Source organism: Chenopodium quinoa, unplaced genomic scaffold (assembly GCF_001683475.1).
Source record: "Chenopodium quinoa cultivar QQ74 unplaced genomic scaffold, ASM168347v1, whole genome shotgun sequence".
NCBI lineage: Eukaryota > Viridiplantae > Streptophyta > Magnoliopsida > Caryophyllales > Amaranthaceae > Chenopodium > Chenopodium quinoa.
The window spans coordinates 2,267,830-2,393,715 of NW_018744092.1; the positions used below are offsets into that span (position 1 = coordinate 2,267,830).

Below are 125,886 nucleotides of genomic sequence, written 5' to 3' on the forward strand. Positions count from 1 at the left end.
CTTAAGTTCCTCTGTTCTAGACCTCACTTCAACTCCCAGAGTTTACTTATCCTGCAAACATCAAAGCACTAGAAAAATCTTATTAGATAGAAGTTTGCTCAATCATCAATCATCATCATCAAAACCTCATAAGGGTCAACATTCAGGTATATGAATATTAGGAAAAAAAAAGTCCCTCGAGACTCTTTGGAAAATGAAGTCTTAACCCTAATAGTGTAAGGGTTAGGTAGATGTGGGGAGAAATATTATCAATATAATATTTATCAATTTTTGGTAGAAATTGGACACAATGGTTGAGTACTCTAGAGAAGAATATTCTGTATTTGCCAACCATTATTTTTAAAAAGTAGGAAGTAAAAACTAAATGTATTTATATATTTTTTTTGTAAATGTATTTATATTTTTTTTGTTTTACTTGTTATATGAGAAATATATTAGAAGAGATAAATTAACAAATTAAACAAAATATATAACTATTTTTAAGAGTAAAGAATTTGTCGGGACCGTGGGATTACTTAGGCCTTGTTTAGTTCAACTTATTTTTACTTATTTCAGAAAAAATAAGTTCATATCAGATCATATGAGCAAATATAAGTTCAGATCAGATTATCGTTTTATGTGCGATTTTTTTTATATATATATATATATCTCTACATATCTTTAATTTCGTGATGAAATCAATTATGAAAATTACATATTAATAAAGAACACATTATTACGAATCTAACAAGACCCTACTTAATATATTTTTTCCTTATAGATTATCGTACATATAAGGTTAAAGTTTGGTTAAATCAGACAATTAAATCAGATCAGATCAAATCAAACCAAACTAGATCAGATCAGATCTAACAAGCAAAAATAAGGTGAACTAAACAAGCCCTTAGATTTAACTTATTATTGATAAACTTATTTGTATTTCTACGTCTCATAATATAATAGTGCTTATTTCATATGACGTTGTCTTTAAGACGCACCTTTGACCATTAATATCATCAATTAATTGCATATTTAAAAAATTAAAAAAATGATATTATAAAATTATACATTGAGAAATATTCAACGATATTTTACATGACATTGTAATGAGATATTTTAGGAAAATTTTTAAAGTTTGACCATGAAAATAATAATAAGCACTAAATTATAGTACGGAGGGAGTATTTTCTTATCATTTTTTCAATAGTGTGCCTTACAAGTAATTTTTTTTTTAATAAAAGGAATTACATAAAGCATGTTATTTAATCTGACATTTATGGTGCACTCTAGAGGTTTGGGGTTTAAATCTTGAAAAGTGATGGTGAGTATTAGAGTTAGGGGTTTCCTTACCCTTCTAAACTTTAAAGTGTCTGACCAACAAATATTGGACCAAAAAAATAGTTAGAGTTGATGTCTGGTTAGAAACCATATCTTTACTATTAAAAAAAGCCAACATTTATGACATAACATGTTTATCCATCACATTTACTGTGTAATACCCCATATTTTTATACGTATATTAATTTAAAGTATTATTTTATGGCGTATTTAAATAATTTAAAATGAATTATTTATGGTATTTTAATATTTAAAAAGGTGTATTTTAATCAAAAACCCATTTATTATTTATTTATTTGGTTTGGAAACATATTATTTTATATTTGTAAAATTTGGGGCATGTGTTAAATTATAAAGGAGTTTTAAAGTCAAAATACCAATTTGAGTGGGAGTATGAATCATTAAGGGTAAATTAGGAAATTTATGTAAGAAGAGGGTTTAGAGAAGAGTATAAATACTCACCCTAAAGCAAAAATCAGATTTTGCCCAAGGTGATAATTCCACAGAGGTAAACTCTCTCTCTCTTTCTCCTATTAATTTTCCTCCTTAATTCCCCTTCCCCTTTTAACACCACACGCACCACCACACACCACCACGGTGGCCGGCTGCCACAGGGTGGTGGCAGCAGCCTCCCTCCTTTGTGCGTGTGCGGTTTCCGAAAAAAAAAAAACTCATCTTGTTTTAAATTAATTTAACTTTGATTAATTAATTTTTTTGGGTGTGTGTGATAATTTTATGATGTTTTTAATGATGTTTAATATATATAATTTTCAGATTTGGTTTTTATATGGAAAAAGCCCCAAATTGATAAACCCTAGGTTTCTAAATTGATGTTTATTGAAGGAAATTAATTGTGGTTGATTAATGCTATTAAAATTGGTGTTTTTAAATTAAATTACAGCAAGTGTAAGGGTTTTTATATTGCTGGAACTTTTATATAGAGGCTAGAATAAGGTTTTCTTGAAAGAAATTTAATTACCCATGAATTGGGCATGAAAGTAAGTGGTTTTAATTAATTTTTAGCATGTTTTAGAAGGTTTAAAAGTGTTTTAAAGAGTGTATATATTGCTGGAAATTTATTATGAATAGGTATTAAGGTCTCATGGTATTTGTGGATGGTAGGAGACTTCCAAGTGAGTGATTTCGTGAAGTCGTGGCGATTTTGAGATTGTATTTGAGGTACGTACGCGTGCTCGATATTTATTAAGCGTGTAGAAGCATGCTAGAATTTATATATTTTAGTTGATTTTAATTAGTATCATACTAGGAATTTGTTGGAATTGGTGAATTGAATTGGATTGATTGAATTGGAATGGTTTTGGTGAAATATTTGTGAAGCATGATCGGTTGAAATAATTTATTTATTGGAACTGGTGATATTGGAATATTGTTATTGACCATACTTTTATTATTGGCATGTTTAAAGGCTTATTTAATTAAACTAAGTGTTTAATTTGATTTGGAATATAAAAAGGGAATTTTATTATGGTTCATAAATTTTTTATCGATGCTATAAGTATGGGAATTAAGCTAGTAAGTATCGTAGTACATAGGAATAAAATGAAATGCGGTGCCTAAGTGCACTTAAGGTGTTCTAAACATCGAGGGATAGGATTTGCAGTGCTTTATGCGCTTAAGGTGTTTCATCACCGAGGTAGTTTAAAAACGATTCAACATTAAATCAAATGTGCTCACTAAATATTCAAGAATTGAATTGGAATTTTTGAATATTTAAATAACTTATGCTGACTGATTGTGTTGTGGATTGAGAGTCATCACCAAGTCTAAAATATGTAAAGAACGTAAAGTGAAAGAGATTACGCACCAAAACTCTTGGAACGTATACACCTAGAGTATGAATATATGGGGAGAGTTATGTGACTTTATATTTGATCATAACTTCTACTGGGAGTACATGACGCCGTATTTTACTTTTATTATTATGCGCAGGACGTCTGTCACTCACAAGTGACATTTATGCCTACCCGGTTAACTCCCGGAGTAGTTTACCTCAATTTATTTGGGGCAGGGATTTGGTGGGAAACCCGTTCGATGCGTAATCAAATAAATAAGCAAATTAATCATCTACTGTTTGAATTGTATGTTGTGTGCTTGTAAACAGGTGCAGTAAGTAAGTAGTGTGATGCTAGGATGTAAGCATGTTAGTGTGATTCGTTTACGCTTATGTACTCAGCATTGCTGATTGTGTCTCCTCAAATACCAAACCCAGTGATGAGTTCCTTTCACGTTTTCATTGACGAAGTCACGCAAAGTTTCCTTAAGCCTAGACCATCTTTCTAACCTTACCCAAAATGACTTTAAATACAAAAACATTACTTTGGTCCATTTTCTCAGTCAATAATTGTTTGGATGGATGAGGCTCGTAAAAAGAGTTTTCCAACGATATATTATAAGCCCAAATTCGACTTAAAACGAGTGAGATATGGCCAAAATACTAAACCGAGCCTAGGCCCACCTTTAGTACGACACAATGATTATATGGAGTTGTTGAAGCTTAAGAGTTTTGATGATAATGAATAAAAGCAAACTTTAACTAATGTGATTTCTCTAAGTGTTTAACTAGAACATGTGAAGTTGACTTGGGAATTGGAAGAGTAACCTGACTATGAAGACTCAAGGAGGTCCTAAGGAAAGTTAAAGAAAGTAGAAGAAGAGTTCCACAATGGAACTAACAGAGTTCCCTAACGGGAACACTAAGAAAGGTTCCTTAACATGAGCTTGACAACAAGCTAAGAAGACTGGCTTGGCCTGCGAAGTTCCAGCAAGGAGCTGGAGAATAAAGGACAACAGGAACTTAGTCCTGATGTGCGTGAAGCCCAACTATCCTTAACTTTCAGCGTTGATGAGATAATCCACTTTAGAATATAAGTCTTTTTGTTAAGTTTATTTGTCTAAGGATTATTGTAAATATGTTAGGAAATTTTATGCATGAAATTTATTAGAAGCGTGACAAAGCTTGGCAAGCTTTAAAAATGGAAAGTTTATAAAAGATAAGTTTTAATTTTATGAAAAGATTTTTGAAAGATTTTATTTTATAAAATCTGGTTTTACAAAATATCATTCTTTTCATAAATTATATCTTTGATAAGTTTCTAAAAAGATTTTCTTCCAAAAAGATTTACATAAACGTGTAATTATGAAAACGGCAGTTTTTATAATTTCTATCTTTTGAAAATCCTAGTTTACATACGAGTATAACTTGTATATAAGGGAGAATTCATAATTAGCACAACATGTGAATTTATGCGTGAAGAATCTGAAGAGAGCTCAAAGTGTAAGTTTGCCAAGTCTAAACTTTGTCATATTAGTTTCGGATTTCATGTGTAGCTTTCTAGTCACATATTAGAGTCAAGAGTTTGTATTGTTTTGGTATTGGGTGAAGTGTTAAGTGTATTGCATACAGATTGTAGGCTTCAAGATTAAAGCAGAGTGTGAGAGCATTCAGAAGTGCCGAGTGAATCTAAGTCAGGGACTTAAGTTGGATATAATAGTGTTCTACTGTGTAGCAAGTTCAAACTGGAACTTGTGAGTAAAGGTCTGATTATAATAGGTTGTAACTAGGAGAGTTTGCCCTATTATAATGGATTGGTTTGGTGTGAAATCCCTTGAAGGGTCAAAGTTTTACTTCCAGTTGGGCCCTAGAAGGTTTCCTCATAAAATCTTGTGTGCGTTGCAAGTTCCTTTTATATGTTGTTTTATTTCCGCAAAAGTAGTCACTAGGAACTCACATACAATTCACCCCCCTCTCTTGTAGTGTTCGTCTCAACTAACAGGAGTCCAAATATTTTATTTAGGCCCTGTATGATCATATTCCTAACCCAAGTCGACTAGAATCTTCTAGAAGGTTCCAATTTATCCTTCTCGATAAGATAAAGATCAAGAGTTTGAGATTATATAGAACTCTTATGATAATCCTTAATTTTTTAGAAGACGTTAGGATATATTTTGCAGAGAAAACCTATCAGAAACCAAACTTCGTATGAACTTTGATATTTTCTGAACCATCACACACCGATATCGCACAACGACAGGTTCATCACTCCGCGATAACCCTGTCGCGACGCGACAGAAAGTTTTATCACATTCAGAAATTCTGATCTTTTTCCGATCGTTCAACTCTTTTTTTTCCCTATAAATAGAGGTCGTTTTCCCCGATTTCGAAGAACACACATAATCAACAACCAATATCAATTATCATCATAATTACATAACCTCAAATTCCTAAATTCCCATGTTCTTAGCCTAAACACATCCAAGATACATCGATCCCAATCATACACAATATTTCCTTTGCGTGATTCGAATACTCCAAACCATACTCGGCATTGTCTTCGACCTCGAAGTGAAAGGTTGATATTTCTGAGGGTTTGGACCCAAATCTATATTTCTATTCCTAATTAATTATTTACTTTATTGATTTTACATTCTTGAAGTTTACTAACGTGTGTATTATTTTGTAGCAAGAAAATCGAAGCATCGAAGTAAGTAATTTAATTACTTTCTTAAATAAAAATCATGTTTAGGATAATTTATTGATTTTGTTATTAGTAACATGCTAGGATTGTTATTGATCTGTTTAGTATCATGCCTAGGATCTTACTGCTAACAACGTTTTTGTGATGATGATAATTATATGTTGCTTGATTATCAATGATTTGTTGCTTGATTATGCCCCTTTTGCAGGTTTAAAGGGAATTTGTAATTGAAATCACGCTTAATAAAATAATTAATAATTGGATTTAGGTTTAACATGACTTTAACTCAAGTGATCACAAATATTAGATTTAATTGTGCATTAATAATCAACCAATATAGATTAAACAGGTTTAGGATTACTTTGATGTATGTATGTTGATCGAAAAACACGCATGAATATCAATAAGAATCAAGTAGAGACCTATTTAGGGCGGGTTTGACCTCTTTAAGGTTAAGTTCGTACCATCATCCCCGAACATCCAGTCATGGTTCCTGACCACTATGGAGTTAGCAATCTCTGTGATTGTGAATGAGGTGTAACCTTCACAATCGTGAACGACTTACAAGTTCTTAAAACTTGTTGGCGACTCTCTTTCTCTAGCTTCTTTTCCTGGGAGCGCCGATATGCCTAAAAATATGACCCACAATAGGGCGAGATGAAAAATTCCCTATAGTGTGTTTGCATGTTTGTCTGGCCTTGAATTTATCTTGGCCCTACGATGACCCATTTCTAATGGCGAGTAGTGAGGACAAAATAAAAGGAAGCTTTTCAGGCGATGAAGCATATTCATGATGGGTATGAGTGAAGAGCAAATCTTGTTTAGTTTTAATAAGAATATGATATGTTTTATTTGCTTTAATTATTATACATTTGCTTGTGAGACTAACGCAATGTTTTAAATATTGGTTTTGAGTTTTGAAAGGGCCTACAATGATTCCAAGTTATGGGTTGACTTCGTTTGACTTTGGTTTGAATTTTACTTTCGTTTGGTTTGACTTTTAAAGTTGGTTTGCTTTCAATGGTTTTGAAATGAGTCTTCCGCTGTGTGTCTTTGCTAATTGCCTTAGCCGTTATCACGGTGGCGGTAATGTCTTACAATTTCCTATTTCGTATTTTAAAAAGGGCAAAATAGGTATTTTAAAGGGCGGAAATTTCTAGGGTGTTATATACTGCTAGGTAAATTTAAGGGCATGTGTTAGTGTAATTAGTTTTTAACCCATGTTACCACATGTTGTCTAGTTCCTTCGTTTTTTTTTTTTTTACTTGTAAGTTGTAACCTTTTAATTTATGCACTATTCATCTACTCCACTTTAACTAACTTTCACGGAGTATGATTTATAGCTAAGGAGAAATATAATCATGTAGGAATATAGGAACTTGCATTGTTACGTTAGATTCGCCTCAGTTTAATTTATACTTTTGTAATATCAAATCTTTATTATGTTTACATGCATCCCGGTAATTGAATATATTAGTGATTGAAATAATGCGTCATATGGACACACGTAAAATGAGAAGTGTTGTGTAAGTAATTTTTTATAAAAAATAATACTTCCTTTTTTTTTTTTTTTATTTGAGGACATAGGAAATGGAGGGAAGGTTAGTCCCTCCATCTCCCCCCCCCCCAAGTGGTTGGGGGTTCGATCCTCATCCCCCCATTCTTGTGATAGGGTGGGGGATCCCCCGTACCTTACCGTATAAAAAAAAAAAAATCTGCCTCAAATGAAGCGATCTCTTCTCTAAGAGATCGGTTAGGAGGAGACCGTCCCTCAGAAGGTTTCTTTGGCTTATTGGAAGGGTCTCTTTGGCCATTTATGTAATAGTGACGATTCACAATGCATGTAAAAATAGTACAAAGTTTAAAACTCCAAGACAATGACTGACATCTCCCCACGTGTCACCATAACTTGGCAAACGGCAAGTCGGCAAGTGACCTGGTAGTGCTAGCTTTGTAATTTCCTCTTTTATTTGTTCATCCTCGTTTCTTGGTAGGAAGAACAAAAGAAAACAGAGGGAGATTCACCTTAGGAAATAAGACGATTCTTTCTGAATTATAAGATGTATAAGAAGGGAGTATTTATCCTCCTTTTGGATATTGGTTAAAATTTGCATAAACAAGCAATAGTTTACAACATACAAATGAACAAGCTGAATCACTAAGGTGGGGGCCTTTAACCTAACATAATGCCGCAAATCATGATGGTAGTATGCTCTTCTTGTGTTAGGAAAGTGAATAAAAAATAGTAGTAAGTTTGTTGATTAAAGGTGAATGTTGAAAAAAAAAATTTGAGGTTAATTTGATTAAAAGAGAATAAAATATTTAATATTTTTTTTTTTTTTGTTGAAATAATAACAAAAATACTTCGTTTAATATTTGTTTAGGAACAAGACTTTTTTTATTAAATGGAAAGGTAGTGGTAGTCACCTGAAAACTTTTGAACAAAATCAATTCATTATTAAAAAGCTATCCGGCATGTACAAATGAAATCTAAATTAACAAATACATAAATTAGAAATTAAATATACATATTTCCTTCATCAAAGCTATGACTATTGAAAAGATCTTGCACTATGGTACATCCCTGACACATATCGCTGAAAAATGCAGTCTTTTCGGAGAGATGGTCTTACTATTTGTTGTAGCCGTAAGGATGATTCGCTTGAACGCATTTGAGAATTCGACAATCGTTGCGCTTCCGAACAAATGTTTACCAACGAACTGATAATAGGGTAAAGGATGATTACTTAAAATGTTTTTATTTTTTTTATTACGGAGTATTAATTATAAATAATTGATGTATATATTTCTAGACATTTAAAGCACTCCTGCATACAACTCTAGTACGGAGTATAAATGTATAATCATACTGGATAATACAACAAGTCAACACCTTTCAATAAAGGCCAAAGCTAATGACTTCTCCCTAATACGAAGTGTATTTTTTTTGGGTTAAATACTCTGTAATATTTTGATGATTTATGAAATTATGAGGTATGGTGACATGCTCAAGATATATTCATCATATATAATGGAAAAATCTTTAGTGGGAGAAAATGAACTTAATAAAAGTTAGAAAAAAGTGAATTGAGTTATTAAAAACAACTTCGGGTTCATAGGGACCACAGATTTAAAAAAAAAAAAAAAAAAAAAAAAAAAAAAAAAAAAGAAAAGAAAAGTGAAGCTTTCATTCTAAGCAAAGAATAATTCTCAATTTGTTATATATATTGATAATTACTATTTGCATAATTGTTTATATAGAAGTGATTAAAATAATATAAAATAAATAAAATAATGATAAAAGAAATACTAGTAGTAGAATGTTGAAATCATGACAGTATATGTAATTATGTACAAAGTCACTTTAAACTTATAATCAAACTGTAAATTTTTTTCCTAAATATTTTGCTTAATTAAATTACTGGTTGGAAGAATGATTACTAGTAATTTCTGTAATACAATGTATACGTTATAACAATGATTTATCAAGATTTAGTTCAACAGTGATTTTCGCTCAACTTAGGAAAAATGTGTTAGAGAATTTTTGCTTTTATAGCTTCGGTTCTTTATCGATCTCTAAAATTTAGTAGAACATAAATAAACTAAGGTCAAATTTTCGAAATCAAATTGAATTTTTATGGTAAATTAAGCATGAAAACTTTAAACTTCACAAAACTCGTGACGGTTGAGTTGGATCGAGTTCAATTAAAAGTGTAACGAGCTTAGCTAGAAGCTTTGTCTCGGTTCACTCTTTTATATATCACCCCTAGCTAGCCTCACCTATGGCATGCATTATACACAAAGGTGAACGTTAAGCAAATAAATAGGAAATTTTGTGTTTCAGCCCGTCTTGTCTGTGGTTGGCTACACTGTGTTACCACTTATAAAAGAATAAAGTAACCCCTATAATATTGACCAAGTAACCCATGTAATATTAACCGAGTAACTCTTGTAACACTGACCGAGTAACCCTATAATACTGACGAAATAACCCCTTTAACACTGACCAAGTAACCCCTATTACACTAACGAAGTAAACCCTATAATGACTGGTCACACCGTGTGGCCAGCCACATATAAGAATTTGTGTTTGAGTTTTGCTACCACCAAAACACCCTATTTTGTCTTTTGCTACCTATCTAAAATTTTATTTTATTTTGCTACCTCCTAAAGTCACAAAATATAGGTTTTGCTACCACTTAACAGAATCCGTTAGGGTTTCGTTAAGTGGGGCCCATTATCTCATGATATAATTTATTAAAAAACAAAAAGAAAAAACTTTTACAAAAATAAAATAAGTCCTAGCCACTGCCACCCCTCCCCCCTCCGCGTGCCAGCTACCGGTACCCAAACGATCCCCCGACGCCGGCGACCCCACCCCCTCCCTTTCCCTCACCCAAAATCGGCACCCCTAACCCTAAACCCAACCCTTAAAACCACCCTAAACGGGTTTTAGGGTTTTGTTTTTACCCGTTTAGGGTGGTGCTCACGCGAACCACCTGTTTGCATCCACCTGGGTCTCGATTTGTGACTGGGATCGTGTGTTAAGCCAAATTGCAGTGTATGGTGATTGAAGGGGCGGCTGCCATGGTGGTGAACAAGGGTTGATTTTATTGCGGGTTAGAAAGCAAGGGAGCTACTACGCGGCTATTTGGAGTTTATTGGCAGCGGAGTGATGGTGGCATAAACGGCATGGGTGGTGGTTATGTGTGTTCGTGGTGGAGAGAGAAGCGCTTTGGTGGCAGCAGCGATGGAGATGGCTGATGAAAATTGTGGTAATTGAGGGATGAAGTTAGAAGAGAGAGGAGTTACGGTTAGAGGAGGTGGGCAGCACGTGGGTAGGGGAAAGGGAATGGGTGGAGTCGCCGGCGCCGAGGAATCGTTTGGGGGTTGACAATGAGGGTGGCTGAGGAAGGAGGGGTGGCTAGAAGGTGGTAGTGAGGGTGGCTAGACGGTGGGGGCCCCACTAACAAAAATAGTAACCAATTCTGTTTAGTGGTAGCAAAATCTTAGCAAAAGTCAAATTTTCCAAATAAATATAAAAATTAATCTCTTTTGTAGAGTGAACCATTCGCAAACCTCTCAACGGCACCAACTAACTAGATGTTATTTTAAAGACTTAGCACATGAATTGGTAAAAGATAGGACCAAATAACTAACCAAATTTCTAATTCCTAAAAAATACTGAAGTTGCTTGTTTGGTTAACATATAAATTATGCAGGAAAGTTATCGAACAAGCCAAAATGTATGCATGTATTTAACTAGCTATCTAACCATAATAACCATATATCATTCAAATTGCAAAAATAACACAAAGCTAACATCAAGAGCACATTTTATATCCACACTCATTAGAGGATGGTAGGTAATATGGTGCTCCATTCCAAACACAAGCTGCTCGGGAGTTGGGACGTCTATCAATGGATCTCCAAGCTTGATCTCCTAGAGAGAAGTCATTGAGTGCTCTAGTCAGGACTTCCTCCTCCAAAGATTCATCACCCAAGGTATTTTTAGATTTTGAGCTTATAATCCTACCTCGTAATTTTTATGAATTAATGCAAACAAGTAAATGACATCCAATCACTTAGGCTTTAGAGTTCCCTACAAGTATGCCTTTGGTGGCTACCAACCTTCTGAATAAACCACTAAGTAGACAAAACTTATACTGGCTTGAAATCCAATCAAAGTCACATGACCTGAGATTGACCCAAATCTTTATCGAGTCAATCATTAAATATTTAAATTAATGTGTTTAATATTGATTAATTTATCATTGCATCCGATTAACAATAAACCAAAAATAAGGCTTGTTTGACATCGTTTTTTGATTTTTGAAAACAAAAAACCAAAAATTATCAAAACAAGAAAAAGGTATTCCCACTTTTCTGTTGTCAGTTTTCAAAATAATCATGTTTTTAATAAGTTCGACCAATTTTTTATTGACATAGTATATCATATGATTTTGAAGGAAAAAAAAACGAAAAAAATAGAAAATCACAACGATACCAAACGGACTCTAAAACCCGATATGATCCTTTAATTATAGAGTACTCCCTCCTTTTTTTTTAAGTGCCCCATAGTAACACTTCACGCATGCCGATGCAAAACTTTAACAAATAATATCTTTAATTATCATCAACTATAAATTATAACAATTGAATATTAATAATCTACTCATTGAGACGATTTCAACAAGTACCAAGACTATATTTTTTTTTAGGTGTATAATCCACAAACATTGTTCTAAGTATGTTTAATGAATAGTGTCAAATTCCCCCATGAAACACTTAAAAAAAACAGAGGGGGTACCATTTATTCGAATAAGATTTGACCCGAATCGAGTTAACCCAAATCCGACCCGAACAATCATATTGCTACCCATATCGTCCCCCATCCTGACCCACCGGGTCTCCGGGTTTGTGTCAAAAGTTTTTGTCTCGTGGTTTCGTGGAGTTCATCAAAATGCCAAAATTGTTGAGCAGGTGCAGAAAGCTGAAAATCAAAACACAAATGGATCCTCGTCTTTGGCACAAAGTTGCTGCTATCTCTGGTAATCTCTCTTCTCCCTTCTCTTCTCTATTTTGGAGCTTTAGTTAAGCAACATCAGCTCATCATTGATTTACCCAATTTCTGCAAAATTCAGGGGCAGTAGCTGTTGGATTAGGTGCTTATGGTGCTCATGGATTCAAACCCAAAGAACCCGCTTATAAACAGGTCAATTTCTACTTAATTTTCTTGATTTGATTCTTCCCATTTCATAATTTGTAGTATTCTTTCTGAAATTTTGAAACTTTTGATAGGTTTGGCAAACAGCTTCTTTGTACCATTTAATGCATACTGCAGCTTTGTTAGCTGCTCCCATTACCAAACATCCTAACATTGTATGTGCTTTTTCTTGTACAATTTTATTCAATTTATGTTTTTTATTTGTTCAATTTTGTTGCTGTGTTGCGCAATTTTGTTCTGAAATTTCCCATTTTGTTTTGGGTCTGTTGTTGATTTCAGTTTGGAGGTCTTATGAGTGCTGGAATTGTCTTTTTTTCGGGGACGTAAGTTTTCACCTCTTCTGCTTTTAATGTGTATATAATGAGCTTTGTAATTATTTTTGTGGATGAAGTTTAGGTGTATTGGTTATTGGATTTTTGTGTTGTTGTGAATGTCCAACAGATGAATATTGGGTATTGATTGTGATTTATTGAGTTAGTTATGTGGTTGTCTTAGGGTTTGCCCAAATGTAATTAACTAATCATCCATTATGGATGTGTATCCAAGCTTGATCGGGCTGCCAATTAAGAATTTTGATTGTTTTGGCCTAAGCTTAAGGTCTTTAGTATCTTAATCTGCAGCTGATCATCAGGTGTTCAATACAGCTGATTGAGATGAAAGCAAGAGCCCTTGCTGTCAATTCTGTTTGATAAGAAAGCGTGAGTATGAATGAGCAAGAAAGTATTCATAGTGCCATAGGACTCGTAATGGAATGTGGATCATATTGCTACACTACTTATTAGGCCTGTTATTGTGGTTCACGTGTTGCTTGAAGTGATTAGAAAGTTGAGAGCTTTCAATTCTTATGATCCTTTGTACTTGGTTTTTGGAAGGATTGGTTACATCATGTGTCTAGTGAGTTGATAAAAGATTGTGATTTATGATGGTTTGATAAGTGACAATTGTGCTCGACTTTAGATTTGATACAGGTAGGGGGTTTGTTGGTTGTATGTCCCTGTAATTGAAGATCATGGTGCTGTCCTCAAACATTGCTTTTAATATCTATTGGGTCAAGATTATTTTGGTAACTGTAGCCTGAAGAGGAAGTTACTCGGTTAGCTAGAAGAAAGAATGGTATCTAGAGTAGTTTCTCTTTAGATCTTGGGAATGAATCATGCCACTCAAAAGCTGGCAGGTTTTGGAAGAGTGGGGAGGGGGGGGGGGTGGGGGAGGTGATGATGGAGATGTATATAGACTTTACAGGATTCTGGAGTGACTACTTTCACCTTAGATGGGAAAGTGATAACAAAAAAATCTGTCCTTTTCTACCTGATATATATATATATATATATATATATATATATATATATATATATATATATATATATATATATATATATATATATATATGGGGAGGTTCCGCTGAAAACAAAGCTTATGGTGAAAACTAAAAACAATCAATCTTAGCCGTTGAATGTTCATTAAATAATCCTATGGTGTAAAACAACCCATAGAATAAGGTAACTATACAGACTTTAATAAAAGGACATAGAGGTCACTATATATAGAAATAAGATAATTATATCAATTTGACAACATTTACGTAAAGGTCATTCTGTATAAAATTAAGGTAATTATATCAATTTGACAACATTTACACAAAGGTCACTATATACAAAAATAAGGTAATTATATCAATTTGACAACAATTACATAGAGGTCACAAATATATAAACTTCGGTTAATTATATCAATTTGACACCATTTACCCAGAGGTCACTATATACCAAAATAAGGTAACTATATCAAGTTGCAATAATTTTGACGACATTTACACAAAGGTCACTACATATAGAAACAAGATTACAATATCAATTTTGATGAAGGAGGTCACTATATATAAAAATAAGGTAACTATATCAATTTTGACAACGTTTACACAAAGGTCACTAAATATAAAAATAAGATAACTACTCGTATATTTATGGTGTCTATATGCATATTGAGGTCACTATATATAAAAACAAGGTATCTATATCCTTAATAACTATATACAAATAGAGGTCACTATATACTAGTATAAAAACAAAGATATCACCACATGCCAAAAAAGAGTTACTATATGTATGCCTATCACTCAAGTAGCTCCACCTTCAGCCACACAACTAGCTACCGTCGGACCACCCTGTATCCAGCAGCTCGCCACTGCACCAAATCTCGTCCGCTGCACCGCTCACCAAACACCAATCCGAGCAAATGCAACTCCCGAACCACACCACGAGCAGCCGCCTAAACCATCAATTGTAGCAATAAATAGCAAAAGAATATCAAAATTCTAATTGCAAAACCAAGAAATCAAATCCGATGCATAAATAGCAAAATTATAAATCATATTAAACAAAATAATCAAAAGAATATCAACATAGTTTATCCAAAAACAATATATATAGGTATAAATTAGAAAATCATATTATCGACCCAAACAAATCATACCAAGAAATTAAGTTCAATTAAACAAAATATCGTTCAAATCTACTCAGTATGAATATGTACTGTACTGAAGTCGAAACTGAAAAATACAAATCAAATCGATAATTTCCCAAAAAAAAAAAAAAAAAAAAAAACGAGCAAATTAATAAATCAAACAAAAATCAGAAACGAAAAACTCTGCAACTATCCAGGTTCTAGAATCAAAGATGCAAAATTGAGCTAAAATCACACGTCAAACCTAATTTACTCAAATCAAGAAAAAACACAAATGTAGATCAAAGAATTTCATACGAAGAAATTAAGTCGAATTTTAACGTAATTACACTCATATGAAACGCGAATAAGCAGGGAAAAAAGCTCAAATAAAGTGTTTTTCTACATATAACTCATAATTGAATTCGTAACAAAAAAATCGAGCAAAAATTGTACAAAATACCTAATCTACTAAAATGAAGCAAAATCTCACAAATGCAGCTGAGAAATACTCCTATGAAACAAAAATTCAAAAATAAACCCAAAAAATCAAATCGAAAAATCAAACATGACATCTCCCTCCACATTTTTGAGTCATGTTCATATATGGTCAATGTCTTGCCGTAGGATGTATATGAGTGGGTTTGTGAGAGTAAGTCTTGTTCATTATATGACATTAAGCTCTTGGCTAGAATAAGTCTAAAATTAGATTTAGGCACATTCAACTTCCTTTGACCTGCAAGAAGTTTCTGAATCTTACTGTAGTACTCCCCCGTTTAATTTGAGTGACACACTTAACACTTTTTTGCGCTATTCACTGATTCACAAATTAGTTTTAACTCAATTTTTTTTTTATTTATATATAGAAAATTAATGTTACGTATAATATGTTGGATTAGTCACAATGTAAATTTTCATACTATCAATTTTTAATGTTTTTTTAACTAAAAGACGTTGAAGAAATTAATGGTCAAACACATGTCTTGACATTGTGAAAAGTTCTAGTGTATCATTTAAGGGGAATAAAAAGAGGGAGTATCACTTATGTGAATTTATACCATGATTTACAAAATTAACCTAGACCTGAATCAAGGCGCACTTTTCAGTCTTGAAAAAAGCATTTCTTATCTTGATATTTTACTTTTATACTACCAAGGTTATGGTTTATATGCATCAGTCTCGTACTGGATACTACATCAGTGATAAGATGCAGAATGAAAAAGTTTAATTTTCTGGTCTTGCTTTTATGGAAACATGAAAAAGGTTATATTTTCTCTGTTTATCAGGACTTGTATAATGGCATATGATAACCCACTTTTTTGTTATTATTATTCTTTGGTTGAGGATGAGAGATGAGGAGTTTTGTCACTTGGATATCACCTGTAGTTTCTTGACATGCCTAACACATTAATTGAAGGTGAATTGATGGATTGTGTAGAATGAGTGGTCCTAAATCTGTTGTTATAGACATTGGTGTATTTTTTCCAATAGTTTGGATGCTTTCGCCTTAATATTTCATTATGTTATGATATTTGTAGGTTGATCATTAGCCTTTTGTGGCTTCACATTGAATCTTGTCAATACATTTGAGCTGTTTTACGCTCATTCTTTGTGACTTGATGAGACTGATATGGTTAGACCTTTGTTGTTATGGTAACAATTGAGTCATCTATTGACTTGTAGTTCTCTGCCACAGGAGAGAGATGCCATGTGCTAATTTTCTCAAAAGCCCACTAAGATTTTATATTTTTTATCTTTTTGTTCTAGGTCATCTGGGATTTCATATTTATAATTAAGAGACTGATTTTTTGTTAACTTAATAATGATGATGGATCAATTGATAACTGCATATGCCAATGTTCAAGTTGAAAGGTCCTGTCCTACATTGATTAGGAGGGTTTAAAAGGTGAATTTTGTAAAGTTCTGCATCTGTCACTTAAAATTAAAAGAACAAATACGAATAACTGGGTTGGAATTATCTACAAGAGGATTAATATAAATCGAACTAGACACATTGAATGTGTAAAACTGGGACAGCTTAAATTATTATAAGTCTTAGATTGGAAAATGCAACGTATATAATCCCAAGTTCTTCTTATTCAGATTTTGATGAGATTGAGCTATTTTAAGATACCCTATGAAATGAGGAAGGGAGTCACTACCAAAAAGTTCCTGGAGTTACAAAGGAAGCTTTTTTCATAAATAATCCCAGCTTTGAGTTAAATAAAAACAATTTTTTGTTTGACCTAATTGCAAGTATATTTAAAGTGCTTGAGTAAATTATGAAAGGACACCGGCCCAACTTTGACCCTTTGGAAATAAATTAGAAGTTGGGTTTAGTTTAAAAAGTAGCATACACTTAGGATTATAGCTGTAACTGTAATTTAGATGCTTATCTCTGCATTTGGTATCTTTATAGAAAAGTTAAGCATCTCTTACCTTGTACAAGGAAGTTAAGAGAAAGCTTGCGTATGATCTCATTTTATTCTAGCATTGAGTCTGCTGTATCCTAGAGAAAGTTTCTTCCATTGAGGTTACTTCGAGGAAAGTGAATGTATGCCTTACTGAGAAATGTTAATTTCAACTTTGTCCAATCATCACGGCTTGAACTTGGAACCTCTAATGCAGTAGTCACACAAGTAGGACTTATAGATGTACAGAGTATTATATATGGTAATGCATTAGGTATGCATGTTAAGCGTCAAAATCTTGAAGATAACATTATATTGCCTGGTGATGCATGGTAGAATAAAGTTCTGAATCTTTTATAATTGTCTGATCAATGGTATGAGATGGGAGGAACAACTTTGGTTGATTTTACAGCATATCTGCGTAGGATGGTTGATTATAATTTGGCATAGTGATCATGTGTTCTTCAGGTGGAATGTTATATTTAGAGTGACAACTTATTAATACTAACTCCTATGGTGCATCTAGTTGTTAATTGTCTCCTAGAAGGTGGGCGGAAGCTTGTGCAGAGTTATATTGATGTATTTGTTCCGCATATATGATTTCATGATAGTCAGCAACATGTACTTCCAATTGCTTTAGCAAATCTTTCTAAGCCAAATCAGGTGACTACACTTCAGGCAATTTTTACATGAAAATTGAAACTGGACCACTTGACTTGTGGTTTTACACTTTTTGGAGTAGCGTTTAGGTATAGGCATAGCTTGCAGAATGGTATGGTGAGCCTAAGAAATGATTTTGAAGATGTAGTTAATATTTATATGATTAAAGGGTTATTTTTTAAAGTACTTTAGAAGCTGGAGTTTGCTTCTTGTATGGCATTTGGAAAGAGTGTAGGACAGGATTGGCATGTCCTACTAAGAGGGTTTAAATTTTAAAAGGAGTTATATGCCAATGCTTCTTGTATGGCGGAAGTGATCATGCAACATGCTTATATTCACTTTATTTGTTTATTTTAATGTACTGCATCCAAAGTTATTCTTGTAGAGATGCCTTCTTGATAGTAAAGGAATTCATTCAAGGCATATGCAAAGTGCAAAAAAGCGTGTTAACATCCAAATTGAATTGATACATCAAGAGTTCAATATTTTGCAGGTGCTACAGCGTGGCATATCTAGAAGACAGAAAGTTCAATAGATTGGCACCAATTGGTGGCTTTGCGTTTATAGCTGGTTGGGCTAGCCTGCTTTTCTGAAACTTCGAGGTACAAAAGACAGTATGCACACTTATTCACTGTAAACAGAACAGAATATTACTTGGACTGGTAGTTTGGTATAATACCTCAAAAATGATTCAGACATTAGTGTGATTGGATTGTTTCACTACATATCGTTTCAGAATTTACCAGTCTATCATGTTGAGTGCAAAAGTGTGATGCATCATCCCAGTACCATCGACTACTTTTAAGTCTTGATACCATTTTCTTGTGTATACGAGTATTGCTGTCATACTGTGGATATGTAGTACTAATTTGCGATTGTTTTATTCTCGTATTTGAAGGGTCTGAAGCAAGATACACAAGAAATTATAGTCATAATACTTGTTATACTTATCGGTTTGTCTTTAAATATGTACGCCTCCGTAACCCTTTTCTGGTTATTCTAATTACGGGTAGTATACATGGCTATTATTTTTAGGTTGAGAGAGTAGCGATTTACATTGTGAACATGAACTGCGATCGAAAATTTTAGGGAGAATATGTTTATTTTTCTGTTTGCATTTGAAAATACTACTCGATTGTTCATACAATATGAATGTGAACTGCTTTGTGCTTACATAACATCAGCTTTCTTCTAGCTTCTTTTTCAAAACCTCATTTACAACTTGACATATAAAGAATGTAGGATTATAATTAAAAGTATTATAAATAAAAATTAAAACGTAATCCTCAAGAAAGATATTCGAAGTGGCAGTTGTCATGACCTGCACGGCAAAAATAACAAAGGCAAATCATTAAAAGGATAAAGTAAGATTCATACAGTTAAGAAAGTAGAAACTTGTCTTAACCCCTTTCTGTGCACAACTGGAAATTGCTAAAGAATTGGTAACATAACACCACATGCACATTCACGGAAAACTTTAAGCACCTAACATTAAACTAGTCGATATCGGAATATATTGAGTTTCTAATTTGACTAACGTGTTGTATCAACTATTGATAATAGTCTAATGAAAATAGTCTATATCGGAATTTATTAACTGATTTGACTAGGGAGTTGCATCAATTGCTTGCGGGTATTTTCCCACAAGCATGATAATTATTGTTTTACTGTTTTGTTTGCTTCACCAAAACCAGAAAAGGCCAGGTTAAGATAGCATGTATATGTCAGGATGCCCATCAATAATATATGCACATGCACATAAAAATGCTTTTAATCTTAGTCTACTAATAAATCCATGTGGATATGATGGTGATGATGCTAGGACCCTGCATGCCTCTTTTAACTTGCTTACATATTTTGTCTTTCTTTTTTGGGATTCTTTTATCTCTAGTTAGAACTTCTAAATGCGTAAGTTATATAGACTCCATAGGTTAGAAGTTGTAAATGCTGAAGTTACACAGATTCCATAGGTCTACGTATACCACTTTTTATTTTTTATTTTTATCATTACTTTTTGTGGCCACTTAATTACAATGTATTATGTATAATAATTAATTTTTGTTAAAAAAAAATTTTACTTATTTAAAAAAGATATTTGCATGCAATTAGGCTAACAAAACAAAAAATTTATAAAATTTTAATACTTTTGACAAAATGGCCATAATACTCCCATTTTGTTGGGTGTAGAATGAGCCACGAGGGTAAATGATGTGGACGAGGTTTGTTTTGTGGTCTTCAGTATCACTCCTCGAGACTTTAACCAATTAAACTAATTGATCATCCACATTCGTATGAGTATTTTTTTGCTCAATTGAAAAAATCAACGGTACATTCAAGTATAATGAGTGAAATTACTTATGTATGGAGTATTACTTTAGCAAAATCATACTTATAATCAAAATAGTTAATTTAAATTATTGAAAAACTAATGTATACATAGAAAGAAAAACTACATATGAAGTATTATTTGCTATTTCGAAAATGATAATGTTGCCATTATTCGTCTGTAGGAGATTGTGATTTTTATGATGACCGATACTAGCATTATGCTAAAATAGTAATTTTCATGTCAATTTAACAACGTAGATTACTAAATTCAGTTGTTCAATGTATGCCATAATCTGAGGGGGAAAAAAAAAACAGATAATGATGTGGATGAAAAGACATACTTGGATCTTGTTCAGTGATTAGTGCAGCACCATTGAAGTAGCAATTACCACCTTTGTTTTTATGATTTTGAAAGTAACTGTTGAACACAAAGTCAGCATGATCTTTGGTTGTGTTGGGTTGATAGCATGGTTGGTTCTCTTGGATCATGTCACACTTTACATCTTGCTGCCCACACGCCCAGTTTATCGCTGTCTGCAATTCATCATCTGGTGTCTGCACATCCGCAATGCACCACTGCTGCCCTGGATCATCCTGTCCACCGTCGTCTCCTATAACTTCACAACCAATTACAGAATGAGCTATACGACACTGATAAATTCTTTTAGAGATTCTCTCTCAAAATCATTTAAGAAAGGAAAAACTATAAAACTTGTGGATCCAAACCAATATGGGAGGTTTAGATGTTCGCGGTTTTACACCCCTTAGACTTTCTGAAATGATCGATACAAACTACATACAACGACGTGAATGAGATGATAGGGAACAAAGCGAGAAGTTTCAATACCTGAAATCCGTGGAACTACGAGGAGGAGGAGCAAAGGAAGCAAGAACTTCAAAGAAGAGGAAGACATTGTGTTAAAGAGGAGAAAATTTTGGTAGGATGAATTGCTGGAGCAACAAATAGAAGAGGAAACTCCAGTTTATATAGCAAGAAATTAATTGATAATGTATTTAATTATATTTGATGACAAAGTGTGTGTGTGAACATTGCATAGAAATACAAGTGAAGTAAGTCACCGACTTGTAAATGGGTCCTTGGATCTGATTCTAATTGACATTTTAATGTGAATACTTTTTGGCACTAATTATGGAGCAACTTGTATGGTTATTTGACTCATTACACGTCTTTTGCTAGGAAAGAGTTGTGAGTTTGCCTCCCAAATTATTCAGACTGTCTTACACGCTGTCGCTGCCAGTCTGGATTCTGTTTTCGGAGTGTAGCACCGGAGACTCGAGATTGGATTTTGAATTTTACGCGGAGTATATATCATTGTTCTTTGTGGCTTCCTGACCCCTGTACTTTGCAAATGTTGAAAATAGGATAGATAAAACCTGTCTTTATTACGACAATCAAATTTTGTGAATGAGATACTACATGTTTTGCTATCGTTCTTCTTAACTGTCTGTTCAATGAAAGACTGACTAGCAACAGACTCGAATAATTGAATTTCCTCAGAAATTCTGCTGAAAGACAAGCATCAGTAGAGAAATATTTAAGACGAGCTAGAAACATGCAGCAAACATTGCTACAAGCATTTCCATACAATGTGTAAATCACTACCAAAACCTCCTATTTAACCGCAAATTCTGATTCTAGCCATCTGCAAGACTTTCCTAACCAGAAGCAAGTTGATCAATAGTATAAATTGCACTAAATACGCGATATCTGATTATAAGTATGGACCTGATTAAGCGTGAGGGAACACTTCCTCAGGGATCAGCCGAAACATAAAGATGAAATTAGATCATTTACTAGTTCAAATTCTTGGATAATAATGTTGATGATCCTACTTTATACATTTGTATACTTGTAACTCTGAAACAGTCACAAACTTCTTACAAAGTAGAAATTGTTATATACACCCGGGTGTACGGTGCACCCTAAGAGTATTGTCTGCTCATTTCAATAATTATTATTGCTCATTTTATTATCAAATTAGCAAACAAATACCCTTGGGTGCACCGTGCACCCGGGTGTATATAAAAATCTCTCCTTACAAAGCAATATCCATGAAACAGATAATTTAAGCTGAATTTAATATTGGTTGGCCTGCTCTATGTTTAAAAAAAAAAAATCCCATTTAGAAACATTAGCTTAATGGCTTATCATTCATATAAAAAGCTTAATTTTGCAAAAAATAATTAGTCTGCTTATTGGAACACTGTATTGTGTTGGAAGATCATTTACAATGAGCTTTAGCCTGAAAGAAGGAAGTACAAGTTCTTTTAAGATGTGAGATAGATACGTAGGCTCGGCGAATGAAGAAATCAATGGCTCTAATCATTCATTATTTTATAATTCTTCCATTAATAGTCTTTAGCAATGAAAACGATGGAAATTTTGACTATGTACTGCTTCTGAAATTTGTTAAAGAGCCTTCTATTGCTGTTAATTAGTATTCACAATCTCTAATAGGACATACGGGCTAGTCGAACAGTAATTCCTTATCCGATAATCTAACCATATACATGTATTAAAAGAAAGAATGTTCGAAATGAAGAGCCTCTAATTGTATAAATTGTAGAATTGCACTTTTTTTTTTTTTTAACAATTGTACTTCGTACTACACAAACACTAACACAAGTACTGAAGTATAGGAGAGCTGATACACATACCACCATTATATGTTTCTTCAAAAAAAAAAAAAAAAACAATTATTGTATGTAGTCCCTACATAGGACTACATACAACACTACTAAAAATTTGACACATTATCAAAAGAGGGGAGAAAAATAGGAGTCAAATATAAATTGAATTTTAATAAAACTTGGACTCATTATTCTAGCCAATAAAAACCTGACAAACTAAAGTTGTATGTGAGGACCACATACAACAATTGTATGTGTAGCCTTTACCGAAATACAGTATTAAATTATGAGGAAGTTCCAGTTTTGAGACACAAAGTTCGTTTATCAAAGAGTAATATTACACAGAGAACATATTAAACCGTAATTTTAGGGACCTTTTGGCATTGTTGTGGACATGTGGTTGGTTGTTTTTTATTTTATTTTTCAACATCACATGATATATGTCATGTACTCCCACAGGCCCCAACCCCTTTTTATAGTTCTCATTTGTAATTTTGATGTTATTCATAATGTGAGAGAATCTTCTAAATTACTCTTAATAAGACATAACATAGTCATGTTGGGTCTTATTTGATTCGTCTCGTTGAATAGATTATTAATATTCAATTGTTATATTTTTTACTAATAAGAAACTAATGATATTTATGGTCAAAGTGTTGCATTACCAAACGTGTACAATCCAAATGGGAACTATAAAAAGGGGCGGAGGGAGTAATGAATAAAAAATGATACAATATACAATAATTTTGAAAACTGACAACAAAAAAGTAAAAGTAGAAATAATTTTTCTTGTTTCCTGCTTTTTTTTCATAGAAAAGTAAAAGTAGTAATATCTTTTTTTTGTATCCTAATTTTGTTTTTTATCAAAAAATGTAGGAAAAAGAAACCAAGCTAAGGAGAGAGAAAATTAAGGAAAGGGGAAACCGACTTTAGCCCTAGGAGAGAGAAAGTCAATTTTTTTTCCATTAAGAAAGTAGGAATTTAAAATGATAGGCTTTGAGATGGATTTTCAAATTTTGTTGAATTTAATTTAATTTTTTAAAGGCTAGATTTGGACCAAATGCAAATTCAAATTTTAGCATTACCCAAACCATTTATTTGGCCCAATTCATAATTTCAAATGAAATCCATGATCCAAACAAGCCATCACATTTATTGATTATTCATAACTTCACAACGATAATGATCCGAATAAGTCATGCCTACTCACATATCTCATACATTACATTTGATGTATGCCTCATATTATTTAGCCCAAATCCACAATTAGAGTAAAGTGACTCATTTGTGTTGTTAAGCCTTAATCGTCTTCTTTTCTATTCCTTTTACCTTATGTTAAAGATTCTTGGTATCTTTTTGAGCTCGAAAATACTAGAAGCTAACAGTAGTTTGTTCTATGCTCTTTCGTTCCTTTCACAAGCTTAATGAATATGGAATACAAAACAAGTTAAGGTATTTTTTGATATCTCATGAAGCACTTTTGAAGGTAAATTCACAAATTTTCAAACCAAAAGTGGCTATGTAGTGTTAGTTATACTCTTTGTAACATTGGAGCAAGTAAGATTTCTTTGAGGAGTTGAACAAACTTATTTTATAGTTTATAATACATTTTATTTATGCCAATTAAACATATGTATAAAAATAATAAAAAAATAAAGAGATGTGAACTCTTATTATGTGAGAAGTTTATGATCACATCAACCCACAATTTTCATGTATTCCTTATTTTGCATAACTTACAACTTGAATATTTAAGTAAGCGATGTCACAAAAAAGAAAAAGAATATTTAAGCAAGGTTGTTATCCTTTTAGTTTAAAACAACTTAAAACTCATTTTCTAATTCAACTATAATAAAATCAAGCAAGATATACCTCCCCTTTTTTTTTTTTTTTATTGTTATTATTATTATTAATTCATAACTTTGATATTTGCACTATTCACATACCATGTTTTTACTTGATTTTTTTACTATTATAAAATAAATTAATGTTAGTATACTTTGTATATCATTAAATTAATTATAATGTCTATCTTTATAATTAATTTTTTTGTTGCTAACATACAATTAAAGATATAATGGTCGAATGCACCAAAAAAAAAAAAAAACATTAATGGTCAAAGTTATGTCTCGACAAATGTGTCGGTCAAAATGATGCATTTACAAAAAAACATAGGGAGTAATGGATCATACAACAAGAAAGTGCCGTCAATAATAGAATTTTTTTTTTTTAAAAAAAAAAAAAATCAGTTTTTCGAATTTTAAACTGCATATCAAGGGCCATTTCAAAAAAAAAATGAAAGGGCTTGTCCATCTAACAAAACTGTAAAAATGAGATGCAAATCTTTACTACACCGAGAGTTGTCCTCGATTTGTCATATAGCAATAGAGAAATTAAAACCATTCAAATCGTTAGACATGCACATCCAAAAGAACAAGTCCGTCATCACTTGGAAACATTTCCAGTCATGAGGATACATCCTCCCCTACAACTACACACAGGAGCTTGTAAATGACCTATAGCCAAACCAAGCACAGCCTAAGATCCGCTTACAGTAGATAATGGTTTTTACTGTACGGCTTAATACACCTTAAGTCTTGAGAAACCAAAAGAAAGAGAAGAAAAAAAAGTAACTAAAACTAAGCACAGCCTAAACCCACTTATAGTACATAATGCTTTTTAGGGCCTAATACACCTTAGGAAGCCAAAGAAAAGAACAGAACTAACATAAATTAAGAAAGCCACAGCTCGAAAACTTTATCAAGCTGCTGCAGTGAGCCAGTGACAGCCTCTTCAGAATTGATGCCATTACAGTAAATCTGCATTTTACTTAACCTGTAAATTAACCAGGGAAAAAAAATCAGTGATTCAGCATCCTTGAACTTGCACAAAGCACTAAAGTAGCAAACCAAGAACAAAGTGGAATTATAGCTTCTTCCCCCCCCCCCCTCCGGTTTCCCGGGGGGGTGAGGAAGACACAGAAGGACTTCCAAGCCATCTAGCAGATCAAAGTGGTTAGTGCCAATTACTGAGGGGGATGGGGATGGGTCGATGGGAATAACAAGAGCTATAGGGCCAATTGCAAAACTCTATCATGCTCAAAAGGTTGGAAAACATGAGAATGAAAACCCGTCCAAAATTCTACATGAAATCCATATAGTGTATTTGGTAGGATCTTTCACTCTTTCAATTAAATCCTTCATATAACAGGGTCTGTGCTCCAGTGAGCTAATAGAGAAGGATCTAATTAAAAGGTTTAAAGCATTAAACCATCACAAGATTAATGACTTTATGTACTCAAAAGTGCCACAAATAATCACTTCACAGTTCACACCTCAAAAAAGAAAAGAAAAGAAGCTCTTGTTGTTACCTAGGTTTCAGAAATCAACCCCGATCATTTTCCATTTTAACCTGTATTAGACAGTCTTCCAATTAAATTACTAAATCTAACGCATAATTTCTTCCAATGGCTTAACTACTCACACAACTTACTTAAAAAACTATCATTTATGTCATCACAAGCCTCCTTACCATAGCTTCCTAAAATGAACAGAATTTGTTACCTGGGAAACAAAAATGATAATAAAGATACAAATTGTCATTATATAACATAAAACCTCCTCCTTTCAAAAATAAAAAAAATAAAAAATAAAAAAATAAAAAATCTTTTTAAGATCAGTATTACGAGGGAAGTTCTGAGTTTATCTCCTAGATTAACTTGGAAGGGCTTGTACTATGATACGATTATGGTAAGAGGACCAAAACATCAAAAACAAGTGAATTAGTTTGTACGAAGTAATAGGCAGTTGCTCTATTATAGAAAATAGTTGAGTTTTTAGAGTTGAATTAGTTGAGTTGAGTCTTAAGAGTTGAATTAGTTAAGTTTTAAAGTGGTCATGATTATTTTTTCTTGTTGTGCACAAAATGTTTTCCGTGTAAAAATTTCTCTTCTGCATTTGAGTACCTTTAGATTTTGTTATTTAAATTCCGCTAAAATTAGCCATAACTAGCAAACAACAATTCACCCCCTCTTGTAGTTTTCGTCTAAATAACAACACGTGTTATGAGACTTTTTATTTTCTTAGTCTAATCTCCCTCACCAAATAGTTACTGGCGGGTTTTGAAATTTTGATGGTCTTATAAACACACTCTTATTACTAGGTCTAATACTACTAAAATTTTTTATATATAACCAGGTGCAAGGTGCACCCAAGGTATTTTATGCTCATTTAATACTTTTTTGTCATTTTAAAATCTTAACATGAGAAAAGAAAAAAAATAAAAATAAAAAATCAAATGAGCAAAAAAACTACTCTTTGGTCCACCAACTTCTATATGCACGCGGGTGTATATAAATTGTGATCTAAAACTACTTATAGACACTATATACATGAAAATTTAAACTTTATAAACAAACCAATGAAAGAAATTTTACATAGAATAGAAGCTTAACTAGATCCGAAGATAACAGGAAATTACTGAAATTACATTTGACAGGCAATAAGTTATGGAAATCTATTAAATGACACCTCAGTGAAGATTTATTTACACAAAAATTAAATCATTTAACTAACTATGATAACTATGGATATGAAAAAAAAAAAAGAGAGAAAAAGAAAAACCTTACTAAATAGGTCTCTAATTAAATAATTGAGAATAACAAAAGGATCACTGCCTTTATCATAAGATTGGAAGATGGATACTTATACCAAATTGGATAATATGCTCGAAAAAAATCTAAAGATCTTGATTACTATATGATTCAAAGAAGCTCTTATATAGTTATATCTACTTTCAAAGCCAAAAGGAGCACGGTGAGGAACAAAGAAATTCTGCCTAATGGGAAATTAATGTTAAATTACAAACTTAATTATAAACAGCCTGCCAATAACGCTACAAAAGTGTTAATACTTTTAATGTAAAATGATAGGCTAGATATTATGCAGTATGTGAACAAAGAGTAACATATAATTATATCAAGCTTGGAAAGGAAAATATGTTTGATGCTATGAGGTGACAACCATAATAAGATAACCTGAAAATGCAACTTTGATAAAATTATTTCAGAACCTAAGAATCAACAAATTTTCAATTAGCTGCCAAAAAAACTTACAATGTTCTCCAGATTGTCACTGCTTCCCACGTACATGCCACTGCCAAAGCTTGCTGGCGACAAGGGTAGATCATCACCTTCTTGGAGTAGAGCTAAACTCTCTTGGTATGAATCCACTTGCCATCGAGTCATAAAACTATCCATATCTTTAAGAGTTTGAGGGCCAGAAGGCACATAATTCACAACTCGTACATCTTCACCAATAACTAAAAAAACACCTTTCCCAAAAACTAGCAACAATCCTTTCTTACTAAAACCAACTGTACGTCTTGGTCCACGACTTAGCAACACCATCATCTCCCATAACCCAAATGTTGTATCGATCGCAAGAGTCGCAACTCCAAAGATTAAATTGTGCAAGAGAGTCGCGAAATTGTATTAACCCAGAATTTAACCGCCTACTAGATTCAACATCATCTTCAGGGCACGCAATATTCAAGAATATCTCAGTCCTTTAATCAAATGAAACAATCTTGTGCTTAAGAATATATACTAATACCAAATTGTACACAAAACCACCCACATTGCATGGATTAGAATTGTATACCATTGGAAGGTTTTTTTTTTTTTTTTTTTGACAGGACCCTTGGAACTGAACAATCAAGGGTCTTCCACGATTTTCGACTACGGGAGAAAACAGCAGTTGCAATTTCGTCAGGAGAATAGTCATCTATCATACTCCTATATGTAATCAACATGACAACTTTGTAGTCATTTGACGAAACATCATACCCAAACCCGAAACACGAACTACTTTTAACCCTTTCAATCGATAGGTTCAATCTCAACTCAGGAAGGGTGATGCACTTTTTTAAGGCGGGATTCCAAAGTATCACAGTTTTGTAAGTTGTAGCCAAATTTCTATCCCACAAACATATCAAACCATTAACACTACCAGCAAAGGTAAAGTAATCAATTGGGAAATCTAGGGTTTGAATTTGATTGAATTCTTCATTATCAGAATGCAAACTATAAAAATCATGCTCATAATCCAAAGTATATTTTCTAAGTAGAACATTATAGTTTTGAGCAACCTGATTATGATGAAGGTGTGAAAGAATGAAATCAGAGTGGGAAATTAGAGAGCACCAAGATTTACAAACACGCCTGAATCGAAGCAGCAATTTTACTGGCAATCTGATTAGTATATTCACCAACAATTCTTCTGGTAAATGCATGTCCATTTTTTTGAATAATTTTTGCTCGGAATTTTTTAGGGTTCTTTCTTTCAAATGGTTATTATACTTGAATTGTACTTGTACTTCGTACTACACAAGTACTAACTATACACAAGTACGTTTTGTTGGGATGATCCGATGATATAATAATTTAAAGCCATTTTTTTAATTTCCTTCTCCGTTATATTGATGCATTTAATAGGGCCAACTGCAAAACTCTATCATGCTCAAAAGGTTGGAAAACATGAGAACGAAAACCCCTTCAAAGTTCTACATGAAATCCATAATGGAAATGGTAGGATCTTTCACTCTTTCAGTTAAACCCTTCACATAACAGGGTCAGTACTCCAGTGAGCTAATGGAGAAGGGTCTAATTCAAAGATTTTTAGCATTAAACCATTGCAAGATTTATGGCTTTATGTACTCAAAAGTGCCACACATAAACATTTCACCTAAAAAAAGAATAAAAAGAAAGGATAAGTTCTTATCTAGTATTCAGAAATTAACCCAGATCATTTTCCATTTCAACTTAAATAAATACAGTCTTCCAATTAAATTATTTATTCTAATGCATAGTTTCTTCCAATGGCTTAATTATTCATACATCTTACCTGAAAAACAACATATATGTCATCACTAGCGTCTTTCTCATAGCTTCCTAAAATGAACAGAATTCATTCCCTTGGAAGCAATTGAAAACAAAAGATACATATTGTCATTATATAACATACAACTTTCTAAGATCAGTACTACGAGGGAAATTCCGAGTTTATCTCCCAGATTAACCCGGAAGGTCTCGTACTATGATACAATTACGGTAAGAGGACCAAACAAATCAACAACAAATGCATTAGACATTGATATTCTCTCAGCTTCATATTGCCTTCACTTGCTTGACATTGCCGGTTGCCAGAGTTATGTGATAAGAGTAGATACTCACCCTCTAAGAGTAAAACTAAACCCTCTTCGTACAAGCTTAAATACCATGTAGATCTATAACCCTCAGGTATATATTTCACAATTTGTGCATCCTCTACAACATGAGATGGAACACACAAACCACCTTGTCCATAGCATAAGCATTAGTCTTTCCTACTAAACCCAACTATATCATGTTATACATCATAGTCTATAGAAGTATAGAGAATTGTTCTTGCAATCCTGAAGTTGCTATATTTACAAATAGTGAAAGAGAATTGCAAAATTTTGTTAACCCAATACAGCATATGGGATCAGAATTCTGAAGTTCAAGACAAGAAATCTCTGTAAATACCTCAACACTCAAATCAAATGACACAATATCAAACCCATGGATCATTGGTTAGTTCAACAGATAGACAAAACTACCCATATTGCACATATGGTCATACAAATTCAACCGAGCAGAATAGTCAAGGAAACTCCGTGACTTTTTACGGAGGGAGAAAGCAGCAACAAAATTATGAGGTATTTTAGTTAACTTGACGTAGGAAGATTGGCTGCTCGGTTCGACGAAGAAGTTCAGCGTTGGAAGACTTGATTTCAGTTGTAGTGGTCATGATTTCTACTAGTCGGGCTCCCGGAGTCTGATTACTTAATAATAATATATTTCGGAAATGGAAACGGGCCAACAAGTCCAAGTCACCGTTATGCCGTGAGCGACAGGCTTTTTAAGTCATCCGAGTTTGTTTAAGGCCCGAAAACAGCGTTTAAACATTTTCCGAATTTTAATTTTTGCTTAATTTCGTATTAGGGCTTTGTTTAGACTATTTAAACGTTTTAGCCGTCTTTAATATTCAGTTTTGATATCTTAATAATACTCTTGAGAGTTTTACTCTTTTCTGGTGGATTCCAGAGTTTTTACAAATTTATCGCATGTAAATCTGTTTGTTCGTATTAAAAATTGCACTTGCTTTTCCTCCATCCAATTGCGTCATAAATCCTGTATGACTGTATCGGCTTGTAATAAAGAATGACCCTGACAACTTTGAAGTCATTTGACAAAGCATCATAATCAAACCCAAAACTCGTATCATATATAACAAAAACAGACCTACAGCCCATTATCATTCTTATAATCCCAAACCCATAGAAAGTTTCGAACTCAAAGTCAAGAAGGGAGGGGCTTTTCTAATTGCAGGGTTCCAAAACATAAGGGCGATGGAGTCTGTTAGGTCGATTATATAAAAAAAAATTAATAAATAGAGAGAGAGAGAGAGCGAGAGCAACATGAGGGAAGTTGCTGACCTAGGCATTTCAAGTAGGGCTCCCTTAAAAGAAAGTACCTCTAGTTGAAGAAATTTTTATTTACATGATTAGTTAACTTTCAGTACTCCCTAACAGCTGAAACTATATAGGAAAAACAATTTCATAGGCAGTATTACTTCCAATGTTCAAACAAAAGATCACTTGCGACTTAAATTTGGCATTTAGTAGTTGACATATGTTGTAAGACTTCATATTTTCTTAATCTTATCTCCACCACCAAATAATTCCTGCCGGGTTTTAATTTTTGACCTCAATCCCTCAAGGTCTTAAGAAACATCTCTTATCACTGTTAAATTCTACGAGATGACACATGACACTATGAAATCTAAAAACTTGTTGCAAGATGGGAAATGAACTAGAGAAGAAAAAACTAGCAGAAAGAGTTGTACCAAAGTTGCATGTTATGCTCACTAACAAGCAAATTCAAACAATATTGAATACAATGATTTCAAAGATGCTCTTATGTCTAGTTTCACATGTATTATCTTCTTAAGATATCTGGTTAGCCAGCCAGAAAACATATTCAGCTGAAAACGGTAAGGAAGTCATATGGCAAAGAAAGTCTGCCTCTCAGAATTTTACATTTAAATTTCAATTCTAGACAGCCTGCTATTATAGCCACTAAAGTGATTCAACTATAGTTTTTCAAATGGCTTAACTTTATCTGTAGATGGCTTTTTTGCATCAGATATGTAACATAATCTGTAGCTTTGTTCAAATTATATACTTCTACAAAGTAATTTGTACATGAAGTAGAGGGCATCAAGTGTTCTTGTGATCTGAAAACTGTACTGCTCACAAGCATAGTAGGATCACAAAAATATAATTCATAAGCAATTTTATCATACACTAAATTTCATAATGATGTCTTATGTGAGCAATTAGAAACATACAAAACATTAAAAGGCCATTACTATATCAGAATTTCAGTACCATGCGCAATTGAGCAGACAATCAAAACAAAATAACCAGGAAATGCAACTTTAAGTTGATCAATCAAACACCTAAGAAATAACGAACTACTAAATACAAAGTACCTTTCAAAAGCCCTTAGAAGTCAATCAACGGTCTCCAGCCTCTTCCTGCTTCACATAACCAAATTTGGTGGTTGATTTTTACCCTCCTTGAGTAGAGCTAAACTCTCTACATAGGACTCCACATGCCAAGCAGATTCAGGGCAAGGAGGCTCATATTTCACAACTTCGACATCCTCCACAACAGGCGAAACTACAACATAACCTTCCCCAACCACTAGCATCAGCCCTTTCATACTAAAACCAACTATACGTTGCTTAGGTACACGTACAAATACATCAAGGTCTACAGAGAAGAACTTCATCCACGACTTATCCACACCACCATCTTCTTTCATAACCCAAATGTGGTACCGCTTCTTATCCCACTCATGGAGTAATGCAAGTGAGTCACGGAAAATTGTTAACTCGGGTAAGAGTCCATACCAAATCGTGCTTCATCGGGACATGCTATCCCTGCAAACACCTCTGTGCTCAAATCAAAGGACATAATCTTGAACCGTCTTTCCCCTACAGCCGCTGTCAACCGATACACAAAACCACCCACATTACATGAACGAGAGTACATTTCAAACAGACCATCATAATCAACTCTCCTCCACGTTCTTCTACCAAGAGAGAGCACAGAAACTGAATTTACAAACTCACGGTTAATCAATTCAAGGTTATCGTTATACAAAATGATCCTTACAACTTTAAAGTCATTCGACACCACATCAAACCCAAACCCGAAACACATATCATGAACAATTTCAGGATTCCAGGCAGATCTCATTTTTTTACCCAATTTCATGGGTGGTTCCAATTCAAATTTAGGAAGTGTCATATATTTTCTAATTGAAGGGTTCCACAAAATTAGAATTTTAAATTTTTCACCCCACAAACAGATCACACCATTAACACAACCTATAATTGAGAAATAATTTAACCAACACTGAAATGGGAAATCTAGGGTTTTAATTTCTGGAAACATTTGATTATCAGAATGTAAGCTATAATTTTCCATTCTACAATCTTGACAATATTTACTGAACAACACATCATAATTTCCAGATTCCTAATTATGTTGCAAATGTGAAAGCACGAATTTGAGTTTGCCAATTCGAGAATACCAAAATTTGGAAACTCACCTGAATCGAACCAGAGATTTTACAGGCAATTTGATGATGATTTGGAAAAGAATTTCAGTTGGCAAATACTCGTAGTTATCCATTTTTACGCCAATTGATGTTGAAAAATTTCTGGAATTTTTTTTAGGGTTCTTAATTTGAGTAGAAGTGAAGAAAGGGAAATGAAAAGAAAGCACAACTCCTACTTAAAAGTGTTGTTCTTGCATGGTACAACTTTGACGATGAGTCGATGACGTTCAACGCAAGTCAAACTGTTAAATTGACTATCCAGTTTCCACTGCACATACATCAAGTCATCAATGCAGATACACGTCACTAATAATTTTAAAATGAAAAATTATATACGGAGTAGATGTCGAAGTGATCATTGATTCATTTCCAACTAGCCCCAATTTCTCTCCGTGATAAATTCCTCCTAATAACTTAATCCAATTATTATTAGTTGTGGAGTCCATATTAATGAACATTTTGTTAATTTACTTACGAAAGTATAACGTGATACCAGTAAATATTTTTTGTTTATCTCTGAAAAAATAAATGAATATTTTTTGGATCGTTTCCACTCAGATAATTTTTACTTCCTTTGTTTCTTAAAGAGCATTGCTTTAAATATTGGAGTACTTCATAGGGAAGTTTGGAAGAGTGAGTCAAATTGATTAAAAAATTGGACAAGGGGAGTTTATAGGAGAAAAGGATAATATTGTACAAATGGATTTAATGGGAGAAAGAAATAATAAAATAATACTAGATCATTACCGAAAAAGATAGTCAATAAATAATTATTATGAAACGGATGTATAAGAAAATACGATAATTATTACGAAACGGAAATAATACAACCACGTGAGCAAAAAAATTAGTACGACTCTATGAGTACATCCTTTTCAAAATAGTTCACTATCCACTTTATTTTACCTTGATTAAAAAAATTAAATTAACATTCCTATTATTTGAAAATATAATTCGATTATTTACCCATTACAGAGTAACATCTTTGATTATGTATTACTCTTTCCGATCCTATTTATTCTTCTCATTTTAAAATGAATAAAAAGTGCATTTTAGTGAGTGTGAAACAATTAAGACATTATAATAGAGTTTCTAATCTTTACATTACTATGCCGACTAACGCGCATGATGCGCGCGTCATATCTAGCTATGTCTGGGAAGTTATTTCGATTTGGTCCTTTGTCACAAATTGAGTTATTGGTAACCTTCATATGTAAACAAATATTTTAAGAGGATAAATGTCAGTACACTACTCTTAATCAACTTTTAAAAAAGTAAGGAAAGAGTCTCAATTTCCAAAACAAACAGAAAAAGAAAAAGTTTTTTTTTTTTTTTTTTGAAAGGTAATTAATATGACAATTGAAAAGAAAGAGGAGTAATTAATAATTGGAATCATTCATGGAGAAACTCAATTTGTGGAAAATTGATTTAAAAATGGTGTGAAATGAAAAAAAGAAAAAAAATCTTATACACTTATCATCATATTTATCTATTTCCAATGCAACTATTACCATTTACCAAGTCCTTAAAAAGAATAAAAAAATAAAAAAAAATTCTTCCTTCATCCCCAAAACTTCGACCCTTGGACATTTTTCACGGTATTAAGAAAGTGAAAGAAGAAGTAATAAAAGTAAATTGGAAAGTGAAATTCACATGGGGTTAGTAAAAAAGCAGAAAGAGAAATTAATAAAAGTACATGGAAAAACAAAATTTACATGGGAAAGCTAATTTTGCACAAGTATTATTGCAAAATGTAGTATTTTAATGCAAATAAGACGATCATTTTGGAAATAGATTTTGACCATAAAGGTCGAAATTTTGGGACGAAAAGTTTATCATTTACCAAAATATCTACATAATTCAAAGCAACTATTATCATTTATCAAAGTATTTACCTATTCCCAAAACATACATATCCATTACCTACTCCTAAAGCATATATTTTCATTTACCAAAATATTTACCAACACTTAAAGCAAATACTCCCATTTACCTAATAAGCCCAAATTATTTTTCTAAAGAAAAAGAGGAAGATAATTAGATAAACATAGATAATTAGATATTAGTCCAAAATAATCAAAATTATGGGTTGGCAAATGTGAAAGTCTATTTTAAAACAAAGGTAGTATTTATTAATTACATATATGACTAATTGTACAGTGAAGAATATGTGATAATGCAGATTATACATGCACTGAACAAATTATTAGCATTCTGATGATATCGAAATTATGAGCTCATTCCCTGCTACCAGACCTGAGGTGGCTACAGGGCGGCTGAGTCATGGCCGATAAACTGTTTTAAATCAGATCAGATTACTCACCAAGCACTGGCACAACAAGGGAGGGTAGATTGATTTTCTTCCAACGGTATAGACTTTGTACCGTTGATGGCCTTGGTGTCAGCCATGGTGGAAATACAAATGTTTGTGATCATGTGCTTCGATGTATTAAGCATGATGTTCTTCGTCCATATTATGACACCTCTTGGTTGGCTGGAAAGCACCCACATGGCCACATATATTGAACGCCTTTGTTCTACTAGACGAGGGAGAAGAATGACCTACAATTCCGATTGTAGATAATGAGAGAGTGCCGTGCAATCAATACAAGATATGAACAATGCAGGAGATCCATCTCCAGATTTGAGATTATTTCTAGTTGTAAAACTAACTATGAACATCTGAAAGCTTCAACCCTGCAAACCAAGAGATAATATAGCATATGCCTAGTTTCCTACTTGACTTTCTTCTACTCAAATATACATCTCTTTGTTACAAGAGATAGAACCAAGGCAATACATGCGAAAAGGAGGAATAAAGCAGCATTGGTGCAATTGTGACTTATACCTTATATATCACAATATCCAGATTCCGCTCTCCCTAACCACCAGAAGAAATAAAAGAAGATGAAATATAGTACTTCAATCCAAATCCGCCAAAAGAGGACCAGACCAACAGCATACTTTAAGAGAAGCTAACGGAAGCTTGCAGTCAACTTGACAAACCAAACGAAGCTCACCTAGCCAAGCATGTAGCTGATCTATTACAGTTTAGAAAACCAGAATAAAAGAACCAAGAACCAGCTTGCGGCCAAGAAAGTCACAATTCTAATTTGTTTTAAATGGCTGTAGTAGCTCCCTGGAGAGGGAGACCGAAAATGACTGGTTGGAAGGAGTTAAGAAAGATATGAAGCATATGGATTTGCATGAGGATGAAGTATTGGATCGTAAGGGATGGAGGAGGAAGATTTTTGTGGATGACCACACAGAATAATCAAATTTGGTTCATGTAGCCAACCCCACTTATGGGATTAAGGCTTTGATTGATTGATTGATTGGCTGTAGTAGCTCCCTTTCCAGACCTGGCGCCCTTACTCTTAAATTCATATCATTTGCTTTCCTCACCTGCAAATTTATCAAAAGCTTGATTTTCAGACACTACTAAAATCACGGTATCACATGAAACATCCAATTAGAGAATCTAATCAAGCCTACCAGAATCAAATCAATTGAATATGACGAAGACGAAGTCAAGTAACAAAGTATGGTTTTCAGACACTACTTATTAAGTAATTCTTTACCATAATTTTTATAATTTTATAAGGTTAACTTCTATATTCAGATAGATTGTTCGGAAAAAATGATCTTTTCAAGTAAAGTCAGTCTCCATAGATTATATTCAGGGTAAATATTTGTAGAACTGAACAAGTAATATGCTGCTCACAAGTCACAAGTCACAACTCGCAAAGACAGCAACAAACTTATTATCCGAAAGCTTAGCTCATGATAACTTTTTAACAAAGCAAATTAACAAAGCCTAATGATGTCTGATGTGAACTACGAGTAAATTGTAACCCTAGGAAAAAACAATACTACAATTACAACCATAAAAAGACGATCATAACAGAACTACCAAAATATGCAATTTCGATAAGATCAATTAGACACTTGTGAAATAGAAAGCTAAAATATAGTAACAAAGTAACTTACAAAACCATAGCCGCTCTCTTCTTCCAAGCAGCTCAGCATAGTCAAACTTTGGTGGTGACAAGGTTAGATCATCACCCTCCAGATATAGAGCTAAGCTCTCTTTGTACGATTCTACATATCATGCCATGCTCGTTGAAGTCCAGAAGACACGTATTTCACAACTTATGTACCTTTCAAAATAGAAGAAACAAATAAATCACCATCCTCTACCAACCATTAGTCCTTTCCAACTAAACCCAACTATAAGCTGCCCCAATAAACTCTTTATATCAAGGTATATGAAGAATAGCTTCATCCATGACTTAGCCATACCATCCTCTTTCATAACCCAAATAAGGTATAGCTCCCAGTCTCTCTCATAGAATAGTGCAAGAGAGTTGCGGAAAATTGTTAATTCGGCTGTTGAGGAGCAGAGAATAGATTTTTCACCAACAGGACAAGCTAACTCCGTAAACAGCTCGATACTAAAATCAAAGGACACAATCTCGAACACATTGTCCTTAAATTTTGCCAACCAATACAAAATATTATCCACATAACACAAACGAGAGTACAGTAGTACACTGGAGATAATGGGGCAAAATAATCTAGGGTCCTCCATGACTTATTATGGATGGAGAACACATCAAGCACTGTTTTAGAAGGAAAACCAGTATGTTCATACCAAAAGATCCTCACAGTCTTATCATGCTTTGACAAAGAATAGTAACCAAAGCCAAAACACATAGTATTCAAACAATCAGAGACCATATCACTAGCCTGGCCAATCTCATTCTTTTGACAAATTGTTCAATTTAGGAAGTTAGAGGCATCTTCAAATGGCAGGGTTCCAAAACATTAGGGTGTTAAGTCTCTTATCCAACAGACGGATTAATTCATTAACAGGGCCTATAATAGTGAAATAATCAGATTGACTCTTAAATGTGAAATCAAGAGTATCAATTTCATGGAATTCTTGATTGTCAGATGTAAGCTGTAAATTTCCTTGACAAAATTAAAAAACACATTATGGTTTCCAACAACTTGATAATGATTGTGATGAAGGTGTGAAATTATGAAATCGGAATCATTAATTAGAGCGCACCAAAATTTGAAAACACACCTGAATCGAAGTAGAGATTTTACAGGCAATCTCAATAGTAATTGGTACACCAGCTCATCAAGGAAAACTTGCAATGAGCACCAAAACAGTGTAACCATATTTGCCAGTACAAGATTGGGTTCGTTACCTAGTATTATCAAGTTAGACCAAATGCACCCCTTTCCTAGTGGGGATTTAAATTCACAAGATGGGGGGTAAAGAAAAGATATACAGTAACTATGCACCCTTTTCCTAGTATTGTCAAGTTAGACCAGCACCCCTTTCCTAGTGGGGATTTTAAATTTATGAGATGGGGGGTAAAGAAAAGAGATACAGTAACTATGCACCAAACTACCAAACTAGGAAGAAATCAAGAAGAAATGTGGATAGCATCTCTTAGAAAGTCAGACTTTTTTCCTAGTGGGGATTGGAAAAAACACTAATCTAGCCCTCTACTGGGTAGAAGGTGTCAGCACCAAGACTTCCAACTGCAAAGAGATTGAGACTTGAGAGTAACAAGGGCATACAAGATCTTTTGATTAAGCTTCCATAAAAATGGCCAGCTACTTCTGCAACCCTATCAAGAATGATCCTAATACACTAACTCAACGAATATATACACTGAATAATGTCATAAAGAATCAATATGAATTGAGAAACTTGTAGCAGGATGGAAGACAAATTTAGAAACAATAAAAATTTAAAAAAAATTAAAAATATTTATTAAAAAAAAAATCAAATGGAAACAGCTAAACCAAGTATTATGACATGCTTTTGCTCATTCAAAATTTATTACAAGAATCTTGGGTTATGTGATTCAAAAATGCTCTTATATAAGCTATACCAAATTTCACTTTGTATGTATATGTAATCTAATTAATATACACATTTCTAGACATCTAGTTTCACTTTTAAGTAGAATAGTATATGGCATGAACTTTTCGAGGAGATGATCTTGGTTAGTAAGGCCTGTGAGAATCAAATCAAGTGATGAGCATGATTAGTTGGACCTGAAAGAATAAAATCAGATGGCATGTAACTCATCTTTTCCAATAGCTTGCCAATAAAGCTACTACAGTATCTTTCATTATAGTTCTTCATAGCTTTATTTTACATTCAGGCAGCTTAATTGCAAAGATATATGTAACGTTATTCCCAGTAAAATTAGTTTGAAAAATTTGTAGAAAAAGTTATATGTGTTCTATTGTTGAAGATGTTCTCCCAACCACTGGCGGAGCCAGCGTGGGACAAGGGGGGACAGTTGTCCCCCCACTTCCAAAAAAAAGATAGTATAAATACAATATTTTGTGCATAATGTAATAGACCAAAGGAGTTAGCGCAATGGTTAAAGTAAGTTGCATGAGTTTGTACTTGTAGTCTTAGGAACTGGGTTCGATTCTTCCTGTGCGCTTTTTCTTTCCTTTATTTATTTTTTTAGTTTTTGTTTTTGTTTTTTTTTTTTTTAAAAAAAAATTATTATATATATAAATCTTTATAAGATTTTGAAACCTAATTTTTTATAAGATAGTATTACTTCAATTTAATTCTTAACATTACCCCATTTACTTATTTGAATAATTGTAACTGTAGTTCCCTTTATTTATTTATTTATTTTATTTGTTTTTTAATAAATCTTTATAAGATTTTGAAACCTAAATCTTTATAAGATAATATTACTTCAATACATTTCTTAACAATTACGTATTTGAATCTTTGTAATTGTAGTTTTGCATGAGCTTTACCCCAAATTACGATTGTTATAGCCTAATAGATAATTATGACAGTACTACATTTAAATAACTATATTATTAATTGTTTGAAATCTTCAAAAATTATGAACCCCTAAACAAATAGTTTATGGAGAAAAGTGGTATACGATGTTGATTTTTTGACTAAGTACTCCGTATTTTATATTTTGAGCTGTAAAACTTTAACTATTCAAGCATATTTTTGCTCCAATATTAAACTAAGTGATGATGTTTATTTGTCCCCCTGGTTTGAAATTTCTGGCTCCGCCACTGCTCCCAACAAACATAGTTAAGCTTATTTTCAAAAAGCTCAATTCATGATTTTACTTAATATTTGGACAATGAACAAGGTACATAAGTTGGAAAGACCATTACTATAATCAGTAGTTCAGTGATATGAGATGATGTCCCAAAACAAAATGACCAGGAAATGCAACTTTAAATAATAGTAGTCATAATTTTTGTCCTGTTAGCAGTAATGTTGGTGTAACCCTAAAATGCCTATAAGCCAGGAGTAGAGGGTGTGTTCTTGCGTCTTGTTAAGCCGCTGCCCAAAAACTAAAAGAATAAAAGAAATAAAATGCAAGTTTGATAAGATTAACAAACAACAAACGTAAATATTAGCAGCCAATAACTTACAAATCAATCAATGTTATGCAAACTTCTTCACGGTTGTCACCTGCATTCCATTGCCAAGGCTTGCTGTTTAAAAGGGTCGACTATCACGCTCGTTGAATAGGACTAAACTCTCTTTGTACGACTCCACATGCCAAGCAGATTCAGGTTCAGGAGGCACATATTTCACAACTTCAACATCCTCCGTGACAGATGAAACTAACAAGCTACCTTCCCCAACCACTAGCATCAGCCCTTTCATACTAAACCCAACTATACGTTGCCCTGGTACACCTCCATCAAGGTCTACTGAGAATAGCTTCATCCAAGACTTATCCACACCATTTTCTTTCATAACCCAAATATGATATCTCTTGTAATCCCACTCATGGAGTAGTGCAAGAGAGTCACGAAAAATCGTTAACTCAGTCTTACACCGAATAACAGACTTAACACCTTCAGGACACGCTAATTCCGCAAACTTCTCAGCACTCAAATCAAAGGACACAATCTCGAACCCATAGTTATCGATTTGTGTCAACCGATACACAAAACCACCCACATTACACGAACGAGAGTACAAACACAAAGGAGCAACATATTTAACCCTCCTCCACAATTTTCTTCTAAGAGAAAAAGCAACAACTAAAGTTCTCAAAGCAATAGTATTGTCATCTAACATCATGTTATAGAAAATAATCCTTACTACTTTGTAGTCATTCGACAAAGCATCATACCCAAACCCGAAACACATATCACGAACAACAGACCGAGGAAATCCGATTCTATCACTTCTTTTATACACTGGAAGAGTGTAGTATTTTCTAATTGAAGGGTTCCATAACATCAGGGTATTGGGTGTTTCATCCCACAAACAAATTAAACCATTAACACAACCAATAATCAAGAAATAATCAGAAGAACTCTTAAAATGGAAATCAAGGGTTTCAATTTCCTGAAATTCTTCATTATCAGTATGTATGCTATAAATTTCCTCCTTTAAATCCAATAAATATTTCCTAAAAAGTACATCATAGTTCTCATCAATTTGATTATGATGAAGTTGTGAAAGAATGAAATTTGAAGAGCTAATTAGAGAACACCATGATTTACAAACACACCTGAATCGAAGAAGAGATTTTACTGGCAATCTGATGATTATTTGGTGCAACAGCTCTTCTGGTAAATTGATGATCATTTTCTGCATTTTGTAACTCAGAAATTGCAAAGTTGTCAGATGTTTTAGGATTTTCTCTTTGTTTAGTGAATCGAAGGGGATATGAAATTGGAGGAAAAAAATGAGAAAATACAGTAAATAACAATATTTTTTTTCTTTTTTCAATGGAATAGGGAGGGGGTGATTTCATAAAATAATAATAGTCATTCGGCACTTTTAATCATCCCTTAAAAGATCTAAATTCTTAATACAAGAATTAAACACCTCTAAATTATTGGCATCGCTTCTGAACTGATCCTGGATAATTTTAGATGTCTTTGCATCGTACTTGACGGAGCTCCATTGATGAATAGTCGCAAAAGTGAAAAACTTGATTGATCATCAAGATCTGCAAATTTACAAGACGGATTTTCTAAATTGCACTTCTATACCAACAGACCCACAATTCCACATATTTGCAAGACGAATCTTGCAAATTTGTATCGCTGCACACAAAAAACAATCAATACTAAACATCCCACCATTAGGGAACTGACTAAACCCTACATAGAGGGTTTGACTATAATCACCATACTGTTGGTGATCTTTATTAGCTAAAAACATTAAATTAAAGAAGAATTTGGGGCTTACCATCGATAAAAATCGATGGCAACCCCTAAGTTTTAATATAGTGGCTAGGTTTGAAGAGAGAGAACAGAGAAAAGTTTAGGGTTTTCAGTAAATAACAATATGATAAACAAAATCGAGCGATTTCCTTCAATAATGCTGAAACAAAAACAAATCACTCATTTAAAAACAAACTAGATGAAGCTCGTGCAATGTACGTTAGTTTGTATTTTTTCACATAAAATATTTTGTTTTTTTTTCACATAAAATATTTTACTAAATAAAGATATATTTATCTGATAAATTTTTGTGATTTTATTTGCTTGCTTACTACTTGAATCTATTAACTACTACTAAAACAAAATGTCGCTGACGTCATCACTGTCCACATGTCACTCACATAATAAATTTTTTCCCGCCTAAATGCAATGATGATGTCATTTTTTTTTTTTTTTGGTGGAGCTACCATATTTAACAATTTTGAAATTTGAATATTAGAAGCTTCTACATTATACCTACAACCTATCAATTTATCTTTTTAAAATGAAACAATTGTAAATAGCACACTAATAAATGGACTCCTATCTTGAAATATGTATTAGGCGACGTTGAACAAATATTATATCATATTTTGATGAAAAATCTAAAACTATAAAATTGCAAATATTTTTGTACAAGGTGCATAATTCTTATTTATATTTATATATTTTTTTTAAATGTACAAGTTATAAAAATAGATTTTATATAAACCGTGCATCGCATGGGTTCTAACCTAGTTCTTTATTATAAAATGAATTGTTAATTTTGTTTAAATTTCTAATAAAAAAGATAATATTATATTTTTATAATTAACATAATATTTCAATTCTAAAATAAATAACAATTCTTTTTTTTTATTGGCTAAAATATAACATTTTGCTATGTGGCGCTTTAAAGTCTCTTGAAAAAGCTCTCCTTTGTGTAATTTTTGTAAAAATGTTAATTCCATTAATCACCCGAATAAATCATTTAATTTTATTCATGATATTTTTTCAACAATAATAATCTTTAGTGTCGTTCTGATAATTTTTTTTTTATTATTATTATAATTCTACGTAGCGCTTTAAGAATACGAATCTGGCCTAATCCTATTGTAGTGTTTTAAAAATATTAATTCTACGTGGTGTTTTTTTTATTATAATCGTATGTAGCGCTTTAAAAAAAAAACTAACCTTACGTGGCATAATTTGATTGTAGCGTTTTAAAAACATTAATCCTACGTGGCACTCTAATAAATTTTTTAAATTTTAAAATCGTACGTGGCGCTTTAAAAACTCGAGAAAAAACTTCCCTTTATATATACATATATTAGATTCCCAAAGTACCGTCCATGCAGGATTGGTATTTGGTTTGGTTTTTATGTTAAAACCGCTAGCAACATTACGGTTTTATATTTTTTTTACGGCTATTTCACCAAATGCCATTGAGCAATTGCGAAATTCACCAAATGCCATGAGCCTCTTCCAAATTCACCAAATGCCACCGAGTGCCATTAATGACTGACGGCCGTTAGTTGACCCAACCACTTGCCACGTGTCACCTTCTGATTGGTCCGTTTTTTTTTAAAAAAATAAGGATATTTTAGATTTTAACACCTGACAAAAACCCGAAAATGTTTTTAACGCCCCCCAAAAAAAAACTTTTATTTTAACAACAGACAAAAACTATAAAAATAGTTTTTACCACCACTTAACGGTTTCCTTCCAAAAATTCCATTAAGTGGGGTCCACAGTGACACGTGTCACCATTTTACTTGTTTTCTAAAAATAAAAATAAAATAAAATAAAATAAACAAAAAAAAAATAGATTTTTTTTTAAAAAAACTCAAACAACCAGAAGGCAGCCACCAACGGTGGCCCTTCTCCCCGGCCAACTCCCGAACCACCCTCTCCTAGCCCTATGTCACCGGGTTTCGCCACCGAACCTTCCTTATCACCGGAAATCGATGTACCCTCGCTTCCCGCAGCCAAAATTCGAGAACCCCCATCGAAAATCGTGCCCTAAAAACGGCGACGAATTTCAGGGGTGGCGGTTTTGCGACTGAGCAATCTTTCTTCCCCAAAAACGCCAGCGAATTTGGCCATTAATGGCCGAAATCGACCGATTTTGGGGCTGAGTGGCCTTAACCAGCCGATTTCGGCCATCAATGGCCGAATTTGTGGCTAAATCAACGGCCAAAAATTCGTGGTTGGTGATGGCGGTTGTCGGGCTAAGGTGGTTTAGGGCTGCGGGAAAAGGGTGGGGATGGGTTTAGGTCGGCCAGTGAGGGAGGGGGAGGTGGTGCGCCGGTCATTGCGTCGCCGGCTGTGGGTCAAGCTGAAGAAGAAGGTGGCAATGGTGGGCGGCGGTGGGGCTAGGGTGGCTGGGTAGTTTTAGGTTTTTTTTTAGTTTTTATTTATTTATTTTTTAATTATTGGCCAATAATAAAGCGATACGTGGCTCATGAACCCACTTAACGAATTCCTAAACGGAATCAGTTAAATGGTGGTAACAATCATTTTTATATTTTTTGTCAGGTGTTAAAATTAAAGTTCTTTTTTGGGGGTGTTAAAAACCATTTTCGGGTTTTTGTCAGGTGTTAAAATCTCAAATATCCAAAAAATAATTAAAAAAACCAAAAATTTTCAAAAAGTAAAAAAAATAATAAAAAAACCCAAACCCTAGCCACCACCCCCTCCCTGCCGCCGAACCCCGAAACCCTACCGCCGACGACCTGCACCCTTACCGGCAGGCGCGCCGACAGCCGCCGAAGCAAGTCCTCCCCTTCTCCTACTTTTTCCCGTCGCGACCCACCCATCCTTAAACCTCAAAAACCGAAACTCCATTAAAGATTCACCCACTTCCCAAAACCCGACCGAAAACCCCAAACCCGACCAATTGGTGGTCGAAGGGGGTGCGAGGAAAGGGAGGGGAAAGAGGCTGCCGGATTTTTTTCAAAGGTTTAAGGCTTCGCGTTGGTGGTGGGTTCAGGGTGCGCTGCTGTGGGTTAGAGGTAAGAAGGTGGTTTGTAGTCGGATTGGTGCAGTGGTATCAGGGTGGTGCTGCTGATGTGGGTGGCAATGAAAGGGTGGCTGGTTCAATCGGTGGTGGGTGGGATTGATGAGGGGACTGGATGTGGTGGCTATGGATCGGAGCAGCTGTTGTGGTAGTGATGGTGGGAATTGCAAGGGTTTGGGCTAGGGTGGGTGGCGCGACGGGGGAAGAGGAGGGGAAAGGGAGGGGGGCCGGCGGCTGGCGGCATGCCTGCCGGTGCAAGTGGGGTGGTGGCTGGGGTTTGAGGTTTGGGGTTTTTTTAATTATTATTTTTTAAAATATTTTTGGTTTTTTTTAATTTTTGTTTAAGTATTTTTTTTTTTAAACGGACCAATCAGAAGGTGACACGTGGCAAATGGTGGGGTCAACTAACGGCCAGACCTCATTAATGGCACAGGGTGTCAATGTGCTATTTGTCAGTGGCATTTGGTATATTTAGAAAAGGCTTATGGCATCTGGTGAATTTCGCAATTACTCAGTAGCATTTGGTGAAATAGCCGTTTTATTTATAAAAAAAAAAAAGCTAAGAGACCCATTATTACTGAAATTAGGTCTCTTTGAACTTAGCAATATTAATGTGGGCGCTCTCTTTCCTACTTTAGGCTAAGGCATGGTTTCAGAAAAGAGATCGCTTTTTCTACTAACAGGTCTCTTTGCCTCCTTACTTTTTTTTTCTTTTTTACCCGTAAAAAAAAAAGTAAGGAGGCAAATGCCTTGTTTAGCAAATGACTGTTGGCGGTTGACTGGTTCACTTGGCTTGTTTGACTAGTTGGAATGTTTGGCTGTTTATAATGACTTTTGAAATTGGTTGTTTATAAAAGTGTTTGGTAAATTTAAGTGTTGGTTGTCGGCTGTTTATTAGATAATTTGTGGGACAACAAGCCAAAAGCCAACAAAAAAACTACTCATAACAACTTTTTCATTTTGGCTTAAAAGCCAATTTTTTCGCTGAATGAAAAGTCAATTACCTAACACTTTTTTTTGGTCGTTTGACCACATAAAAAAGCTAAAAGCCAAAAGATAACCAAAAGGCCACCAAAAAGTCATTTACCAAACATGGCCAAAGTGACTTGTTAATAGAAAAAAGAGGTCTCTTTTCTGAAACTGCTAATAACAGTGGCGATTTTAAAGCTATAACCGCTATTGCGATTAGCGGTTTTAAGCTGAACCAAATAAAAAAAATTGACACCCAACACCAATCCTACGTGGATGGTATTTGGGGAATTAGTTTCTAAATCGATGCACGAAGGGAATTTATTTTTATTTTAGCAATATTATATTGTGGGAAATTGCTCAACAAAACCTGTTTATCTAAGGGTATAATAGTCAATATTTGTATTTATTTATGGGTAACTTTGTAATTTTGGGGATAAAAGAGGTTAATGAAGTTAATGGATAATAGGGGATTTAAAGTGCTTCAATGGAGAAATCAGTAGGTGCAATAGAGCAAATCGAGCTCATGAACTACATCAATGGAGGAAGACGAAAAGTCGTACTCTTTGAGGTTAACCATACCATTCATTTCTTTTAAGGTTTATGTTTAATTCGGCGGCGAAGCCGCCGAAAATAAGGTAGTGGAGATGGTGGGTCACGAGGAGGAAGCTTCAACGATCCATTTCCATGGCGGAAAAAGCTTCAATAATGAAGTCAAAAGCTTCAAACAACGTCGGCATGGTGGGTCACGAGGAAGAAGCTTCAATAATAGTGATAAATTGGCATATTTCACTGTTCTTAATATTTACAATTGAGCCATTAGATAAACATGATATGTTTATATAATTGATAAATTGGGACAATGTAATACTATATGTGTGTATAAAATATAAATAAATAAATATATATATATATATATATATATATATAAAATATAAATATATATATATATATATACACACACACACATATATATATATATATATATATAAAGTTTATTTTTATTTATTAAATAACCTTGCTAATCTCATATTTTTTATTTTAGAGTTTGAAAAGTTTTAAAACCCTATTTTAATTTAAATAAAACTCTTATTCTTATCTTATATAAACTGTGTTTTAAACCCTAAGAATTTTGTACTTCGTATATAATTAAATTACTGATTAGTGCAGCCTTAAGTTTTGAATATTTGTACCCATTATTCTTTTAGCTACTTTTGTTTTACTTAATTCTCCTACGGCGTAGCCGAGAGTTTTCACCTATCAGATGTATTATCATATTTATTAGTTTGATAGATCGTCGCTCGCAATCAATATTTCACACTTAATTATACTTGAAGCACTAGCATGGTAATTTCATGGTTCGACCCTTAACGGCGTTTCAATTGTTTGGGTATCGATTAGAAAGGTAATCACACGGTTCTTTAGAGTCACTTGTTAACTTTATGATTAATTTTTATAGTGTTGTTGATTGTTATATTTTGATGTTTGTGATTGCAGATTTTATTATATGAGTAGCATGATGTGAAACTCGCGTATTATTATTACTTTGTGTCATTTTGTTGTGTTGATCGTTCCTGTTATTATTTATAGGGTTTTTAACATTGTTGCTGTAGGGAGTATTATTATTGAGGTTTTAGGGTTACTAATATGATTATTTTGGGTTGAGAATTAATTAAATTTGGGTATTAGAATTATTATCCTATAATAGTTGAGATATACTATGATTGAATCGAGTTCGAATGGTTATATTATTTGGGAACATGTGCCATTATTGAGATATTATTGTTTATTAATTAGTGAATACTTATTTGATCAAAGTAGGAGATCAAAAGGTTGAGAATTATTATTTTGTTCTTAGTTTGAGGCTCGGCGTTATAGATCTTAGTCCTTGGCATGTTGGTAATGAGATAATGATCCTCAATTAAGAATGAGGTACAATTTTTATTTATATTTTTCTATGGTCCCCTACAGTGGGATTTGACCCATATTGGTCATGGGTTAAGGTGTTTTCTGGTTATTGAGAGTATTCAAGTTTTTATACTTGTTGGTTAATTATTCGAATTACCCATGTCCAAGGCTAGGTATAGAACAACGAGCATGACACATTTATTAGTTAGAGGAGTTAATTGAGTAAAAGTTTGTATTAATATTCGAGGTTGAGTTTGACAAAGTTTAATTTTAGAGAACGGAGTTATTTTACCTTGAGATATATATGTGTGATGTAGTTTTGAACTACATTGTTAAAGTGAGCTAGCGAAGTTAATTATTTTATTACTCTCTTTATTCTGATATGTGATGATTACTCAACTTTTTGTTGACGTGTGTATTATTTTGTTGTAATACTTGTGTTTACGGCCATGTCTTTTTCCTATGGTGGCCATGTGACGATCTATTTTGGAATTTGTCCCTAATGGTGAGCAGACAAGATTGTTTAAGCAGGTTGATCAAGTGATCGTAGCTAAAGAAGCTCAAGTGTTTCGATTAGTTTGTTTATAACGAGTTTGTAAAGGTTTATTAATATCTCACTTAGTTTATTGAGTTATAATTATTGGGATTTTGTAAGCCTTAACACTTGACAAGTTGTTGAGTATGGCGGTAATACCTCCAATTTAGGTTTATGCTTCCGCAATTTTATTTAAAGGTTGCTTATTTTTTCCTTTATTTATTATTTATTATTAGCTAGTATATCGAGGGTGTTACAAACAGCCCCAAAAAAAAAACAGTAAATAACAATATTGACAATATTAATCATTCTTACAAGTAAATGTGTCAATTGGGTACGTGGATTAGGTTCGAATAGATCGAGTCGGGTATTCGAGTGTATATCAAAGTTGAAACATTGCTAAATTATTGCGTTTATACAAGTCGAAATCTGAATATGGTTTTTTTACTCAGGTCAAATCGAGTCAGTTTTTGACCCTTCTACTTACGAGTAAAAATGTCAATATGATGAAGTCACCAAGTCGTATATATGATACAGAGCTAGAGTCAAAGAATATTTGACACTATTTAATATTCATACACATTCTATGATTTATACTAAAGTGTTTTACAAAGTAGGTCGTATTTGGTGAATAATTGAAAATTGAAAGATTACGCGAATTGTATTTGCTGATTTTGACTAGCTAGTTGTATTAATTAATTTGACTAATTGATTTTATAAGAGTATTTGGTAAATATCTTGTTGCTTATCCAACAACCTACAAAAGTAGTTTCTTGAATCAGCTCGTCGCTAAACATCTCAATTAGCTTATCGTTATGGATATGCCAACATTATGTGTAAAGGGACCCTTATGCCTATATTCATATTTATGAGCCAGCCCTAATTAATCTTTATGATTGACGAAATTCGTCAATTTAATCTAATGGCATTAATGTGTTATTAAAGAACATTACTTGATGCCAACTCATGAGTGAAGATAACGATTGATTTAACGGCCGTTTTGTCGTTACTCCACCAACACCACCATTAAGACTCCTTTCATTGAAAGCGCTTCCTGCTTCTTCCTCCATTAAAGTTTTCCCGACCTCGACCACTGTTGAAGCTTCCTCGACACCAAAGCCAATGAAACTTCCCCGTCTCCACCCACCTTCCCCGAAATTAAACGAAAACCCTATGAATGAAGGATGAAATTAAAGGCATGGTCAACCCTAAAGGGTAGGGGTGACCATATCCTCCATTGAATTTCCCACAATTGAGCTTTATTTTCAAAAATGATGAAAGAAGTAATGTGGGGGCGAAGGGAGAAGAGATAGCAAATGACAGTGACTGTGATGTTGGTTGTGGTGGTAAAGAAGTGAGGTCGAAAATTTTAAAGTTGAATCGCCTTTGTTAAGTTAGATCGGAAGAAGTGAGGAGAAAGAAAGTTGGATGGAGAAAGTACTAGGAAAGAGGGAGGAAGAAGCTAAAACTAACGGACATCCTAGTAAATTTACGAAAATATTGCAAATAACTCATGGAAATGTCAATTTTACCCTTAAGATTAACATATTTTGTCAATCATAAAGACTAACTTGTATTTCCTCCATATTTACTCTCCCACTTTACCTCACCCTTTAAACCTTTTCTCTCTTAATTCATCCCACCACCATGCCAACCATTGTAGCAACCACGACCACCACACCAACTACAATAGCGGCGAGCTCCATTAACTCCAACAACCGAAACTAGTAAATTTATAATTTTTATTATAATAATAATAATAATAATCATAACAACAATAACAATAATAATATTTTCCACCTATATTATCGAATTTCTAAACTTCATTCCTTACAAATTTGATTCGTCTAAATAAAATAACCTAAGCCTTTCTTCTGTCCCCTCTCTCTAAAACCCTAGCCTCCATTGTTGAATTTTAGTGGGGCTTCCATCGGTTTTTACCGGTGAAAAGCCCCAATCATTGTTTTGTACTTTTGTGTGCTTTTCCCCTTGTGTTAGGTTTATTATAATTCTTCCTCTTTTAGAAGGAATATTTCTCCCTCAAAAGACTGGATTTTTCCTTTTTCTTTAGGAGGATTTTGCTCCTTCGAAGGAGGTTTTTCTTCTCTCTTTTGAGGGAGGATGTGATTTTTTTTTTCATGGATTGGTATAGAGTTGTTTCATGGGTTAAAGTTTGTGCGAGATTGAAAAAAAGGTTAATCTTTCAATTACAATCTAACAAATCAGATGAAAGTTTTCTTCACGTCTACAACAAATCGATTGACCCCCTTGCAAAAAAGGCTGTAAATCACAACGATATGAAAAATATATGATATAAAACAACGATCGTAGCTTTGCTGACAAAATGTTTTTATTTGAGCTTTTAATATCGCATCACTTGCCTAGGGAAGTTTCACAAATATTACATCACTTCCATTTAAGGACAAAAAATATTTATGTTCACACTGTAAATACCCGACATACCCTTACTTTTTGCACACTTACTTTTTATTTTATCTTTACATTACATGAACAATTTTGTATTTTTACGTTTCTCTCTCTTACTTTTTCCCACTGCCAAATTTTGACTCCAAAACCTCTATGATGCAATAAAAAAAAACGGAGGAAGTATATTGATTGTAACAAAAATTATATATATATAAAAAAATAATAATAAAAAATAAAAAAAAATTTGAGAAGTATAACCTTTGAGGATGCCCAAAATAAAGAGTGAAATGAAAAACGGCAAAAATTTGATGAAGCTCCAAAGCTTTGCTATAAATCCCACTGGTACCTTCATTTGTAAAGTTTTTCTTGAAATTTTAATTTTGATAGTACGTGAAGAAGAATAATTATAATTAACCTATATGAATTTGATGAACCGCCTTATTATTAACATTAATATTATGGTATACTTTTATTTTCTCGAATATACGTAGTATATATTTTTTTTATGATATTTGAGTGTATAATTAATTATTAACATTGAAAATTGTAATTAGTTGGGAAAATAGTGAAGATTTAGTGGGGGCAGCATGACTAGAAGGTGCCACATGTCAGTTAAATGGCAATGAATGCTGGTGCCGTGTCGTTAGATGGGTCCTTCCCAACCCCACCATATCCAGCTCAAATCTTGCTTTATGGATTAATCACCCCTCTAATGTGACTTTAATTGTCATTAACTAGAAATGTTCCGGTCAATGCCCGGGTTATTATTCTTCGTAATTTTTTGTCTAGTGAGGAAACAATTGGTGTCATGATATGAATTGTGAAGTTATGGATCGAGTTCAATTGGTAGTAAAATGTATTTTTCCTTTGGACCATTTTATAACATTTTACTTGTTTGGAGTAAGTGTAATTTCTAGTAACCCTCGGTGAGAATAAGGGTAGTAAAGAGTGAATGGAGGCAATTGCTAAGACATACACAAAATCAGAAAACACAAGAGGGCTAAGTGAGGTTTTTTAAAGGAGTATTCGATCCATTCTCGGATATTTCAGGGTAACTTCTATAAAATTATTCGTTGCCAGATTCTGACGTTGGATTGAGCTCAAAGCTCAAAGCTCAAATTTGGACAGCTTGTTCCTGGCATCAAAAGCTTCATTTTGGACGGTTGAAAGAGCACCGATTAGGTCAGAATTGTTGCTAGATAGACCTGACAGTCCTTCATTTGGGGTACTTTTCCCCTCGATTTATCAAAAAGGGAAGTATATGGTGGACTCAAACGGTCCCATGATTATTGATGGGGTTTTTCACGTATAATTCATGTGTGTTGTTTGTTATCATTTCTTCCTATTATTGTGGGGTTTGCTACTGCCTTATTGCTAGTTTTATTTGGTGATTTGGTTGTGTGAGAATTTGGATTAATTGGATTGAATTGTTGTGGATGTCATAATGACCTCTTTCTGATCTCTACAACTTGGTATCAGAGCCGGAGTTCAATTTGTCACATTATGGAGTCGAGTAGTAGTAATTTGATGGTTAAATTGACATCAACTAATTACTCAATTCGGAGACCTATGAAAAAGACCCGTTACATTGCAAAGATTTACAGAAACTGATAGAAGCGACCACAAAGACAAATAGTAGCATTGTTAAACCAACGAAACTCGAAAAAATGGATGACAAAGATTAGGTGAAGTTGAAAAGGAAGACTTTAGGGAATATTAGACAATTGATTGATATTAGCATATTCAACCATGTGTCACAAGGGTCCGACCCTTATGAGTTGTGGAAGTTGTGGAAGAAATTTGAAGGTCTTTATGAAAGAAAGACCGTTCATAATAATGCATCATTAATCAAGAAACTTGTTAATTTGAAATTAAAGGGTGTGAAGTCAGTCTCTATTATCAATAAGTTCACTACTATGGAATAGTCTCATGTACTCATAGACTATATGCAGACAAACTCATCAAATCAATTCAAGGTGTGACTTAAACATTGATTCAAATCACTTTACAGCACACTTCTGAAAAATTGTAACACTACTTTATCCTGCAATGTGACCTGATGCATCAATAAGATCAACAGTTTGACCTCATTCACTCCATGGAATTTACAAAGAAAATTCAAGATCCATCAGTAGCATCACTATGTAAAAACCTATATTCATATATTAACACACAAACACGTACGGGAAACAAAGCAAAAAAAACAAAGTTATTTATACAGGCAGGCTGAATCTACAACTCGCGATAATCCTGATAGAAGTTCTGGGTATTGAGTTCCCATCTCATGCAATATTTGTCTTCAACGGTTTCTTGCACCATCCAACGGTATTCGAGTACAGTCTAGAGAACACCGTGTGAATCCTTCTGATCTAATAGAGCGAGACTCTCTAGGTATGATCTCATATGAAAACCACGTATAGAACCCTCAACATGGGTTTTGAATTCCTCAAATTGATTGGTTTTTGCATTATACAAAACTAGTTTGCCCCCAATATTTTGCAGTATAACACAGCCATTGCTTCTAAGACTTCTGACCATTACAAATGACTCAATCACAAACTGCTTTACCCATGATTTAGGCGCACCATAATCTTTCATAATCCACAAACTAAGCTTCCCTGACCAATACCCATTTTCAAATACAGAAAGCAAGTCACACCATGAGGCGATGGTTAAATCGCTAATATTGGCATCGTGCAAGGTTTGGGGAAGCATCATGTCTTTGAATGCCTCACCTTTTACATCAACCCCACAATTAGCTTGTTATAAGCCAACCAGTGAATAACACCATTTACATAAGCTTGCCGGGTATCAAGCACAGGGGCTGAAGCAGAGCCATTAACTTCCCAACAACTTGAGCTAAGTCTAAAAATTGCAATTTTGGCGTCAACTTGGAGGGCTTCGAAATCCGGATTCTTAAGGTACACAATCCTGATAACCTTGTAATCATTCTTAGAAGAGTCAAACCCAAAACCAAAAACTGATCGACCCAAATCAGTTGATTCAACATCTAGTTTGAGTTCAGGAAGGGTCAGGAATCTCCTAATAACTGGATTCCATAAAATCAAAGTATCTGTTACTTCAACAATATCATCCGACAAGCATACTAACCCATTCACACAACCCACCATCCTAAAATAATCATGATGTTTACTAACAAAAGGAAAATCAATTGTCATAATCTCATCCAATTGCTCATTATCATGGCATAGTTTATACCTGACCTTTTTTTCTGCATGATCAAAGCTTCGCAAAAGGACAAGATGGCGTTTAGCCTTGTTGTAACAGACATGGGCCAAAATGAAATCAGGATTTGTAATTAAGGAATACCAAGACCTACAGACGCACCTGCATCTGAGCAAAGTCTTGGCTGGTAGCCTCATTAGAATTTCCTGCACCAAATCATCATATAAACCCCCTGTTACCATTGATTCTTCTATTACTGCTTTCTGCTGGTAGTTAAACTCTGAAAAAGAACAAAACTCTCCTCATCACAAATTTGACCAAGAACAGTGAATACAAAAATAATCAACACAAAGTGCCAACAAAATATCTCATAAGCAATTTGTCTTAATCTTGTAAGAAGTCTTTCTTAATGAAATTGACCAAGAAGGTATCAAATGCTATAGGAACTTAAACAACAATGATCAAGCAAATATGATCCTTCATTATGAAGTAATAGTCATCCTTTATTAGAATATTCTAATTTCTAAATAAATTTCAAATGATAAAACAAGAAAGCTCTACTACAATCCCATTAGAACCCCTCATATATTAAGTACAGAAGTTTTTAGTTTTTCTCGGTCCAACCCCATCCATGTTCGGCCTCCTCATGTCTCCACCAGACATACTAGGCTTACTAGCTCTAAGTACCGAAATTTTCTTCTCCTAGCTCCTTTTTGGCAACCAACACAAAATGTTATAGCTTCTTAAGTTCTTATACATGGTATTTTGAGGGAATAACACATTTAAATTCCTTTTTTCCAACACACGAAATATTACAGCAATACTCATATTACCCTAGTGCCTCCAAAGAGGCTTTTGAAAATGGCCCGGTCAGAAGGCCAGATCGATGTACACAACCTTATCCTTTGATGATAGAGATGTTTCTAATTGACCCTTAATATAAAAGCACGACCACTATTTAATACTCAGCAATTATTTTTTTAATAAATAGTACAACAATGAAACAATCAAAAGAACAAATTAATTATTCAATTAATCCATTACAATCCAAACCCAACAAACATCTTGCCACTTTCATGTAAATGGACAATGATCAGAACTCAAAACCAACGACAAAGATTCAGCTTGATACAAGTCACATAATCAAAATAGAAATAAAAGATTCTACAATATCAACAACCTGTATTATAATTTCATTAATTCCATAAGAAGAATGATTCTACAACCAAATCATTCTAACCTGTTCTAATAATCAGATTAACAAATAGTAATATACTTATATCATGCAATATCATCAATTCAATCAATACATTGACTTAAATCAAAACGGGCTAAGACAAAAGTAAAAATTGGGAAGAAATTATTGGGAAAAAAATATAAAAAGTATCAACTTTAGAGTTAAATTGAAATGGGTATGAACAAAATCAAGACTTGGCACTAAAATTAAGAAAAATAGAATGATCAAAGTAAGAAGAATACCTGAATTAGGAAAGGGTTTTTTTGCTTTTTGCAACAGCAAAAGGGTATTTATGCAAATGCAATGAAATTAATGGGAAATAATAGTGAATTAGCTACTTAAATTACAAGAGAGTTAAAGCAATTAGTCAACTTTAATTGTTACCTTAAAAAAAGGCAAAATGTCTGTTTGAAATTGATTTAATAAAGAAAAAGATAGAGGCGTCCACTACTTTTCTTCCAACTCAAGGAACACGTCAAGGAAATTCGGTTCTTAGTGTCTATCCCTTTTGAATTTTGATTGATGATCATTTTTTTTTTTTTTTTTTTTTTGTAATTTTGTATTGGGGTTTTTAGCTCGAATGCTCGTATAGAAGACAGATGACATCAATGCTTATTATATTTAAGATAGATGTCGCCATGTCGGTAATGTAGCGAATTGATATGATAACACAATTTGAATCAATCATGAAGTGAGTTGGTCAGTGTTCGGCCTTTTAATTCACTAATCTAAGTAGGTAAAGTGAATTTAATTGTTTAATAGATTAGTCAATTTAATGTTTATATATTTCAATTTCAACTCAAAATGAATACACTTTAGCTTAGGGATGAATAAAATAGTTACATTTGCTACATATTATATGCAACTTTTAGGTATTGTTTGACACATAATATGTAACGGAGATAGTATATAGATTTCCAAAACTCTTATACACATCTGATTTGATGATGTAATATGTTCGATCTGATATTCATTTTTCGAGTCGATTTAAGTGACAAACATCCGATTTAAATATTCAAAATTATGTGTATTTTATCAAAAAAATTTTATTACAAATGTACAAAAATTCAAGATTAAAAGATTTTAGTTTTAATATATGTAAATTAAAAAATATATAAATTGAAAAATCTATATTAATAGGGTATGATTTGGTTGTTGAAAAAAAAAAAAAACTATATTACATTTAATCGATTTGGACTACCACATAATATTGTTGACAATTTTTTTTGAAGGGAACTAATCGTCTAATACTTGTATAATAATTTAGATATTCGAAAATCAATTTCAAATTGGATACTACTATCCTATAACCAATTTTTTGTATTAGGATTTTTAGCTCGAATGCTCTTTTAGAATCTTTGTGACAAATGACATCAATGCTTATAATATTTAAGATTGATGTCGGCAATGTATTCGCTTTGATACGATAACACCATATGAATCAATATGAGTGAGTTGGTTAGTGTTTAGCATTTGATTTGCTTATTTGAGTAATATGAGCTTAATCATTTAATATATTTGCCAAATTAATGTTGATGTTAATGATGTATTTCAAAATAAAATTGACACAATGTAGCTTAGTGTAGGGAATTTTTATCTCACCCTACTGTGAGACATGTTTTTAGGCATGCCGGCGATCCTAGGAAAGAAGCTAGAGAAAAAGAGTCACCAACAAGTTTTAGGAACTTGTAAACCGTTCACGATTTTGAAGGTTACACCCCATTCACAATCATAGAAATTGGTAACTCCATAGTGGTCTGAAACCATGACTGGATGTTCGGGGATGATCGTACGAACTTAACCTTCAAAGAGGTCAAACCAGCCCTAAAATAGGCCTCTACTTGATTCTTATTGATATTCATGCGCGCTTTTCGATTAACATACATACATCAAATTAATCCTAAACTTGTTTAATATATGTTGGTTAATTATTAATGCACAATTAAATCTAATATTGGTGATCACTTGAACTAAAATTATGTTAAACCTAAATCCAATTATTAATTATCTTATTAGGCGTGATTTCAATTACAAATTCCCTTTAAACCTGCAAAAAGGGGTGGGATTAAGCAATAGCAATAAATCATTGATAATCAAGCAACAAATAATTAATTTAATAATTATCATAATCATCATCATAAAAACATCGTTAGTAATAAGATCCTAGGTTTGATACTAAACAGATTAATAACAATCCTAACATGTTACTAATAACAAAATCAATGCGTCATCCTAAACATGATTTCTATTAAAAAGTAATTAAATTACTCACTTTGATGTTTCGACTTTCTTGCTACAAAATAATACACACGTAAGCAAACTTCAAGAAAGTAAAATCAATAAAGTAAATAATTAATTAGGAATAGAAATATGGATTTAGATCCAAACCCTCAGAAATATCAACCTTTCACGTCGAGATCGAAGACAACGTCGAGTATGGTTTGGAGTATTCGAATCACGCAAAGGAAGTATAGTGAATGATTATGATGTACCTAGGATGTGTTTAGGCTAAGAACATGGGTTTTTAGGAATTTTGTATTTATTGAATTCTCTCTCGAATTCTTGTTGTGTGTTGATGATGATTTTCATGTGTTCAGATGATATTTTTTTTTTGTTCTTTGGAATCGAGGAAAACGACCTCTATTTATAAGGAAAGAGGAGAGTCGAACGATCGGAAAAAGATCAGAATGATAAACCTCCTTGTCGCGTCGCGATGGCCTCTGTCGCGACACGGCAGGGTAGTCGCGGCGCGTTGATCTGTCGCTATGCGATGATTCATAAGATAGAAAAGTTTGTAAGGAGTTTGTTTTCTGATGGTTTATCTTTGCAAAATATATACGAACGTCTTCTGAAATATTAAGGATTATCATAAGAGTTTTATTCAATCTCAAACTCTTGATCTTTATCTTTTCGGTAAGGATAGATTTGAAGCTTCTAGAAGATTCTAGCTGACTTGGGTAAAAAATATGATCATATGGGGCCTAAATAAAATATTTGGACTCCATGTAATTATTGGGTCGTATTGAAGGTGGACCTAGGCTTAGTTTGGGCTTGGTTTAGTATTTTGGCCATATATCACTCGTTTTAAATCGGATTTGGGCTTATAATATATCGTTGGAAAGCTCTTTTCAAGCCCCATCCATCCAAATAATTATTAGATTGAAAAAATGGACCAATATAATCAGGTTGGACGTTTTTATGGTTATAGGCACGAAAAGGATGCTTTCAAGGACACAAAATAAATGTTTTTGGATTTAAGGACACGAAATGAATGTTTTTGGAAAAAACATTTTGGGTAAGGTTAGATAGATGGTTTGTCTTTTGAAGAACCGAATGTTAAAAAAATTTGTTTCGCATCGGATTTGTTCTGATATTGATTTTAAATCAATTTGGGTAACAAATATTAGATCCAGATCTCTAGAATTTTGCGTATAATTAATTTACTTTTAAAAAAACAAAATTAAAGGATTACAATCTAATTTTTTTTTTATTTTTTTTTTTGTAAAAAAGGGTAATGAACTAATGATATTTGTATCCCTAATGACTACAGATTAACATTAATACATTTCTATATTTGGTATTAAATTAATAATGCATGACATAATCACATGAACGAAAAATTTCATTTATTTTACCACTTCTAGCATAACTACTTATATATTGCCTTAAGGGTTATGTATATCATTTTCCTTACCAAACCTATATTAATTAAGATGATATGATTTTTTATATTTTTTACACGGATTGGATTTAGTCCATTTTCACAAAATACTTGAAAAACAGTTAAATGACATTTATTTAGTCGGTAAATTTCAGAGTTACAACCTGAAATTTCATAGTTACATTCATACATGATAAAAATATTTGATGAAATATTGACATTGGAGACCTCATCACAAACATAAGTGAATATAAACAAAAAAAACAAAGGTAAGATAAAACAAATACTAAAATTTTAAGTACGGATCACAGTTGGGCGGTGTAGGTGCGGATGCCCCCTCCCCCTTATCCGCATTTGCCAAAAAAAATTATACTTGTGACCTATCCGCCACCCGCGATGGGTAAAATTTTAACACCCACATCCGCCTAAGCGGGAGACTTACATACACCCGATCCACCAACCGTCCGTCTTTTATCTGCTAACCTAACAATATTTGTTTGATAAATTTCCTATAAAACATGTCATTATGCTATCTCTGAAATTTTGTAAATACATAATTTAATCATATATTATACAAGTAAGTAGTCAACTGTATATAAATACACAAAAAAATTACTACATAAAAATTAGTGGTAGTAATAAGTTGGCAGGTAACTGGGTGGGTAGGCGGGTAACTAGCGGGTAGGCGGGTATGACATCAAATCCACTGCTTATTAGCTACCCACGGTGGGTATGACTTTTGTACCCATACCCACTTACTTATTTACCAAAGTTGGACCCATAATCGCTTCAACTGGGGCGGGTACGGTGTGGGACTCGCATTTTTATACCCACTTGTCATCCCTAATTTTAAGTATATAAATAATTTAATAGGTAAAATAATAGTAGAATAATTATGTAAATACCAGCGTTAAATCACGTTATGATATTTCTAGGAGCTATATATGTTAGAGCATAACTTTTGATTTCCACTTTATCATTATTATAAAAAATTGTGCTTTGATAAGTAAAAAATACATATAAACTTATTATACCGTACAATTGCACGGGTACTATACTAATTATTTTTATTGAAGTAAACTTATTTTTACTTAATATTGTTTTTTTAAAGTGTAGTGAACAGGGCCCTTAATATTGCAAATTCCAAATATGTAATATCCGATTCAAAATGATTTTAGATCAAATATCTGATTTGTGCTCAATTATAACTTTAGCCCACCTAACTTAAAGATTATAATAAATATCAATAAGAATTTGTCATTTAGCAAAAATTAGTTGGTCATACATTGAGCCGACATTGAATTAAGGATTGAGTATACATCTTCTTTCTTCTTTCCTTTTTAAATTTTTGGTTGTAGAAATACATTAACCAAAAATATATTGAAAATTGTATTATAAATTAAACATAACATGACAATAGAGTAAAGATCACTTAGAAGCGGTGGAATGCTTTAACAATCATTATACATCATTGTGTATCACTTACAATTAAATAATGTCTTGGAGTTTTTATAAAGCAATGGAAGATATATTAATACCCAGTAAATCATCAAGAAATGTATCACATGTTTTTTTGTAATAACGTAATATTGATGAGAAGTTGATCAAAAAATAGTTTAATTGTGTAACATTAATAATGGGATTTAAAATTAAGGGCCTATTCGATTGGCAAATTAAAATGTTGTTGTAGATTTGTAGGAGCGGTTATTAATTATGAAGATATTGATAATTGAAGCATGAGTGTTCGGTAAAAATTGTTGATTAAATTGTTAGCTATAGATTTGATTTTTCCTAAAAATGTAACAATATATATCAGCAATTATTTATCACAAATCATAGAAGTATTAACTTTTGGCAAAAATTACTTGCAACACTAATTACTAACCAAACCACTACATAAGATAGTTTTTGGACTTGTTTAATCCACTAAAAGCTACTTCCTTCATTTTTTTTTGTTTGTTACATTGCCCCTTCTGATCGGACGGAGAATTATTTTAACTTCTACGATCTCCAATACACATTTGACTACGAATATATACAATTATATGTGAGTTATATAATGTAAAATGTTGATATTTTGAAAATATTTTTTAAATCAAAGCTAACAAAATCCTACTTTTGCCAAAAGAAAAAGATAAAGAAAAAAAAAACCTACTTGATATAATATGATGTTTATAATAGTTAGTTTTTGTAATAGCTGACCATAAAATCAAAATATAACAAACAAAAAGAAACAAAGAGAGTTCTTAACAGTAATTTTACCTAATTTTACCTGGGTGTTCAATCCAAATAAATAAACATTGTTGATTTTTGATAAGTAACATATAGTGATGTAGTTGGTGGATTTTCCTCTTTTTGAGGTCTTTTATTCCACTTTGTTGTTTATTTTTATTTTTTGTCTACCTTTTAGAGTCCAAAGTCCAATTTCTAAGTCAAAAATTTTGAGGTCTCAATTTGAGTGTTGGGTTGGGTTTGGTGAAGTTGGATCGGATTTATTTTAAATTTAAGTTGTGTTAAATTTTAATGTCCATAAAACATATACAAGTGTAAATCTAAAGTTTTTTTTTTTCTTAAAAAAATACTTTGTATTTAGTGTAAGATAATACTTTCTACATTTCAAAGTAGATGACATGTTTCTTTTATCACGTTTTTCAATACATAAATTCAACCGTAAATATCTCTAATTATCAATTAAAAAAAATAAAGAGGAATTGAGAGGAAAATAATATGTGAGAGGATGGTGGTGGTGCCATGATTTTCATTGATTAGGTTAAAGGTAATGAGGCACCGTGGCAGCTACAGTTGCCAATGCTAGTAGAGGTGAATTTAGGATTGTTCACCGTTCCAAGACCGAATCAGATAGAAGACTGGAACAATGTACCTATATAAAAACTATATGTAATGTAGGTAATTAAAATTATAATAATATGAAGTCAATGCCAGTAGAGGTAAATTTAGGGTTGTGTTAGTATGTATATTTATAACATAGATGTCGAGCGTTTCAATTCGAGATATTGTAATTATAGATTACCAAATCATTTCATTAAGCTCGTTTGGATACAGATTTAGGAAGAAAGTGGAGGGAAAGGGGTAGGGAGGGGAGGGAAGAGAAGGGGAAGGGAGGGAGGAAGAAATTCAACTCCCTTGTTTGGAAAAAGGAGAAAAGAAAGGGGTGGGAAGGAAAACAACCGCCATCAACATCGTGCTCCTTCATTACATTCAACAACCAAATTTCAATTCACAATCAAACCAAAAACCTTAACCCTTGATTTTCTTCTTCTTCCTAATTATCTTCCTTGATCGGCACATGATTCCTACATCTCCAGTTCAATCATGACGAATTACGCAGTTCGTAAATTCTAGCAAAATTCCGGTGTGTTTGGATAAAGAAATGGGAAAGAAAAGAAGGGGAGGGAGGTGAGGATGAGGGAAGAGAAAGGAAGGGGAGGGAAGAAAGATGAGTTCCAAATCTCTCCATTGTTGGAGAGATTAATTTCTTACAATTTAATTCTTCCATTTCTCTCCCCTCCAATTCCCTTCCTTCCTTTTTTGTTATCTAAATGAAAGATAATCCATCCCTCCGTTTCCCTTCCCTTCTTTACCCTCCAATTCCTTCAATCCAAACAAAGTGTTCGACTTTGGAACAAAAATTGAATGGGAATCAAAGAGCCCGGCGAAAGAGGCGGAGAAAGAGTTTGCTCGAAAACTGGAAGCCATTGATTACGACGACAATAACAATGGTGAATTGGTAGTGGTAGAAAGGGTTAGGAAATTGGGGGAAAGATGCGTAGAATTCTAGATTTCCAATTTCCCCCAATTTGAGGAGAGAGAAAAATTGGGATTTTTTTTAATAAAAAAGGGTAAAGTTGTCTTTTTAAAAAAATTCAGTTTGTATAACTTATTTTCCTTTTAATTCTGTTTTGTATAATGTATTTTCCTTCCAAATCTTTTCAAATTTGGAAAGATTTTATTCTTAAGCAATTGTTGAAATATTTTCCCCCCAAATCCTTTCCTTCCATTTCCTTCCCCTCCATAAATTACTACCCAAACAAAGAAAATTGCATCCCTCCCTTTCCCTTACCCTTTCCCTTTCCCCCCAAATCCCACTATCCAAACATCTATGAAATTGCCAGGAAATGGGTCATAAGCTCATAATTGAAAACTAAATAATTTATGAAGTATATAACCACTTGATATGCGATATGCACATCATCAGCACATGGTTATATGAGCTAGAGTGAAAGGAAAAACACTTGCTCCGTAATACTATTCACATGACCATATCACATCTTTGATATTCCTGCCTGCCACATGCCATCATTTTGTATTCGGAATTGCAACTACTAGTCAAGCAGCAAGGCACCACACAAATGGAAAACACAAGATGAATACTTACATTCGACGTTACAACAAATGCTTCGAAAGCAGTCTCGAAAATGTAATCCAGTGAGAGTTAGCATCAAACTTGGACTATCCAAGACAGCCTGAACAAATTTTAACACGATGAAGATGTTCCTATGTTTTAGACCTAAGAATTCCTACGTAACGACTATACCTACTCTATCCCCCAAAGTTGTCCTACGACTCAATAGCTATACATGCAACTCCGATAGTACAACACTAAAGATTACAAGACACGTTATCCACGTATCCAGGATTGTTTGAATGTACGTACTATATGAGACATGCTGAATTCAGCACCTACTAGCAATCAGAAAATATATACAGAAGCATCTCACAAGTTCCCTATTATGATCAGCATGCCGCTATGTGTTTACAAGGTTGAACCCCTTGAACCAGTAGATTTACTTCCCCATAAATGCCGTGAGCCTGTATCCTTGTCAGCAAAAGCAACTGAACAGAAGTAAAAGCACAAATGAGAGCAAGGAAATAATGAAGACGCTTGAAGTTTGTACGGAAGTCTTTTCTCCTCTTTGATTATATTTATAAACAATGACGAATTCGTATGAAGTATAGGATTTGTTGTTTGATAAACAGAATAAAAACCAACTGAGAATTTGAGGAAACGTTTTTACACTAATCAATACAAATAATTATAAGAAAAAAAGTAGTCACATACATTACCCCTTCTTCCCAACTCCTCCCAAGATTTATACTACGTGCTACATTTGATTGGATGTCACTTTTGATGAAAAAGTTACCAATAACATATCTTTCACTTAGATTTAGACTTCTCCATCACACCAAATCATCAATATGATCTTTGTTAGGAATTCGTTCTTAAGGTATACTACGTAAAAGGTAATATTAGAAAGTTCAATTTTTCACTTACTAAATTTAGAAAGTATCATGCTCCATCAATTGTTCATGTCCCTTCCTATTTTGATTTTGGGTATCCCTTTTCTCCTTCCTACTTTCACTTTGTTCCTTTTTAATTTTTTTTTTCTCTATAATGCCCTTCTGCTAATACTTACACTTTTATTAACCCTTACCAACCCATGAGTTCGTTCTTAAGGTATACTACGTAAAAGGTAATATTAGAAAGTTCAATTTTTAACTTAATAAATTTAGAAAGTGTCATGCTCCATCATTTGTTCATGTCCTTTCCTATTTTCGATTTTGGGTGTCCCTATTTCTCCTTCCAACTTTCACTTTGTTCCTTTTTATTTTTAATTTTCCTCCATAATGCCCTTCTGCTAATACTTACACTTCTATTAACCCTTACCAACCCATAATTTCTCTCCACCCTACAACTAGGGAACTCAGCCCACTAATTTACTCCATTCCTAATGTGGCTACAAAGAGTAAGAAGCAGAACAAGAAAATGGTGGTACGAGAGAAGATGTGCAATAAACTTAGAGACCACAGGTTAGCTATAAAACAGCTAGAGCCACCTTATGGAATCTTGGTAGAAATAGCATCAGGAAGATAATTAGTACCTTCTGCCTTGGGAAATGCAGGAGTACACTCAGCTTCACAGCTAGTTTGCAGGGAAAATGAACAAGGACACTCTTGATTAGACTCCAAAATGCATCTTAACCACTTCAAGGACATAAGAAATAGTCATCTGGACTCAAAGAAGCAAGCTACGGCTGAATACAGCTGCTCTTCTTCAAATGGCTTTGACACGTAACCATCCATGCCGCACTTAATGCATTCTTCATTGGTAGCTTGAATTACATCTGCTGTCATCGCCAATATTGGAGTGTGCCAAGGAGTCATATTAGGAAATGAATCCACTGAAACCTCCCCGGATTTAAGTTTCTCATTGAACTCAGTTTCCTTCAGACGAATTAGTCGAGTAGCTTCAAACCTGGAGAGACAGGACAGGAAAGAAGACAAATACTTTTCAGATGAGACCAGTTACCTCATATCTTTAACCAGTCAAACAGGAAGTGCAGCAACTGTGGAATAATAGCACAGATATATATGCCCACCACCCAGGCTCTTTTGCTTCATATTTAACATATTAAGAATAAGTAAATCTATTTGCATAGACCAAGAATTGCAGGGAAAAAGTAGCATTACCCATCCATCTCAGGCATTTGGAGATCCATAAAGCAAGCATCAAAGTTATGGGGTGGCTCAAGCTTCATCACAGCAGCCTTCCCACTGTCAACACAGGTCACAACCGCTCCATATTTTTTTAGTGCCCCTTCTGCCACTTTACGGTTAACAGCATTATCATCAACCACCAGGATTAGTTTTCCTTTGAGTAAACTTCCAAGACTGGCAGGTTTGACTCTATTTGACTGCCTTTTTCTCCCATTGCCAAAGGCTTCATGAAAGCAGCCAGTTAAAACACTCAACCTCAGAGGCTTCGTGATTATACTGTCAACTAAATGAGAGGATTTAAATTCACTGCGCTCAGACGGAGTCATGGAAGTGGCCAACAAAAATATCTTGGGCATTCTATCAATAGAGCCTTTTGACACTGCATTTTCAAGTAGATGACGGATCTCGATAACAGGCTCCTTTTCCCATACCTCTCTGTCAATGAGGATCATGGCTAGTGGCGCTAAAGCACTGCATGAAAAATATCATGCATCAGCAAAGGCCAATTTTCCAAGTAGAGATTCAGAGTTCTGAAACCAAATACTTTGTACATGTCTACATGCAAAGTCAAGCTTCATCTCAAATGCAAACTTTAGCATTGAAACACAAGGAGATTGTCAATAAACCAAAAATGTATGTAATTTGCTTAATTCTGTGTTGAATCTAGAAACAATAATAGAAATATCACATACAGGATCCTAGAAGAAAGTTTAGGCATTTTTTTTTCTTTTTTATCTAAAGGGGGAAGGGCGGAAGGTTAAAATCAAAGCTGTATCCTAACTACTACGAGAGTTAATCAGTAACCTCACTCACACACATGCAAATACAAATCTTATCAACACAATTACCACAAACAACCATTTCTAAAGGGGGTAAAGAATGAAGTTCTACCTTGTATTTGGAAAGTCAGAAACAAATGAGAAAGCGGACTGAAGACTGGAAACTGTGTCAACAGATATCCCCAGTCTCTGAAGATGATACCGTGTGACCTCAGCTCGAATGCTTCTTTTATCAATTACCAAAGCTCTCAACCCCTTCAATTCCGAAATAGATGTTTCATGGGTGTGCCATTTTGGGTCTAGGGAGTCAAGCTCTCCTCTCTTAAGAACTGCTGTAAAAGAAAAGGTACTTCCAACATCACGCTCACTCACAAACCCAATTTCCCCTCCCATAAGGTCTACCAAGCATTTGCTTATACTCAATCCTATTCCAGTTCCTCCGTAGTGCCTCGAAGTGGAGCTGTCAGCCTGCATAAATGGAGTAAATATGCGGCTCTGTGCCTCTTGAGGAATCCCTTCTCCTGTGTCCTCCACTGTCACTATTAGTTTGATAAGCTCAGATGTCTCAGTGCTTTCTTTACCACCCAACTGTTTAAAGTTTGTCCAACTTTTCCATCTATCAACAATAGGATAACCGCTTAGAGTATTTCTTTCAGATCCATCTTTCAATGAATTTAGTCCTTGTCGAAGCACATCATCCATCATATCAGATGGTGCCCTCACTTCATCAGCCAAATGTACGGAAACAAAAATATGTCCCTTAGCATTTGTAAACTGCAGGCAGAAGAAAATGTTTGTCAGATCCATCTTTGAATGAATCACATTGATTTATGCATTTCACATCGAAAGTTTTAAGCATCTTCTTTCTGCCTATTGTTCAAATGGTCACATTGAAGGAGTAGACAAGAATCGAGCATGCTCAGATGCTCTACATACTTCACATGTTCACAAAGATACAAGGATGATCAAAGTGCATATTAATCTCACTCGGCTATACTATGCAAAAGGTTTGTAGAGTAAGTGTATTAAGAAATTAAATATTCACCCAAAAAAATCAGGCTTTTGTATACATACACCACACAAAAATAAGTTACAAATTTCAAAATTGTGGAGATCTTCACAGAATGAATAATTTTTTAACAGGCATATACTTCCAATGAAAAGAAATTATCTGTAAGAACCTATTGGTTATCACACAACCAGGCCAAATTTAGCCCTCGAATTTGACAAGGACAGACCAAGACCACAGCTCCACACCTAACTACACTATTATGAAGAACAAACAAGAAAGGAGGCAAAGAATCATTTATAAGGCTAGCAAACTAACCTTTACTGAATTACCAACAAGATTTGTTATTATCTGCCGGAATCGCCCAGGGTCTCCAACCAGAATCTCAGGTACCTTATTGGATACATATATAGCCAACTGCCGACGATGAATAAGGAAATAAAAATTAGGACTCAATTACACTCACAAATTTGGATAAAAAATTAACTTCTACATGATTTAGTAATTGATCATACTTCAATTTCTTTTTCCCGAGACTTTCCCGAGAATAGAGAAACGACATTGTCTAGGATATTACGCAAATCAAAGGGCACTGCCTCAAGCTCAAGCCGGCCTGATTCTATCTTGGCCTGATCAAGAACCTCATTAATAATGGAAATGAGATCCTTTCCGCTGGCATGAGCTGTCTGGGCATAATCAAGTTGATCAGCATCCAGATCAGTATCCATCAGCATTTGCAGCATACCTAAAACAAAGGCCAAAATTCAGATCCAACATAGATAGCAAAAGCTAATCAAATACAGAATATACTCTATGTCAAATTCCTTCTTACCTAAAACACCGTTCATGGGCGTTCTTATTTCATGGGACACAGTAGCAAGGAACTGCACAAAGACAGAGAAATGAATTGAAGACACTAATGATGCAACCAAAAACCATGTAAGAATGCACTAAAAATATATAAAATAAAATATTAAATAAAACTCAAAATAACAAAAATTACAACTGCTAAGCTTTTAAAGCTAACATCAATTCAAGCTTGAATTAAACCCACCTGAGATTTTGCAACGTCAGCAGCTTCAGCACGAGCTTTTAGCACCGTCATTTTTTGGCAGTCTTCCTCTACTCTGACAATTCTATTAATGGCTGCATGAAGAATATGACTTAGGAGCAACGAAATTGTCAGGACTCCACCTGCTGACAATATTGCCGTCCAAGGCGGAGGTGGCCTGTTTTTGAACCTACGAAAAGAAAAAGGAAAAGTTCACCCTGCTCTGGTTAGCACATCTACAATAAAAATGAAGTATTCTTCTTAATTTCTCAGTTTGATTAATGACATGAAATTTAGTTGTCATGTGTACACTACCTGCAATGCATCTCATGCTTTCGAGTTGGATCCCCAAAATCAAGACTGCTATTGTGCAAAAAACCTGTGTCTACAACATCAGTTCCATACATGTTAATTTTTGCTGATTTATTCGTTGTATCATAGACATTCACAACAATTGTTTGTTTGCCAGCAAGTTGCTGAAGAATCTTCTCCACTAGTGAGCGCAGATCATAAGATGCACCAAGATACCTACAATGGTGAAACCATTGTGTTATTATATATAGTTCAAAGTAAAAGAGGCAACAAGGTTCAAAGGAAAAACTTATTACCCCATAGTTGCTGTTATGCGTTGCTCTGGAGTGGCATCTGGTGGAAGCTCATGGTCATAGACAGCAAAAGTAAGTACTACTCCCAGGTGATTAGATTTAAGTAGCTTAAATGGAGAAGTCAAGACACCCTTTCCAGTTGCCCTGGCTCGCAAAATATTGTCACGGTCTTCCTGCATATATAAAAATTTACCTTAATTTATTTGTAGTGGCTGAAGTAGAAACTACAATTATATCATATGTAGATAATAGATGTCATTAAAGAATCCCCATTCTGTTTTAAGTTTTTAACTGCTAATGAGAGATACAGACACTTCAAATCCTGATCATTTCAGTCAGGGGATTTAAGTGCCAGACTGATTGTAGGCCCTATTCTTTAAAACTTACAATAATTCATGTCTGATAGTTTAATATGGACTGATGGTTCAAATAAGCTCAGATAATATATTAACTAGAATAAGAATAGCTTCATATCAAATCCAATAAGCTCAGATAGATTCAATTCTGATAAATGAAAGGTTTCAGGAAAGAAAAGCTTGAGCCAAGTGTGAAAAATGGAAACGATAAGCTTCCAGACGTTTCCAACATATATACGATGAACTGAATTGGAAAAAAGTTGATTACAGATATGTATCCATACATAATTAAAGAGAGAGTCAATTAATTACAGATAAATATCCATACATAATCAAAAGGAGACTCAGGTTAGATTCCTCAAAAATATATTTAACTCCAGCAAAGTTGCTCATCACAAATAGAATTTAGAACAGGAATTTCTAACTTGACTCTCATTTAATTACATTTACAGATTTCACAATACACATCACTAGACTGCCGGGAGTGACATTAATAGAGATAGAAATTCATCAAACATGTTACCTTATAAACAAAGAACCCTCAATAATTGAAGAACATACCTTTCCAGACATCATGTCTATAGAGACAATATGAGCTACTGTTCTTTGACAGAATATAACAGGTGCATATTCATCTTGAATGGGTGCAGGGTCCATCTTTGCAGGATCAAAATCTTGTACAAGAGTCTGATCCCCGTGTTCCATCTTCTTTATAGTCCATCCCTGACGCTTTTCAAATTTCTCCCTCTCAGAGTGAGTAACTTTCAATGCATAGGCAACACCACTGGTGAGTGGCCTCTCAAAAGCAGTTCTGTCAGTATATTCTTCAAATGTTTTCTGCAGAACCAACAGCATGAAAAAGATACCTACTTAGCAATCATCTCCAGAAGGAAAAAGGCTCTTGCAACATTATTGCAGGGGCAATTCGCCAATATGACAAACTATGTTGCTAACTATAGGTGGATATACATTTAAAGAGAGCTAAAGATCTGTTTGTGTATTTCCCAGATGTTTTTTTAGTCCATGTTGGCATGCTGATATACTCACCATTTTCATCATGCATAATTTTTCATTAGCTTAAACAATTACGAAATTACCTGATCCATAGCAGAAGGATTTTTTCCATGGTGAAATGTAGAAACCAGGACAGCTAAGGCGTGCACATGATTCATGCCAACATTAAACTGATCTTGCAGCATTCTGGCTCGCTCATCGCACATATTAGCTAAAGTTTCTCTTCTTCTGAAAACAGTGTCTTGGTAAAAATGGTAGAATATACAGATGGATACAACCATCATACCAACAACAAACAGAAACAAGAGCTTCTTTTGCCACTTTGTAGTGGTTTTGGCTGTACTATGGATTTGCAATGGAAGCTTATGCTGCATAAGTTGCTGCTGCTGCAGCTGCTGTGGCTGGGAATTCAATCGCGGTGCCAGGGAATACTGCTGCTTCCTCCATATGCTAGAACAAAAACAAGAGATCCTCAAACTCATCACCATCAACCCAAAAAGCACCCACCAACAAGTCTTTGTTGACCAAAAACAATTAGACCTGCAGGCATCTTCTGCGTTGCCATTAGCTTGCACAGAAGTTCCCTGTGGAAAAAGAATAGTATAAGTCCAATCTGCAAACGACACTGGTATAATTTCTTATCTTATGAACATACAATTTACTTAATACAAAGGCAAGGATAACGATAAAATTCAATTAATATATATTTTTAATTGCATTAGACTGGCATCATTTCTAATCTTAAAAACAAACCTGAAAAACTTTATAAACCATCTGATGACACACTCTCAAATGACATATATGCTAAAAAAACGCATGTATTCTCAACAACAATTAAAGAAGATTCAAAACCATCAAGATTACAGAATAACAGGCATCCAAGCAATCTCCACCTCTCAAATTTCTTTAAGAGCATTGTAAGCCAACTCAAAAATCAAATGGCATAGAGAGGAACATTTTATCTAGGGGTTTAATTATATTACTTTTCCTAATCCGTTTATTTACCACAAAATTACCAACAAACTAAACATTATTATTTATTATTAGTTCAAGAGCAGCCAAATTTCAAGCAACACAAACAAAACATTAAATTAATTCAAGAACTACCAAATAAAATTTACCTGATTAGAAAATAGATGAAGCTGGTGGCGGCCGAAATCGAAAGGTTCGTTAAACACAAGATTCTTGAAATCACCAAGGAACAAAGACTTATTTTGAGATTTCGAAAACCAGCCAATCAACCCATACAAGAACCAACTTAATCCAACAGCAACAATCACATGAAGCAACATTGCAATCTTCCCATTCCACTTCCCAACACTACCACAAGATCCATTCATTTGATCCTTAGCAGCCTTTTTCATCTTGAAGTTGGAAGCATATTTTCCATTTGAACCAGAATGGTTGTTATTCAATGACATGTATTCAGCAAATTTCTTGCTAATTTGAGTATTACTCCAATTATTGAGCATAAACCAACTTGCAAACTTCAACACAACAAACAGATTATTCACCAAGTAGATGAAATTTCAATGGCGCCGAAACCCGAAACTCGAAACCCGAGATCTGTTCTTGTTTAATGTGCAGCAGTACAGCTTCCTGAAGCATTCAATCAAACACATGAAGATCATACCAAAAATTATTCCACAAAATAAAAATTAAAAAATGAAGAATAAAAAATCCAATTCATTTGCCTTCATACAAATCTAACAAACCCATCAAAATTAACTTTACTTTCTTCTTCCACAGTACATTCTCACTCTACCTCTCACTTTCTCTCTCCTCTTTCTGTCAGTAATAATTAGTTGAGCATAGGATATTTCAATTATAAAACAAACCCACTTCAATTTGGATAAGACCCACTTCAAATTCATCACAAAAAACCTAACTGGCAACTGGAAACAATCATATAATTAACAAAATTAAAGAAAAGAAAAGGAAAAGTTAAGGGAGTTTTCATGCTTTATTTTTACCTATTTGAATGATTTTTCTCTCTCCTCTGTTCTGTTCTTCAACTTGGTGGAGAGCATTTGCTGAGAAGATTGGGGCACATTATTATCTCAATCATTCAAAGTGGGGAAAAGCTATACCTATACCAAATCAACTCAAAGATTTCAGAATCAAATTACCCACAATTAAAATTTTAACTGTTGAAAAGAAAAAAGGAAAAAAAAATGAGGAAATTATATAATAAAAAATAATATAATTTGGTACCCTTTTGCTTTATAAGAGTGATGAAAGAGACTGCTGCTGCAACCTCTTCTTCTTCCAGTGTTTGTTTTTGTGAAGCAGGTGCAGGTGGTTTTACTGATAAACAGAGAAATTGAGAGGAGAGAGAAAATGTGTCAGTTAGAAGAAGGTGAAATATTATTTTAATCAAAATAACCATAATTATACAAGAGCGGGTATTTTGTTTTGAGCGTAAAATAATTAAAAATTATAAAATGATGAATGTTGTCCGAATTTTTTGTTTGTGTTTTTTTGGGAATATTAGGAACATACTGATGCATGATTTTAACATTTTGAAAAAAATATATTCTGTCATCGTGGTAATGGTTAAAAATTTATTAAAAAATTAAAAAAAAATATAAAAACTAAAAACCCAACCCCAAGCCCCCAACCCACGACAACCACGCAACCACCGGGGTCGGGCTTGCCACCGGCCCAGCCCAAGTCCCCGGCCTCAGCCTGTTGTGCCCAGACCCCCTCCCCCACGCCGGCGTCGCTTTACCGGTGTCCCTTTCCCTCAAACAACCAATCCCGCAGCCCTAAACCCGGCTGAAATTCCTAAGCTACCTTTACCACCATATAAAAACCCCCAGCTGCCCCTCCCCCACCATCGGAACCCTAAATAGTAGGGGAGGGGCGGCTGAGGGTAGGGGTGTCCGTTCGGTTTTCGGTTTGGATTTAGTCCAAATCCGATCCAATCCGAAATATAATTCGGTTTTCAATTTTCCAATCCGATCCGATCCGAATTTCTCTCTTGATCCAATCCGAATAAAAATTCGGTTGTTTGGATCCGATCCGAAAATCCGAATTATAATACATTATTTTTTTAGCGCCTAATACAATTATAAAAATAAAGCTTTACTATAAATAAAAGTCTTCAAAATCATGATTAAAATACACAGTTAAACGTTAAGTCATTAATTAATTAATACAAAGTCTCTCTAATTTATTTTATGTAGTATTATATATTTGAGCTAAACTTCAAAATATACAAAATATACAAGCTTAATTTTACAATTCGGTTTTTGGTTTGGATTGGATCCAATTAGGGTCAATCCGATCCAATCCGAAAATCCGAATTTCCAAAAAATCTCAATCCGATCCGATCCGAATTGATAATTCGGTTTGGATTGGATTGGATTTCGGTTTTTATCCGAATTATGGACACCCCTAGCTGGGGGTTTTTATGCGATGGAGGAGGTGATTTAGGGATTTTGGGTGATCGTGGGTGGGATTTCGGAGGTTTTGGGCTATGGGATTGGTGGTTTTGGGGGAAAAGGAGCTAAAGACGCGGGGGAGGAGGTTTTGGCTAGCGCGTGGGTGTGGAAGGTGGTTCTGGCCGCCGCAGTTGTTGTGGGGAAGGTGGTTTGTGGGTGGGGAAGCTGGGCAATTTTTTTTTATTTTTTTTTTGTTTTTTAGTTTTTCTTTTTTTTCAATTTTTGTAAGTTTTTTTTTTTAAAAAAAATTCCAACCAATCACGTGGTGATACGTATCACCTTAACCTATTATAACAGGTTAGGGACCAAGAAAGTGAATACACCCCAAAGTTGGGATTATTTAATAATAATCCAAAGTTGAGATTATTTAAAGCGGATACGTGAAAGTTGGGATTATTTTTACCAATTTTTCCTATATTTTATCGAATACTTGGGAGTAGAGGGGAGGGTAAGGAAATCTCTACCCCCTACCCCCCAAGTACCCTCACTTGATAAGATTTGAATCCCAAACCTTTAGGATCTGAGGTAAGAGTCTTACCAAGTGGGCCAATAGGCCCAACACTTTGTTGGTTAAAAAAAAAAGACCCTTCATAAGATGACCGTTTTATAATTAGACATTCTTTTGACCCACATCGATTCTAACCTAACCTGTCCAGAAACAATGTCTGATATATAACATTCGTATTAAATTAAGATTATACAGAGTATACGGTAGAAAACTACCGTCATTGACTTGTGGTATCAATAAAGTGTCTACCACCAATTCTAGATTAAGGAGGATTTTTATTAACTTATTGTAAGACAGGTTAAAGTTATCCTATAAGTATTTAAAATTACCATTATATACTACAAAACTTGTCATTTTTCTGAAATAAATTTTACTCTTAAAAAACACTTATAATGTATTAAATTAATCATATTAGCATTTATACCATGTATTGATAGAGTATATAAAACAATCATAGGTTTCAACCATCAACTTAAGCTTTTGGTTGAAATGGTCCTTTAATATGGTATCATAGCTAACGTGACACAAAAGTCACAGGTTTGAATCTCATTCACCCCTCCTTTTAAAGTGGAATATTAAATGCTAGGTATAGTGGGGCCTATGTTACATCCACATTTCAAGCCTAGTGGGCTCTCATGTGAGGGGACGTAATAGAGTATATAAAACGATCTTAGAAATTATACATTAAAATAAATATCAAACTTATAACAAATTAAAATTTATCCTTAAAGGGATTAAAATTACCATAAATATTGTTAAAGTTACCCTTAAATCTACCGTCTTATAGTGAAATTAATGTAAGAAAGCCCGTCTTACACAAGACTTATTGAAGTGTCTACATATTTGATGTTATGTATTCTATCCATTTTAATATAATCACCATTCACCACAAGTGAAATACTCCATATGAAACTATACATATTTTTTTTTTTTTTTTGAGAAAAACGAATGGCGTGCCTTATATTAATAATTTATCCAAGGGAGACCTCACAAGGACTGTGGTTCTCACATACCTGCTCACAACCAAAAGGCATAATACGGGCTAAATAATGAGCTACACTATTACCCTCCCGTTTAACATGACACCAAGAGATAGAGTTAAAAGAATTACAAAAAATAAGCACTTCCTCCAGTAAACCATCAAGATCAGTGAGAAATATAGAGCCTTTACATAGCCTTCCAACCAAAACCTGGCAATCGGATTCAATCACTACATCCTTGAGCCCATAACACTTCGTAAGTCTAGTAGCCATCACCATCGCCTTGCATTCAGCTATAATTGGAGTCCAATATGCTGTGGAGCGTCTACAAGCAGCAAATAAAACCTCGCCATAGCTGTTTCGCGCTACCACACCTAGCCCCACCCAACCATCATCACAAAGAGACGCATCACAGTTAAGTTTTATGGCTCCCTCTGGAGGAGCTTGTCAAGTCTTGGGGCTGCTCTTATGCTTTGCTCTAACCACACCGTAAATCTTCTCTGAGACCGAAATGCATTCACTTGCAAGTCTTTGAACCCTGTCCACAAGAACAGGGTGAAAAGTGTCGGACCCCTGAAAAATCTTCTCGTTACGTCTTTTTCACATATTCCACAGGAGAATAGCCCCCCTACATTGCTTGCGAGAGCTGTGCTTGCTCCATCCCTCAAAAAAATCGAGGAATGTCAGATGAAACTATACATATTATCTTTTTTTATCATGATTATTTTAATTTTCAAATCAATTGGCACATCTTAATAATTATCCCTATAATGTTCCATAATAGAGTTTGACCCTAATTTATTTACACCAAATGTCGTCCGTTAACAAGGTCTAATTTGGTCTCTAAGGCAGGTAAAGTTGTTATAATTCAAAACCAATTGGAAGCTATTCCTTCCTATGCTATGACTACAACCCGATTATCGACTTCTGTGACTGACTATTTAGACAAGATTAATTGTGATTATTTTTGGAAATAATCCCCGGCCAAAAAATTAAAGGTCTCCCTTTGTTTGCTTGGGATACTATTTGTAAACCCAAAAGCCAAGGGGGTCTTAGTTTGCGTAAATCTGAAGCTATAAATTTTGCTTTCTTAGCTAAGTTGGGTTAGAAAGTAATGTCTGAACCTTCAAATTTGTGGGTTCAATCTGTTACTGCTAAATGTCTGCAACACTCCCATTTTTTGACATACCGTCCCCATTCTAAGGATTCTTGGATTTGGAAGAAACTTCTCCAAATGCGCCCCTTATTAATTAAAGGTCTCCGTTGGAAAATCGGCAACGACTCTTTTATGCTGTTTTGGGTTGATATTTGGTGCGCTAACACCAATATTATTGTTCTTTTAAATTTAGACCCTAATCAAATTCCTAATATTGGTTACGGTGGATATGTTTATCACCCTTGAAAATACTTGGAATGTTTCCCTTCTTCTATTGCACCTTCCTAATGACTTAGTCTAGCGTATTTGTGGAATCCCTCAGCCTATTTATCCGGTCCCGGATGCTCCTATTTGAGGTTTGTCCAAAGATGGGCTTTTTACTGTTAAATCGGCAACATGGTTGGCCCACTCTCATTCTCCTTCCTCCTCTAAATGGGAGTTCTACTGGATTTGGGATTTAGATATATCGCCTAAAATTAAAATATTTTTGTGGCAACTTCTTTTGAATAGCCTCTCCACCCGTCAAACTTTAGCCTCTCGTCATATTGATGTTCCTACTCATTGTGTTTTTTGTAATTCCCATGTCGAATCTCAACAACATTTATTTCTACTTTGCCCCTTCCTTTCTGATCTTTGGTCCTCTCCTTCTGTTCGTAATTGGCTCGGCCCTTTGCCTTCTTCCACTCAACTCTCGGATCTACCTTCTTCCACTTGTTTAAATCTAGTTCTCCTCGTCTTCTCCCTAAATTTGCCATCCTGGAGTCTTTGGAAACATCGTAATGTAGTTAGTTTTAAGAATTCTGCTGCTAATTTTTGTTCAATGTTTTCTCGTGCTTTCTCCCTTTACCAAGAATGGCTCTCTCGTTCTTTTCTAGATGATATTTATCATTCTCCGAGTTCCCTGTAACCTCCAACTTCTCTACCTCCCCCTCCTGTTATTTCTTGGTCTCCCCCTCCAATAGGTTACCGTAAGCTTAATTTTGATGATTTAGCTATCCAAAACTCCGCTACTGCAGGGGTTGTTCTAAGTGACCATCTTGGCAACCATATTGCTAGTCGCACTTATAATTTAGGATATTGCCCAGCCTTCCTTGTTGAAGTTATAGCCCTTCGTAACGGTCTTCTTCTAGTTCAGGATAATAATATTTCTAATATTTTTATTGAAGGTGATAATCTAACCGATATTAATATTTTGCAGGGTTCTTTTACTTGTCCTTGGAAGCTCCAACTGTTGATGGATGATGTTAAGACTATTCTGGAGTCCTTTGAAGCCTTTCAGTCTCGTCATGTTTTTCGTGAAGGCAATCAGGCTGCAGACTATGTTGCTTCCCTTGGTTACTCTACCTCGACCCATCAGGATATTGATCATTTTTTGGATAGCAAGTTTTCTTATTTTTTACTTTTTAATTGATGGATTAGGACATGGTCTTGCGAGAAGACAATCCTAATCTCTACCTTTATCCTACCTTTTTTAAAAAAAAAAAAAATTATGTCCACGAAATAAAATACGAAGTATACTCGTATTTTACAATATTTGCATTGATTAATCGTATAAAAAGAAAGGTAAAAAATTGAAAAATAGGGGGGACTAAAGAAGATCTTGATGGATTTGTTTAGGGACTTTAAGTAGGAGGTGATGTCAGCACCCGTGACAATATATGTCGGTTTTATGCTTTGTCCACGATAATAAAATGCACCATTTTATTATTATCATTATTAATTAATCCTAATTAGGCCCCTCTTTAACTAATCCTATGAATTAGTTTATTAATTCGCGCCTTTAATTTAATGGATTTGGCCTAATAGAGTGGGACAGTCAATGATTTTTTTTGTTACTTTGAGCGTTTGTTAGTAAAAACGTTTCGCAGCTTCTAATTTTTAAATGTTAAAAACAATTATAAAATAAAAATGGAAATTATTTTTTAGTATTTGGCAGGTAGTTTAGTTCATACTTAAGTTTAGGAATATTATGTTCCGTTAATAAGTTTAAATAAGATAATAACTAATCCGAGTAGTGATAAATAAAACACATGGATTTTCCTCCCCTCATAGGTATTGGTGTTCCGTAATCTGATAACGAATTATCTTTTCAATCCTGCTAGCTCTTTTTATTAAGGACCAATAAATAAAAGCACATACTGAGTACATTTTTTTTTTCTTTTTTCAAATGTAAATTTTGAGGCCCCATGAAAGAAACATCAATAATAAACGAATCAATAAACTAGCAATATCCTAATCCTAATTAAAAGGCAGGACGATAATAAAATAATTTGCATGGATAACAAAAGGAACTACTCCTAAAACTTTGTCATTATTCACCATTCAAGTTTAAGCCAACTAATTATACCAATCAAGCTGTATTTGTGTAAAAGTATGAATCAAGTAAGCTACTAATTATTTAAATTTAATTTAAATGATAGAAAGCAACTATATATTGGTTGAGATCAATGATATGAGATAGTAGATTATTTGTATGTGTGAACCACCAAATTAATTTTTTTAATGTTTCCGCTCTAATTAATTATACAAGTATATTTTATATGCCTTTTCTTCCATTCATTTTGACTCTAGGGTCTAGTAGCAGTACAATAATATTGATACTGCCTCTATTTTTAATGTATTAATGTAACAAAGTATAATAATTTGGCACATTTGTTTCAAATGTTTTTTTTAAAAAAATACTTATTATTTCATAACGATATATCACCTAATTTTACAAAAAAAAAAAAAAAAAAAAAAAAAAAAGTAGTTTGATTAAGTAAAGTATACATGAGTCAATAATGGCTACTCACATTCAAATCACAACGACAATTTTTTTTTTTTTCTTTTTGACAAGCACAATGACAATATTTAGATATGTTAATTCAATTTGATGGTCATATTCATTTTGTTTTCTTATGTTTTTTAAATCTATTTCTTAAATATATATCATAATTAAAAATTCTTCTATATTACAACTAATATGTTTTTGAGAGTGAGGGATAGCTCAAGTGGTTAAACTTCCTTCCCGGTTCCAGGAGATCCTTAGCTTGTGGCTCTCTAAACACCAAAAAAAAAAAAAAAACAAATAATATGTTTTATTTTTTTCTTTTCCGAAAAAAAGCTTAAAAGTGTGAAATCCCCACAACCTTCAATTTCAAGGCTTGAGAGAATTCACAAGGTCATGTGTTACAAATAACAATAAATACGAGTATATAACATCAAGTCATCTACATATACTAAAATACCTCTCATATACAATGTTTTTAGCAATTACGGAGTACACTTTTGCACAACACTCCATAGTTCATAGGATCGATAAGAAAGACTTTATTTGCACTCCTACTAACCAAAGACAACAAAACGTTATCATAAGATTGAAACATGAAAATATATATCATCAAGCACAATAACCTTTGAAAAAAAAAAATCATTAGTTTTAGAAAATCCAGTACAATAGTGACTTAAATCATAACTGAAGAAAATTATAATTTATAAATCTAATATATAATCCTAATCATTGCCATCAATTGCTCGAACAAGTTGACTAATACGTCATTATGGCTGGCAATTAAACAATAATCTCTTATTAATTAAGTGTTGTGTCTCATGTGCATTGATTGTGTGGGTGAGATTTTTGGGACCATGCTTTTTAATTTTATGTGTGTGGAATAACTTTCAAGTTTATATCACTAGGAAATTAGGAATATCTGAATTTCATGAGTCAAATGAAGCATATTTCAGACTTTAATGATTACATTTTCAACTAAGATTTTTCCTTCAATTTTTTTTTTTTTTAAAAAAATAAAATAAAATTGAGGGGAACTAAGAAGTTGCTAGACCCCTCCACCACCATCATTTGTATAATTGTATTACTATTACTTGTCCTAGGATAATTTGTTCAAATAGATGCAAATATGCAATAGATAAATAATTCAATTAATAATAATTCTATCTAGAGGATAAAACAAAATTCACATTATGCATGGCATGCTCATTATAAAAAGTTATATTAATCTCAATAAATAATATATAAATTTTAACAAGTACAAAGTAATTTATATCAATAAACAATTATAAATATATTAATAATTAAAATTGAGTGTCAACACCAAGATATTATTCATAACTAAAAAATTTTAGCCGACGGACCATGATTTGAGTAATGGCTAAAATGCTAAATTCATTGTATGTGCTTCTATCTAGTATGAATGCAATTGTAATAATTAATTTTGAGTTGGAATATATACTTCATAAGAAGTATATATTTTCTTTGTCTCAATTTCATCTTCTTGTAATTTTTTTTTTGGTAGGTTCATCTTCTTGTATGTTATTTCCTTATAAAATATACATAATCTTCACCAAAAAAAATAAAAAAAAAAATAAAAATATACATAATCTTATACAAGTATAACAATAAATTAAAGTACTGTATATGATAGGATATAAAACTAATTACCCAAACTTTAATCACTAGCTTAAACTTTTAATTGCGTTGATCCTCTAACATGGTCATACTATTTGTTATATAAATGGAATCATGATTGTGATAATTACGTATCCAAGTATATACTTCTTTCATCTCATTTTCATCCTAATACTATTTGTTGTAAGGTTTCGCAATTTTCTAATAGACAACTTGTAAATATACTTTAAATATACACATACATTAAAATTAATCGAATAAAAACTCAAATGATTCCCTCGATAAAATCATTTTATTTATTATTTATTTATTTTCATTCTTTTGCAAAAGATCTATATAGTTGGTAATAATGCATTACATTAGTAGAATAAATTAAACCTAAGAAGGTTAGTGAATAAGTAACAGAAAGTAAGCAAGTCAGGAAGATAATATGAGTCAAAATAATTTGCAACTTTTAATGCAAAAAACAAGAAAAAGTGACTCTAAATTTTGTGAAAGGTTCAGCGGCGTGCTACTAATTAATATGCTTTTAGCATCTGATTATGTGTTACTGTACTGTATTAATACTACCGATAAAGCTACATACATAAGTACATAACCATGCATTTTTTTTATTATGATAATATTTTATACAAGTACTTTCATTTTACTATGTGCTTTTTATACGGGAAAAAGGGAGCCTTTTTTGAATGATTCTTTCCAGTTTACACCCTCCCAATTTTAGAACAAAAGCTGATCCCATATATTTGGTTCCATATTGATATTCCTCCTAGCTAGCTTGAATGAATGACTTGTGTTCGTGTGATTTTTCAACTATTCTTTTCACTGCTTTTGTGGGTTCCTTTGGAATAGTAGAAAATTTTATCTTTGTTCGACGTTTTAATGTTTCGTTCTATTTGACTTACTTTGTCTAAATATATCTTAACTGTACTTAATTTGCTTAAAATAAATGTATTTTGTCTAAATAAAGTTGTTTGTGTATAAATTGTCTGAAAAATGATATTTTATATGAAGTTATCTTATTTTAAAAAAATAAGGACTAAGTCAACTTGTCTTTTAGATAAGTTTTAATCAAGAACGATTAAGGAAACTATATCCGAAATATATCCCTTCGTTTATAAACTCATCATTTAAAACTTTATTAAGTTTTATATCATGTCAATATTAACTTTTTAGGAATGATAGGTAATCTAATCAGGACATTAAACTAAATTATCTTATATTTTCTCAAGATATGCATCTCCTTGGCTTTTTCATGAAAACTTCATTTCTTATATATGTGGCTTGTAAAAGCCCTTGAATAAAATGTACTTCATGAAAATTTTGTGCCTTCCACTTTTTTGACAAGCATAATATAAGTTCAAATCATGCCTATACTAGTGTTCTTTATGTACCACTTTTAATCTCAATATATCATTGGTCAATTTTATTTAATCTCTTGTGCATCCCCATCTCTTTCTATATTCTATCTAATAGTATGTGAGTATACTAGCAACAGTCATCTCTATCCATTTCCATGAGAATTCCATTCTTCAACTAACCAATTAAGATCACGTCGGGTCATCTAGGCAACATGCTCACATTAGGGTTACGATTGTGGTAGTCGGATATTAACATTGATTTAACAAACTCATCAATTTAGAACATATAAATAGTTTTAAACCTCTTACATTTTTCAATTATAGAGATAGAATATATGCTTTGATACATTATTTCAAATAATTTTAAAACGAAAAAATAAGTATATTATAAATTCATAAATATAACAATACTCCGTAACAGATAACAGACTTGATTTTTATTGTACACTAGGACATGTAAACACCATATGAAAGATATATGACTCATACGACCTAAAGTTACCATCGCATGCATATATAAATACATAGTGGCACCTAAGTACGAGTAAAAGAAAATAAAGAAGATACAAGTACAATCTTTACAAGAAAACACAAGACTTGAAACAAATGATCTTGTGACGTTGAGAGTAGGTTAGCCCAAGTAAGAATGTTTTTGTTGTTTACTGAAATGGGCATATAATTATATTGTTGAAATCTTGATTTTTTATACGCTAGCTACCAATTGATGGGGGGGCCTCACCTACTTGCTTAATCTAAAAAAGTAGTCCCAGTTTAGCTATTTTTGAAAGGAATAAAACCTTTCATTTTTTTTGAAGACATTATATTGGATGATGTAACTTTCATTGTGAGCCCTTATTGTCCAAATGAAGATTGTCACAATTTGGGATAAGTTTTTATGTGAGGCTACCAATATGTCCTCTAAGTAATGATTATTTCCTTCCTTTTAATTTTTATAATTAGTTACAAGTGACTTCTAATATAGGATTAAAACAAAAAAATTGTAACATGAAAGTATGAGTGCTCGTTATATAAAGTTACTGAATAATTGATAAAGTTGAATAATCCACATAACAAGACAATACGAGTATATGACTTATAAAAGCCAGATATATAGTCTACGTAAACTAATAGTGTATTTAATATGGAGTAGTTAACATTCTTTATACGAAGTACTTCCTTTTATCTGTTACAGAGAATAACTATTTACAGTTCTTTTACCCCTACCATTGTTCTAATATTTCTCTATACAGACTACTCAATAGCTTAGTTTTGTCTTCATACACTTTCATATCCATACCATACTAACACCTACTCCCTCCGTCTCTTATTTTTTGCCCCATTGCAAACATATGGGTTAAATTTTTATAACTTTGACCATGAATTGTCATTAGTCTATAATTGATAATATATTCATGTGGGATCTTGTTAGAATCGTCTATTAGTATATTTTATTAATATCAAGTTTTTATAATTTTTACGCGTATATAAATGGAGATATATTCGTTTAAAGACACATCTTAGAGACCGTGAAAAGTCAAATGAGGCAAAAAATAAGGGACAAAGGGAGTACTATGGATAATTAACAATGAAAAGTTATAAAACCCAATAAATGGTCAAAACTTAGTGTAATTCTTGTTTAACAAAACATGGCAACATAAATGGTACCTTCTTTACACATTGTACTTTCTTTCGAAAACTATCGTTATCATAGACTTGTAGCATGTTTAGAAATTGCATTTACTCGAAAGGGGTTTGTGAAGATGGGCGAGCAAGCCCTTGAGTTATACTATACGTCCATACTCCATACCTTGCCGCTCGGCCGCTAGAGCAACTCCTAACCTTAATACAAAAACACGACACGGTCCGACAGGAAACAACCTTGTCAACCTACCGACACTAAGACATGTCCAGTAGCATGCCTTTGCTGTAAGAGTATGAAATTTTGACCTCATTGGCGCAACCGCGCAAACCACTAAACCAAAGCAGAAAATGCTGACTAAAATAAAATTGACAACTTAAGACCAAATATTGTACAAGGCCCAAAACACGTCAATGAATACACTAGTAACATTATGCGGCCGTGGATCACATAGCGCACAATAGAATTCATATTGAACTTTCAGGTTGATAATCGTAAAATGTACTCCCTTCGTAATTTATTGCATGCTCCATTTATGTTTTATATTTTTTATTTTTTTTACGGCCGTATTTTGGAATCTTTCACAATATTTCACTAATTTATTCTCTCCTAGTGACCCCCTCTAACTATCATACTTTAATATCTAAATTTTCTCTCCACCCAATTTTCATACTTTAATTTATTCTTTCACCAATACCACTTTCTTTATATTTTATTAATTTCTACTATTTACCTTACAACTCTGCGTATGGAGAAATGGAGCAAGTAGTAAAATAAGGAGGAATTACTATATATTGTAGGGTAAGAGGTAAGAACCTAAGATAATAAAATGAGAAGAAAATAGAATATAGTAAAAGTGGATATAATAATAATAATAATAATAATAATAATAATAATAATTAAAAAAAAAAAGAGCGAGTATTTTACCTTGTTTAATAACATACTAGTTTTGTGCCCGGGCGATGCCCAGATTGTTGATAAAACTTCAGTATAAGCTTTTTTGCTTGAATGTTAAATACGGTCCTACAATCCCTTTTGATAAAGTAGGATATTTATACATACGATGCCATATCGCTTATTTAATTAAATAATAGTGTATTTTTTTTAGTTTTGTTTGTGAATAAATATCTATGTTATTATTGACTTGAAATTATTTTTATTGAACTTAAATTTTTTGTTTTTACTAATTCTCTATTATTTTTTTAAATAAATTAAATATATTATAGATGGATCTTATTTTAAAGAACTATTTAAAACGAATTTTATGATGAAAATAAAACTGAGTTATAGGATATTTATTAAAAGTTATGATTAATTTTGTATATATGAAATATTAGAAGTATATTGATAATAAAACTCTATACAACATTTTTATCTTAAATAAAACTAACCAAATTCACTTACTTAGTATCATATGTGTTACAATAATATCTATTTTTCGCCTACGTGGCGCGACACTTGGTAAAAAAAAAATTGGAATGCTAGATGCCTGGATTGTTGATAAAATATTTTAGGATAAATTTTTTGGTTTGAATGTTAAATATGGTCAAATAAACGCTTTTGATGATGCAGAATAGTAATACCTTTTACCGTTTATTGAAAAAAACATTAATATGATCAACATATAAAAATGAAAATAAAAATTATTGAAACACTTTTTAAGTGAGAAACTTGTAAATATCTAAGACCTTGCTAACATTTATCTGAATTCACTTCAAGATTACCTTATATTGTACGGTTTCTGTTGTGTCCTAATTTATTAGTTTTTGACATATTTAATTTCATTAACAAAATCACAAACATACACAAAAATATTACAACCGAATATGAAGAATACTTGATTCAAAAGCTTTAATGGTAAATCAATGGTAGACTTAAAAAAAAAATTAATGATACATGACCAAATTTATAATTATAATCACGTGGTTATTCGTATATGAATAAAATTCTATTGTTAATTGGATATTCATATTAATTATAATGTGTGGCGTGTTGCTATAAGTATCTATTGTCAATAAAAAGATAAATTTTTTATGTATACTTTTTTATCCTACACAATTCTATCCAATCTAATCTAATGTGGCATCTAATCTAATCACAATAATTTATTTTTTTGTTGCCTAAGTGACTCGACACTTAGCGAAAAACTGGAATGCCAAGTGTCGCTGTCTCGTGACCTGACTGCGAGACTGATTTTATTTATTAGTGATATGATAAGTGAGTAGGTAATACAGATAAGATTATACAAGTATTAAGTAAACGATTTGCTACAAAGAAGATTTGAATTTTTTTTATTAGTGGTTGGTTGATGATGACTTTTCTTATAAAATGATACTCCGTATCAATATTTGATTACTAGAAAATAGATGACCTTTTGTCTGATGATACAGATTCAGGGTGCAACCAACTCCAATTTGACATCATATGTTCCATTTTGTACTCTTATCTTAAACCATCGTACATCTTTTGATTTTGACACATTATTTGCTTAAAATATGTGATTACAATATAATCATCAGTACAAGTGATGCGATTATGATAGAAATGTTGGTCTATTAGATTAAGATGGAACGTAAAATCTTTGTCATGGTCTCATGTTTAAGGGTGCATTTTGAGCTATTTGATTCAAACTTTTCTAAAAAAATTGGCTTTCAAGCTTCATATAAAGTCCAACGCAGGTTAATCGTGCTAGTTATTTGAATTCCTTGGAATTCATGTCTAGTTTAAATCCAACTTAACATCTACACAATTTTGCTACTCGTATATGCATAAGCTTCAAGAAAATACATCTTCGCACTCTGGCTTTAACTATGCTCTCTTCACCTTATTTTATGAACCTACTAGTTGTGTTTCTTAAACATAGATCAAATTACTAGAAAGATTCAGATTAAACAAAACCAGACATGACGTTATATCTATTTACTTTATAAAAACATCTTAAATTAAATGTTAATAATAATTACGAGTATGATATATACTCGCAAAGAAGACCCCACATCATAATGTATTTTCTTAGAAATTACGGAGTAGCATCTAACACCCGGTCAAAATTTAGTTGGACTAGACCAGGCCTTAATAAATTCACAATAGTCAAACATATTGAGAAGTTCTATTGGACTCACCCTATATGTGCATTTCTGTACATACACAAATTAGGATGCGCATGAAATACCACAACAGCATTATATATATAACATACAATAAACTAGTTAGTCCATCACAGCCAGCAAATTATGCTGAAAAGAAACACAGAAATCGACATCACAATGAGAAAAAGTAAAACAAGACCTTGTACATTCACCACTTCCTACTTTAGTACAACTGCCAGTTAAAAAATGCAAAAAGTTATAGAATAAACCAGTACCTGCAACTGAACCTCGACATGTCCTAGGAACGGCATCTATTCTTTACCATTCATATGAGAGATCACTATATCATCATTCATGAATTCTTTCTTCCAGAGTTCCTCTCACTGGCCTGGCAATCAGCACTGGATGAAACATTGTACACATTTTTTAGTGCATTAGAGAACATCTGTGAAGAATCATTCCCATCATTGCCATGCGTAGCACGAGAACTATCCTGAGATTTCATCTTCTGGAATAGGTATTGCTTTTCTGCCTCTGCTTCACTCAGCTTAAGTTTGAGGTATCTAGTGCGATAGTCTTCTTCTGATTTCTCTGATTTAGCAAGAGCAATTTTCTGGAGCATCTCAGCTTCTCGTCTAGTCTCATCAGCCTTAAGCTGGAACATGTCAGCTTCTGCCTGTTTAAGTTTCACAATGCTTTCGAGCTCATCTATCTGTTGCTTCCTTCTCTGCCTTTCAAGCTTCAGCTCTGCTGCTTCCCGAACTTTGTCTTCAACCTCACGGTCACAAGTTTCAAGATTAAGGCGGGCTTTCTTCAACATCCTTAGCTTTTCTTCAGCCACCATCTCCATTTTCCTTATAGCTTCCTGAACAACTTCTGCAATTTGTTTGCAGGCTTCCTGTGGCGCTAACAGTCTTCCACCTTCCCCTATTCCTGCATTTCTCGATGGGTCTGCATCGAGCTCTTCAAACGAGGGACAATTATTTAATAGTTTGTTTTATGGTTTTTGTTACAAGATTCAACTTCTTTATTAATTATGAATACAAAGTGACCACAGAAGGCATCATCAAAAGTTGATATTAAGGACTATACCCTTCTTCTTTGGATAAACTATAGCATTCTTAGGTCTTGCAGCTATATAGAGACATTAACCTTAATACTAAGCACTTTGTATATAATAGAATATGCCATCTTACTAATAGCATGGTGCAAAAAATTGTGAAACAAGAAAAAACTGTGAGAGGTTTAGAACACATCATTACCATTCTCTTTTGAAGCAAAATCAATTAATAAACCTTTTTTCCCAATTTTCCTTCAGTCCTTTTTATAACACATTCAATAGTAGAACTGTAGAATATAATTGTAGATTCAACACTCATAGTCAAGAATATTCAAGTTTCATATGGATAAAATCTAATGAGAATTAGTTTAAGTTGGTACCTTGGAAGAACATCAGGATCGCTCTGCAAGCTGCTGACTCAGGCAGTCCACTCTTCATCTTTTCTACAAGCTCCTCACACTTCCAGAATAATTTCCTACCTTTAACATCTTCACTTCCACGGAAGATGCGTTCAACTATGTCAAGTTCCGTCATAAGAGCTGTCCTGCTCCAAGTGGGGGCACAATGCTGGAACACATCTTTAACCCAACCTAAAAGTTCAGATGTCCTATTGCAAGCCCTACACCTAAACAACATCTCAGCCTGTCCAGTCCCAACCCTAGCAGATGTACCCATACAGATTAATCCATCACGTATTGCACAATCTGTATGGGTCCAGTGTGAACATAAGTCACAACCAATCCATCGGCATGTATTCACTTCAAAATCAAACTTAGTACATATTACACACATACAAACATTACAGAAACCACTCTTATTTGTGCACACATCACAGGTACAGTCATCCACAGGAAGCTGGTTTTGGCACGCAATGTTTCGACATCTCTTATAGCCAAAAATTTCAATGAGAGAAGTTTGAGAAAGACAGACATTAGGATGCAAGAAAGCCTGGATTCCCATCTTCATGGCAACAAGAATTTCAAGTTGCACACGGTGAGCTCGTCGCAACATCTTAGGAGTTAAGTCCGACCTACTATGAACAAGCTTTTGCAAGCCTAAGAATTCCTCCCGTTGTTGTGAGCCACCATTTCCTTCAAGAACAACACGCAAGCCATTCTTCAGCTCTTCAAAGTATTCATCGGGAAGAACCTGCATTTTCTCAGAGATGACATCGACCCTTTCTTCAGCTATGGTACGGAGAGTAATCTTATCTCCCGTGAAGACCCCCCTCCGAACCACTGATTGCTCAAAACAATCATTATCATTCCTCTCATTCTCCCGCTTCGTCGTCACAAATCCATTTGCAGCAGGTGATGTATCTCGTGAATAATCATTAATATTCCTCTCATTCTCCCGCTTCTTCGCCACAATCCCATTAGCAGTAGGTGACGTATCACGTGAACCGGCTTGCTCAAAACAATCATTATCATTTCTCCCATTCTCCCGCTTCTTCATCACGAATCCATCCGCAGTAGGTGATGTATCTCGTGAATAATCATTACCATTCCTCTCATTCTCCCGCTTATTCGCCACAATTCCATCAGCAGTAGGTGACGTATCACGTGAACTGGCACTCTCAGTTGGCGACTCCCGTCCCTGATTCTGTACCAACATGACTACAGCAACAACTGATACTACAACTACTAAAAATGGATAGTACTCAGAGACGATTGCCTTCAAATCGTGCTCATCCGATGCTCAATCAACGTTATCAAACAAAACACCTCCGAAACAAGAAGTAATCAACCAGCTCCTGATTTCAATTGAAAAAACCAATCACATTTATACTCCCAACTCAAACATCTACAACAAGTTTAAATCGTACTCTTAAATTGTAATTCATCAACACATCAGCATACTAATTTTGCTAATTATAAACTCAAATTCCCAGCTGAACAAAATCAAATTACTCCCAATCGCAACAATTAAAGCAATACAAACTAATTAAACATCAATAAAATCAAACTAATCGAAAAATTCCTAATTAAGATAAAAATTCAAGATTTAGGTCAAATGTTTTTCTCATTAATTTCAACGATTCAGAGAAGAGTTCAAGCAAAATCAGAACAACAACAACAGTTAAATTAAACAAAAAATGTAAATTATAACAAATTCCAGATCAAAAACTAAACAAATAAAAAAGAGTAATAATTTGTCGAAAATTGTGAAATTGAATTAGAAATTCAGCAAAATCAGAGCAGCAGAATCAGAGAGAGAAAGATAGAGAAGTACCAGGAGAGAGAAAAACCCTAAAAAAGAAGGGTTGAGCAGGAAGTACCGGAAAATTTGAGAGGACGAATTTGGGAGAAAACCTTTTAGGGAGCTAACTAAGCATTGACAAAGATGAAAAGTCTATAGAGTGAGTAAAATATGTTAGAAAGTATCCGTTGCCGGTTGCTATGAAGTAAAACCGTGTTGAAAATTCAACTCTGTCTATTTATCTTTACCGTTTTCACCGGTTGCCTGGTTTCTGGTTCACCAGAATTATTTCATAAATGCAAAATACCCTCTTTGTTCTTAAAGAAGAGCTCATTTTATATGATACTCCGTACTCCGATATTGATTTTTATGTTTTATTATTTCATTTTTTTTTAAGATGAAATACTTTGTTTTTTTATTAATCTGGTACTACGTGAGAGAGGTACATTGTTGTATTATGACTCGTACATCGACATCATTTTAAAAATTTAACACGAACGAGTCAATTAGATTACTTATTTTTATTATTCACGAAAGAAAAATTAAATTGAGAACTTACTTGTACGGTACAACCTTTAGGGTAACACGTGAGTCAGGCCATACATAGATTCTACTTGTGAAAAATCAATAAAACACGATTTTTATGATTCTTCAGATACAACATATGGGTTTACATGATCTAACCCATTCAACTTTGATTTTGCCTAATATATGCAATGAGACAATTGTTAACTCTTAATCTTCCTAGACCAAACAAAAATTGGCAGTCACTAACAAATTAGTCAACAATTTTCTTCAATCAAGAACCATGCACTTCAAGATTCTTGCAAAGCTAATTTCATGCATGAAATTCAATCATTTTTATCTTTAATTTTGTATATGTAAAAATTATACAAATTTGATATTTTGAGAATATACCTTATGACGATTCTATCACACAAATGACACAACTATGAATTATATTTTCCCTTACACATAAATTACAACGAAGTGAAACATTACATATATTTTGAAACAAGCATGTAGATTATATTACGTGATCCAATTGGACAAATCTATAAAGTCAATTTCTAGACATTCTCCATAGGAATTTGAAATAACAAGCACTCTAATAATCATTGTAACATCTATATAACTAGCAAAGAATTTTTGACCAACGGAAATACTTCTTATCTAAACTAATTTGTTTGAACCTATTTAATCTTAATTTATATACTGAGACCCTAAAAGCTAACCATGTCACCTCTATTAATCCCACTAAAGAGCCGGAGAAACTCCCGCTTGATAGATTCCACATCCGTACTTCTGTAGTCCATATCTCCTGACTATCCTTCATGCTCTAAGAAGTCCTATTTTGCTGTCAATGTCTGTTTCTATTAAGTTTGCCACCTTAAGTTTTTTGCTTCTTTTCTCAATGAGATATCCCAGATAGCATCACCTTAATACTGATCAAATTTTCCTGGTATATTGTAGTGTAGACATCAAACTTGTCAACAGCTTAATTTTTTCTATGATCAGATGCATTTATCATCCAATTTTAGAACTAACAACTGAACAATATTAATCGCTAATATTTTTATGATGAAAAGTAGCATAAAGTAGAAATTTCACATACGATTAGATCAGTATGTATGTAGGAAGACACTTCGGTATCTATAATAGAGATCTTTCAAGTTAGTCATAATCTCATAACACTCAAAATTGTCCAGCTATCATCTACGCAATTGCAAGCATAGCTTCAGTGCAGTGACAATTTTCTAATTCAATATGTAATTTCGATCAGAGAGTTTCACGAAATGTCTGGTCTTCTTCATTTCTGATTACCAGCTTCAACTGGCTCGAGTACCTCAGCTTCAACTATCTCAGGATTCTGTGGCTGCTGGTGAGGTGGCTGTTGAGCATCAAGTGACGAACCCCATTTTTCTGATAAACTTGCGCCCAACAAATCATATAGTCTTCCACTAACTTCTGCAGGGTTTTCAGGCTGCACAAAAACATACCGCCAAGAAACTATATAATATAAATATAAAAAATGTACAAATTAAGTAATTAACCCTTGCAGACAGCACAAGACTACATGATGAAACTTGTAAGCTCTAATGGGGAGGCTAGTAGGCTATGCAGAAAAATGTCTACAGAATAATTTCCTCCGTTATGAAATAATAATCCTATAGTAATCACAAAGACTGTACAAACTAATGTACATGCATGCAACACGTATATGGTGTTCACACTCGCAAGACGCAAGAATACACCGAGCCTTTTGAAGAATTCTGAATCTCTGATTATTAAAAAAAAAAATCATTTCGAATCAATAAGGCAAGCTTTAATTACAAGTACTTTTTTTATATTTACTTGAGATAGAACAGATGAGAGTTTGACTATATCCATTAAATCTACCCAAAAGAAAAGCCAAAAACACAACAAAATGCCCAAAACAAAAACATGCATCCAGACAAGAATCCAAGTAAACTTACAGTGAAACCACTGGAGATTAGTGCTGAATCATATAATAGATCAACAGCTCTAAGAACTTCTTCATCCTCTGAACCACTCTTGTACGCAGACTGTATAGCAAAAGAGACGATCAATCTTAAACACTAGTAGATACACACTACATACAGTCAGAACACATAACTATTCATCAAATTTACGTACATGCAAAGTTTTGATAATCAGATGGTCAGGATTAATCTCAAGCACCCTTCTACTTTTCATGAATTCAAGAGGACTTGACCCGCTAGAATTTTGTGCCTTCATCAGCCTGCAAAAGCCAATATCATTGTTCTTCTTCCACTGACAGGTAATAAGATATTAAAATGAACAGCTATGCCCCAAAAGGAAAAACACCAACCTTTCCATATTAGCTGAAAAACCGAATTTACCAGATGCAAGAGCACATGGTGAAGAGCTCAAACGATTAGAAACTTGGACACTAGCAACTTTATCACCAAGGCGCTTTTTAATCCAGTCACAAGTTTTTCCAAATTCTTGCTTCACCTCTGTTTCTTTCTCCGCATTTTCCCCTCCTGCAACAATGTCAAAATTGCAATTCTATATAAATTTTGTTTACCAAATGCAACTCTTAATTAGATTTCAGAATATCAGGCAAAAAAAAAAACCCTAATAACTTCCCCCTCCCACCCTTCAGAAAACAGGCAAATGTTGGGGTGGTCTATGGAGCTAATAGGAAGCCACTACGGGTTTCCACTTCAAACCCAAGGTCCTACTCTTAATAATAGTTAGCATGCCAATGCAGCCCCCCACCCAACCCCACCCCCCCCCCCCCCCTAAACAAAAAAAGGGATGGTCTATGGGGATATCATCAAGCCACTACAAGTTTCTGCTTCCTTCCATTCCTAAGGTCCAATGAAGTTGAAGCATGCCAGAGAGAGAGAGAGACGCCAATGTACATACCTAAGTCTAAGCCTTCCTTGCTGATGTCCACAAAGTTCTTCTCCTTGTATGCCTTTAAATTCTGGATGGCAACCTCATCAATGGGTTCAACTAAGAAGAGTACCTGTTAAGTGTAAACAGACCAACAGGTTACATTGACGTAAACCATGCCAGTATGCCAATAAAACAAATAGCAACCACTACAAGGAAGGAACTGAAAACTGAATAAGTTAAGAGGAATCTCTACCTCGAGATCCTTCTCCAAAAGCTTTTCAAGGAAAGGTGTATCTTTGGCACTTGTTACACTGTCAGAAGCAATGTAATAAATATCCTTCTGGTCAGGCTTCATGTTTTCTACATATTCATCTAAGCTTATCATCTCTTGTTCACTTTGAGACGAGAAGAATCGTAGCAGAGGTGCAATACGTTTGTGATTATCACGATCTTCGATGCAACCCAATTTCAGGTGTTTGCCAAAGTTCTCCCAGAACTTCTCATAATCCTACAACAAAGAAGTAATAGAAGGCATAAATCATTTTAAGAAATTGAAAAAAGGTATTACATGACAAGGAAGTGTTGTTCAGTTTAACAAATTGATATCATTGTATGTTAAATAGGGGTGTTAGCGAGCCGAGCCGAGCCTGCTTGTGAATTGCTTGGTGCACGGTTCGGTCAAAGCTCGGCTCGACCAAGCTTGACTCGAGTTCAGGTTCGGCTCGATATCTTAACAAGCCAAGCTTAAGCCATCCATGGCTTGGCTTGAAAGCTCGTGAACAAGCTCGAGCATTTTTTTTTATATTAATAATATTATTAATATTAATAGTTTATTTTATTTTTAAAATTATTCAAAAACTAAATTTCAAAAAAAAAAAGGGGAAAAAAAAAAGAAAAAAAAGAAGAAGAAAGAAACCTAAAAAACAATCCGACTTTGTGTATTCGTATTTCTCAATTCTCACATTGGGATTTTGGGCCTTTTTCTCATTTAGACATTTATTTACAAAGCTTCCCATTTAGTTTGCCTACTACAGTCCTACCCTCTATTATAATTTATAAACATCTCATTTTACAGCCTTAAACCCTAGCTGTTTTTTGCCCTATCCTTCACTCCATTGTTTATTTGTTTGCCTCACTCATTCTGTTCGTTTGTCTTCTAAAACAATCAAGCAGTCTTCCCATCAAACTCCGATTCAGTCCATTTGCCTTGCTCTTTCAGTCATTTTGTCATCCAACCAAAAATGATAGGTTTTTTTTTCGTTTAAAATTGTTTCACGAAATTACTTTTATAACTTAAAGTCTTAAACATTATAATTTTGTGCTCTTAAATTGTATTTTAATTTCTTAAAAGTTAATTATTACGAGTAGTTGATAAACTAAAACAGGGAAAAATGGGTGAAAACAGGTGAAATTGAGGGAAATAAAGCATTAAAAGCTCAAGCCCCGAGTCGAGCTCTAGCCGAGCCTTGAATTGAGCTCAAGCTCAAGCCGAGCAGAGCCCGTGTGTATATGTTTCGAGCTCAAGCCGAACTTCAAATCTCAGGCTCGACGAGAGGCTCAAGCTCACCACTGCCAAGCTCGAGTAGAGCCTAGAGAGGTTTGGTCTCGGCTCGGCTCGTTAACACCCCTAGTGTTAAATATGCACCTAGTATATGGAATAATTAATCAGAAAAGAAAAGGCATAATTAAATTCAATACTGTTTACTTACATCTTTGTTCTCACTCATTGATATGCCAAGGATCATGTCAAAGGCCTTCTTAAGCAATCGTTTCCGCATAATTCTCACCTTTAATCAATGAAAAAAAGATTGAAAAAATATTATTAAAATCTTCAATAATAGTGGAGTAAATTATATTTTTATTTTAAAAAAATAAAAAACGAAGATATAAACCCTTACAATTCGGCTTTCTTGGAGAATCTCACGAGAGACATTAAGAGGAAGGTCACTTGAATCCACAACACCTTTTATAAAGCTCATATATCGAGGAAACTATCAAGAGGTGACAAGAACATATTAAGACTCATCACAAAGCATATTTGATAAACTAGAACATTATTCTAGCATAAAGCTTACCAATTCTCCATCAAAGTCATCTGAAATGAAGACTCTTTTGACATAGAGCTTTATATTTTTGGTCTTACTATTAATTAAATCATCATTTCCATGAGGCGATACTGATGGAACATACAAGACAGATCTGAATTCGACTTCACCCTGCAACCAAATGAAAATTAGAGACCTCATAAATGAGACTATCTATACTGATTAAGTTCAAAAACCAAAAACTAAAGTAAAACCCCTTACAGAAATAAAATAAATACAGAATAGTATACATGCAGCTCATTAGCTTCTGAGAGTATACCTCTGTTGTGAAGTGCGATGATGCTAGCGGATCTAAATAGTCATCAAAGGTCTTTCGGTAAAACTCATTGTACTCTTCAGTTGTAACTTCCTTTGGATTCCGGAGCTACATTTATAATTAAGAGTTGAGCATGATCAGCCAACAAATAAAAAACTTTCACTGCTATAACAAAGAATTAAAAAACAACAAATGCTCACCCATATTGGTTGAGTCTCGTTTATGAGCTCCCAATCCCAATGTTTCTCAACCACCTTTTTGGTCTTCTTCTTCTGGAAAAGCATAGTATGAGAGTAATAGTTAAATTTTGACGGTTACCAGAAAAGGGGATAAAATATGTTGTTCACATGCAACCATAATTCATAGATCGACAATCAAAAATGAACCAAGAAATCTACCTCAGTTTTCTCTTCTACACCATCATTTTTAGCTTCAGCAGGATCTTCATCCACCTCAACCTGAAATATATTAAAGCTAGTTCAAAAGACATCCTAATGTGCTGAAAACAAAACCTAATGTTCCTACAGCAGGATGTAATGCAAGTAGCAATAACTTCAAATAACAACTGGCAGAAAAATGAAGTCTCATTACCTCCTTTACAGTTCCCTTCTCCTCCCATGTGTATATCGGAAAGGAAACAAATTGTGAGTAATTCTTAAGAAGTTTCTGGATTCTCTCAGGATGAGCAAAATTTTTGGTATCACCCTATTATTAATAAATAAACATCAAAAGAATGGCTATTAGTGAGAAGATATTGGAATCAACATGATAAAGTTCAGTAACAGTTCCACAATTCACCTTCAGATAAAGTGTTATGCGGGTTCCTCTAGGTAACAGCTTCTCTGGATCTGTCTCCTCTCTAATCGTATATGTGCTGGCATTAGCTTCCCCCTCCCACACATACTGTTTGTCAGACTTGGGACTCTTTGTTGCAACAACCACCTACTTGCATTAATACGGAGTTAATGAATGCACAAATAAAGAATTAGTGAACCACAAAAGATCCAGCAAGCAAGAAGCCACAATACGAAGTGGTTTTTCAGTAGGAAATCATATTCTACCTTATCAGACACTAAAAATGCCGAATAAAACCCAACTCCAAATTGACCGATAAGATTGTTGTCTGCTCCAGATTCTTTGCTATCCTGCCAAATAATAAAACTTGAATAAATATATTATACTACACCAAGAGTGAAAACCAGAGCAAAAGTGAAAGTTTAGGACATGTCCTAACCTTCAATGCCTTAAGAAATTTAGCTGTTCCACTTTGTGCAATAGTTCCAAGACAATCTACAAGTTCTTCACGTGTCATGCCAATTCCAGTATCACTGTGGAATAGCAAAAAAACAAAGATAAGAAAGAAATTGGTTGGACAATGCATTTAGAAATTAATAATAATGAGTCCTTCCAGTTAACCATACGTTATTGTGATGATCCCATTATCTTTGTCAGCTTGGACACGAATATCAAGCTCCGCAAAGTCCTTTGATAGCTCTGGTTGAGTAACACTAAGAAACCGAAGCTTGTCTAGAGCATCACTTGCATTGCTGAAGAACCAAAAAAATATATACAAATATGTCATTAGATCTAAATTACAAAGATATCCTACAAGATACAAAAAAATCCTATTACACACGCAATTGACTACACGTTTACAATAAAAACACTTGGCGTTTTTTGTCTATCCTCAAACCATTACAATAACTCCTTTTGGGAAGAAAAAATACAAGAGCTTCCTAGTTATTGTAGCACATAATCAATGAATTGTCAAATGAACAAATGACCAAATTCCATTAATTCTACTCCAATTTCCCCAAAATATTTTCAAAAAATATTTTTTGAATACAACAGCTTCTTAGTTACTCCTAGCACATATAACATATTTGATGATTGTCAAGCAAACCAATGACCAAAATCAATGATATCTATCTAGAATTTCCACAAAGATTTTCAAAAACTATTTATATATACAACAGGTTCATAGTTGTTTTTTCACATAGTTACTCTAGCATACATTCAACGAATTGTCAAGCAAAAGAACGACCACAATCCGTTATTTCTAATTCAATTTTCCAATAAGACATACAAAATAATCACCTTATCAGCTCTCTCAGGAAAATCTCTTTGTTACTGTAGAGACTATTTACAATAAGATCCATGAGTCTGCTAACCTCCGCCTGATACTCGTATTTCTCAGCAGGAGCACCAGCAGCAGCAGACGAGTCAGAGGCTGCAGCCGTGGACTCATAGCGACGGCCTATGGCACTAAAATGCGAGCCAGGAGCGTCGAATTTACTCAAAACCAAAGACGAGTACTGTCTACGTTCCGATTTTGCCTCACTCTCCTTTGAACAATGTAAAATCATATGAGCACAACATATATAGTTCATATAGTTCCAAGGTAATGCAAATCAACAAATCATACACTCTATTCACTATCCTTAGCTTCAAAAATTCATTATTTCCTAAAACTTAAGAAAAAACAATTGAAATTTTTTCAATTTGCAGATCACAATACTTCAAATTTACACATTTTGTTGCAATTAAGAAACATTCCAATCAACAAATAAGCAATAATTGCAAGTAATGATAAAAACGGCGAAAAATTGAAGAAAAACTTACAGAAATGATTAGAGGAGAAGTTGAAGAAGCTGCGACGGCATTCCGATGACGGAAACCACCGTGACGGAGGATTGTAGCGACTGATCGTCGTGAAATACGGTGCATTTTTCACTGGGAAAATCAACGAATTTCAAATTTTCAGATGATTGGAAGAGTTTTGGAGTGTTTGGTTTGAATATAGAGAAAGGGAGAAATGAAAATTGGGTTGAAGGGTTTTAGTAGGGTTCAAGGGTTATAGGGACTTTGTAGAAGGTTCTGGAGATGGGCTGTGTGTGGACTTATGGTTGTTGTTTACCACTCTCACACTCCACACTTCAAGGATAATTTGGTCATTTTTTACTAATAACTTCTCAAATAATGAAATTGTGTTTGTATTACAAAATTTTAAAAAATGAAAATCAGAGATCAAATAACTCCCTCAACATTAAGGATCAATTAACTAATGCAAAGTAGTGAATGAGCTTTGAAGTTTGAACTAAGAGTGAACTCAGTCATTAGCCAATTTGCTTGATTATTGGGAAAGAGAAAGTGAAAAAGTAATACTTTTTTTTGTTCTTTTTTACTTGACCTGTTTCTTTTATCACATTTGCCGATGTACAACTTTAACCATCATTAACTTTATTTCTCTATAAGTAAAAATAATAAAAGTTATAAATTGTGATAATACTTATTGAGACGATTCTAACAAGATTTCACATGAATATCTTATTCTTTACATAAAAGTCACAAAATACGGTTAAAGGAGCAGTGGTGATTAGTGTAAAATTCAAAGCGGGTCAAGCAAAAAAGAATGGAGGAAGTATGTAGTAAAAAAATGAAGAGAAGGAAAATTTTGTGGAATAAAAGCAATAATCAGGTTATGAAAATAACCGGTTACAAGTTTGGGTTATTGATAAAATAATGTTCACTTTTTGCTTTTGATGTGTTTCCTTGGTGATGTGGCAAATGGAGGGTATGACACCCATTTTTTTTATTAACGGCTAAGATTTATTCTAAATTTATAACCATTGTAATTTTTCTAACAACCATAATCTTTAAAATACAATTCTAACGGCCAATTGTTCCGGGGTGGAATCGAGATGATGATCATGGGTCGTTGCCCACTAGTCTTGGATTCGAGTAATCTGATAAAATGAACTCTAAGCTTCGGGAGGGCCCCGAGATAAAGCCTCCGAAGCTTAAATCAGTTAACCAGAGCATAAGATAGTAAAAGAGATAAAAGTAGAGAGAAAGATACCTTCTGACCTAACTTGGTCTGGTTCTCTCTCTCCCTCTCTCTCTCTCTCTCTCTCTCTCTCTCTCTATATATATATATATATATATATACATGCATACATATATACATACATACATAAATATAGTTTATACTATTATTTTTCTAAAATAAATTAAGTTTAATATTTATTATATTTATATTTAATTTATAATATTACTTTATAGTTTAATGTTTATAATTTATTATATTTATTTTTGTATTATTAATCATTATAATTATTTTTTTGTTATATTAATCTAGAAATTATAACTTAACGGGGAAAAAAGGCAAGTTGGACTTTGGATGTGAATAATGCATATTTCATATTATTATTACTTGAAAAAATTGTACAATGATAATAATAATGATAAAAATCATACAATGATATTAAACAAAAATTGGATAATGATAAATATTGTAAAATGATAATATTGATAATGATAAAATTATACAATATACAAAAATTGTCTATTCTTAATCTCTTCTTCTTCTTCTTCTTCTTCTTCTTTTCTTCTTCTTCTTCTTCTTCTTCTTCTTCTTCTTCTTCTTCTTCTTCTTCTTCTTCTTCTTCTTCTTCTTCTTCTTCTTCTTCTTTCTTCTTCTTCTTCTTCTTTCTTCTTCTTCTTCTTCTTCTTCTTCTTTCTTCTTCTTCTTCTTCTTTGTCTTTGCCTTCAAGTGAGCGATTTTCAGCATCCAACCAATCTTTGAAACACACGCACATTTCAAGTGTTTCGGGTTTTAGACTTGTTCTTCTATCGTCTAAAACCCTCCCGGATGCGCTGAAAGCTCGTTCAGAGGCAATGGAGGAGACTTGGATATCAAGAATGTCTCGTGCCATTGCCGCCAAAGTTGGATGCTTCATGCTTTGTTGTTTCCACCATGCAAGGAGGTCGAGGATGTTCATCTCATCGTCGTCCATGCCCTTGGTGAAGTCGTAACTCAGGTACATTTGCAACTCCGAGACATCGTAGCTTGTGAAAATAAAAGTTTGGCCTTTTTACTTACGTTTTTGGATGGTTGGGAAGGGCCTGAGCGAGGAACGGTGCCATATTTGGTGTCATGGACTCCATATAAAGCAAAAAATTGATCCTTCACATTACTCTTATAGGTTTTTACATTATCGTCAATAAGCATGCATTGAAAATAAATGTCAACTAACATAAATGTATTTTCATACTTTTGCCTAAGATCTAATATGGAAGCAAAAATATAAATCAAAGGAATTTCACTATAATATTTACGCCACTTTGTTTCCATTGCTGGAAGATATTGATCATAATCACTTTGGTTGCGATGATCAGCGGAAAGTTGGGCGAGTAAACATGCATTTGAAAGAAAGTTTTGAGCACAAGGATTATAAACATAAGAAAAACAAAACGTCATGTTATATAGGGTATCCTGTTATATAACCATTGCTCTTGTGTGTTTGGGAATTGGGTGTTTGTAGATTCGGGGATTTGTTGGTTAGTAGTAGAATCGGAGGCATTTAGGGTATCTTGTTGGCTACCTTGGATAGAATAAAAATTTTGTGGGTCAAAGAAATTAGGTGGGAATTGACCGAATTGTGGAAATTGGTTTTGTGGTGGAAATTGGTTTTTTGGAAATCCGGGCATATTCATATTATTCATGTTATAAGGTTGAAAACCGGAAGTACCATCGTGCCTAAATTGTTCAAAGCCTAGGGGGACGTTACCGAGGTCATTGGTCGGACTTGAAATTGGGGGGGGGGGGTCATTGGATTAGGTGATTCCCTAAAACTATTACCACGGACAAATCGGGCTTTCCTAGAGGATGATGGGTTGTTCATGTTTGGTGATGCCATAATTAACAATAATAATTTTAATAATAACAACAATAATAATTAATAACAACAATTATAACAATAACAATAACATAATAATAATTAATAACAACAATTATAACAATAACAATAATAATAATAATAATTAATAACAACAATTATAACAACAACAATAATAACAATAACTGTAACAATAATAATAATTAATAAGTAATAACAATAATGATAACAACAATAATAAAGATTAGTTAGATCTTATAACCGTGCTTCATCGCTTTCCACTAATTACGATTACGAACTTTTAATTTTTTCGTTATTAAGAGATAATAATTAGAGAATTTAAGTGATTAAGAGAATTATTAGAGAATATAAGAGATTAAGAGAAGAGATTGTGAATTTGTGATTTGGAATGAAGAATTGTGGAGCTATTTATAGGAAATTAGGGGGAGAAGACCGTTACAAGAGGAATGAAGAAGAAGAAGACCATTGCTCCAACGGTCTCAAATTGAGACGTTGAACAACAGTTTAGTGCTGGCACGCGGGCCGACACGCGAGCTTGGGAGCGGGCCTCGTGCTGTGCCATGCTGAAAAATCTGAACCTCTGAACATGGCACGGCCCACGGCCCGCCGGCCGACCACCGTGCCGTGCCGGGCCACCTCACGGGCCGTGTCGCCGTGCCGTGTCGGGCCACCTCACGGGCAGTGCCGCCGTGCCGTGCCCTGTCGTTCGCCTAGCCATGGCGTGCTGCCCCAGCCCGTGCCCACCTTTAGGTGGGAATGTATGTATTCTAGGTTTGGTGCCCTAAAAAGGAGTGCACTGATTGGCGGCGCAATCAGGTAGAGACACATGTCTCTTGGGGGCGTCGTTATGGAGCTTTTCTTGGGAATTGGGTATCCTGTTGTGATGGAGGCCTTTTCCCTTTTAAGGTGCTCTCATGCTGCCACGTGTCATCTTCCTATTGGGACACGTGTCGCCCTTTTTTTACAGGGCCACGCGTCGCCTTTGGATTGGACCACGTGTTGGGGTAATTTTTACCCTAAACAATAGTCTTTCCATTTATTAGCGAATTTAATATGGTAACGCTGAATACAGACGGTGTGAATTGGGGGAAAAGAGGTTAACTAACAAAATAATCCAATACCAAAATTGTAGAAACTTCTGCCACGCTCCTTCCCTCTTCTTCTTGCAACACTCCTCCTCTTGTTCTTTTTCCCCTCTTCCTTGGTTGAACTTTTTCTTTTCTTCATCATCTTTTTTTTTTTTTTTTTTTTTTTTTTTTTTTTTTTTTTTTTTTACAAAATCATAATTATGTAGAAAATGGGCAATCTAAAGTCTAGAGCCTTTGAAGGGTATTGTGAGGGCTGTGGCGGTCTTGAAGGGTATTGCGAGGCCGATTTTACTCGGTGGTGGTGGTAGCACAAAATACGCCGCCATGAGGTAGTAGATTGTGGAGAGAGAACGAGAAACACTACCAGTTCAAAAATAAATAAATTTCGCCATCATTGTATAGAGAGAGTGAGAAACACTAGAACGAGAAAAGTAGAGCTATAGTGTGAGGTTACTTAGATGTTAACAATGACTCCATCCGTGAATGTTAACTAATCACCGTTGTGTACCCACAAAGTTAGCTAACAATTTTTAAAATCACAATCAGCACATTTCAACAATAAAATATCAATATCTCGCTATTCCCAATACAAATCATAACATAACTGCTATTATAAATACATTCTCTGTTTCTCAAATATGAGAAACTAGGGTACGTCCCTTGTTTCTAACTTTCGAGTACAAAAACTAATAAACGTAGACCTATCCGTTCATACCAAATTAGACAATCAAATCAAATAAGGTTTTTTTTTTTTTTTGAAACAATCAAATCAAATACTCCCTCCGTCCCATAATACAGAACTTGTTTTCCTATTTTGGAGATCCAAAATGTTGTTCCTGTTTTTATTTTTAAATAATATGTAAAGACTATTATACGCTCAATTTTTTTATCTTTATTCATTGTATTTCCTAATTTACCCTTGAATTTTGCACATGTCTTGTACTTTTTTACACTTTCTCTCTCTAACTTTTGTCTATAATTGTACTTTTCACTTTTATTAATGTAGTTCATCTACTTTCTTCTTTTATTTCTTAATTACCATGAAAAAACACATATAGAAAGTATATTATGGGACGGAAAAATAAGTTAGAGAAATTCATAACACCATTTTTTTTTTTAAACCAAGTTCAAAATAACACTTTATTTCATGCGAAAACGATGAAGCCCCGAGAATAAAAAAAACTGATGAACCGTAGACCTATCTGTCCTCATTTTCCCGCTCTCTCTCTCGGTTTTTCATTGAAGCGCACTCCACTTGGCGACTTCTGAAATCTCATCCTCCTTTGACGCAGCTTCTGAGGTAAACTGTTGTTTCTTTTTGTATTCATTGAATGTTAATTTCATAATCTAGGGTTTATCGTTAATTCTATTTATTGTCAGTATAGAATTTGTTTTTGTTTTTTTTTTGGGAAGAACAGTATAGTCTATTTAAAGTCGATTATTTGAACTATTGGTTACTAGTAATTGCTAAGCTTATGGAAGATCATAACGACCGATTTTATTGCTAGAGAAGAAAATTTGCCTGTAAAGTTAGGATGGAACTATGAAATTGGACCTTTCCTACCTAAAATCATGCGATTTTTTGGTTGCTAATGTGTTGTGGAACATTTATTTCTATTATGGAAACATGATATTGGACATTTTCTCGCTGGGCCTAGGGCGGCCGCTCCTCCTTCCCTTGCTCAGGGACGGGCCGGGGTATGTTAGAGTAGCTGGCTAGGTGGGGTGTTGGTGTAGATGGGTGGTGCTGTGTGCATAGATTGTGTAGGCGTTGGTATTGCTGGCAGGGGGCTGATGTAAATGTATTTGTCGTAATTTTCTTTTTTCTTAACTCATTTAAACTCTCATGAATAATGGATACACCATTGTAATAGAACGGTATCTATCATTAACTCATTGATGAGCATGAGTTTATCTAAATTTAGTAGAAATTGTTATACTGAAGGTTTTTATAAGTCATGAATTATTTTGTCGAAACTCTTCATTTTACCTCCAAAACCAATGTCAATTGACACTCCTACACTTCTATTTTGGACCAAAATTATGAGAATTTCATAAAGTAGCCATGCTTGACTCTTTGACAGGGGTCCGTGTTTATTATGAGATTCCCAAGTCCAAGAAATCTAGGTCATTAAGCTTTTCCTCTGTTTTATAGAGGTCATTCTTTCTGGTGTTTATAACAAATTTTACTGCAATATGATTTATATTTTAACTTTCCTGATACATCTGCTGTTTTATTTATCTTTGAAAGAGTTGATTCTTTAACTTTAAATTTCTTAACGTTGATAAACTTATGGAATGTTAATTCTGTGTGTACAGCACCGAAAGTGACGTGGTTGATGATTGCAGCAAGTTATTATTCTGGTAATGGCATCTCAAAAGCTGCCCGTCCATGTACAAGGGGCCTATATAGGAAAATATAGTGGCCCTATGGTTATTTATAATTGAAGAGAGGGTTTTGTATGTACCCTTTGGTAAAGCAAATACATACCATTCCCAGAACACTAACCTTTTTCTCCCGCTTACTTGACCATTGTCACTCATCAAAGTCAGTGAATTTAACCAAAGTGGTCCATGGCCAGTTAATAAAAGTTGGATTTAATTGTCACACATTTTTAGGTAATCGCTGCCTTGAACTTTATACCCAGTGTCAATTCGTTGATGACATCCTTAAAGCATTTGGTGACATACCAAGGAAGAATACTATATCTTGGAATATTTGCTTGAAGGGGTTGTTGAATTGTGGCCACAGTGAGATGGCTCAGTCCTTGTTCGAGAGGATACCTGAACAAGATGTTGTTAGTTGGAATACTATGATTTCATGGTATGTCTCATGTGGACATAGTGATTGTGTGTGGGAAAAATTCCGAGAAATGCAATATATGGGAGTGAAGCCAAGCGGGTATACTTACTCAATTGTCGCATCATTGGTGTTTGATGCCATCTTGGGCAAGGAGCTTCATGGTAAGATGATTAGAAGTGGTTTAATCAGGTCAAACTTGGTTCTAGGGAATTCTTTAATTGATATGTATGGCAAGATTGGCCTAATTGACTATGCCGTTGGTGTTTTTTTGAGTATGGAACATTTGGATTTGATATCTTGGAATTCATTAATTGTGGGTTGTTGTAAAGCTGGATTTGGAGAATTAGCACTTAATCAGTTTTCTTCAATGAGATACTTGGGGTTTCCACCTGATGAGTTTACATGTTCTGCAGTAATCACTTGCTGTACGAATTTGCGAAACTTAGAAAAGGGTAAGCAGATTTTTGCTCTCTGTATCAAGGTTGGCTTTCTTAGCAATTCCATTATCTCAAGTGCCATTATTGACCTGTTCTCGAAATGCAACAGATTGGAGCATTCAGTTCAACTCTTCAAAGACCTTGACAGACACAATTCTGCAGATTGCAATTCCATGATATCAGGCTATACATCTCATGACATAAGTGAGAGTGCTATCCAACTCCTCATGGTCATGCTGAAGGAGGATATTAGGCCTACAGAGTTCACCCTTAGCAGTATTTTGTCTTCCATTAGTGGTATGGAAGTGGTGCAAGGAACTCATATCCATTCTTTGGTGGTTAAAATAGGTTTTGAGATTGATTGTGTTGTCTGTAGCTCGCTTGTTCATATGTATGCAACACTTGGGTTGATCGATTGTGCTACGAAAATTTTTGCGAGTATGACCTCGCCAGATCTGATTTCTTGGAATACCATGATTATGGGTTTGACTCTTAATGGGAGATTAGTTAAGGCAATAGACACTTTCAATGAACTACATAGAAGAGGTCCATTGCCCGATCAAATATCACTAACTGGTGTTTTACGAGCGTGTAGCTATGGAGGTTTTGTTGATGAAGGAATTGTTATATTTTCAAAAATGGAGGAATATTATGGTGTTAGACCCTGCAATGAGCATTATGCTTGCCTTGTAGATCTGTTGTGTCAAGATGGTAGGCTCTATGATGCAATGGAAATTATTGAATTGATGCCTTATGAACCAAGTTCAATGATTTGGGAATTGTTACTTCATGCTTGTGCAAGTCATGGAGATGTGAGGCTTGCAGAGAAAGTAGGTGTGAGATTGATGGAGTTGGAGCCACATTTATCTCTACCTTATGTGATATTAGGTCGTGTATATGAGATAAGGGGCCAGTGGGAGGATGCAGTTCGGGTGAGGGAAGCCATGAAGAGGAATGTCTCACAGAAGGTTGTTGGATGTTGTTGTATTGTGATAAAAGATCATGTATATAACTTTACGGGAGAACAGCTGCAACAGCATGCAGGCAGAGATATTTACTCCATTCTCAGATTAATGGCTTGGGAGAAGGGTGAAACGATGATCATGGAAATTAATCAGACAGATACTGATGCTATTGCAAACATGGTTATGGTATTATGAGATGTGTTCATATGCTCATTCCACAAAGAACAATGCTACTGGCGGCTGGCATACTGCTCGGGAACTCAAATATGCATTCTATGCTTGGTATGACATGTGATAGACCTCTTTAGCATTAATGCTGGTATTATAAAAAAAATTCCTGCAAATCTGTTGCCAATATCTGCCAATTTTCACTAATTTCATCTTGTATTACCAAGTTTATTCTCTTTAATTCATATTAAGCATATATATTTTCTTGTGTGTACTTTCTACCAATGCTGAATTTTGCGCAGGGACTGTTGGGGTCAGCCTAGTGCTGAGGTGTTGGTAAGTGTAACTGTTGCCATCCTCGATTTTGAGTTCCCAGTTTTGATTTTTTTGCACACATTTTCTGGTTTATTATCATCAGATTCATCACAGCTAATGTTGAATATTGTCTGAAATTTCTGTTATTCCAGCTATTCAACTTTATAATTTGAGGGTTTTAATGCCAATGGTTTATGTTGTGTAATTTAGTAGGGTATTTTACAATCTTTGCTATTTCATTTCTATTTTTTAGATGTATTGAAGTTTTCTTGAAATTCTAGGTTTCGGAGGGTTGACTAGTCAGGCGGTTATGCTTAAATATTTTGATTCTGAATGTGATTTGATCAATTGGCCTGATGTGAATCCGTCCTATGTTATTCGCAAGATTGTGACTAAGTGTGGTGTCTAATTTGATTATGTGAGGCCCTTTTCTTTTTAAAAGTAATTTTATACTTCCTCTGTTTTATTTTTACTTGCAACACAACCTCAAGGTACGTACTTTTAGAAGGTGATTAGAGAAGGTAAGCGAGTCCCTTTATCATTATATTTTAACGTAGGGAAGTGTTAGGTACTATGTGTAATAATTATTATAATTAATTTGTCCATTTACATTGTCTAATCTCTTCCTCAAACAATGTGCCTTGAGAGTATATTGCAATTAAAAGAAAACAGCAAAAATATATAATTATTAGTTTCTATTTATGAGAATGTATGTGAGTAGTTATTAGCTTCCTGAGATGTTACACATTATCAGAAATTACCGTTTGTTATGATATATGTTTTAGAGTTCTGATTTTGTCTTATACCTTTCATTAGTTCAATTTATAGCTCTTTTGTTTTGTATAGTGTATTATGTAATGGAGCCAACCGAGCCATCCCTACCAGCCAAGCCACCTGTGATTCTAATGTATGCAAGAAGAAAAAGACAAGAGGGGAACACGGAGAGAATGCAGCAGCTGCAGCAAGCAGAGCAGCAACCACAACACACTGAGGTTTCTGAAACCCTTTAGCGGGTGCCATCAGAATCCCTTTTGATAGATGGAGAAGTCAAATTATGTAAATATAAATAGGAGAGTATGAGAAGTCATTCAGTTATTTTGTAATTTGTGCTTGCACTATGAGATTGATAGCTTTAAGCTTACTTTGATGATTGGTAGGCTAAAGCTACCACGTTTGTATCAAACGCTTCTCAATTTATGCCAAAGAATCAAGCTTTCTCTTCATTTGTGTTATTGCTTGTTAAGTGATTGCGTGTGAGCAGTGAGTCCATTGCATAGTATGTCAGAGTTATACTGTGGTGGTCTTGGGATATCTTAAGTTGTATGTTTTAATTAAAGGAAAAAAGGACATACGTATACACAATATTAAATCATTTGTGTGCTCGTTACTATGGACATGCCAAATTGTTTGTAGATTCAGGATTTGCTTCTTAGTGTGATTTTAAATCAAACCCCTCGTGTATGCTTTTCTGTTGTAATTCTTCTTTGTTTAGGCATATTGATGTACTATTTGTTTTTCATTTGAGCCTTTAAAGAAGCGAATGTAGCCATCAATTCTCTTATAGATAGGTACATATGGTTTCATTGCTTTCTTTCAAATAAATGGCATAATGCTTGATTGTATTTCTGTAAATATCATTCATCCTATCAGATACCAAACTCATGTATTGCGTACTTACTCGTTGGGTTTTCTAAGTAAAAATAAAAACTTCACAATGTTGACATATACAACATGTAATGGAATTTTAATTTGCTATCTTCAATTTAGTAACTATGGATCTGAGTAAATTATTCATGACTCAGTTTATATATAATCTTATGAATGCTATTCTCGAGATAGTATGTGTCCCATTTGGTGGTCTGGGCGTCTGGCCATTATCCTTTGGCCTCTTGCCGTGGTTGGATCAGTTCTTGCTGCATTTATGTCAACTTTTTCTTGGATTCTATCCTGGTATTGTCGTTCATCAGGTGTGTGGTCTTTAACTTTGTGGGAGAGGATTCAATGTCTTAGTTCTTATATAGCAAATATCAGATATAACATACTCCGTATCATGGAAGCAATCATATATGATGATATTAATTCCTTGCGTATCTAATATACTCTTACTAATATGCCTTGAAATGTTAATATGCTCTTCGAAAAAACTGAGATGATGTTAAGTGCGCACTTAAAATGGTCACAGGAAAATCTTAGAGAATGGAAAGGAAGAGCCAAGTGATTCAAAGCTTATCTCACAACACTCGAGAACATTGAAAGCTGCAATTCAACAAACAATATAAGCCTATAAAGGTAAGATGACATGCATAATCCTCACTAAGTTTCTATGCCACTATAGTAATAGCATTACCACCACCCAATCCTGCACTAGTACTTACGGGAAATAATGTTATCACCTGTAATTAATTCTTGGTTGCGCGAGCCTAATTTCTCAGTTCTCCCTACGATTGAAACACTCTTGATTTAGGAATGCTGGTGGAAAGATGTTTTTAATAAATTAGAAGATGTTCTTGATTTTTGAATAAGATTTTCTATTTCAACTAGATTCGTTTCTCAAGATATCTTACTGCATTTTGTTGATGAAAATTATCGGGTACTGGATTGGCTGTTCAAATCATGTGAGGTGAATGGAAAGCAATTGCTTCATGAAGGTCTGATAAATGTAAAAGACATCAAAGAGTGCGTTGTGAAAGGGGACTGCAAGAAGTTGGGTACTGCACTCCCTGCATGTTGCATTTTGAAATGTTTGCTTGCCTCTGCTAAGTCAGATGCTCCTGGTTTAGTCATCTGTATGTCACCTGACGTCCTGTAATTATTTCAGTATTGACGTGTGTGCTCTAATTCTTGTGTTTTTTCTTATTATAGCTGATGAGGCAGATTTGACAATTACCAATTGGCCAAGAGATAAAATGTTTCAGTGGCTAATCAAACCTTTGTCGGTCATGAAAGAGCAGATCAGAAAATTAAATTTGGATGACAATGAAGAGACCTCTTTGCGACAAGCAATCATGATATGTAAAAATGAGACACCAGAGGTTTGGGATGATATTGGGTTTCCATCTGAAGATAATGTCATAAGAACACATCTACAATCTGTCATCAGATATATGGATGCAACTCATGCAAATAAAACTATGATTTTGCTTTCTACTACTTCCCAGCAATTTAAGTCATCTAGAAGGTTATGATTTAAAACTGCAAGTAATAAACAAAACATTATTGTCCCTCTAGATTGCAGGAGATTGTGGGATCCATGGCAAGAATGCCAACTTTCAGACGGCGATTCCAGAATTTGGTCAAAGTATCGTATATGTAGGCTGCCAAGACTAGTGCCTTGGTGAGCTACATTGGGTCAAACTCTACAGGTAGAAAAGCTTTACAGAGTGAGAAGTTAGATCAAACTTCAGCCGGGGGGGGGGGGGGGGGAAGCAAGCATAATGTGGCAAATACTGTAAAGGCAAGCGTAGCCTTCCTTTTTGGCAGTTAAGTTGCAGTCTTGCAGATGCTGGAATCAGAAAGGGAGTCTTTCAATGCCAATGAATGGAACTGAATCAACCATCAGATCTTTTGTAAAGATCAACTCAACTACTAGTCCACAGCCCCATAGTTGACCGGCATAGCCGTGAAAACAATACTATATATAGATTATAGTTTTTTTTTTTTTTATTGACAGATGACCATGAATGAACTAATTAGCCATTTGCTCTCTAATAGAAATCAATTTTGTGATACCTATATGACCACGGTACAACCAGTTGTACCATATACATGGTTTCAAGAAAATATTATTTGACTAATATATATACACTCATTTGGAGTTCTCCCAAATGAATAAATGAGCCAAAATAATAGCTTAAGTTGTAGCATGCACATAGACACATAGTACAACCAGTTCTACAATAGATATTGCCCTTCACACCTGTCAATGACAAGCATAGCTAGTAAAATGATAAAAATCCATCTTATTTGTAGGTAACAGTTTTGATTTATCACTGTTATAAAAATAAATTATATAAGTTGCTATTGTAAAGCTATAGTTTTCATTGTCTGTGAAGGCCTATAAATAGCTCTCAACATATTTGCTGTGTTTCAGATTTTATGTAATGCAAATTTTCATCTGATTGACAAACCAGATACTCATATGCTAATGGAAACCAGGAAAGTATATAATTTAGATATGCAATCCAATAAAACATTCAAACTCATACTAAAATCTCGATTAGTGTATTGAGAACAACAGTACAAAACAAAACCACAACAAAAGAAAATAACAAGCTGCTTAAGAGTTTGCAACAACGTTTAAAACCTCCAAGGCTGCTGCAGTAGAGGTTGGAGTACTGGGAACTAAAGCAAAAAAACTTATTGAAAACAAATGAAAATGACAAGCTGCTAAAGAGTTTGCAACAACAATTACAAACCACTAAGGCGGCGACACCAACATTCCAGTCTCAAGATTTGATGCCATTACACTTCTCTCTCTGATTGATATCCCCATGAACATGCCTCGATCTCAGTTCCTGTGAATTTTCATGAAAAGCATGAGCACCTTTCACAATTATTTTGCTTTACTCTGCTGACTTTATCTATATATGACACACAATATTCAATGTTTCCATAAACTATCCAACCAGATAAGAAGATTTTGATACAAAAACAGACTACAACAAAAGAAGACACTTCTACATATATAAACAAACAGCAAAGAGTCAGCATACAACTTAGGCAAGCTACAGCATCTTTATATAGACTCATGCATGCCAGACATACTCATTAGAAACAACGAGATGTAGTTAGGAAACTGGAAAAGAACTGTAAAATACTGATTAGAAAGCCACTTGATGGGAAACAAATGTAGTGCCCATCATACCATAACATTACAAACTAAAACGGGAAGATAAACTTTTGAAATTGATCAAAATTATTACTAGGTTGTGAGGGCTAAGCAGCTCGCAAAAGCATTGTTCTTAGGATTTTTATCTAACTTCTAAGAGAGTCTGGTTCAACAGCATAAGCAACCTCATTATACAAGAGTTTCGAATCATTATCTCAAGCTACCAGTAAACCCTTAGCTAGCAGTAACAAACCGGTCAATTCTCTTCTTACCATTTCAGAAATACATTCATAACTCATTGTAAGGTTGTAAGGAAATTAACCCATTTAACCCTCGCGCCCAACTGGAACACTGTGGAAATAGTAAATAATACAACAGCTGTGGAAATAGTAGAAATGCTACAACAGCTGCAGCACACGGCCACATAGTAGTCATAGGTCTGGCAGTACATCAGGCACAACTTAAGATTTCTATAGATATAGACTACAACACTGACCCAACCACAGCTTGCACAAATCCGAGAAAATGAAATTTAAGAGACTATGAAAACTAGAAGGCTAAGTAGACACATGTGAGCACCTGTACAGAGCAAACCAGCCAAGTAATGTGAGTATGTGACCTTTGTTCATCTTCTGTGACGTGAACAAGGGTGTCATCTTACAACAAAATAATTCCTTTAGAGGCAGTTCAATTATTAATGATGCACGAGCAGCAATTCATTTGTTTCAACTGAAAAAGGAACTTTATCCGACCATTTATTGCCTCTAATAAAGTTTAATATTAAAAGTATTTTAGCAATTCAAACTTGAGCAATAAGGTTCAGCCTTTCAATACAACAATAAGCATAATGATTTGTAAGTAATAACAGTGAATCAAATTATTACTTACAGCTTTGCAAAAGCCACGATGGGAAACCGAGATGCTGAATCATTTAATAATCCATGAAAAACTCTTTATCTCAAGATATCAACATCAACATAAACTTAGGTAAAGAAGAGCACTACGGATCTAAGTTAAGATCAATTGTATATAGATATTATTAAAAATATTAGTAAATAAATGAAGAAGAGGAGCAAGTGTAATAAGTCTGGAATTTTTTCGTTACATACCTTTTAGGACAGCTTAGGTTAATTTATTGAATTTTATTCCGTGAAATAATTCGAATTTCACACTCCTAGTCAATCAATTCTATTACTCAAGCCCTAGAAGCAACAGAAATTCAATCTCTTCTCTTTTCTTATGAGAAATTTTCTTACCAAGACTATTTTTCTTTAGCATTGTTATATGTTGGTCACAGACATGAAAAACAAAAATAAAGCATTAGTCCCAAATGATTTGGGGTTGGCTAACATGATTCATCATAAGGAACTGTTCACGAAAGTGAAACAAGAAAAGTAATGAAGAAAGTTAAAGAAGGTAAAAGAGATTAAATGAAAGTGGAAGAAAATAAGGGAGACATAGTGAGCAAGAGGCAAGGGCAGTGTAAAATTTCCCCCTCCACTCTGCCCTGTCCAACACCATATTTTCTCGAACCCCAATGACTCGTATCACTCCCAATCACCTTCCTCCAAGAATAACTTTTTTTTTACCTTTCCCAAATGGAATCTAGACTAGAGCTACTAACTTATGTGTTCAAATATTCAGTTATGATATTTGCACAAAGCACTCATTTATAGCTTCAACTCAGAAAGTTACTGCTCTAATACAGAAAAAAAAAAAAAAAATGTTCAAGCAATAATCTATTTTCACGATTACTAAAGTAATACCAACTATATATCAAAGACAAGCAATTTGATAAAAGCATAAATGAAGATGCAGTTTTGAAATTCACAATAGATTACACCTCAAATACCAGTCACACACATTAGAACTAGCTAGATGTTTCAAGTTTACATGGCAAATAAGCAAAACATATGGATTAAGCAAGGATATTAGTCAGACAGGCATTAAAGATTGCTAGACATAGGGACTGTGTCAGACCGGAAATTCTAGCAACCAATCATCACAGCCTTACGGTCAGCCTTCTGGTTCATCAACTGCACCTTGGTTTTTTCCACCGTGGGCTTCCTGGGGACCTCAGCCTTGGGCCTTCCCTCCCTGCCCATATCCGACTTCCGGGTGGCAGTTTCGCCCACCTACTCAAAGGCAGCAGCATCCTCAACAAGGAATCCTCGGTGCTCGACCTCAACAAGCATACTATACTGCTTCTTCTCCCAGATCGGTCTCAATACCAACCGACATAGATCAAGCAATGCACACTCTCACTTTGCGACCACCAGATGACAATTCCTATATGGACACCGGGGCTACATCACATATGACTCATTCACAAGGTAATCTCTCTTCTTATTTTCATTTGAGCAATCATAAAAATAATTCAATTATTGTCGGTAACGGCAGTCTGATTCCAATTTGTGGATATGGTCACACTTCCCTTCCCCATACTTCACCCGGGAGATGCCATTTTCTCTTTTTTACGTAATAATGCTCGAAAAACTGTTTGCCATTTCTGTCCTTTGGGAAAACTGGAAAAATTTTCTTTTTATGATTCTTTTACTACTACTGTTTTACCTTTTAATATTGTTCACAGTGACTTATGGACTTCGCTTATTGTGAGTCAGGCACGCATCCCAAGGCATATAAATACCTTCATTAATCCTCATTAAAGGGGGATTACGCCAATTAATTACTCTCATCTAGAGAAGACACTTAACCTTTTTTCCGCATTTATTACTCCTAAAGCAAGTACTAACTTGATCGTCGGAGGCGAAGCTCCCAACACCCGGAGTCTCCGTTGTTTTGCAGGTACAGGCGCACGGTTTCAATCTCGGAATTGTAACTCTCCCGCAGGACATCAGAAAACCCCGAAACACCCGTCGCTCCACTTCTAGTTACTGTGTTTTTCTTGGAGACAATTTAATTTCTTGGTCATCCAAACACTAACCCACATTGTCTAAATCCAGTGCAGAAGTTGAGTATAGAGGTGTTGCAAATGTTGTCTCCGAATCCTACTGGATTCGAAATTTATTACTTGAGTTGCTCTGTCCCATTACCAAAGCAACTTTAGTCTATTGTGGTAATGTCAGTGCTATATATCTTTCTGGTAATCCCGTCCAACATCAGTGCACCAAGCACATTGAAATGGACATTCATTTTGTTCGTGAAAAAGTTAGTCGTGAAGAGGTTCGGGTACTTCATGTTCCTTCACGATATCAAATAGCTGATATTTTTACAAAAGGTCTTCCCCGCATTCCTTTCGATGATTTTCGGCACAGTCTCAACGTTCGTGGACCTCCCGTTTCGACTGCGGGGGTGTGTTAGACAATATATATTTTTATATTTGTATACTACTAGAAAACAGCCCATTTCCGACGGAAACACCCCGTTTTCCGTCGGAAAAGGTGTTTCCGACGGAAATTTCGTCGGAACTGGTTGTCGGAAAACGCTTTATAGGAAAAATGACCTTTTCCGACGGAATTCAGTCATCGGAAGAGGTTTTCCGGCACCGGGAAAATCCGTTGAAAACTTCCGACGGAATTGAGTCTGTCGGAAGTTTCCGACGAAAATTCCGTCAGAAAATGTTGGAGAAAAAAAAAAAAAAACTACCTCACCTTAACCCACCAGACCCACCACCGTAAACCACCACCTTAACCCACCAACCCACCACCGTAACCCACCATCATAACCCACCAGACCCCACCTTACCACCCACCAAAACCAAATCCCAACCCTTATCACCAAAACACCACCAACACCGCAATTCATCCACCACCAATAGACCCAACAACCCAACCAAAACCCCACCCACACCAAACCGAAACTATCCAACCAAAACCCCACCCACACCAAACCGAAACCACCCCAACCAAAACCCCACCCACACCAAACCGAAACCACCACCAGAATTTAACCAAAAAGAAAAAAAAATTCCAAAAAAAAACGAAAATTATCATTAAAAAAACAACGAAAATTACCCAAATCAATTCAAAGAAATATATAAATATACAATTATTTAACAAAATTTATTCATTAACATTACAATGACATCAATAATTAACTAAAATCAGAATTTAAAAGGAAAAAAAAAGGCTTTATCTACAATCTAAGAAATATATAAAACCGTGTTGTTGCGACAGTGGCTTTTGTTGCGCCGTTGTTGTGCGGTGTTGGTGGTTGTTGTTGATCTCGGTGTTGGCGTTGATCTCGGTATTAGCGTTGATCGGGTGTTCGTTGAGGGTGATGCGGGCTGGTGGCTAGGAGATCGAAGAGGAGAGTGAAAGGGGAAAAGAGATCGAAGAGGAGAGTGATAGGGGAGAAGAGATCGAAGAGGAGAGTGAAAGGTTGGAGAAAGAGAATAGGAAAGGAGATAAATTGAGACTGAGAAGAGGAGAGAGAAAGGGAGGAGAAGAGAAGAGGAACAGAGAGGAGTAGAGTGAGAAGTCAGAGAGGAAAGAAGAGGAGAGGAGAGAGAAAGGGAAGAGAAGAAGAGAGAGGGGAAAATAAGAGGGAGTGGCAGCTGTAGCAATATCTAGGGTTAGTTTTTTTTTTATTTATTTTTTAATAGTTCCGTCGGAATTTGATAGAAAATCCGTCGGAAATTTCCGACGGAAATAAATTTCGTCGGAAACTTAGAATTCCGACGGAATAAAATCCGTTGGAACTTTCCGATGGAATAAAAATCCGTCGGAAATTACTTATTTTCCGACGGATTTTTAATTCCGTCGGAATATTCCAATGGAATATTTGAATTCGTCAAAAATTTCTGACGGAATTAAATTCCGTCGGAAATATCGGTTTTTCTGACGGATTTTTATGTCCATCGGAACGTTTCCGTCGGAATTCGACTGATTTCTAGTAGTGGTATTTTACATTTTTAGTAATTAGTTTATTCTAGAGAATTCTTTCTCCTTAATCTTAGCCGGTTATCTAATATTCTCCTTGATTCATGGCATAAATCTCGTAACAACCTCCTAGTTTAGTGCCATGATTCTTATCATAATATTATGTATATATTTCGCTGAATTACGCAATGCAACCACACGGACAACATTCTTATAGACTGTAAATGCTAAAACCTACACATGATCAAGAAAAACAAGTTAACTCGTCCATATTAAAAAAAGAGAGAGAGAGAGAGAGAGAGAGAGAGAGAAAGAGAGAAACAAAATTGACTCAACATGCTAGCAGAATAGAATGACTAGAGCAAAGACTTCACGTAGTACAAAATTACAAACCACGTATGAATAAAAAAAAATTAATAAACACCCTATATTTGGGGGCTTATGACATTCAGCTCATAAAAATGCGACAATTAGATAGTTCATAAGCAATTTTAACGTTACTTTACCAATTGACGCAAGTTCAAGAATTCAGAAACCCAACAAGGAAAAAAAAAGCTTACAAATAATCGAAGTCAATCGTGCACTCTTTCCCCTCCTCTTGCTAGGAACACGATGAATCACAGTCGCCAACAAGTTTTAGGAACTTATAAATCGTTCACAAGTGTGAAAGTTACACCCCATTCACGATCACGGAGATCGCTAACTCCATAGTGGTCCGGAACCATGACTGGATATTCGGGTATAATTGTACGAATCCAACCTAAAAGATATTGAACCCGCCCTAAATCGGCCTCTACTTAATTCTTATGATATTCATGGGCGCTTTTCGATCAACATACACACAACAAATTATTCCTAAACTTGTTTTATCTATATTGGTTAATTATTAATGCACAATCAAATTTATTATTGGCGATCACTTGAATTAAAATCATATTAGCCTAAAATCAAAATTATTAATTATCTTATTAGGCGTGATTTCATGTAAAATTTCTCTTTTAAACCTGCAAAAATGGGCTTGATCAAGCAATAACAATAAATCATGAATAATCAAGCAATGTATAATTGACACAACAATCATCATCATAATTATATCATCAAAACATTATTAAAACATGATTAATAGCAAGATCCCAGGCATGATACTAAAAGGATTAATAACAAAACCTAGCATGTCACTAAATAATAAAGATCAAAGCTTTAGCCTAAACATGATACTAGATAGCATGATATTAGGAATATTAATTAACACCCTAACATGATACTAGAAATCATAAAGACATCCTAACATGATACTAGAATTCAAAATAACATCTTGAGCATGATTTCTATATCAAAGGAATTATTAAGGAGATCAAATTACTCACATACCTCGTATCTCTTTCTATCAAAACAATACACACGTTAGAAACTTCAAGAAAGATTAAATCAAACAAACCAAATAAATCAAATAAGAATTAAAATATAGATTTGGGACCAAACCCTCAGAACTATCAACCTTTCTCGTCGAGGTCGAAGGCAACTTCGAAAATTGGCTTGGAGTATTCAAGGCTCATGAAGGAAGTATGGTGTTGGGATGTGTTTAGGCTAGGCTAAGAAATTAAGAAAGAAGAGAGAGAGAAAAGCTTTTAGCTTAGAGAGAGAGGTAGATGATGATTGTTGGTGAATAAAAACGGGGTAACAAGACCTCTATTTATAGGGAAAATCGAGGGTCGAAGATCAGAAAAGAGTCAGAATCTGACTCGGAGTAAAATGGGTTCCATCGCGATGCGATAGCCTTATTGCGATGTGATACATCTATTGCTGCGCGATATTTCTATCACTTAGCGATACTTTATGGAAGATAGGATTCGTACAGCATCCGACTCCCAATTAACTTGGGTTAGTCGAATTTTTGTACGTATTCTAATTTTATCAGAATTAAAATCATTGAAAACAAGTGTTTTATCCGAAGCAAAATTCTTAAATCTTTATCTTTTCAAAAACAGGATAAATTAGAACCTTCTAGAAAATTATAGAAACTAATAACAAATCCCAAGGGATTTAGGAATGATGTTTAAGGTTAATGGACCCTCCACATGGTCATTGGGTCGCAGGTAAGGCTCGGTTTAGTATTTTTGCCATAACTTCTTCATTATAAGTCGGATTTGGGCTTATAATATATCGTTGGAAAACTCTTTTCAAGCCCCATCCAACTAAGCAATAATTGGACCAGGGCTATGGACCAAAATAAACTGGTTTGGACGATTTTATAAAGTGGACACAAAATGAATGATTTTCAAAGACACGAAATGAATGATTTTGATTTTAAAGATACAAAATAAATGATTTTGAACTAAAACATTTAAGGAAAGGTCAGAAATGGTCAAGGCTAAAGAAAAATTCACGAGATTCTTCAACTCTTCACCTAACTCGATAATCAAAGACGTGAAAGGTACTCATCACCGGGTTTGGTTTTTGGGGAGACACAATCAGGTGTCTACACCGCTTTAAATAGGCCTCTACTTAATTCTTATGATATTCATGTGCGCTTTTCGATCAACATACATACATCAAATTAATCCTAAACCTGTTTAATATATGTTGGTTAATTATTAATGCACAATCAAATCTATTATTGCTGATCACTTAAATTAAAATCATACGAGCCTAAATCAAATTATTAATTATCTTATTAGGCGTGATTTCAAGTACAAATTCCCTGTAAACCTGCAAAAAGGGGTGTGATCAAGCAATAACAATAAATGATGAATAATCAAGCAATATATGATTAATACAACAACCATCATCATGATAACATCGTCAAAGCATTGTTATTAGTAAGATCCTAGGCATGATACTAAACGAATTAATAACAAATCCTAGCATGTCACTAATAATCAAATCAAAGCGTTATTCTAAACATGATACTAGAGATCATAATCAACATCCTAACATGATACTAGAAAACATAAAAACATCTTAACATGATACTAGGAATCATAATCAACATCCTAACATGATACTAGGAATTAAAATAACATTGAAAACATGATTTCTACTCCAAAATCAAAGAATGATTAAAAGGGTAATTGAATTACTCACTTTGATGCCTCAACCTTCTTGCTATTAAAACAATACACATGTTAGTAAACTTCAAGAAAGATTAAATCCATAAAATAAATAAATCAAATATGAATTGAAATATAGATTTGGGACCAAACCCTCAGAACTATCAACCTTTCACGTCGAGGTCGATGGCAACGTCAAGAATGGCTAGGAGTATTTGAACCTCGTGAATGAGGTATTGTATCAAGGATGTGTTTAGGCTAAGAACATGGATGATAGATAAGGATTGATGATGATTGGAACTAGGTGGTAATAAAGTATGATTTATGGTTCTAGCTGATTTGAAAACGGGGAAAATGACTTCTATTTATAAGGACAATAGAGAGTCAGAACAATCAGAAAGAATCAAAATTTGAAACAAGATAAAACAGGTTTCATCGCGGGGCGATAGGAGTATCGCGGCGCAACAGAGTCCATCGCGGCGCGATGGGACTATCGTCCTGCGATGGTTTTCTAAAGATAAGAATCCGTACGGAGTTCAATTTCCAATAGAATTGGGTCAATGAAATATCCGTACATCTTCTATTTTGAACGGGATTAGGATTATATATATATATAAATAACAAAAAGGAGATGTTTTATTCAATATCAAACTCTTTGATCTTTATCTTATTTGGAAAAGATAAACTAGAACCTTCTAGAGACTTCTAGAAGTTCATAAAGAATCCTAATTGGTTTAGGATTGGGAATAAGGTATTTGGACCCTCACACGATCATTGGGTTGTAGGTAAGGTGGACCTAGGTTCGGTTTGGGCTCGGTTTAGTATTTTGGCCATAACTTATTCATTTTAAGTCGGATTGAACTTATAATATATCGTTGTAAAGCTCTTTTCAAGCCACATCTGACTAAACAATAATTGGATCAGGATTATGGACCAAAATAATTTGGTTTGGACGTTTTTATAAATTGGGCACGAAATGAATAATTTTAGGGGCCGTTTGGTTGGGGGTATTCATCAAAGGGAATGAGAATCAACAGGAATCATTCCCTTTGTTGTTGTTTGTTAGGCCATTTTTTCCATTCCCTTTACCCTCTCCATTCCCCCAAATCCCTCCAAGTTGATTCCCCACCCCCTAGGTATTTTCATTCCATTCCCTAGCTACCACCACACCACGCACCACACCACCCTCCCCACCACCAGAACAACTAGCCACCCCACCGAAACCCATCCCCTCACCCTCGCCGTCCCTCCCCCACCCCTGAAACAACCAGGCACCCCAGCAAAAACCTCCCCACCACCAGAACAACTAGCCACCACTGTACTACACCCACCGAAATTACCACAACTCCCACTGAAACCACCACCACTCTCATCGAAAACCATCAAAACCACCACTACATCCACCAAAAAACCACCAAAACTACTACAGCTCCCACTGAAACCACCACCATTCCCACCGAAAACCGCCAAAACCACCACTCCACACATCGAAAATCACCGAAACCACCACAACTTCCACCAAAACCAACGAAAACCACCACTCCCCCCCCCCTCTCTCTCAAAATTCAATTCTGGAATTTTCCCCCAAAATTCACCAAGAACCCTGATTTGTTTTCCTTATTTGAGCATTTGAATTCCAGATCCGAGACTTAAATTGTCATCTTTTTTAAAATGAACAACATATTCATAAATCCAAGTAATGAATCTCCTTAATCAATCATTTTTTTTCCATATTGGAGCCCTCGTATTTTTGGGTGAGCATGATGGAGTGCTTAAGAAATGGTGGTTTTGGAAAGTTTTGATGGGAGTGGTGGTGATATCAGGAAGTTTCGTGAAAGTGATGGAGGATTTGACTGTTTTTTTGGTGGGAGTGGTGGTGGTCTCGGGAAGTTTCAGTGGGTGGCACGGGGAGCGGCGGCAAGGGGCGGGGGAGGTGCGGCGAAGGGTGGCGAGTGGTTGGAGAGGTGCGTCGAGTGGTGGGGTGGCTGGGTGGTGGCTGGAAATGGTGGGAAGTGAAGCAATTAGGTAGTTATGTGATGGTGGTGTGGTGGTTGGAGTGGTGGCAGTGTTTCCCTTTGTTTTTAAAACAAACAACATAGAAAATTTAAGGTAATTTCATTCCATTCTTTTCCATTCCCTTTGTTCATTCCATTCTGTTTACCCTGTATAAACCAAACGACCCCTTAAGGATACGGAATGAATGATTTTGGGTTTAAAGTCACGAAATAATTGATTTTGGATTAAAACATTTTAGGAAATGTTAGAAATACGGTCAAGGCTTAAAGGAATTTCACGAGACTTTTCAATTCTTTACCGAACTCGTTAATCAAAGACGTGAAAGGTACTCATCACTAGGTTTGGTTTTTGGGGAGACACAATCAGGTGTCTACACTAGGAAATCATATTTAAATCTTTAAACCTTTTTCCCTTTTATGGGTAATCAAACCCTAACACAATAATTAAAAAGTAGTGTGTATAATTAAATCCCAGCATTAATTGAGGGCTTAAAACTCATTAGAAACATGTTTAATTCCTTAATTTAACAACCACAACAATCTAGGATCAAACCCTAACCATATACATTAAATTCCCAAATTCTAGGGTTTGTAAATTGGGGTTTTTGATTAAATTAAAATCTGAAAATTAGAGAATTAAATTAACAACATCAACTACCCAAAATCAATACCAAAACATAATCAAAATCATGCTTTAAATTAATTAAAATAAGCTAGAAATAAATTAGGAGTAAAGAGAGTTTTTTTTGTTTTTTTTTTATTTATTTCCAAAACCGTGAGGAGAAAGAGAGAAAGGAGGTTCACACAGCTGGCAGCCGGTGTTGTCGTTGTTCGTCGGTGGCTCGCCGATGATGGTGGTGGCGCCGGTGGTTGGCGGACGTGAGTGGAGAGAGGAAAGAGAGTGGCGCGGAATAGAAGAAAATAGAGAGGAAAAAGGAGAGAGAAAAATAAGAGGAAAACTTTTGGGGTTCTTGTGAAATCTGACAATATGATTTTTAGAGTGTGAAATTCTTGGGGTTTTGGGATATTTATATCCCCTTTTAAAACAAAATCACTTATTTATTAAAACTGTCATTACTATCCTACTTCCCCTTAACTTCTCTCTTGAGGCCAACTTGTGAAATCTGACAATATGATCTTTAATTCCCAACAAGTTCATCCAACAATTAAATTGATGTTGACCCAATTCAAAACACATTTATTGCCTCAATTAATGACTCATATTATTTTATACACACTTATTTTATTTTTAAATAATTAATTCTTTAAAATGAAATGAATCATTTTAAATTTATATATAAAATAAATAATTTATATATGTAAAGATATTATAAAAATACGGAGTATTACAGATTCGATCCTGATCCGGTTGATCCGATTCCAAAAAATCGGATATCCAATCTCGCTTTTTTAATTTTAGATATTTTGGATCGGATATCCAAAAAAATTCTGATCGAATTCGGATCATGAATCTGAAAAATTCGAATATCCGATCTAATCCGATTTTATAATTTTTTAAAAAAATTAGGTCTTAATAATTTTGTTGAACCATGAAACACTAAAACTAAAAGATCTAAAACCCTAAAAGCCCACTAAAAAATATTCACTTGTGGAGCCACCACTCCACCAGTTAGTCGACCCACGATACCCACGAAGTCACCTTCACCCATGATTCCCAAACTCCAACCTTTTCACTCACCGGAACCAGTCTAACCACTAGCCTCGAGGCCTTGTCTGCATCATCAGTCATCACCGGCGCTCCGGAGCCACCAACCACTCGTGTGATATAAATCTGAGTCCGTTCTTGTTTTTTTTTTCCTCGGTAAAAAAATTTAATATAAAAAAAAAATAAAAACAAAACCCTAAATCTCTTCCATTCTTTCAATAAGATAGAAAGATGACAGAGAAATAAAAGAGGGATGGCTTGATGGAGGCACAAGGACCAAGGAATGAGATAGTTGGCTGGCCTCATAGTGCAAATTAAGATTGAACTTTATTTAATATTTGTAAAATTATATGTCTTGGTCAATTCTATCTCATCTACTCGTACTTTAGTAGAATAATTGAAGCAAAATGGGTGAAATAAATCTCTTTTGACAATTCATCCAGATTTTAAAAACAAAAACTTAAGCATAGAATTTCGGATTAGATATCCGTTGATCTGATTCGAAATTTCAGATATCTGAAAAACCGATGATTCCATTAGAAATTTTGGATATCCGAAAAACCGGATATCTAAGTTTTTTCGGATCAGATTCCAACCGGCTTTGGCTTATCCGAAATTTCCAGATATTCGAAATTTCGAATCAGATCATATCGGGTATTCGAAATGGCCATCCCTATCATTGAGGCAAATATGCATGAAAGGACCCCCTTTTTAGTGGTTGTCAATGAAATATTAAAGGATGTTTGTAAGTTAAGATATTGTTATTTTGTGTACAGTCCCCGTCCCCGTGCTTGTAATAAAGTGGCAGACCCCTTAGCCAAAATGGCAGGATTCGCAGGAAGAACTAATTTGGTTGGAAGAACGTTGTCGGTCAAGGTCCATTAAAAGAAGATGACATACCAAGGTGGGATTGTCTCGTAAATAAACACAAGGTGGGATTATTATTGTCAGATCACGGAATGTGAGATTATTTATTTCTATTTTTCCTTAATAATAATAAACCACGCAAAAGTTGAATTATTTAAATCAAATTTTCCTTAAAGAAAATATCTAACTTGCTATTATAAAGCATCATTTTGCTCTTTTGTGAAGAGTGATACATAGCTTTTTACATTTGTAGTGTTTCGCATATCATGTAATGCAAATTTTCAACTGATTGACATATCA

General features: G+C 34.2%; 8 protein-coding genes, 1 long non-coding RNA gene and 1 pseudogene across 15 annotated transcripts; 2 read left to right on the top strand and 8 right to left on the bottom strand.

Moving 5' to 3' along the window:
• Positions 1-12,208: 12,208 nt before the first annotated feature.
• LOC110691822 (transmembrane protein 256 homolog) lies at positions 12,209-19,019 on the top strand. The gene is made up of 5 exons (XM_021868778.1): positions 12,209-12,364; positions 12,458-12,528; positions 12,615-12,695; positions 12,820-12,863; positions 18,547-19,019. The coding sequence occupies exons 1-5, from the start codon at positions 12,277-12,279 to the stop codon at positions 18,644-18,646; spliced, it is 384 nt and encodes a 127-aa protein (XP_021724470.1). The 5' UTR covers positions 12,209-12,276; the 3' UTR covers positions 18,647-19,019.
• A 171-nt stretch (positions 19,020-19,190) lies between these two features.
• Positions 19,191-21,492, bottom strand: LOC110691823 (glucan endo-1,3-beta-glucosidase 4-like). The gene is made up of 3 exons (XM_021868779.1): positions 21,229-21,492; positions 20,723-20,998; positions 19,191-19,374 (listed from the first exon to the last, which is right to left on the bottom strand). Exons 1-3 carry the CDS (start codon positions 21,293-21,295, stop codon positions 19,340-19,342), a joined length of 378 nt encoding a protein of 125 aa, XP_021724471.1. The 5' UTR covers positions 21,296-21,492; the 3' UTR covers positions 19,191-19,339.
• A 4,273-nt stretch (positions 21,493-25,765) lies between these two features.
• Positions 25,766-29,330, bottom strand: LOC110691708 (putative F-box protein At3g47150). The gene is made up of 4 exons (XM_021868643.1): positions 28,745-29,330; positions 28,147-28,484; positions 26,565-26,596; positions 25,766-25,868 (listed from the first exon to the last, which is right to left on the bottom strand). The coding sequence occupies exons 1-4, from the start codon at positions 29,328-29,330 to the stop codon at positions 25,766-25,768; spliced, it is 1,059 nt and encodes a 352-aa protein (XP_021724335.1).
• A 6,503-nt stretch (positions 29,331-35,833) lies between these two features.
• LOC110691824 (putative F-box protein At1g32420) lies at positions 35,834-42,873 on the bottom strand. Its single transcript, XM_021868780.1, has 4 exons — positions 41,203-42,873; positions 37,735-37,904; positions 36,593-37,149; positions 35,834-36,306 (listed from the first exon to the last, which is right to left on the bottom strand). Exon 1 carries the CDS (start codon positions 42,383-42,385, stop codon positions 41,270-41,272), a length of 1,116 nt encoding a protein of 371 aa, XP_021724472.1. The 5' UTR covers positions 42,386-42,873; the 3' UTR covers positions 35,834-36,306; positions 36,593-37,149; positions 37,735-37,904; positions 41,203-41,269.
• Positions 42,874-53,783: 10,910 nt separating this feature from the next.
• LOC110691826 lies at positions 53,784-56,952 on the bottom strand (annotated as a pseudogene).
• Positions 56,953-64,290: 7,338 nt separating this feature from the next.
• On the bottom strand, positions 64,291-74,082 carry LOC110691825 (histidine kinase 2-like). 2 transcript variants are annotated; one of them, XM_021868781.1, is made up of 15 exons: positions 73,465-74,082; positions 73,224-73,340; positions 72,372-72,849; positions 71,334-71,834; positions 70,798-71,073; positions 69,884-70,053; positions 69,591-69,803; positions 69,279-69,465; positions 69,057-69,108; positions 68,740-68,969; positions 68,543-68,641; positions 67,328-67,989; positions 66,410-66,907; positions 65,821-66,194; positions 64,291-64,774 (listed from the first exon to the last, which is right to left on the bottom strand). In XM_021868781.1, the coding sequence occupies exons 3-14, from the start codon at positions 72,720-72,722 to the stop codon at positions 65,945-65,947; spliced, it is 3,489 nt and encodes a 1,162-aa protein (XP_021724473.1). In that variant the 5' UTR covers positions 72,723-72,849; positions 73,224-73,340; positions 73,465-74,082; the 3' UTR covers positions 64,291-64,774; positions 65,821-65,944. The 2 variants fall into 2 exon arrangements, with proteins under 2 accessions (XP_021724473.1, XP_021724474.1); XM_021868782.1 differs by lacking the exons at positions 73,224-73,340; positions 73,465-74,082 and having other exon boundaries at positions 72,372-73,157.
• A 13,807-nt stretch (positions 74,083-87,889) lies between these two features.
• Positions 87,890-91,283, bottom strand: LOC110691827 (OBERON-like protein). Of its 2 annotated transcripts, none has more exons than XM_021868784.1 (3): positions 91,127-91,283; positions 89,275-90,647; positions 87,890-88,785 (listed from the first exon to the last, which is right to left on the bottom strand). In XM_021868784.1, the coding sequence occupies exons 2-3, from the start codon at positions 90,506-90,508 to the stop codon at positions 88,187-88,189; spliced, it is 1,833 nt and encodes a 610-aa protein (XP_021724476.1). In that variant the 5' UTR covers positions 90,509-90,647; positions 91,127-91,283; the 3' UTR covers positions 87,890-88,186. The 2 variants fall into 2 exon arrangements, with proteins under 2 accessions (XP_021724476.1, XP_021724475.1); XM_021868783.1 differs by having other exon boundaries at positions 87,890-88,797.
• Positions 91,284-92,644: 1,361 nt separating this feature from the next.
• On the bottom strand, positions 92,645-99,716 carry LOC110691828 (heat shock protein 90-6, mitochondrial-like). Of its 2 annotated transcripts, none has more exons than XM_021868785.1 (19): positions 99,467-99,715; positions 98,942-99,189; positions 98,266-98,391; positions 98,079-98,172; positions 97,906-97,989; positions 97,643-97,786; positions 97,436-97,549; positions 97,243-97,302; positions 97,045-97,116; positions 96,848-96,952; positions 96,559-96,699; positions 96,382-96,474; positions 96,193-96,270; positions 94,737-94,991; positions 94,511-94,613; positions 93,948-94,122; positions 93,752-93,857; positions 93,571-93,660; positions 92,645-93,077 (listed from the first exon to the last, which is right to left on the bottom strand). In XM_021868785.1, exons 1-19 carry the CDS (start codon positions 99,569-99,571, stop codon positions 92,904-92,906), a joined length of 2,367 nt encoding a protein of 788 aa, XP_021724477.1. In that variant the 5' UTR covers positions 99,572-99,715; the 3' UTR covers positions 92,645-92,903. The 2 variants fall into 2 exon arrangements, with proteins under 2 accessions (XP_021724477.1, XP_021724478.1); XM_021868786.1 differs by having other exon boundaries at positions 92,904-93,077; positions 98,942-99,186; positions 99,467-99,716.
• Positions 99,717-104,711: 4,995 nt separating this feature from the next.
• LOC110691829 (pentatricopeptide repeat-containing protein At1g43980, mitochondrial-like) lies at positions 104,712-109,542 on the top strand. Of its 4 annotated transcripts, XR_002505347.1 has the most exons (4): positions 104,712-104,931; positions 105,951-108,118; positions 108,307-108,340; positions 109,166-109,542. XR_002505347.1 is itself a non-coding variant. In XM_021868787.1 (2 exons), exon 2 carries the CDS (start codon positions 106,094-106,096, stop codon positions 108,029-108,031), a length of 1,938 nt encoding a protein of 645 aa, XP_021724479.1. In that variant the 5' UTR covers positions 104,712-104,931; positions 105,951-106,093; the 3' UTR covers positions 108,032-109,542. The 4 variants fall into 4 exon arrangements, 1 of the variants encoding a protein (XP_021724479.1); XR_002505346.1 differs by having other exon boundaries at positions 105,951-108,340; XR_002505348.1 differs by lacking the exon at positions 108,307-108,340.
• Positions 109,543-112,518: 2,976 nt separating this feature from the next.
• On the bottom strand, positions 112,519-115,758 carry LOC110691832. The gene is made up of 2 exons (XR_002505349.1): positions 114,036-115,758; positions 112,519-112,833 (listed from the first exon to the last, which is right to left on the bottom strand). It is a non-coding gene; the product is annotated as an uncharacterized LOC110691832 (long non-coding RNA).
• Between the last annotated feature and the right edge of the window lie 10,128 nt (positions 115,759-125,886).

What these genes read in the sequence shown, in the direction of transcription:
- LOC110691708 (XM_021868643.1), bottom strand. Translation starts at nt 29,330, where the DNA reads ATGGACATGCATTTACCAGAAGAATTGTTGGTGAATATACTAATCAGA. An exon ending in ATCGTGGAAGACCCTTGATT is followed by an intron (nt 28,485 to 28,744) that starts GTTCAGTTCCAA and finishes TAATCTTTGGAG; the next exon opens with TTGCGACTCTTGCGATCGAT. An exon ending in GTTCATTTTAGGAAGCTATG is followed by an intron (nt 25,869 to 26,564) that starts GTAAGGAGGCTT and finishes GTTAATTTACAG; the next exon opens with GTTAAGTAAAATGCAGATTT.
- LOC110691829 (XM_021868787.1), top strand. Translation starts at nt 106,094, where the DNA reads ATGTACCCTTTGGTAAAGCAAATACATACCATTCCCAGAACACTAACC.
- LOC110691827 (XM_021868783.1), bottom strand. Translation starts at nt 90,508, where the DNA reads ATGTTGGTACAGAATCAGGGACGGGAGTCGCCAACTGAGAGTGCCAGT. An exon ending in GATCCTGATGTTCTTCCAAG is followed by an intron (nt 88,798 to 89,274) that starts GTACCAACTTAA and finishes CCTCGTTTGAAG; the next exon opens with AGCTCGATGCAGACCCATCG.
- LOC110691823 (XM_021868779.1), bottom strand. Translation starts at nt 21,295, where the DNA reads ATGTCTTCCTCTTCTTTGAAGTTCTTGCTTCCTTTGCTCCTCCTCCTC. An exon ending in CGTAGTTCCACGGATTTCAG is followed by an intron (nt 20,999 to 21,228) that starts GTATTGAAACTT and finishes TTGGTTGTGAAG; the next exon opens with TTATAGGAGACGACGGTGGA. An exon ending in AATCACTGAACAAGATCCAA is followed by an intron (nt 19,375 to 20,722) that starts GTATGTCTTTTC and finishes TTTGCCGTGCAG; the next exon opens with GTCATGACAACTGCCACTTC.
- LOC110691825 (XM_021868781.1), bottom strand. Translation starts at nt 72,722, where the DNA reads ATGCTCAATAATTGGAGTAATACTCAAATTAGCAAGAAATTTGCTGAA. An exon ending in TAGACATGATGTCTGGAAAG is followed by an intron (nt 70,054 to 70,797) that starts GTATGTTCTTCA and finishes TTATATATGCAG; the next exon opens with GAAGACCGTGACAATATTTT. An exon ending in CGCATAACAGCAACTATGGG is followed by an intron (nt 69,804 to 69,883) that starts GTAATAAGTTTT and finishes TCACCATTGTAG; the next exon opens with GTATCTTGGTGCATCTTATG.
- LOC110691822 (XM_021868778.1), top strand. Translation starts at nt 12,277, where the DNA reads ATGCCAAAATTGTTGAGCAGGTGCAGAAAGCTGAAAATCAAAACACAA. An exon ending in AAGAACCCGCTTATAAACAG is followed by an intron (nt 12,529 to 12,614) that starts GTCAATTTCTAC and finishes AACTTTTGATAG; the next exon opens with GTTTGGCAAACAGCTTCTTT. An exon ending in TTACCAAACATCCTAACATT is followed by an intron (nt 12,696 to 12,819) that starts GTATGTGCTTTT and finishes TGTTGATTTCAG; the next exon opens with TTTGGAGGTCTTATGAGTGC.
- LOC110691828 (XM_021868785.1), bottom strand. Translation starts at nt 99,571, where the DNA reads ATGCACCGTATTTCACGACGATCAGTCGCTACAATCCTCCGTCACGGT. An exon ending in GTGTAGAAGAGAAAACTGAG is followed by an intron (nt 97,117 to 97,242) that starts GTAGATTTCTTG and finishes ATGCTTTTCCAG; the next exon opens with AAGAAGAAGACCAAAAAGGT. An exon ending in TTTTGGAGAAGGATCTCGAG is followed by an intron (nt 94,614 to 94,736) that starts GTAGAGATTCCT and finishes TACACTTAACAG; the next exon opens with GTACTCTTCTTAGTTGAACC.
- LOC110691824 (XM_021868780.1), bottom strand. Translation starts at nt 42,385, where the DNA reads ATGCAGAAAATGATCATCAATTTACCAGAAGAGCTGTTGCACCAAATA.